At 37.9% G+C, this 144,179-nt stretch overlaps 2 protein-coding genes across 2 annotated transcripts; one reads left to right on the top strand and one right to left on the bottom strand.

The window, feature by feature from the left end:
• The first annotated feature begins 29,858 nt into the window (after positions 1-29,858).
• TNFRSF19 (TNF receptor superfamily member 19) lies at positions 29,859-57,722 on the top strand. Its single transcript, XM_063304464.1, has 8 exons — positions 29,859-29,938; positions 32,093-32,203; positions 38,064-38,242; positions 39,535-39,620; positions 54,505-54,669; positions 55,423-55,548; positions 56,194-56,296; positions 57,351-57,722. The coding sequence occupies exons 1-8, from the start codon at positions 29,873-29,875 to the stop codon at positions 57,718-57,720; spliced, it is 1,206 nt and encodes a 401-aa protein (XP_063160534.1). The 5' UTR covers positions 29,859-29,872; the 3' UTR covers positions 57,721-57,722.
• Positions 57,723-81,697: 23,975 nt separating this feature from the next.
• Positions 81,698-143,673, bottom strand: MIPEP (mitochondrial intermediate peptidase). The gene is made up of 19 exons (XM_063305759.1): positions 143,444-143,673; positions 140,427-140,600; positions 137,696-137,784; positions 136,291-136,377; positions 134,708-134,771; positions 130,053-130,235; positions 126,290-126,446; positions 124,707-124,755; positions 123,638-123,698; positions 123,018-123,070; positions 115,657-115,810; positions 115,015-115,092; positions 112,805-113,009; positions 109,905-110,014; positions 97,816-97,890; positions 94,273-94,392; positions 88,448-88,569; positions 86,733-86,806; positions 81,698-81,817 (listed from the first exon to the last, which is right to left on the bottom strand). Exons 1-19 carry the CDS (start codon positions 143,606-143,608, stop codon positions 81,720-81,722), a joined length of 2,118 nt encoding a protein of 705 aa, XP_063161829.1. The 5' UTR covers positions 143,609-143,673; the 3' UTR covers positions 81,698-81,719.
• Positions 143,674-144,179: the final 506 nt, after the last annotated feature.

The following is a 144,179-nucleotide window of genomic DNA, read 5'->3' as shown; positions in this document are numbered from 1 at the left end:
GCATGCATGCTCAGAAAACCTGTGACTCTTTTTAAATAATGTACTGAATCTCTGATAAGATGTGAGACACTGGCATTCAAATGGTATTGTTTAGTCCCAGTATTTAGTGCCTACTGCCTCTTAATCTAAAGATTATTTATGAGTTTTAAGTTTCAGTGAGATCTTCTCAAGGCATTTAAAGTAGTAACCACTTTCATATCTTGTGGCAGCAAATTCTGTAAATTAATGTGTCATGAGAAGTACTTTATTTTTCTGTCCAGCATCTGCCACCTAATCCACTGAACTGCATGATTCTAAGGAAGAAAGAAAAAAATTCTCTATTTGTTTTCTTTACACCAAGGGCATTCAACCTGCCACTCTCCAAAGCTGTTTACCACAACTCTCATTAGCCAGCATAGTCAATGTTAAGGGATTATAAGAGCAACAATATAACAGGTCAAGAGCCAGTTTGGTGTGGTGGTTAAGGCACCAGGCTAGCAACCAGGAGACGGTGAGTTCTAGTCCTGCCTTAGGCACAAAGCCAGCTGGGTGACTTTGGGCCCGTCACTCTCTCTCAGCCCTAGGAAGAAGGCAATGGCAAACCATTTACAAAATCTTGCCAAGAAAACTGCAAGGACTTGCCCAGGAGTCAAAGCGGACCCAAAGGCACCAAAATTAAAGAGGTCACCACTTTGTTGCTCCTAGTCTACATCCTGAAAACATTTTTTTATCATGCTCACAATGTAAACTAAAAAGTGCCATTTGCTTTAAAGCTTCCATTTTCTTTTCTATCCCTGTAATGCATTTATTTAGACAGGATGACCAGAACAATACATGGTGTTTCAAATATGATCTTCTGTATGTAAAATTCCATCAGGAATGTTATTTCCTAATCCAGTTCTAATGATAACCTATTTCACGTAATTCACATGGCCTTTTCTTTCTCATCCTTTAAACGTTATGGTGAGACTGAATCAACATTGCCTGTTCCTAAATCTAAATCCAGCAGGCTGACAGAATCATAAATATGGTTCAACATATAATGCAAAACTACGATCCCTTCTTGAGAAAGACAGATCCTCCCACTTCAATGGACAAAGAGATGTGTTGCTCATGGAATTTATTCCTCCAAGAAGGAAGAATGGATGTGGCTTTTTTATTCTTCAGAAGGTGGGGCTTAGAACAGCTTCAGACAAAGGTGCCGTGTGCTTCCTGTCCCCGTGCTTATTACTGAATGCCCAAATTAGTACTTTCACATCCACACGCTGCCCCTTGTGCAAAGGCAGTTTGGGTATCGCCAGGGGAAGGACCAAAGCGAACGTTCCATTCCAAACCACACTTGGCACAAATGCACAGACAAAACTGCCGAGCGCTCCCCCCTTGCAACTGCACCCAGCCGAGCTTGAGGGAGAGAAAATAAACCAGTAGCCTGATCAGGTTTCCTTGTCACAAATCAGCAAGAAGGGGCAGGCAGATCAAGGTATGGACTCTTTTTATAGAGAAAAATTAATTAATTATCTTGCACAAGACGTCTTGTACCAGTCGCAGTGATAAAACCGTGCAAGGGTTCCCAGGAGCCCCCTGGAACAAAGCTCATTAATTCAAGGACTATTTCCTGGGGGACAGGACAATTGATATGCATAGAATTTGGCTGCAAGTCTTATTCTGAACAAATCCCCCAACAAAATTTAAAGTAGCATAACCATTTGAAGCTTTATAAATGGATTTTTCTCTAAAATCTTATCAGTATGGGGGTTAAGGGTGGGAATTTATATATGGGTTATTTATTTATTTTTTTAAATTCTTTTGCTGGTTTCAGTAGTAATTTTTTGGCAGCTGTTACAAATGATCTGACAAGCTTATCCTTTTGGTCGGTGTGGGAAATTTGGATGGAAGTCACACGCCATGCCAGCTAATGCCCTTCCTTGAACGTTAACGGACAACTTCATCCTACATTTAAAACAGGCCAGCCCTTTTGCAAATTCATATGAAAATTCCAAACAGCAGAAAGTTTGAAAGGACTTTCTTGCCCTGTTTACAACAGCTAACTCAATTAAAAACCACACCGACTCTTGCTGCAGTTCAGCTGTGTTTCCCCACAGGCTGTATTATAGTTCTCTAACCAGTCCCACAGCATTGAATGATGTCATGGGATCAGTTCAGCGAGATGAAAGGCATTAAGCGGAACCCGCTGGCACTGGGGAAAACTTCCAACACACAATCCGTGAGGAGCACAGCTTGAGAACAAAAAAAAAGGAAAAAAGGAAAAGACCAACTACAGACCCAGCTATTCAGCTCCAAGAAAGACGGATTTTCCCCTTTCCAAGCAAAAAGGAGGGTAGGTTGATCTATACTGATAAGTTTTTATGAAATGTATGTAAGAAAACAAGGAAGCCACAGCATTCCTAGCTGCTAAAGAAGAAAGTGTGTTCGTTTTCGCTCTCTCTCTCTCTCTCTCATCTCCAAAGCACAGCCTTTGATGTATGGCAACAGATCGCTGATCAGATTACAGGCATTTGGTCTCACTGCTTGTCTGCCTTTGATGTGTGTGTTTAATTTTATTTCCCTGGATTTAAAGTTTGCCTGGGCTTGTACTGACAAATGTTAAAAAAAAAGGAAAGAAAGAAAAGATGAAGGTGTTTAATATAGAAGCTCTGGCGGAGTAAAGTTCAGTTGCAGAAAGTGTGGCTATTGGATGGGCATCAGGATAAGCAGGTACAGTACTGTATTATTACTACATTTAAACTTTATCATGCATTGAAAGCTATCTGCTTTTGGTTTGTTTATTCTGCTATAGTTTTGGAAGGGAAACTTTAGAGATCGGTTATTTAAATCTACAGCATCCCTAGGAAATATTTTAGGAACGTTTTGGTTTACAGAATCTACATTGCAATAGTTCTACTCTCTCTACTCTAGTATAACTCTCAAAAAAAAGAATAATAACTTTGGTGCTTTTAGTACTCATTACAATCAGGAGCCCTTGTTTAAAAAAAACAAATTAGAAATGTGTGGCTCTAGAGAGTTGATCAGATTGACTTAATGAGCACAAAAACAACCCACATTTAAACTCTCCGTCATGCAACAACCTCTTCAGAATAAATGGTATGTGTCGGATTCAAACGCTTGAGAATCAGGGTCTGTAACTTGCAACCCGTTGATAGTTACACACAAACGAGGCTCCTAGGAATCAGTAGAAATGTGTTTACAATTGAATTGCTTGCCTCAGTGAAGGCAATGAACTAGCGTGTAAACTACATCCAGAAGATACACTGTTTGGTATTCCAGTGCTGAGCATGTACATCATGAAGTCAGTTCTGCTGGGTTTGATTGATTGATCCACTAGTTAATACGTTTAGGATAGCAAACTCTACCTTTGGCTCCTGTCCAAATGCGTCTGTTCCTGAGTCAGATTTGCTAATTGACAGAATTGCCAGGAGAGCTCCACTTGTATATAGAGGTGTTGCAGATGCTAAACTCAAGGGGAAAACACTTCCATGCCCGTGCAATCTGAGTGCACAATGGCATTCCTCTGCACATGAGAAACTACAAAAGTATCTGGGACGAAGTATATATAAAGACATGGTTAATTTAATTATGGCCAAGCTCAAATATATTCATTCGTTTTATTAGCACAATTCTGGGCATGTTTACTTAGATTTTAAGTCCCACTGTATACTTTTTAAAACTTTACTAAATTGTGCAAAATGTAATACAAATATAGACTCTTCGTTCGTATCCTAATCAGATTCTGTAGACTTCTACATAAAAATAAACTGACATTGTTTTTAAAAAAGGGGATTAAAAATAGTTTAAACAAGCCCCAGTTTTTAACAATGTGGTCGAACACTGACATCTTAGTCTGTTAAAAACCAAATCAAAACAGGAGTTTGTTAAGCAGCTAATACTCAGAACACGTTAACTGAGGATTAACTGCTCTTAACAGGTTTTAGGACTGAACATCTGTTAAAGGGTTTCAGTTCTTATGTTTGAAAATCTCACCTCTCAATATGAGATCATCATATTTTGTGAGATCCATAGCCATCAACTATGAGACCTCTGACTCATAGTAGTATAGTAAGCAAATACTCTGAAGAACATTTGTTGTTTTCTTAATTAAAAGGGAAGCTCAAAATCAAAAAGGCGTCTACTGGTACTATGTGCGCATCAAAACACCAGCAGATCAATCGTGTAACAAATTCATCTGATGTAGTAAACTATTTAGCATGTAACATATATGTGTGAGAGTCCCAAGATAATATTAGTCATTAGAAAAAAATGTTTTTCGTTTTATTTAACATTAAAAGCCATATCATATGCCTTACTCTTCAATCTCAAGCATATCCTTATGCTTGTAACCATATCCATATCATCAGGGCAAGGAGTGTCAGTGATTTATGTCCTCTTTCAACAAAAACTGGAGCCACTCTTATGCTGATAATTTAATATCATTTAAAAAGTACAATCAGTTACATATGTTGTAGTAGCTTCTTTGGTATGTTTAGTCCCTCTGAGAAGGATTAAAATTCCACTAAAAACCAGCTTCTCTTCAATTACCATAATGGAAAGATATAGGCTTTGTGCCTAAATGGATTATCTTTGAATTATCAACTTTCATCTAAACCAGCTTTGCTGCACTAATTCAAGTTCAGTCTACTTACCTATTTATTAAATCAGTCTTTCCTAAGACTGCTTTTGGATACAATTAGCAGTGTGGGTTTGCAGTGTGCTGATGTTAATTTTTTTGTCCTTTTAATATTAAGAATCAATCCTGCTTGATGATTCTAAGATTTACAATGTCATCATGAGAGCTGAGTATGTCAGCAGAGACATAAAATTATGTGGAATACAAAGGGAAAGGCGTACTGTACTTTAGAAGTATGCGTAATAAAATAAGAAGATAAAGGGTCCAGAATGAATGGGTGATGTATGACACTGGCTGGAATACAAAAGTGAGTGACCCCTACAAAAGAAGTACATTGAAATGGTTTGGTTTTATAAAGAGAATGAATGAGACCTGAATCACAAAACTAATATATGAAGAAGAGAGAATGGATGGAAAGGAAGGGAAAGACCAGGAAAGTCATGGTAGGATGGAACTGAGAGACAGGATAAAATCAAATGCATCAGTTGCGTTGTAGAGGGAAATAATCAGGTTATTGAACTTTTGAAAATCTGTAGCATTTATAACTCTGTTAAGACAACTGCAATTGCATTAACAACTGCAACTGCAATTATATAAACTCTTCTATAGATATGGTATATCTGGACCAATTAAAGGTAGTATACATAAAAGTTTACTTTTTCACTTGACAGATTGAACAAAAAAATGCACTAACCAAATCAGCAGGAAGCCTTCATTTTCTTACAAATTAAGGTAGCATTGCTGAGGATATTAGAAGTCAGGCATGGACTTGCCATGCCTAAACTTGACTGTAATCAATTTTCCGTCCAATCAATTCACACTTCAAAGAAACTATTACAAGGTAATGTAAATAGTTTGCCTCGGGCAAACAGCAAAGAAAGCCACTGTTAAGTCCAAGCATATATATGCTATATTTTAAATCTTTTTATTATTTTATTACTCCAATAATAATTGTTGTTCTCTAAATAAAAATACAGTAATCAGTGTCTGGACTATGTTTGGGGAGCCTCAAATCATATCACAAAGCTAACTTAAAAACTATAGGACATTCTTTATCTCCACACCTAACCAATCTTTATGAAAAGTAAGAAATAAATGCAATACGTTAAATAAATAATATGTATTTTCTCCCATTGTCCCATCAACACCCCTGTTGTTCTCTTTATGGGAATATCTTATTTGAATTGCTAATATAAGAAATGTAAGTTGTCAGTCACTTACAATACAATCCTATACATATCTATACAAAAGTAATTCTTGCTGCATTCACGGGCACTTGACGGTTGGTCTAGGGCTGCAGCCAATACCTACTATTAGTTATTACAGGAAAAGGCTATCTTTAATGTCTGTTCCAACATAGCAAAGCCAGATTACCTTAAAAATAACCTACCAAAAGTTGTCATTATCTCTTAAAATTACTCTCCCATCATTAATCAGCTAATAGCTTTGTTGATTCATCCAGTTAATACTGCTTCAGAGTCCTACAGTAACTTTAACATGAAACATCATTGTAAATTTCTAGTACTGGAAACACAGTCTCATTATTTAGTCCTTGTTAGACATGCTTATTGTCTGTTGATTTTAATGTGCTGGGCTGAAATGTTGCCCGCAACAAAATTCTTACATAATGAAAGTTAAAATCGTTGTTATTATTCCTAAAACTGATATGGAAGCTTGGAAATCTTACATGAAGAGATGCTAGGATTGCTCACACTTGGCACAGAGGAATTGTGATATGCTTAAAATGGCTAAAAACAAAGCCTGTTTGTGGTATAAAGAGTACTGGACCAAGACTTCCTCATGAGATATTATTGAATGATTTTTAATTCCCCCCCCTAAAAATAGAGCCCGTTTGGTGTAGTGGTGAAGGGGCTGGCCTAGAAACTAGGAGATGGTGAGTTCTAGATCTCCCTTAGGCATGAAAGCCAGCTGGGTGACTTTGGGCCAGTCACTCACTCTCAGCCTAACCCACCTCACAGGGTTGTTGTTGTGGGGAAATAGGAAGCAGGAGTATTAGGTATGTTTGCCACCTTGAGTTATATAAATATAAAAAAGGTGAGATAAAAATCATGATGATGATGATGATGATGATGATGATGATGAGAGTCCCCTTTTCGGGGGAGATGGGCGGTGATGGAAATTTGAAATATAAATAAATAAATAAATATAGTTATATGTTTCTTTATAGCTGTACTCTTACAAGGGGTATAGGTTACAACTAAGATACTGTATACAATTGAAGTGTATGTAGTGCATGTATAAAACATAAACACAACATAAATATGATAGCAAAGACAAAACAAATTCTTTCTACTGATGGGTGGGCTATTCATAGCTAAGGTACCATGTCTGAAAGAAAAACATTTCTCAGGTACATATGCAGAATTCATTGATCAGGCTACGTGGAGGAAAGCCTCAGAACAAGGCTGTAAGGTCCACATAGAGCAGTCTAATCCATCACGTTAGTGGTTTAAAATCACAAGTCCTACAGATCATAGCCAGCACGCTGAAAAGAAACTGGAAGCTAGTGAAATTAACCAGTGATAAACCTCATACTGCCCAGCCTCAATTACCTATTTATTTCTGTTCTATTTCATGGGTTTCAAGATATTGGATAATGCCAGTATCACCATGAGCACCTTGAAAAGAAGGCATGATGAGAGGACATAAATATTTTAGTAGGAGAACAAAATGTGTAGACCAGTGTTTCTCAACCTGGGCAACTTTAAGATGGGTGGACTTCAACTCCAGCATGCTGGCTGGAGAATTCTGGGAGTTGAAGTCCACCCATCTTAAAGTTGCCCAGATTGAGAAACACTGGTCTACACAGAATGGCAATAAGCAATATACCCTCTTAGTTTTCCAGAAGGCATGAAGACCTGGCTCTTCCCCTGGCACTGGGCTAGGGTGGGTGAGAGCCTGCAAATGTGGAGCTATTGAGACATCACAGCACCCTGCCAGGAAGTGTGATGTGATATTCTACGTTGTGAGGCTATAGTTTTATTTTCTGTTTTTATCAGTTGTTAATAACATTTATGTAACAAAATATTTAAAAACTGCAACATTCTGCCATTAAAAAGGAATGATCACAGTGCTTTAAGTTTTAGCGAGTATGAGTCACTAAGGACTTAGTAATACTTGGCATGTAAATGCTTTAGACTTCTACTATATAAACATTCATTCATTCATTCCTGCACCAAGTTTTCAGCAAGAGATGCATGGAAGTATATTGCTCAATCATGGATTTCTCTCTACAAAGAGATCATCTCATATAATATCATAATTATGGTATTTGGGGGAATACTAGAATGGAAGGTTACTAAGTTACTCAATGTTATGCTATAGGCATCTGTTTCCAATAGCTGTAGAGATCTGTTCCAATTATCAAGCTCGTCTAGATATTTCTGCTTTATCATAAGGGTCACTTCAGTTAACTTCCCAAATAGATTGTTTTTACTTTTCAACAAGTGATGGACGTTAGTGAATAAGTGGAAGAATAAAAGACAATATATAAATGCAGTTTTTATGTGGTATTCTTCCAAAACACAATGGGGAATCATCAGTTATCTAATGCTACCAAGTCTATTGTGATATTAAGATACTCCCTTTTGATTCTCAGGGAATCATTCCCTTGGTTTTCAAACTTCAGGATAAATGCTGTTACTCATGTCACAGAAACAGACTAAAAAATAAAATTAAAAAAACTTAGGAGAAAAAAACGAGCACAACCCAGTGAAGAACAAACATGCTCAGGAACAAACTATCAGGAAAAGGGTTTAGCTGGAATTCTGAATATGAAATTTCATTTTGGGTTGCATGCCATAAATTTTGTGATATTATTATTATTATGGTGGGTCGCACAGTCATCCAGATGTTTAGATGGGATTTGGCATTTTTGTCCACCTATCGAGTCCTTCCCAAGGATCTGGGATAGGCAGACATTTTTTTTATTATTATTATTATTATTATTATTATTATTATTATTATTTTATCCCACCTTTTTAAATATATAACTCAAAGCAGCAAACATACCTAATACTCCTGCCTCCTATTTTCCCCAGAACTCTGTGAGCTATCTTGATGAGATGGAAGCATGACAGGAATTAAAGTCATTGCTAACATTCGTCCATGCATTACTGTATTACTTAAGTATTGCTAAAAAATACATAGCACTAAAAGCAAGTTCTTTAGCAGTTTTCACCATTCCTCAAGATGACTATCTTCTGTATCTGCTGCATCATAGGACTAAAACTACAATTGAAATCTTCATGAAAAAGGAGTTTATTTAGAGGAAATACGCTGTCTCATTGGCACTTCATATCCTAAATCATTATACATCTTTACTTAATGCTATCTACCCAAAATTATTAATCTGATATCTGATGTCCTTTTACTTTTGAAGAACTTATGACCTCTTATTCCTGAGTAGAACCACTATTTTGTTCAAGATGCTCAGAATGAAAGGCAAATAGTTAGAATTAAGAAGGAAAGTGATTCTGTGCATTTTTTCAGCCCAAGATTTTGTTTTCAGAACTGCACTGATTTCAGAGTCTTTTTACATAAACATCTGTGTCTGATTCCCCTTCCATACACAAGCATTAATGTCAGCAACCTATTTTAGGAGCAAAAAATATTTTTTCATCTCTGTTATTAAACAATTAGGATATCCCAGTTCACATCTTTCACAGTCATAAATTACAAGCTTTTTAAAAACATCAGTAGAGGAAAATACAACATCCAGGTGGCAATATCTGCCCCCTCTGCCTGGGCTCAAAAGCTAGGCAGGGTCAGATGTGATGAATACGTAGATGGGAGACCTCTAGAAAATACCAGATGTGTAGGTTAAACTGGGGCAATGAAAAACATCCTACAAGAATGTAATGGTAAACTGCTTCGATATTCCTTCAGAAAAAGAGAGGGAGACAGAGAGAGAGAAAACCTTACAAGGAAATGTCCATGATGTCTCATGGAGCTGAGCTCATATTAAGAGACTTTGCTCATATTCTAGAGAATGTCACTGGGAGAATATCACACACTGCATGTGAAATTATCAGGTAACTTTTATGTTAAATGAACATGCTTAAGAACAAAGCATTTAATTTGAAGAAAAAGCATCTGATGAATAAGTAGACTATAAATGATGAGGTGATGGAAGAGGAAATAGAACATAGCAACTTCTCTCTTTTGCTCTGATTTGGGAATATACTGGGCCTGCCCCTTAGTAACTTCTCCTCCCACAAATTTGGTTGATTAGGAAAGAGGTGTGTTCAGTGGAGGGATTGGCAGTGGCTGCTCATAATGCCTCTTTTTTTCTCTCTTTCTCTGAGTGGCATGGGAAACTGTACAGAGAAACAGGAAACAGTCCTGGAAGCCCATCTGTTTACCCGTCTTCTCTGGACTGAGAAGCATATAAGGTGGATCGCCCAATTAAGCAATCACATCATCCACTAAGCTGCACACTTGCACTCTGCTGTGTAGCTGTGAAGGTTCAGCCTGTGAATCACATTCTCCCTAGGGTGCCACTCAGAGACAGAGGCCAGACAAAAGATTTCACTGATTGCTCTTTGTAGACAACAGCAGCAAGAATACAGCAGATTCTTAGAAGAGCCATAATCACCCATAGGCAATATGATGAAAGGAACTGGATTCATTGGGCCCAGTGCATTACCTCCTAGAGCAGGGTTTCTCAACCAGGGTTCCATGGAAACCTAGGGCTCCATGAGAGGTCACTAGAGGTTCCCTGGGAGATCATGATTTATTTAAAAAATTATTTCAAATTTGGGCAACTTCACGTTAAAGAGGTATGTTTTCATTCTTCATTTTTAGTTTAAGAACACTGTTAATGCATATATACAGGCTTACACATGAAATGAATATAATAATTTTGTGACTTCTGGCCTATATTTGAGCCTGAATGTGCAGGGGTTCCCCAAGGCCTGAAAAATATTTCAAGGGTTCCTCCAGGGTCAAAAGGTTGAGAAAGGCTGTCCTAGAAGGAGAATACTGTTGAGCAAGTAAATGTCCTTTCATGATCAACCAGTAGATTGCCCAACCTGTGGTCCAGGGGCAAGGATATTGTAGTTGTTTGCTGCTATAAGTGCCAAAATAAGTATATACACACATAAAATTTAATGGACAAACTGGAGATTGCTTAATCTCACCACATTTTTGTGTACTTGCTCTTCATTTCACAAGATTTTAAGAAGCAACTCCAAAATCTCTTGAACTTTGTCATCCTCTTCAGATTTTAGCCATTTAAATTTGCTAGTTTCGGGGCCCTTAGATGCTGCCTCATCACCTGCAGAGGCCATATTGACAACCCTAGGTGTGATGGTCCTCATTAGTTTTCAGTTATGGAGCACTTTAGCAGTCTGCATAAAGGAAAAGACTGGGAATGTCTGGTTTAGAGACAGTAAGCCATTCTGGGTAAATAAGTGAAAGGAGAAGGCATTTGGGGGAAGATCTGGAGGACTGCTGCTCCAAACACAGGAAAAGAGAATAGAATGCTACTTATTTAATCACTCATTTCTCACCAGAGCCACTGCTGAGCTGTTGCTTTTCCTTGAAAAGGGCAGTATTAAGCATGCTTTTTTTAAAAAGCATACTTAATGTAATGAACAGCTCAGTACTAATTTCACTGTCTCACGCCCAGTTATTATTGCTTTTGCTGGAAGAAAGAAGATACCTGTATGCATAAGTTAGCCATGAAGATGGTACAAAATAGAAAGATATGTTAACAAAAAATTAAGTATTTGGGTTAAAAAGTGGCCATTGAGGACATGAGCTTAACCTTTTCCATTTTTACACTTGGACTGAATCTTTAATTCTGCGAGTATAAGACGCATTAAATGCATTTAAAGCTTTTGGCAATTCGAAGAAATAATCCATAACTACATCGTTGACCAGTAACAAGAAAAAGAAATCCAAGTCATTAAATTTAGGGTGGGAAGAATGAAAAAAGTCATAAATAATTATGGGAAAGAATCTGGCTAAGAAATGCAAAACATGGCAGTATAAATAGGATGAAGATCAAAAGCATGAGAACAAATAGGATAGTCAGTGATATTACCTAAAAGGGGAACATCTGTTAGCTTGAAAATAATGTTATACACAAGAAATCTACATGCATCTTCTGAAGGAAACAAGGAGATAACTGAAAGTAATGAACAGATTGATTGGGAATAAAAAATTGAAATAATAAACTTGATGCAGAACAAGGTAGAACAAATTAGGTGAGATCCCTATGGTGGGAATTGAAAATGAAGGTGAGATACTAGTAGCCTAGTCTTATGAAGTCAGCTGTAGTTAAGCCCATTTATTTCAATAAATTGAGGCTGGAAATAAGCATTTACCTTGAATTCAGTAGCGCTTACTTTTAAGCAGTGGCAGCTTTGCTAAAAGTAAGTGCTATACAAATATAACAAATGTTTTACTATTGCCTAGAAATTCAGGCACCCTGACTTTGGCACGGAGCTGATAAAAACTTGGTCCCTGAATTTGGGAGAGAGACTAACTTTGCAAAGTGGCTGTTTGCCTACCTGAAAACACAAATCACACAGCAATTCAGGCAAAAGCAAAAACATTTATTAAGGGGGGGGGGTCAAGTCCTTTTATATGGTACAGAGACAAAGGATACATACATTTGGTAGACGTGATACGTCATAAAGGAAGTAATCAAACAATAAAAGACACTGATTACATGTGAGAATTGAACAATAGAAAAGATTGATTCTAGATAACATTCCACAAGTGGTAAATTTATGGTTTCCCTCACTCCCTTTCCCAGCTGGGTTTGTATCATCTTAAAACTTGCAAGTGTATTCAAGGACTTTCAGAATACGCTTTCTATTGTTTAATTGCTGAAAAGGCTGGGTTTTGCACCTAAAAGAAAGAAACGGTTTTGGGTAAAAGGAAAACATGAAAAGAAGGCATGGATGCCATGCTAAAATGCTAATATTCCCCTTCTTTGAGTCCCCCTCTTTGGCGGGAGATGGGCAGTAATAGAAATTTGAATAATAAATAAATAATATCACCTTCATTAAAAAGCCACTAATGAAGCCTAAAAATTCCAGGTACCATTACTACATCAGTGAGTCTCAACCTCAGCAACTTTAAGTTGTGGAGGCTGGGGAATTCTGGGAGTTGGTCCATGCATCTTAAAGTTGCTGAGGTTGAGAAACACTGTACTACACTGAGCAATATAAGAAGGCTTCCTGTATACAATCATTTGAGGCAGTAATATTATTAAAATGGTAGGTTAGGATTACATTGAGACAGTATCTGCAGAATTTAGATGGCATTTCTTGAATATATTGCCTTCTTATATTTCTTTCCTACTGTCTGCCAAGAAGGAGGGTATAAGGAGTTCTCTGCTCGTCTGCATCTTGTAGAAAAGCCAATTCATCACAAATATTCAGCAAATCTGACAAAATGTATTAATGCTGTTAAATTAACACTAATATTATGACTAACTCTTTAATTACAGCAGATGCAACAAGAAATTTTCTTGTTAAAAAGCATGGGCATACTAATGTTTTCATTGTTACTATGTACAACTTACTCTTACTCAGAAGTAAGTATTTTTTCTCTGCATGCAGTTACTTGCACAAGAGGGAGGGACTGGTAGTTAGCTAACCCACCTAGTATGCTTCAGCTGTATATAATCAAATAAGCCCATTAAGATTATAAATCTTAGGGTACTTTAGTGGCTGAGAAAGGCCAACATAAAAAGTCATGTTTTAAACCACCTAAATCACAGATCGCTCTCTGATTGCTTTCTGGCTTACTGGTGCCACCCTCCTAGACATGCCCTATTTGATTGGCCTGCCTCAGTCAACTGATGGATCCTACTGGATTCCAGATGGAGCTTGGGGTTTTCTCCAAGGATCTGATGGGTGATCCAGGGGAAGTCTTCGTTGCCACTTGGAATGGGCCAGCGGATGGAGCCTTTCCCTGTGTGCCACTCCTGGGGTGCACCTCGATTTACCAAGGAGTTCTTGTCATGTTCACTGTTTCAATGTAGTTTATACATTGTAACGTTTCACATGCCATGGCGCTGACGCACGTTTCTGTTTGGGAGGGAGCTGCTGTGAAACCTTGTACCTCTGTATCTGAATTCATTACAATGGAATGTGTTTGGGTTATGTTATCTGTTCAAGGCCTTTTCCCACAGACCATCAGAAACCATTAGGAGCACCTGGGATTGTGAACTTGAGAAGATTCTATGGGGGGAGGGATCTCATTTGCACCGAGGGTTTTTAGTTTGAATTTGGCGCGCTTTCATCATTCTCAGCTTTCTCTGTGATCCTGCATACTATTCTTTAATAAATCAGATATCTCTGAATTCCTGTTCATGAGTCTGACAGTATTTTAGAATAGGCAACAATTACAGTTCTGGAAGATGAAGCACCAGAAGAGACTACCTCATGGGGATAGAGGCAGCAAAATATTTATATTTCTCCACCCTAATTTTATCTGCTGACAGCTGCCGAGTGGCCCTGTTTAGCATGACCCAGTCCCTGCTGGGTTGAGACAGGGCACGGGATCATCTGCAGAGCCACTGTGAAGAATATCCTGGCTATATAACAGATAAAGTTGCTCAAATCCACTGTGAAGTGGACTCTGACTGGACAGGTCTAGTCAAGGTGCCACAGGCACAGTCTAATAGTGTGAGCTGTGATGAAGTCAAGTCATTGACTCTTGTGGAAGTGGACAGAGTTCCCCATGTGGTTAGCTCAGTCACCTGTTTGCTGGACCCAGCCCCTTTATGGCTCATTAAGCAACCAGAGGGGTCATCTGTAGTTGGGTCCATGTGGTGATCTCAGCCTCTGGGGGGGTGCTGGTGGCCTTGAAGGAAACTGTGGTTTGTCCCCTCCTCAAGAGGCTGTCTCTGGACCCAACTATTTTAGATTTTTAGGGAAGGTGGTTGAAAAGGTGGTCAGGCTGCAGTTACAGAGGACCCTGAAGAAAGCGGATTATCTAGACCCATTCCAGTTGAGGTTCGGCCAGGGTTTAGTATGGAAACAACATTAGTCATGCTTGCTGACGACCTGTGGCAGGGCCGGGTTGGGGATGGTGCATCCATCCTTGTGTTCCTTGATCTCTCAGCAGCTTTCAGTACCATCAACCATGCTACCCTTCTGAACAAACTCAAGTGGTTCTCTTCCTTTGCAGTTGGTTCCATTCAGTGTTGAAGTGGAGAGAGGTCACTCCCTCCTCTGTGGGGTGCTACAGGCACCCCACTCTCTCCCCTCCTGTTTAATCTCTACATAAACACACTGGGTGAAGTCATATACTGGTTTGGGGTCCAGTATTATCAATATGCTGATGATACCCAATTATATCTTTTGACCCCATGCCACCAAGTAATATCCTGTCCCAGTGCCTGAGGCTGAGTGGACCTGAAGGGGAGAAACCAACTCTGTCTCAATCCTACCAAGACTGAGTAGCTGTGGCTGTTGGGACTGCCCAGATCCAGAGATTTTCCATCTTTACTCCTGGATGGGGTTGCACTTCTCCAATGGTGTGCAACTTGGGGGTTCTCTTGGACTCACAGTTCCTGGTTAAAGAGCAAGTGGCAGCTGAGGGCAAGACGGCCTGTGCATAGCTCCTTCTGGTGCACCAGTTTCACCCTTTCCTGGATTGGTTGGCCCTCCGTACAGTCACTCATGCCCTTGTCCTCTCATGTCTCGACTATTTCAACACACTCTATGGGGGACTATCCTTGAAGACCATTTGGAAGCTTCAATTGGTCCAGAATGTGGCAGTGCAAGCAGTGATGGGCTTCCTTGGCATAACCATGTGACACCTCTGCTCCGTGAGTTGCACTGGTTGCCAGTATGCTTCTGGGTGCAATTCAAGGTGCTGGTAATTACTTACAAAGCCCTTCATGGCATAGGGTCCAGCTATTTGCAGGACAGCCAATCTTCCATGGTTTCTGCCCATCCAGTATGATCCAGAAGAGTGGGTGCTTTCTGGGTACCGTCAATTAAACATGAAGCGCATCTTCTTTCTAGTGGCACCTGACCTTTGGATTGAGGTCCCAGAGGGACCTCAATCCAAAGGTCAGGTGCCACTAGAAAGAAGATCTGTATGACTCTCACCCTGATGATATTTTGGGAAGACTTAAAAAACTGGCTATTTACATAGGCCATGGGGAAGGGTGGATGGGATTCTCCTGATGTTTTATGTTTGTTTTGTTGTTGAATTGCCATCTTGTGATTATTTTGTAATTATTTTTCTACTTATTTTGGTCAATTTTCTGTATTTTGTTGTTTTTTATGTTATTTTATTGTTGTGAGCCACCCAGAGTTGGTTGTAGTTGGGTGGCATTCAAATTGAATGAAATAAATAATAATAAATTAAACCCACTTATGTTGAATTTAGACATAGAAAGAAAGGATGTCATTCCACTGCACAGAAGGGCCTCATCTGAATCAGAAAGCAAAGAGACTTCGCATAACACACTTATTCATTGTTAAACTGAATCATGATTTAGTCAATTATCCCAATTTTCCAGGTTTATACAACAACACATAACTCAAATTAATCTCATGGACTGCTTTTGTTGTCCAGTTTTTTCATGTGAACACAAAGAAAGAGCTGATAGTCTTTCATCATCTGTAGCTCATGGGAATGCACAACAAGTTTGCCAAGGGGCGATCTTCAATCCCCACTGCTATTTTCCATCATTTGTGCAAATCAGTCTAACTTCCAGAAGACCCAAGTTAGGGCTAAAGAAAAGTCTTCCTCATTAAGCTGAATTTCTAGTGATCACAATACATCCATGCAGTTGTCTTGGCAACAATGCAACACTGACTTCTGCAGTTGTTTTTTTACTTTTAACTGGGAATTCCTGGTGGTCCCCCATCCCGGTACTAACCAGGTCCAAATCTAATTACCTTTTTCTGGTCCATTCAAGGTCAGCTGGGTATTGCCAAGGTTTATCCTTCAATGGAATTCCTTCCTCTCTCGCAGGCCTGTAAAAATAAGACATGCCTCTCAAGGCGACTCACATTTCTTCCTACCCAAATGTTACCCTCTCTGCCTTAGATAAAAGAAGAGAAAGAAAAATCGCCCCCATCTTTTTTTTTTCCTTTGGCCGCCGCCTCCATGCGTTTCTGAGCGTCGCCTCCTCCGGGAACGATCACGTGGTGCAGCGGCCCGCAATCGGTTTGAGCTTGCCAGCCCGGCTGGAAGGTAAAGCGGCGGGCAGTTGCCTAGGCAACGGAGAGAGCGCTGCAGGGCCGGGAGGGGGACGGGGTAGGCCGGGGAGCGACGGAGCCGCCGAAGTGGCGTTGCTCTGGATGGGAGCCTTTCGCGGCGACAGTGGCTGCCGCCGCCCCGCCACCACCGGGGGCGAGGGGCAACATTTAACACTCGCGAGCTCCTCCGTACGGCGACTGTCGCTCCATTTCTTCCTCTTCTCCGAGGCGCTGTAGCCGCGGCACCCAGGGATGACCCTGGACGGTGAGGCTGAGGGGACGGTGCCTGACGAGCGCGTGGGCTGCCTTGTGGGGCGACGGGACGAGGAGGCGGCGGCTCTGTGGGGAGAGTGGAGGAGCTGATCTCGAGGGGCTTCGGGGAACAGAAGCCCAGGCAGGGCAGCGCGGGTGACCCCGGGGAAAGGCGATTTGCACGGAGACGTGGTGGCCGCCAGCTTGGCCGGCTTTCAAAGCGGGCAGAGCTATGCTTGGGTTTTAGGCAACAGGATACCCGGGCTGGGAAGCTGAAGTGGGCGAGTGCTATTTCTGTTTCTCTCCGGTCCTCCTTGCCAGCAGCTTCCCAGAGACATCTGGCCCACTCGCTCCTGTGGAAGGCAGGATGGTCGTCGAGATGGGCCTTTGATCTGATGCAGCAGGGCGCTGGCACCGGTTCAGACGCTGGAGAAGGGCCCTTTGTGGGAGGCCCCTGGCTTGCAGGGCCTCCTACCAGAGGTTCATTGGGGCTTTTCAAGATTATCCCACTGAAGGTCACCAGACTTTCCTACCTTGGGCAGCATCCAAATTGATTAAAATACGTGATAATAAATAAAACAGACTTCTGCTGCATTTGGACATAGAAACGATGACATTCCACTGCACAGAGGGGCCACTTTCATAATCATTATCTGAATCAGACTGTTCACATAACACACTTATCCAGTGTTAAACCAAACCAGGACTTAGTCGATTATCCCAATTTTCTGACTCTATATAACACGTATCCCAAATTAATGGGCTGCTTTTGTAGTCCAGTGTGTCATGTGAACACACCTCCGCTAAAGAAACTGAGTCTTTCACCTCCTGTAGCTCATGTGAATGCACAACAAGACTGCTAAGCGGTGATCTTCAATCCCCAGTACTATTTTCTGTCATTTGTCCAAACTGATCTAACTTCCAGAGGACCCAAATTTGGGCTAAAGAAAAGTTGTCTTCATTAATGTTTGCTGCATTTAACTGTGTTTGCTGAATTTAAATGTTTGCTGAATTTAACTGTGTTTTCCTGTTTTGATTCTTTTATCTGTTATTGTTGGGGATGCTTTTGGTTTATAAATTTTGGGTATGCTCCCCAGTGGGGAGGCATTTGTACTTTCTGAGGGCATCTGCCAAATGAAAGAATGAAGTACAGTAGAAGAATAAAATGCTGTTATGCTTCCTTGGAATAATACTGCTGTGCCCAATGACGTTTGTTGCCAAGTATATCTCTGTAGGACTGCAATGTAGACCTCTTAAAAAGATTGTTCATAGTATTTGTTCATCTGCGAACTCTGGTCTGTAGGTATGTGTAAACTCAGCAACTACACACAGTACTGAGATTGACATGTGAAGGTGGGGAGCAAGTGGGCTTGCACTGGCATTCAGTTGATAAAAGAGGAGTCTTTGGTTTGGTTCGATAATGCTTTTCTGCTGCTGTGGATAAACTCCTTTACTTGTATGATGAAACTGTTGGAAAATATACGTTATCTTTCAGTTACCTTTTCTATCCCATATACTTAAGCCTACATTGTACAAAGGTTTTCTTACCCCATTCTTTGAATATTCTAATTCAAAATGGTGGTGGTGTTGGAATATACGGTTTGGATTCTGGTTATCTTGGAACTGTCTGCTCCAAATAGAATTTGCCCACCCTGTAAATTCAAATCAGGAAGAGCTGCTCCATATTCCTGCTCCTCAGGAAGCTATAGGGATAGGAGTGAGGAACTAGGTCTTTTGTGTTGCTGCCCCCATTTTATAGAAGCCTATCCTAGCCTTTAGGAAAGCAATTAAAATGATACCTTTTCACCCCACCTTTGGGGTTTAAAAGGAAATTTGACATGACTAAGCCCTGTCATTCACTTTATTCACTGTTCCTTCTTGTTCTTTGTGGGTGGTTTTTTTTTTTTTTTTGCAGCGGGAGGGGTATTACGTTATTTGCAGGATTTGGGATACAGTTTTATTCCAAGGAGAAGCCTAGTATTCCAGGCCTGGTTTACACAACAATTCATGCTATTTCATGTTATTCCTAGCCTTCTTGCTAGTATATTTAAGCGCTTCCCTCAGCATTTATAGAAAACGGCTATGCAGGTGCCAGCTGAGAGTGAGCTTGAGATTTTAATTATGTAGGAAGTTCATACCTGAAGTAACTGCATGCTATTAGGCACTCAGGGTTGTGGAACATTTTAAAGGTTGGGGTACCTGTAAAAGTGGAAAAGTTGGAAGCTACCTACAGTATATCATGACATTAAAGATGAGAGTGGCATATATCTGTCTGAGGGTGAAACTGTACTATTCATTAATATATTAAATTAAGCAAACACCTAGCATTGAAAAAAAATACTGCTGATTTCCCCTGCCCCCCATATCTCACTGTTTATTTACATAATTAAATAATTCATTGTCAGAAACCAAAATAACAGTCCTTCCAAAAGATGGTAAACATTTCAACATTCTTATAATACTGACCAATCTCACTGATTATAAGTTAAGAATTTTATTGCTGCTTTAGTAAAGGTTCAGTATTACCAGCAGAAGACCTTTGTACATTTCAGTAAAATGGGGAGATAAAGTCTTAACCGTACTTTTGTTCATAACAAAAACCATTTAACCCCAAATCCAGCATTACTCAAATATTTGGTAAAAGTTCATTGATATGTAAAATATTTTCTTTAAAAGTTTACCTTTTTTATCAGTCTTCACCTGGTATGTATCCACACATTTTGACTAGAAGACAAAATGAAGAGGAAAGATTTGGAGCTCACCAATAAATAAACTCTATATCAACATGTGTGTGATGCAATATTAGTAACAAATACCTAACAACTGTCAGCCGTTTGCAAAGCATCCAGATGTTGAAAATAATAAATGATTTTCCTTATATGGTAGGTGCATTCAAAAATTTGGGAATTTGTTTATATGTGGTAGATACTAATTGAGAGAGATTAATGCTTCTTCTGATCTAGTACACACTTCATTTTGATAAATGGAGAGGTTTACATATATAGCTATCACTTTTTTCCTGTTGAAAGTTTTCCTACTTCCACCAGGTTATTTAATAATTAGATGGAATAGCTATTAGCAAGGCAGTCAAGGAAGGGCAATTATGAATTGAGCTGTAATAGCAAAGTGTGGAACTTCATTTTAAGCAGTGAAAATGAATGGAGCAAGGTATAGAATTTGAGTAAGTAATTTGTAATATCATGTTATGCCATTTCTTTAGTAGCAATCAGTTATTTTAGCTTTTTTACTTTAGAAAGTTTACATATATTAATGTAAATCTATAGCAAAATATATATTAATGTAATTTATAGCAAAACCTATGCTATAGTCTGCCAAGAAAACGTTGCAAAAGCGGCATCCCCACAAAGGGTCAGACATGACTCGGTGCTTGCACAGGGGACTTTTCACCTTTTTTTTTTCATATCCTCTGTCCTGATTACCAGGAAACACACTGAGACAATGACTTGGTCTCTAATATTTATTAGTAGTACTTAACAAGAATCCTAACAAACTGAGGAAGCGTGGGAAAAACCCAGCCGTATAAACCCCAAAGGTTAAGGCGGTCCCGATCTGTGTCTCTTTGAATGGCTGAACAGTTCCTCAGTGCTACGCATGTGCTTGACAGTCTGGGTGGGAGCCCCCTGCTCGCCATCCTTACTCATGACATCCTCTATAGTTATTTTCTTTTCCTAAATATCAGTTGAAAGTTGGTTATTCCAAAGTTGTATTTTATTTAATTTGTATAATTTGCACAACAAAAATGAGAAGTGAGGAAGTCTCCCACGTCATACAGGATATCTGGCAAAACGGGAGATGATGAATTATTACATATGAAAAACAGCATACAATCTTACATGCTACAACATGTTAGATGGCCTTATGTTATGGTTCATTACAGTGATAATACATTTAGATTAACATTATCTAATATTTAATAAGTCTCCTCCAAGTTTATGTTACCAACATTAAGCTTTCATTGTCACCTATTTATTTGTCCTATTTCTATTGAACAAATACAAATAGACATACTGTATAGTTATTCACTTTGATGTAATTAATAACCTACAGTTTAAGCATTAAGCCTTGGAAAGAATTGGCAAGGATGCTTATTATTTACAATTTTTTATTTCACTGAGCAATGCTTTGCAATTGAAGGTTTTGTAATTAAGTATACTCTTTTTTTCTTAAATACCTTGTATTGTTAAATAAAAATTTACAGACATTAATACATGTAATGCAGAAATAATGTCTAAATTTTTAAGTTATGGATACATCAATTTTGGGAATACCTTTTTTTTTCCTGTATACACAGAAAAAGGATTGAATGGCTTGGCTCCAGCTGACAATGTACATACTGTAAGTACATTGCCACTTAATTCCAGCAGAGAATGAACTTGCCCAATAACAGCCTATTATTAAGTGCAGTAATGTCTGTTTATAAGACAGAAATGTTTGAACTGGAGACAGAAACAGGAAACATACAGTTGGCACAGTTTTGTTTCTTTCAAGACTTGCTTCCAGGCAAGTCAGTTATTTATATGTTCCAACTCTTTAATTTTTAATCTAATTTTCTGTGTGAAAAGTATTGTGTTATTAGTGCATAATCTGGTTCAGAAGTCAATAGTTTGGTACATCTGTTTCTACATATATTAGCTGAGCTATCTTTGGGGTATTTTTGTGAATTGGAGAATGCATATGAAATTTGTCTGATCTTTGAAAAAGTTCAAGTCTATCTACTGTGAAGCAGTGCAGAGAATTTGCAACTGTTGAAGCTCTCCATATCCTTTGAAGTATATCCAGATGTTCACAGCAGTTCCAGCAGTTGTAAACTTCTGCTCAGAGCCTTTTGATGAATTGCGACAGTCAGAAGGTTGAATAATTCTTCCTGTAAAAATGAGGCTGCTTGCTGATATCATAGCAATTGAGAAGTTGTATTGCACTAATACTAGAATCATCTCATGTTAAATGTTTAATATTGAAGACTGGTATGGGTTTAAATGTACTGAATTCCTCAAACTGGGTTTGGCAATGTAAATAGGAAAATATTGGATATATTATTGAATAGGAAAGTACTTCAACACTTTCATTAGAAAAAAAAACTTTTTGAAAAACTGACGATAGTATGTGTGGTTTTAGAATAGTATACTGTATATACATAAATATTAAGATCGAATAAACTTACTTAGTAGTATTTGGTTTACATTTGTTAATTAAGGGTAATTAGATATAGTGGTGCATTTTTATTTATCATAATTATATCCTTTTCTTAGCAATTGACTGACTGTTTTAAAACAGATAATGCAAGTTAAAATGCAAGTGAACCTATGAAGCAGGATTCATACATCATGCTAAATAAAAATGTGGTTGACTTGATTTTGGCTTGGTATGAATCAATATGAACTGAGCCAATATTGTTAGTAAACTATGATTTAGTGTGATGTGAACCCAGCCACTGCTTTTTTCTTCCTATTCCCTGTATTGTGATTCTCAAATTGATTTATTAAATTGATTTATATGACTGACCAACTCATGAATGTGACTCTGGGAAGCTAACAACATGTTAAAAGCAATGTTTAAAAATATTAACAAAGGGGTAAAAACCTACAGTGGTCACTAAGGGCAAACCCAGAGAAAACAATTGACAGAAACCTCTTATATGATGGAGGCTGAGAGGGGAGGTCTAGGTAGCACTTAGTTTAGATAAGTGTGTCTGTTTATATTTCTGCCAGTTAGAAAATGTGTATTAGAATGTATACACAGTGTTACCTATTTCAATTTCCTGGTGATTTCTTTAAAATATTGTTAGTCTGTTGACCTGAATTGATCATACAGGTCAGCCTTCCCTAACAGTTCAGATATGGTGGGTTGCAATTTCCAAGAATTCTGGCTGGAAATTTTGACCTCTATAGAAGGACACTAGACTGGGAAAAACTGGGATAAATCAATAAATTTATAAGTGACAGATTATTTTATACCCATCATATATTATACCCATCATAATATTTCTGGAGCATGTTTTGCTTCCTTGATGTTGACTGCTTTCCTTATTGAGATCTGTCAAAGCCCTCTTTCTGAAAGCATTAGGCAATTATAGGCAGTCCTGCACTGACATGAGAGAGAAATATCTCTATATCTAAACTGATTTTTATAGTTTATTAAATTACATTTTAAGTTTTCTTGTTGGTAGCTTAGATTTTTTTTCTTTAGAGTAATGAAATGGAGATATACTTTATGCTATAAAATACTCACATAGTATAAAACTCACCATTGTGTTATAAGGTTTTTAAAAGTGTATTCAAAATAAAAATCTGGGGAAAAGGAATACACATACAGTCTTGATACACTTTACTTTGCATTACAATATCCAACTGACTCATGATGAGTAATATTAATAATGCAATAGGGGATTAGGATTAACATAGTCTGAAATAAATCCTGCTGCCAACTTAAATGGAAGGCTATTTAACACCACATGCATTTTCTTCATTCATTTCAAAGCCAAGAAGTCCTTGTCTAAGAAGGTAATAAGTGAATGGCTAATTATTGAGGAAGCAGAGAGAGAATATGGTGAAAATATTATAGATTTTGCAGATATGAGCCTTGATTTAGCTATTATATATATCATTGCTGCTGTTGCTTAAAAAATATTTTCCCCATATTTTAAAGCATAATTTGAAATTAAAGATACCTTTGGGTTGAACTGAGTGACTGAATCCATGTAACTTTATTGGGAACATTATAGTCGTGGTTTAGCATTGTCGTCTTTTGGGATGTTTTTTGACTTTTCAGATTACCCCAAAATCCTTTCATTTAACTAACCTAATGCCTGACACTAAGTAGGCTTCTTACTTACAGCACGTGATAATATAACTGTCTTCTACTTTTGGAGATGTCCAGAGAGTTAAGTCTATTTTTGCACAGAAAATGATGGCCTAAATAGGATTAATATCACAGTGATCTCAGATTATAACCAGTTACAAAGAGTCCAAAACTGATTCTTTATGGAGAGTGAAGTAGACTTTTGGGGGTCAAGCAAAAACCCGTAGCCTAAGTATATCTTCCAGGAAAACGACTAATCAGCTCAGATATATTCTATTAGATCCTAGGAGCACTCAGCTGCAAAGAATGTTGCATGCGGTAACAAGATAGTGGAAGTGTTAACTGCAAGAATGCTAACTAGGGCAGCTAGGAAATCACAAATATTGCTGGGAACTAATAACTGGCTTTAGATAGTGGCTAGAAGAATGTAATGGCTTCAGATATAATGTCTTTAGCCCTTTGTTTCAATTCAAAGGTGTCACTGTATTGGAACTCATTACCTCACATATCTAACCTTATTATCACATACATACCTGTATGCTGTAACCCAATAAAATCAGTAAAAGCACATTCAGCATATACAATATTGCAATTTGCATACATCTGTAAAATGGGGCTATAACCCTTCCTCTCTAGACCTGTCTTTGCCTCTGGTACTGATTAGTAGCTTCAATGAAAGTGTGCTGGTCTCTGGTTTAAACTAACTCAAAAACTTTCCTACAGGACCTTTATCAGAAAGAGAAGGTTTTTCAATAAGTTTACTTGAAATTCTGAAATTCTGTTAATTGTTGGAAACCTAAAGTTTAATCATACTTTAAAGTTCTTTGATTTAGGAAGTCAAAAGATTGAATGTCTTTGTTTATATCTTCATAAATTTCATCATTCTTGCTCTGGTGGAAATTATTCTGGGCCAATTGTAGTTGAAGCCAAATTAGGAAAACATAATATGATGCTGGTTTGCAAAGTAGACAAGTTATTTTGTAAATGTTGTTGTAGTTAATAGATTTTAAACAACCACACTGACATTTTGGTCAATGATTTAAAAACGATGGTTCTGTCCTCTTCATATATCTACTATTAAATGCTTAGATAGCATTCTAACTGTGGTCATGAGAAATTTCTCACTGAAATTTCAACTCAGATTCTTACTTCATATTACCGATACAATTCCAAGCAGGGCTGTGAAATTCTTCAAAAGAGGTGCTTCAGAACATGTAGGAGCACACACTAAGCACTTCTTTTTGAATTGTTAGAGCAGCTGATCTTTTTCCAAGTTCACATGCCTGCTTCAGAAGCTCCACCCAGTTATCCAGATGCAAAGCGGCTTCATATCTTGTGCTCCAGTTGCGCCTTTCCTGATCGGGAGGCCCTTCAGACAGTCACTCATGCCCTGGTCACCTCACATATAGATTATTGCAATGCACTCTACATGGATCTGCCCTTGAAGACCACCCGGAAGCTACAGCTGGTTCAAAATGCAGCGGCGTGAGCAGTAATGGGCGCCTCGCAGTGTGCCCATGTGTCACCACTGCTACGCAAGCTGCATTGGCTGCCATTGGGCTTCCAAGTACAATTCAAGGTGCTGGTTATTACATATAAAGGCCTGTATGGCGTAGAGCCTGCATATCTGAGAGACCGTGCGTTCCAGAAGAATGGGTGCATTCCCAGTCCCCTCCATTAAACATTGCCATCTTGTGGGACCTAAGAAGCATGCCTTCTCTATTGCGGCCCCCACCCTCTGGAACAGCATCCCCCCCAGAGATAAGGACAGCGTCCTCTCTTCTAGGGTTCTGGAAAGCTTTGAAAATCTGGCTTTGGTCCCAGGCCTGGGGTTGATGTTTATTATTTGTTCAATGGCCCCTGTTTCATTTTGTTTTGTTGATTTTGCTGTTTATTAGATTCTTTTACTCTGGGCTATCTGTTTGATTTAATGTTTTTAGCTGTTTTTATCTTCAGCAAAGGATCGTTACCTTGCCATGGTGCTGGAGCTTGAGCACCTCAATGATGCCATGAGCTAAACCGTGAAGTGCCACCCAAGACGGGAAGGTCATGACAGAGAGGTCAGACTAAATGCGATCCCTGGGGAAGGTAATGGCAACCCACCCCAGTATTCTTGCCGTGAAAACTAAATAGATCAGTACAACCAGAGATATGTTGGTATACCATCGGAAGATGAGACCCCCAGGTCGGAAGATGGTCAAAATGCTACTGGGGAGGAACAGAGGATGAGTTCAACTAGCCCCAGATGTGATGACGCAGCTAGCTCAAAGCCGAAAGGACGGCTAGCGGCCGACGGTGTTGGTGGTGAACGGCGAATCCAATGTTCTAAGGATCAACACACCATTGGAACCTGGAATGTAAGATCTATGAGCCAGGGCAAATTGGATGTGGTTATTGGGGAGATGTCAAGATTAAAGATCGACATTTTGGGCGTCAGTGAACTGAAATGGACTGGAATGGGCCACTTCACATCAAATGACCACCAGATCTACTACTGTGGACAAGAGGACCACAGAAGAAATGGAGTAGCCTTCATAATTAACAGTAAAGTGGCTAAAGCAGTGCTCGGATACAATCCACAAAACGATAGAATGATCTCAATTCGAATTCAGGGCAAGCCATCTAACATCACAGTGATCCAAATATACGCCCCAACCACAGATGCTGAAGAAGCTGAAGTAGAGCAGTTCTATGAGGATCTGCAGCACCTACTGGACAACACGCCTAAAAGAGATGTTATTTTCATCACAGGAGACTGGAATGCTAAGGTGGGCAGTCAAATGACACCTCGAATTACAGGTAAGCATGGCCTGGGAGAACAAAACGAAGCAGGACATAGGCTGATAGAATTTTGCCAAGACAACACACTCTGCATAACAAACACTCTCTTCCAACAACCTAAGAGACGGCTTTATACATGGACTTCACCAGATGGACAACACCGAAATCAGATTGACTACATCCTTTGCAGCCAAAGGTGGCGGACATCTGTACAGTCGGTAAAAACAAGACCTGGAGCTGACTATAGTTCAGATCACGAACTTCTTCTTGCACAATTTAGGATCAGACTAAAGAGATTAGGGAAGACCCACAGATCAGCTAGATATGAGCTCACTAATATCCCTAAGGAATATGCAGTGGAGGAGAAGAATAGATTTAAGGGACTGGACTTAGTAGATAGGGTCCCGGAAGAACTATGGACAGAAGTTCGCAACATTGTTCAGGAGGTGGCAACAAAATACATCCCAAAGAAAGAGAAAACCAAGAAGGCAAAGTGGCTGTCTGCTGAGACACTAGAATTAGCCCAAGAAAGAAGGAAAGCAAAAGGCAACAATGATAGGGGGAGATATGCCCAATTAAATGCAAAATTCCAGAGGTTAGCCAGAAGAGATAAGGAATTATTTTTAAACAAGCAATGCACGGAAGTGGAAGAAGACAATAGAGTAGGAAGGATAAGAGACCTCTTCCAGAAAATTAGAAACATTGGAGGTAAATTCCAGGCCAAAATGGGTATGATCAAAAACAAAGATGGCAAGGACCTAACAGAAGACGAAGAGATCAAGAAAAGGTGGCAAGAATATACAGAAGACCTGTATAGCAAGGATAACAATATCGGGGATAGCTTTGACAGTGTGGTCAGTGAGCTAGAGCCAGACTTCCTGAAGAGAAGGTTGAGTGGGCCTTAAGAAGCATTGCTAATAACAAGGCAGCAGGAGACGACGGCATCCCAGCTGAACTGTTCAAAATCTTGCAAGTTGATGCTGTCAAGGTAATGCATGCTATATGCCAGCAAATTTGGAAAACACAGGAATGCCCATCAGATTGGAAAAAATCAACTTATATCCCCATGCCAAAAAAGGGAAACACTACAGAATGTTCAAACTATTGAACAGTGGCACTCATTTCACATGCCAGTAAGGTAATGTTCAAGATCCTGCAAGGTAGACTTCAGCAATTCATGGAGCGAGAATTGCCAGATGCACAAGCTGGGTTTAGAAAAGGCAGAGGAACTAGGGACCAAATTGCCAATATCCGCTGGATAATGGAAAAAGCCAGGGAGTTTCAGAAGAACATCTATTTCTGTTTTATTGACTATTCTAAAGCCTTTGACTGTGTGGACCATAACAAACTGTGGCAAGTTCTTAGTGGTATGGGGATACCAAGTCATCTTGTATGCCTCCTGAAGAATCTGTATAACGACCAAGTAGCAACGGTAAGAACAGACCATGGAACAACAGACTGGTTTAAGATTGGGAAAGGAGTACAGCAGGGCTGTATACTCTCACCCGACCTATTCAACTTGTATGCAGAACACATCATGCAACATGCTGGGCTTGAGGAATCCAAGGCTGGAGTTAAAATTGCTGGAAGAAACATTAACTATCTCAGATATGCAGATGATACCACTTTGATGGCTGAAAGCAAAGAGGAACTGAGGAGCCTTATGATGAAGGTGAAAGAAGAAAGTGCAAAAGCTGGCTTGCAGCTAAACCTCAAAAAAACGAAGATTATGGCAACCAGCTTGATTGATAACCGGCAAATAGAGGGAGAAAATGTAGAAGCAGTGAAAGACTTTGTATTTCTAGGTGCGAAGATTACTGCAGATGCTGACTGCAGTCAGGAAATTAGGAGACGTTTGATCCTTGGAAGAAGAGCAATGACAAATCTCGATAAAATAGTTAAGAGCAGAGGCATCACACTGACAACAAAGGTCCGCATAGTTAAAGCAATGGTGTTCCCCGTAGTAACATATGGCTGCGAGAGCTGGACCATAAGGAAGGCTGAGAGAAGGAAGATCGATGCTTTTGAACTGTGGTGTTGGAGGAAAATTCTGAGAGTGCCTTGGACTGCAAGAAGATCCAACCAGTCCATCCTCCAGGAAATAAAGCCAGACTGCTCACTTGAGGGAATGATATTAAAGGCAAAACTGAAATACTTTGGCCATATGAGAAGACAGGACACCCTGGAGAAGATGCTGATGCTAGGGAGAGTGGAGGGCAAAAGGAAGAGGGGCTGACCAAGGGCAAGGTGGATGGATGATATTCTAGAGGTGACGGACTCGTCCCTGGGGGAGCTGGGGGTGTTGACGACCGACAGGAATCTCTGGCATGGGCTGGTCCATGAAGTCACAAAGAGTCGGAAGCGACTGAACGAATAAACAACAACGCTGTTTTTATGTTTTCTCTAGTTTTGTATACCACCCAGACTCCACAGAAGTTTGATGGCTAAAAAATTTAAATGAATAATAAATAATAAAATAATAATGATAAAAATAATAATACATGCATATAGATATGAAAACTGCTGTCTGTTTTGACAGTTCAAAAAGATGGGCTTTTGATGTGCTCTGTGTTTTGAAGCATGTGTTTTGAAGGATTTGCATGACAATTTTAAAATAACTAGTCCTACTTTCCAATAACTAATCAAATGCAAGTAATTTTTTCCAAATCAACTCTCATGTTGCTTCTGACTCAGATAGATTGTCCATCTGTTTATCATGGTTTATGTTCAATAAAGAATTTCATATTACAATTTGTTTCCTTTCCAGTTTGGGAAAAAATCAAGATTGTGTAAGGTTTTTTGTTTAGATTTAGCTATGATTTGACCCTTGTCAAATAAAATTGTTATTCTTCTTGGCTAACAGTAAATATAGACTGAACCCCTTTTGTTACAGTTTCAGTGGATTATAGCATTCTTTCCTGTAGTTCAATGATGTACCAATGCTTGAATACTTTTTTGCATCTAGAAGAAAATGGTAAATCTATGTCTGGATTGTAAATGAAATGTCACAGTTTTGTACTTTTTCCTATAATCATTGTACAGACCTAGACTGAGAAAGGACATGACATAAAATCCAGGCATAACATTATTACTGTCAATTTTCTTATTATGTAGCATAAGCATAATGTGCATCTTACATCCTCATGATTTAATTTTTTTTATTGTTTACAGATCTATTCCTTTCTTAGAGGAAAAAATGCATACACAAAGGTTTGAGTGGCAGTATTTCATTCTCAGATTGATGACACTTTTGATATATGTTGTAAGTAGACAAACATTTTTCTTATTGTGCATTGTATGTGGTACTAGTAAAAGTTCTTGCATTCAGAATAACTAAACAACTGGATAGTTGTTTTGTGACTCAAAGCAAGTATGTGAAACACTATGAAGTTTGTGTCACTAGGTCGCATTGCAGCAGGGGAATTACTCCTTTATAAATGTCGAGTTACAATAATACCATCTTAGTGTTCCTTAATAAATATGTTGTGATTGCCTAATTACTGACCAAATGTCATTAGAAACTATACAAATTGATCTGATCAACATCAAGTTAGTTGATTAACACAAGATGACATTAGCCTAGAGATAGCTAAGTTAATATATACGTATGTAATGATAATAATAATAATAAAAAAAACCATGGGTGATTTCAGTGTTGCCTAGGGATTGCAAATACAAAGCAATCTGTACAAATCGTTTGGAGGGGTGCTACACAAGTGAACCTGCTGTTGCATCTTTTGAAGCCTCAGTGTTGCTGCTTCAAGGCCTTTTTCAATCTTTTCCACGTGTATACCTGCCAGTGGAAATGTCTTCTGCGCATTTCCACAAATCTTCAAAAAACCTGGAAAAGGCCTTGAAATGGCTGTGGTGAACCTTTGAAAATTGTGACTGCCTTAATATTTTGAGCAGTAGATTCAGATAAGTGCTTTACAAAGCAACCCATGAATGGCTTACAGAGCTCTTATTAATAATCCACTGCTTTCACCTACAGAAATATGTCTTGAATACTATGTAAGCTTCCCAAAATTAATCACCTTTTACATCAGCATTATTTTTCAAGAACGTTAAGACTATGTCTACCTATCTCATTAACATGACGAAAATATACACACATACTTAAGAGGTTAGGTGACATTCATTTTAAGTAGAAGCTAATTTAGCTAAAATTTAGACCTTCTAAATAATCATGTAAATGGGCTATTTACCTGTCTGACTTTACCAAATAAATCCCATATAGGACCTATTCCTATAGTTTATATATTTTTTCCTTTCCATTTTACTATAAAGAGGGGATGTTTTCTTAAGTTCCAATAGGGTATATTTTATTTTATAGAAGCCCAAAATGTTTTGGAAAAGTTCTTTATCAAATACACCATTGAAACATTTTGATTAGAAATCACTGGAGTGTAGAAGTATATTTTCTGTGCGTGCGCACCTTTGAGTCAATTTTGACTACTGGCAACTGCCTGGACAAGTCTCTGCAGTTTTCTTGGGAAGATTTCAGAAGTTGTTTGCTATTACCTTCTTCCAAGGGCTGTGATGAATGACTGGCTGATGGTCACCCAGCTGGCTTCGTGCCTAAGGTGTGACTAGAACTCATGGTCTTCCAGCATCTAGCCTGATGACTTAACCACTACACCAAATTGGCTCTTTTAGAAGTATATTTTACATGTTTTCAAATGCCAGGGTATAATATTTGTTAGTGTTTTTTAAAATGTTTTTCGTGTTTGTCTATATAGCTGTTATTAGTAAAGTTTCTTTTATTAGTAAATTTTAGTATTTATTTTAGCTTGATTCCTAACTGCCTGGTAGACTTTGGGAGAGAGAATTCCCATTTAATAATGTTCCATTTAAATGGAACATGCTTTTAAAGTATTCATTTTAAAAACCAGCTACAGTATATACTAAAATATTATATTAGTATATTTTCTTTTTGCCTTTGCATGAAAATGAATAGAACTTTATTTATATTTAATTTAAATTATTTTTATTTATTTATTTGTTGCATTTATATTTTGCCTTTCCTCTGGTAGTTAAAATGGCATAATTTCATCTCCATAATAACCCTGTGGGATAGGTTGCATTGAGATAACATACTGTAATTAACCCGTATGCACTAAGACTTCCCTGTGGTTGTGTGAAGACTTTAACCTGGGTCTCCACTATTCTAATCCAGTACCTTAACTACTATACTACACTTGTTCTTGGGTACAGCATAAATCTACTTATTTTTATGATTTTTTAAAAAAAATTATTTCAGTTATGTATGTTCCTAAATTTTGATGTAGCAATTCCAAGTACATTTCTGTTGCCACGTATTTTCTTGGGAGCAAATTCTAAGTATTTATAGGGCTATATTGTTAAAAGATTCATTTCTTAAAAAGCGTAATCTTAATTACTTCACTCTTGTTTGTAGTTAAATGCTATAATTTGTGAAACTGGAGACTGTAGAGAGCAGGAATTCAGAGATCATAATGGCAACTGTATATTGTGTGAACAGTGTGGCCCTGGAATGGAACTATCTAAGGTATGTTCATATAAAATTCTGAAAATTATTCTCTTGATTTTTCAAATATGATATACTAAATATACTTCCCCACTACATATAGTGCTGAAGACCACTTGTAAGTTAACTGTTTTGGAAGTTGCAGTGTTGTTTACTAGAGAAGTCTTTTCATAGTTTATGGGTTAAATATTTATTTATTCGTTCATTCATTTGATTTGTATGGCTGCCCATCTCACCTTAGTGACCCTGGACAGTTCACAACTGTTAAAATAACAATCCAATAAAAAACAAGTTAAAAATAAATATACAAACATATAAAACATCAATAACCAGTTTAAAACAAAAATAACCATGGTCAGTAGCCAAAGTCCATCCTTGCATTAAGCTCAACAAAGCCATTGTAAAAGCTTCCCACAACTGCTAGAGCCCCAGATATGGTGGCAGAGCCATGTCTTCAGGACTTTCCTAAAGGCCGGCAAGGTTGGGACCCATCTAAGTTCTGGGTGGGCACCATGGCAGAAAAGGCTTTATTCCTGGGTCCTGTCAGATGACAGTCCTTAATAGAAGGACCCGATGCATGCATCTACCCGATCCTGATGGGACAAGTAGATGTAATTTATGAGCAGTTTGATATTTGGAAGAAACGTCTTCTTAAAAATGTGGTTTTATCTTTTTTTACTAGATTCTGGTTGACATAAAAATACAAAAATACAAATGGAATACGATTACTTAAAAATATCAGTAAATTTTATCTTTGTTAAGATAATTCTTTATTAGCATTAATAAGTGTCATACCTACATTTGAATGCCACTGAAGGCTTTTTTTTTCCGAAACATTTTTTCCCCAGTAGTCAGTATATATGGAGAGTTCTTTGTAGAAACGATTGATTTCTCTAACCTTGTGGATTGTGGAAAAAGTAGCAGACAGTAATACAGAGTTACACATTCTCAAAAGTTAACATTCAGTCAGAACTAGTAAATTTCAGAGCAGTAAAAAAGAGGAGAAATTGTCTTCTCTCCAAATTCTTTAGGTTTCAGCTGGTTTAATTTGTGGATGTCTCAGGAATTAATGGAGCTTAAGAAATGCTTTCATGTTACTGAGCAAATCCTCTTTTATTATTTTTTTCAAGGGGGAGCATAATTTGGAAGTTATTCCTAGTTATGACTTGTTTATTTATTAATTACAATGTATATCAGGACATAATCTTTCTCAAATATTGCCTATATTAGTTTCTGAAAAATGTCCCTTTGGTCATATCTGATGAAGTCTTTCTATTTTGTCCTGTTTTCTGTGCTTTAAACACTTGGTAGAACAATGTCTTTGCTTTTTGCATAGTAATGCCTAAAGAATAGACAAGGAAATTGCTTTATTATATATGCTACTTAAGATGTACAGTATCTTCTGTATCTTTGGCAAGTCTTCCAAAGAGAACTAGTTTGAAGCAATGATTGTATAACATTTTCCTCTGAAAATTAGCACTTTCAAGACATACAGTACTTCAAAAACTATGTCTAGGTACAGTATGTAGATTTCTGAATATTATTTTTAAGAATAGTCTTACCTATAGTTCAGCTGGTGTTTTACAGAGGATGTGGGAGCTGTTGCTATCATTATAATTGTTCATGATAAGCTCTCTATTACAAGCAATTATTATTGTTTGGTTTATATACAACAATTTATATATACATCTAATATCTGAAACACTGAAAATAATTTCTTTTAAAATAGTTCATCAATGACTTTTTAAAATGGCAAGCCAACTATGGCTTATTAAATGTGGAAATGTGAGGGAACAGCACTGCACTCGTTTTTTAAAAAATAATGAATAAATAGTACCTTCTGTAACATCTTGTATATATTGAACAAAAAGAATTAAAAAATAATTTGGTTTTGTAAAACACGTGAACATGAATTAACTGCCAGTTTAATGTATTTAATGTATTTTATAGGGACGCGGTGGCGCTGCGGGTTAAACCGCTGAGCTGCCGATCGGAAGGTCGGCGGTTCGAAACCGCGCGGCGGGGTGAGCTCCCGTTGCTCGTCCCAGCTCCTGCACACCAAGCAGTTCGAAAACATGCAAATGTGAGTAGATTAATTGGTACCGCTTCGGCGGGAAGGTAACGGCGTTCCGTGAGTCATGCCGGCCACATGACCACGGACGGGTCCTTAGGGACAACGCCGGCTCCAAGGCTTAGAAACGGAGATGAGCACCGCCCCCTAGAGTCAGACACGACTGGACTTTACGTCAAGGGAAACCTTTACCTTTACCTTTAATGTATTTTATATTCTCTTGATAATAGGGGATATTTATAATATCTAGGTGTAGAGCCAAAGATAGTTGATTCATACTCAAGGTAGTTCTTGATCTGGTTAGAAGAGAATCTGTATTTTCTTACAAATCTTTCTTGTGATTCTAAATAAGAAATGAAATGAAGCAGTCATATCAACAGGCATAGCAAATCCTGCCCCAAAGCAAAGTAAATAATTATATCTAATAAGTCTGGTATAAAGTTACTTATTTCAAGCAGGACATTGGGCAGGACTGGTTTGGCAATAGAAATTTAGAGGGAGAAACTGAAAAAAAGGTTCTCCAAGAAAATAAAAAATGGGATAAACAGATTAGTCTTTTTATGCTCATAGCCTAACTCTCCCTTCTGTTTGGGTTTTTGGCCAACTTTCCTGGCTTTGAATTTCATTGGTTTGTAATCAGAAAAATAGATTCTGGAAAAGAAGATCTGTAGATTCAAAAGGGTTTATTTGTATTTTGGTATTCAAACAAGCTAAAAGGCCATGCTGATTGAGAATTCTAGGAATTGAAGTCCATATTTCTGGTGGTATTAGAATTACTTATTTATAAGATTTTATATCCCACCAAACAAACAACTCTTAGTGGTGTTCACATTAAAAAGTCATAAATGCATATAATGTCAAAAAACATTCAACAAATGATAATTTAAAACAGAGCAGTACAGTATTATATAAAATATTGATGGTGTTACTCAACTAGTTAAAAGCTCTTCAGAAAACTTGTGTTTTAACCTGATCCTGTAATGCTAATAGAGTCAGGAGAAGTCTAATTTCCTTGGGGAGTCCATTCCATAATATTGGGGCTGTCATGGAGAAGCACTTCTTCCTTGTCCCCCCTCCCCACAATGTCTGGATGGGGGTGTTACAAGCAATTTCTCCTGAGATATTCTTGTCAGACAAGTTGATCCTAACTGAAGAAGGAGATACTGTGATACCGAAGTATACAGGGCCTTATAGGTCAAAAACAGCACTTCAAAATGTACACAGAAACTTACAGCAGCCAGTGCAGAGCCACAGCATATGTCATGAGTACTGAGCAGGAGGGGGCCCCTATCCAGGGGGGAAAACGCATGCGTAGTACTGAGGAGTTAAGCAGCCATTCAAAGAGACACAGATCAGAACTGCCTTGACTTTGGGGTTTATCTGTCTGGGTTTTTCCCACGCTTCTTCAGTTTCTTAGGATTTTCTGTCTAATGTAGCAGTAATAAAACACTAGAGACCTATTCCTTGTCTCAACGTGGTTCCTGACTGTTAGGACAGCATAGCTGTTATTGTGCTCATGGTGTCCCATAGAAATTAACATATAGGCTGCTGCATTTTCCACCAACTGCATTTTCCAGTTTTTAAGTGCATCCCCATTTAGTGCATATTGCAGTAATCCAGACATGTGGTCCACCGTTGTAAGATGCTCCTGCTCCATTTAAGGTGGCAGCTGGACCAGCTGGCCATGGCTTCTATTTGCCCACCGATCAGTAGCCAGCAATCTAGGAGGATCCCCAAGTCATGGGCCTTCTCTCTTAGGGTCAGTGCCACCTGCTGGGAAGACAACATGAGAGCAGACAGAGAATCTCAGTGGACAAACAGCAACTCTATCTTGCTTGGGATGAGTTTCACCTGCTTCACCCCATCCAGATTCTAATTGCTTCCAGATATTGAGTCAAAACATTGACCACATTGCCAGACTGGTGATGTGTATTTGGGTGTCATCAGCAATTTGCTGGTATTGCATCCCAAACTGATAGTTGCTTCTCCCAATGGCTTCATATAGATGTTAAAAAGAACTGAGCCCTGTGGCACTCCACAAGTAACAGGTTACCAGGCTGATTTTTCTTTCTCTATAATCAACTGGGCCTGCCTGCTTAAAAAGGAGTTGGAGCCTTTCACACTGTCACCAACCATTGCAAGCAGTCCAGAAGAATATCATAGTTAATAGTACCAAAGGCAGTGTTCTCCTTCCATTTAAGCCCTGACAAAAGTCATTACCAAGGTGACCATGCAATTTCTTTTCCATGCCTAGGCTTGAACACTGAGTGAAAAGCATTCCAATTATCCATTTCCTCTAGGTTGCTCAGTGATTGCCTTCCTACCTAGAAAGAAAAGATGGATATGGGATTATAATGGTCCAATACAGCTGGATTCATGGAGGGTTTCTTAAGGAAGGGGAAGTTCAGCCTCCTTCAAGAATGCAAGAAAAAACCTTTCTGAAGTGAGGCATTAATCCTCAGATCCAGCTGACTACTCCTGCCCCCCCCCCCCAAGGTACTAGAAAGGTCACAGATCTAGTGTCAGGGAACATACTAGCAACCACTCTGTTTGTTTCCTCAGAATCCACAGGCCAAGAAGAATCCAAGTTAACATGGCCAGAGAATGCCCCTGTCATTGTTAAGGACTCTGCCCATGAAGAGTCAAGACCTTTAGAAATCTGAGTAACTTTAAAGACAAAGTACTGTGCAAAAATGTGATAACTGCCTAGCGGTAGATTCTATTTATTTTTATTTGTTTATTATGAAAATTTCTATTCCCCTCTTACAAACAACTCCAATTAGGGGGCAGTTTTTAGAGGAATTGCAGGGTTATCTTAATAACTTCTAAAGTTTTCCCACACTTTTTTACTTGATATAATTTTGTTTGCTTATGAACAGTTTCATGTATTTTTATGTGCACCTTATGGAATGCGAAACGCTTATTGCAGAATGCGAAACGCTTAAATTAGGTATTTTGTACTATATTTTTAACATTTTATTTAGTTCTCTAGTTTTTCCTGTTAATTATAAAGGTAAAGATAAAGGTTTCCCTTGACGTTAAGTCCAGTCGAGTCCGACTCTAGGGGGCGGTGCTCATCTCCGTTTCTAAGCCTTGGAGCCGGCGTTGTCCATAAGGACCCATCTGTGGTCATGTGGCCGGCATGACGACACGGAACGCCGTTACCTTCCCGCCGAAGCGGTACCTATTAATCTACTCACATTTGCATGTTTTCGAACTGCTAGGTGTGCAGGAGCTGGGACTAGCCACGGGAGCTCACCCCGCCGCGCAGATTCGAACCGCCGACCTTTCGATCGGCAAGCTCTGCAGCTCAGCAGTTTAACCCGCAGCGCCACCACGTCCCTGTTAATTATAGAAATTCTAAAATAAACATTCTAAGCATTTTGTTGGTCATATATACTTTTGGCTTAGCGAAGCAAGTTTATATTAAAATTATTTTTCTGGTTTTTATATAACTGCTTGAAGAACTTCACATGCTAGCTTCTAAATTTCGACATTGTTGGCATAGTTTAAAAATGGATATATCCATAATTTCCATAAGCTTATAATAATGTAGCAGTGGGGATCCACTGAGTCCTCTTTCATTCAAGCTAGAAGTTTCTCAGATAAAGTGGATAAATAAGTATTGCTTATAAAAATAAAGGAGATTATTAGCAATGGACAACCCATTAGGACCTGCTGAAAAGATTACTTTTATCTCTAGAAAGTTTTTATTTTCAAAAATAATTACACTGAGGCCTCATTTTATCTTTATTGTTTCCCATTATTCATGTCTCTAAGTGTCTCAGTAGTGCTTGTTAATCCCTACAGGAATGCGGTTTTGGATATGGGGAGGATGCCCAGTGCATGACATGCAGGCCAAACAGATTCAAAGAGGACTGGGGCTTTCAAAAATGCAAACAATGTTTGGACTGTGCTTTAGTAAATCGATTTCAGAAAAGCAATTGTTCTGCTATTAGCAATGCTGTTTGTGGAGACTGCTTACCTGGGTAAGTTACAGAAGGAATTATGAAGAATTGTAAAGAAGAACTGTAAATAATTTATATTCGTAGTTTTGGCTGGCTCTGCCGCTCTAAGTTGTTAAGTTGTCTTTGTACACTGCAATGAAAACTTGTTTTAATGGTCTGATTGAGAGGATGAAATCTCTGTTCTTCCCAAATGTCTTTTAAAAATATTAATAATATTAATAGTAAATACATTTATTTTCATTATAGAAATTATGCAAATTACATCATTACACAATTTTCATTACACAACTGATGTTAATTGATGTGTAAACCTGGCCCACTGGATATTAGATGCATTGCATCAAGGTCTGCTAAATTGAGATTCTCCTCCTATAACATCCTCCAAATGATGGTTATATACTGTAGCATTGTTCTTAGGGTATTCTAGTGAAAAGTCATCTCACAATAGCAAAACTTTCTTTTATTCAAAATTCCATTATGCAGTGCATGTTGTTCAGGTATGTGTGAAGAAGAGAGAGTGCAGGTCTTCAAAGTAGGCAGAGAAGACTTGCCTGTACAGTGCTCCCCACTCCCTGACCTCCCAGTGATCAGTTGGAGATCTGAAAGAAAGGTTAATTCATGTGGTTTCAGTATGACTATATCTCTCAACATGATCCAAGAGTCTGATAAATTAGGTTTGCAGATCACATGGAGAACTGTACTAGCATTTAAGCAAATGTGAGTCCAGTTCCTCTTCAGATCTCCAACTGAGCACATGAAGGTAAGGTAAGTGGCAGTGATTAACAACAAGCTATGCTAAAACTACTGATGACAAAACAAAACAAAATCCACCTCTAGATTTCAGGCCAAAGCCTTGAATTTGAAGGATTCAGGTGGGCAGCCAGCCCAGAAACCCTATTTTTATTTTCCCCAGAATATACTGGGCTGCACTCCTGAATTTCAGTGTTATGATTGCCAAAAATTGGCACACTGTTTCCCACCATTTTTAGTTAGTTCTGTACAGTACTGATTCAATGCTGTTCACCATTTTTTAAAAACAATCTCCATAAAACTTCAGAAAAAAGAAAAATCCACACTTAAGCCCATTTTTCATCAGTGCTCTGCTCACTGCTGCACTCACTTTTCTGTCCAATAAAGCACTAAAGTGGTGTTCTAGCCTACCAGAAGATTGTCACTACCTGAAACTCTTGCTTAATCTCATCTTATTTGATCTCCTATTATTTCAGGAACATTTTATTGCTTTTTATTAGCATAATCCTGTATTATGCTGCATTTTTCATATATGAGAAATGTGTTTTTCTTCTGTCTTCCAGATTTTATAGAAAGACAAAACTTGGGGGCTTTCAGGATATGGAATGTGTTCCTTGTGGTGACCCACCTCCTCCTTATGAACCACACTGTAAGTGCTTCTGATTTTAAAATGCTACAACATTAATATAAAGTGTTGTAGTTTTTGTTAAGGAACAGCTAAAGTATTTTGATACAAAAGGATCTTGTCCCAAAAAAGACTCCTGAAATAAATACAGTATAAGAAAGAAGGTCTGATTATACTGTATGCTATAACCCTTTCGTTTATTTATTGTTGATAAGTGTGCAGAAAACCTGTCTAAAAACATTTTTCCTCCAGACTACACCAGAGTTCTCCAGAACTTTCACATGCACCGTGCCCTCCTTTCCCTCTTTGCTCGTTCACACACACCCACTAGCACCCTCCTTGCAAGGCCTCCCTTCACTCGAATGCATCCCGTGCCTTCTTTCCCCGCCCTTCCTATGCTCACACACACCCCACACCCTCCTTCCCTGGCATTCCTGAGCAGAAACCACTCACACAGAACCACAGCACCCCCCTCCCCCAACTCATGCATGACTTGCACCAAGCCTCCCAGGTCCTCCCCAACCCCCTTGTCGCCCCCACACTCCTTACCTGGGACTCCCTCTGCTTTCTGCTTAATGGTCCGCACATCTTGGGGTTATTGTGACAATTGGAACAGCTGGATTGCTGTCACTAAGTGATGTGATCACATGACATCGTACTTTATGACCACATCACTTAATGATGGCAATCCTGGTCCCAATTGCTGTTGTAACTCAAGGACTATCTGTGTGCCCATAGTTGTTCTCTGGAGAGCTACCATGGGTGTAATTTCTGAAGAACTTTCATGTATAACTCAGGTTGAAACTTTTTTTTCCTTCTTACTTGCACCTAATTGGAGCATAAATGTTCTCCAACAACCTTTTTTTTTTCCTGTCATACCCTTGTGACAATTGCTTTCATCTGATCCCCAGCTCATATGCGAGACTGGCTTAAGTTGTCTTAACTGTTTCAGTTTTGAAGTAGTGTTTTCCCTCTTACGTTGACACATTTTTTTGCTGTGGATACAGTCTGATGGCTCTGGCCGCTTTAGGCCATTGTGGGCATGCCCCTCCTCTTCAGTCCCTGGGCAGTCTCCTCCAGGACCATTTTGGTCTGGGCTGCAGAAGTGTCTGGATCTTTCCTGCTTTCCGAGCCAATCCCTGGTTTTGAAAGAAGCAGCAGTGTGAGCAACATGGGAGAGGCATGTGGGGTAGTTGTGTCATGCATTGTGACAAAGATCCCTGCTACCTGCCACCTGTTATTTGCTACTTTTAAACACAGGTTTACTGCTCTTTCAAAATAATGCTAAACCAGTGTTTTAAAATAGCTTGATGTAACAGCTGACAAGCCTGGCGGGTTACCCAGTAAAGCAGGAGGGAGATGTCTTTGTCTGTCTGTGCATCTTTACAGGTGACAGGTACAGGGGTTATGCAGTGCAGCGGGAAAGTTCCCTCCTACAGCTCCACATAATCCCTCTCATGAACTGTTCAGCTGTTACAATCAACTGAGGACATTGCTGATGCATGGTGCGATCTCCCATGCATGTGTTATTTGGAACAGTTGACATGCACATTGAGGGTTCTCCGGTGTGTTGGGGGAGCTCTCTATTGCACCATGCATCCTTGCCTGTGGATCTGTTTCCTATAATAGTTGAGGTGTTTGCATGGTATGGCAGAAGTCTTCCTCTCATCAACTGTTAAGCCATAGTATTTTTAAACGTAGGTGTAGTACTGTTTAAAAGTAGCCTGACTTATAGATGATAGGTACAGGAAGTGCATGCAAGGGGTGGTATTTATGGGAAATGAAGGAAGCAAAACTGGTAGAATCTACCAGTCTCTTTACTTAAAATGCCCTGCACATAGTAAATTAGACCAACATCATTTGACATCATTGGTCTAGTGGTTAAGGCATCGGGCTAGAAACCAGGAGCCTGAGAGTTCTAGTCCCACTTTAGGCATGAAAGCCGGCTGGGTGACCTTGGGCCAGTCCCTCTCTCTCAGCCCAGCTCACCCTACAGGGTGATTGTTGTGGGGAAAATAGGAGAAGGAAGGAGTATTAGCTATGTTCCCCACCTTGAGTTATTTATTTATATATAAATAAAGGTGGGGTAAAAAATCTAAAAAAAAATTGTGCTGTAACAGGATAGGGATCGGTAGTCAAGGTAGTAAATTTTATGCCAGTATAGTTTTTTGCTCAACAAAATGTGAGAGCATTGTAAATGAACTGTGAGGAAGAATCTTAAGGTCTATTAGTAGGCTTACAAAAACTCAAATTTATGCAGAAATTGTTTAATAAAATTAAAAGGGACACATCAACAACTCTGTGAAGAATGGAGTATTGTGGAGAATAACATAGTTTATTTTTAGAGTAAAACAGGAGCTCTCCAAACTGCAGCATTTAGTAAAAGATCCCACATGGATAATAACAATCAGGGCTCAGTAATGTGAGCCTATTGCTGTCCTCATCAAGTAGGAATATGTTATTTGAATATTTCCCTACATCTGTAGGTAATTATGTGTATTGCTGAACTCTGATATCAAGCTGTTTTTATAATACTTTAATACTAAGAGATAAAAAGAATTGCCTCAGAAATTAACTAATTTATTCTGGGTTTTTTAAATGTTAGTATCTTGTAAATAAAATTAGCTGAATCATTATATAGACAAAATCCTGAATTTTAGTAAGAATGTTCAAGTTCTTCAAATTTCCACAAATAAAATGTATATACTGTTACACTATATTATAATGTGTTTTGGCAAATTAGTGTTTGCTCTTGAATGCTAAGTTGGGTCCACAGACTTCCTGGGCTAAAATCCCATGATCATATAGTATGATTGGAACATTAATGAGGATCACAGAATGTTGATAAGCAGTTGATTATTACCTAGCTAGCTATAAATTTCAGAGCTAGCTTTCATCTACTCTCCATCTGTAGACCTTTTAAAACAGAGTTATGGTTTAAATATTTACTCATGAAAAAGTTGGTTGTGGATTGTAAAAAGCCCATCAGAAAGTTGAAAGGATTTTCTAAAAGGAGAGTAAAAGGCAGAAGAAGAGAAATCACTCTTGAGTAAACTTTCTGTGATAAACACTGAATTCTGTATCATTTAATAATAGCAAATAATGCTGATACATATGTTAAAATGGAATCAGAACTTTGTTGTGGATATTTTTTTATTTTATAATAGCAATACAAATTCCATTTTAAGCAGAAATTAAATGAAGCACTTCTAAATAATGTATATTATATTCTGCTGTTTTCTTGAAAACAGGAATTCGAAGGCCGGGGGGGGAAAGTGTATAAATCTAGGAGTGTTTCGCCCAAAGCTTTGTTTTCTTTAAAAAGTGGGGGGGGGGGGAATCCTAAGGTTTATGAAATATTTCCTAATGTTTTCATTTTAAATGAGTTGTAAAATACATAAGATATAAAAGAAATTGATTTATATCTGGAACTAAATATGGGAAAAGTTGGAGAAGCTCAAAAAAAGGCAAGTTAAGAAATGCACAAACAAGAAAATAGAAATGAAATAAAGTGCATGTGTCCTCTCAGATCTTACCTTTAAAAAAGTAATTAAGCCACCTGGGTGACCTTCAGCCAGTCACACCCTCCGATACCTAGGAAAGACGCAGTGGCAAACTACTTGCAAAAAACCTTGCCAAGAAAACTGCAGAGGCTTGTCCAGGCAGTCACCAGGAGTCAGGACTGACCCAAGGCACCATGTAAAGTAAAATAAAATAAACAATTGAAAAATCTTGTATGTAATCATTGAATTCAGGAAGTTATATATATTATTAAATTACTGACAAATTCTGCATTGGTAGAGCCAGAGCTTTGGTTTTATAGATTGTTTTTAACGAGATAACAGAATCTTGGGTGAAGTCTCAGGAATTCTTTTTTAAGAATTACATTTCTAAGGTATTTCTACATTTATAAAGATTTCTAAGGATTACAGCTATAAATATAACATTTGTATCAAATGTCTCTTGATACGTTTTGTTAAGTTTTCTTTCAACAAAGAGATGAGGTGAGATGATCTGAGTTGGATTGGGATATAAATCCAGGATGAAGAGTTTTCTTGTCAATGGCAGGAAAGTTTCGATTGGCAACTGTAAATCTAATTCCTAGAAACCTATTAGAGGAATTCCCAGCTAATGAATACTATGAATGCTATCAGCCCTTACTGCAGAAAGGACTAGTATAACAAAAATTCATAAACTCGTATCATGTTAATAATATTACACATAATAATTTTGGAATCCCTTTAATGTTCATTGTTATACGATGGGGCCTTATTGTTTATTATTGGATAAATATTGTGGCCATTTTAGGAAAGGATACTGATAAAATGTAAATTTAGATATAGACTTAGAATAGAAAAGTAAAATGTATAAATCAGCATGAAGTACATTTACAGTTTCAGGAGAATAATAAGGTCTTAGCATGCTCTTGAAAAGTGAACTTATACAATTTAAATAACTGTTAAGACATTTTGTTTTTATTTTTTATTTTTTATTTGCCTCAAGTTTTACAGAAAACTACAAAAAAAGAAAATAAATACAGAACCAGCAACCAACTTAAAAAAACAACAACCACCAAAGGGAAACTAATTATATATATCACGTATTCATCAAACATCAAACCAATTTCTAATTCTACATTAAATAAAAAGGTGGTTCTCTAACATTACAAAATATCATAAAATTTATGCCAAAGAAGAACATATAGAGTGATTTTTTCATTACTAGAGAAAATAATTGTTAGCAAATCCTAGGCTTGATATAACCATAACTCCTCAAAAATAGTCAGATTCCAAAGTTTTGGAACATAATTTGATATAACATTAACAACTTCAAAATACAAATCTACTTATGTACATTAAAATGTTTTTCCAAAAAGAAGACAATAATTCACAAAACCAAATCATATCAGTCAAGAAGCCCTCAATTTTTTTACATCAGCAACAAAATCTGATGTCCATACTTTCAAAGTCATTATTTGGGGCATCAAGTAGATTTGAAATAAATCTTTTGATGCATCAGTTTTAATCTTGAATCCACTGAGGGAAATTCAGTATTTTTTAAGACCTACATCTATCGATTTTCTATTATTGGGTGTTCTACTTCTTTAATTCATGAGCCATAAATATCCTCTGGATAAGATCTTTTGCCTGTATTATGAAATCTCCTTCCCAAGTCTTTAGCCACATGCATACCAATTCTGAAAGTGAAAATAGCAATCTCGCCCACCTACCATCACGTTGTAGCTTCTAGCTACTTTTATTGCCTTGCTTTCTCAAGACTCCCAGCTCATTTTCTCCATTTATTTAATTACTATCACACAACCTTGTCACTTGCAAGAGTATTCATTAAAGTATTCATTAAAGCAATCAAATCAGATTTTTTACTGTATTTAGCTAATTTTATTATATTATTAAACTAGCCAACACAAGGCAGAATCCTTGTGTTGGCTAGTTTTTCACTGGGCAAACCATTTTCAGGCTGGTGTCTCTTACCATGGCCTAAAAGCCAAGGGTGCTCTGATTACTAGAGCTTTTGTGGGTCACAATATAACCATATTATTAGTGGCCTCTGGATTAGAGCCGCACACCCCACCCGCTTTGTCTCAAAGGAATAAGGATAGAATGTAAAACCTGTTATTTCCTGTAACAGCTAGTTTTACAAGTAGTTCTCCATAAAACATACTGGAGAAACTAAATACAAAATTAAACTGGTAGCTAGATGAAATATGGGAAATGTATTTCTACATTTGGAATATGCACACACCTAAAAACAACCTTTCAAGAATGGAGCAGTTGTTTTACATCAGGAGGACTGACAACATGATTTAAAGTAATTTTCCAATTACATTTTGTCTCAATAGTAATTGGTCATCTTTGTAGCAGTCCAGACGCATTTGAGAAACTGGTAATGCCTAGATCATAGTTAATGCATCTGCCTGGTCCTTCAGAGGCAGTAGACAGAAAGAGAAACATTGGAGATGAAATATTTGCATTTGCATAATAAACCTGTTAAAAAGTTAACTACTAGTTTTTTTACACTTTATTACTAAGATTTAAAACCATGATACTGGAAGCATTCTCATATTCCTTTTAACTTAGCATATGGCTATTGAGGCCCATGCCAACTCAGTGTATACTAAGATAATGATTAAAGGAATTGAGCTGCTTCCTTGCTGACCATAATTTGGCCCTTAAACATTTGTTTAGTAAATTCTGTTCCAAGATCATCTTATGTTCCCTCAATTTCTGGTTTTATTTTTCAAGGAAATTTGGGATGGGAATTGTTACTTCATTTTTACCACAAGTACTGATTACAGTGTATTATATGTAACAAAACAAGTTTCTAGACTTAGTTAATGAACTATGTCTCAGTATTAATTATACCAGCATTTCTTCTACAAAGTTCCAGTTTACCCATGGCCAGTTTTTTTTTTTTTTAATATGATCAAAATTAGCTTATTCTTCACACAAAGGTTGTTTATTCTCTGCACAAAGAATTTGATATTTGGGCACATTCAACAAGCCTAACCTTTTAAAAGATGTATTTTTTTAATCTATTGAACACAGAAGTCAGAAGTACTTTTTACTAACCTTATTGTTAACAGTAGATCCAGGCTCGTAAATTGGAGATAGCCTCCTATAGTTGAGCTTGTTAGCTATTTTTATGGGGTTTTTTTAATCAATGTCCAATTTTGATTTCTTTAAATTGTCTTTTTAAAGTGCTTCTCCATGTATTTTTCTCTGACTGGGCTTCACCATTCTGAACAGACACCTAATGAGTGCAACTCAGGGTTCATTACTCCATTATATAAATCAAATGCTTTGCATTTTCAGCATTTGTATATAACTATAGAAAAGTTGACATAGAGGAAAAATAATGCTTTTTTTTTAATCAAAAGTCCTAAAGACCAGATAATTTTTATTGCTTTTTCTGATTAAGTTTGCATTTGCTTTTTGCAGTGTTCAAAATTTTGGTAAGTTGTCTTTGAAAGTAGCAGCTTTCCAAATTCTCTGGCTATATTTGAAAGCTGAAGTTCTCTTCTGAAGACATAAAAGCTTCAGTTCCATTTTTGAACAAGATACTGATAGGAGGTAACCTTGGATCATGGTATCCTCCTAGGTCACCTAGCTGCTGTAGGTCTTAGGAAGTTCTTTGATACAGTGACTGATTCTTTCTGGGACAGAAGTGCAACAGAACTTCCCCCTCCCCATTGGGTATTTTGGCATTTGTGGTGCTGCAAGATTCTAACTTGCCTGTCATGTTACTTGACATCTACAGTGCATAAAACTACTGAGAGAAGTCAGCTGGAGTTAGGATAAGATGCCACCGGTATGGGAGTGTCATGCAATTCTATGTCTTGCTATCTATTTATGAAATTCCTGACTGAACAGATGCTTCAGGACAGTTTTGGGATGCACTGGGGCAAGCAATCTAAAAATAACAGTACTATGGTCAGGGAAGTCAGCCAATGGGGAAGAGTTCAACTGAACTGAATGGGATTGCACTTCATCTGAAAGACCAGGTTTGATTTTTGGAATCTTTGTGAACCTGGCACTACCTAGCAAGCTCTAGTGGAAAAGGTAACTTAGACTTTCTTCTATTGTTTGAACTGCTGTATGCATTTTGACTGTATCTAGAAACAGAAAAACTTGCCTTGTGTTGTCTGGAAAGTTCAACAAGTATAAAATGCAGCTGAACACGTGAATGTAGAATTTACCTGTTCAAATTACATTATAGCACTTGTATAGAAGAGCTGGTTGCATATTTTCTTCTGGATCTAATATATATATATATATTTTAAAAATTCTTAGCAATGTCTTCAGACAACTTTCCTTTGAAATATGGGATTAAAGTCTTTGAAATGAAACTAATAACTAATTAGTATATATTTGAAAATGTTTTTAAGATTTAGAATTCATGTTCATTTATGTCAGTATAGGTCAGCCTTTCTCACCTTTTGGCCCTGGAGGAACCCTTGAAATATTTTTCAGGCCTCAGGGAACCCCTGCACATTCAGGCTCAAATATAGGCCAGAAGTTACAGAATTATTATATTGGTTTCATGTGTAGGCCTGTATACATGCACTAACAGTGCTCTTACCCTAAAAATAAAGAATGAAACTTACCTCTTTAATGTGAAGTTGCCCGGATTTTAAATAATTTTTTAAATAAATCATGATCTCCCAGGGAACCCCTAGTGACCTTTCGCAGAGCCCTGGGGTTCCACCAAACCCTGGTTGAGAAACCCTGGTATATGTAGTACCAATTGTTAAATTTTATGGAATTTTGTGAGTTGGTTGAGAGTAGAGATGAGCCACTACACCTAGTACACGGATCAGCTGTTCTGTAACTAGCAGCATGGCAGTGGCAATGGAGCTGGCAAAGCCAGTTCTTAAACATTTACCCACACGCCACTGGGTAGTGCTTAGATTAATGTACATTTTGTGCACAGATTAATTCCCATGGGAATAACCACCCTTTCTTTTTCCTTTCTTCCTGCCTCATTATGCCAAGTGGTAATGCAGAAAGCATGATTTGTGTAGGCCTCTTGTCCTCTCAAAAAGTCATGGAGCTGCACTTCCTTGTTAAAGAGAAAGGGCAGGTTGATGGGATGTGAGATACTTTGAGATATCTGATTCCTTACAGTTACCTACTATGCACACACTGTACATAGTATATCTGCACTAAGACAAGAAGAGCTGAACACCATGGCTGTTGGTACATAGAAAGATAGTACAAATAATCTGTAAAAATAAGCTTTATTCTCTGGAAAGAGGAAAGAAAATGTTAATTTCAGCCATGAGATTTGAGAATGTCAGTATTTCTCTTAACCAGCTTTCTACACAAGTTAATACTAAAACCAGCCTTTCATCTTTTGAATCAATCCTATAATTAGAATCCTTCTTTGCCAGGGGCTGAATGAGTGTTTATTTTACATATAGGATGTCTGCAAGATATTTAACTTAATCATTACTTTTTATTAACAAAGAAATAGCTGCTTAGTTATCAGATTTAAGTGAACTTGAAATTCCTGAGAGGAAATGGTATATGGGTAATGATTAACCCATACTGAATGAATTCTCTTATGTATTTACTAATACAGCTAGCTCTTAAGGACAGTGAAGACATTTAAAAATGCCTTACACATGATATTAATTACTAACTAAACTTTTGGCTACAGCTTATTAAACTAATAGATTACAGTGATGTTATGTATATATTTTATAATGGCCTTATTAGTTTTGCTCAAAATTTATTGGCAGACAAAATTTATTGATAGACAATGAACGTATATTTCAGTATTTCATTTTTGTTCCATTTGAGAAAATAACATGCCTTCAAAAAGATGAGTCAACTCAAGATGCATACAATCTAGTAATTTAGGTTATAGCCAGAATATTAATTTGTAACTAATATCAAGCATATTCCTTATGTCCTTACCTCCCAGGAAATTAGATAAAGGGTGAAATACTATTTATCACATTTGCATATAAGTATACTCTTCCTTGATAGGATGGCTGCTGTGTTGGGCATTGATGTGTTGTTCAGTATGCTGCTGTGTGGCCTGTTTATACAACTCAAGGTGAAACTTCTAACCCACTTCTTGGAACATAGAGCATCATGTTCTTTCCCCATACATTAGTGCACTAGCTCTCCTAGAACAAGCAGGGCAACATGCAGGACTCTGGAGATGGACAAACCCCTAGCTATTCAGGGGGAGGAATAGATTAAAAGAGAAGTTTTTAGAATATATGAATGCACCATAGTGGGGTAAATTGCCTTTTCAGAAGTAATAAGGGGGCGGGGAAGGAAAAAAACTGTGCTGGTGTCTATAGGACAGCTCAGAAGAGTTGCTCCAGAATATTTTGTGTTTAGCTTTTGATGTCTGTTGAATGACATAAAATGACAATTGAAACCCATCTGGTAACCAAAAGCTCCATTGTGGGATTACCATAGTTGATACCAATGCAAAGTGACCAGAACAGATAAAGGGTAGTATTTTCTGCTTGTGATGTTGTTATTAAAATATTGTAAGCACACTGGTATACATAAGATATAAATGTAAATGTAAATAGGTAAATCTGAAAACATGTAACTGTTCACATTTTCCATGGTAGTTTACAGTCTTTAAAAATAAGGAACTATTTACTTGATGCCAACAATTTTGTAAAACCTTGCAAAACAGAGAAAATGCAGAAACATTTTTAATACTTTCTTATTACTATCATTACCACAGAAAAAAGGCATCCCCTTGTTGATAAATTCCATATGCACACAAGAATCAAATGGAGATACATATATAGGAAGGTTCGCAATTAAAAATAGCAGATACTGTACTTTAGGGTTGGATCTGTTCCATAAATATTTTTATATGAAGTTGGTATCAGTAATAGAAAGTTTATAGTTACATACGAATGCATGAGTGGATGCATGAAGGAGAAAATAAGGTTGTTTGTTGCTTCTTTTAAACCAGTTTCTAAATATTTTGTATAAATTTGCGGAGTTAATTATATGTTGGCAATTATTTTTTTATAAGACTGGAAATGATATATTTAATATTAACATAATCATTGCTCAGTTTTTTTTAAACTAAATAATCTGCATATTTATTGTTTTCATCAGATTTCAGAATAGTTACTGATTTACAGATGAAAGAATTTTTCTTGTGGGTAATCCAGGAAACAGTTATCTATTCTGGCAAATCTATGTTAAACAAAGACATGTGTGTATACAAGTAAAAACTCTAGTATTGTAAATAACATGGTTTCATCAATAATACATTTATCTTACTGGAGCCTCAACCTACCTATATTTTTCCTTTTGAAATACTGCTGTAACTTTTTAGAAATAGTTTTATTTCTCCATTATTGTTAGTATGTAACACTATTTCCAGCATTTTATATTATATATAATTCACTTACTTAACTATATAAGGAAATGGTTAAAAAACGTCAGTTTTTCTAATTTATCTAAATACTGTAATTTCATATTGCTGAATCATACCACTTTTTCTCATGATCCAGTTCTATTGGAAGAACCTTTAATTTCATAACAGTTCATAGGAATATATTGTACATTTTTTCTGGCTAAACTGGTCTGATACTGTAATAGTATGTGGGAAAGATTGATGCCAGCCTTACCAGGTAGACCAGACAGGAAACACGTCCAGATAAGATAATTCTACCTTATTGTAAAACTACATTAACAGAATCTTGCAAGTCTAAAAGTACAATTCTCCCATCTCCTTTACAGCCCAAAAAATTAGGGAGGGTCTCTTCTGAGCCTCTTGCCCCGCCCATTATGCAGCTGCAGGCTATACTGCTTCTTATCTGACCGTTCCCTAGGCAGCATCTCTTTGCTCTGTCTCCCAGGGTCTTTCCCACATACCATTACAGATACACAGGATTCGTCTATTTGTAGATGGCAATAACTTTGTGTTTGTATCTAGAAAATCTTGAAGGAACTATAAACATGAACTTCCTTTTTGACTGAAATATGCATAGGGCAACATGAATTCCATGCTGAGGGCTCAGCATAATCTAATAATATATGTAATTAATTTTTGAAAACCTGAATGGTGCTGTTGATAGAACAGTATGTTGTTGTATTAATCTGAGCCAAGGATACAATTGTCTGATTTGCTTTTTCTTGTCCCCTAGATGTAGCTTAGTCATCCCTCTCTTGTTTTCCCAAAAGATAAATCTTTTTCTTCCCTATGTAAAGTGATAGTAAGTGAATGGAGGAACCCATAATGAAAGCCATTTGATAACTCTTTCCTACTAAATGTATTTTGGAAACTTAGAGTAACATTTTTTACATGTTAGAGCAGCCTTTGCCAATCTGGCACCCTCCAGATGTATTAGACTTCAGCTGCTATAATGTAATTGGAGTCCAACATATCTAGGTTTAAGTGTGCAGAGATATTTGTCAGTGTTTGGTCTTTTAACTGGCCATTATGTCTTTACATATAATTTTTCAAGAAATTATAGGCTTTTAGTTTTGTCTAGACCAGCTTGTGGTAATAGATTTAACATGTTTTCAGAAGCTAATAAGTTGGAACAGTTTCTTTTAATCATTTATTGTATTAAATCTTTGTGGATTTTTGCATGTGAAGCCAGTGATTTTTATAGGATTCTATAAATATGGCAATTCATAGTTGTTGAATTGACAGTTGTAGAATTATAAGCATTAAATGTCTTATGTCATTTCATTTGCTGTATTGGATGTACAGTACATACTTGCCCTTTTGGACTACAGAAAGATTGATGCTCATATTGTTTACATTCATCCTACTTTTTTTCTCTGATAAACAGGTTTTGTAGGTTTCTGTAATTTAAAAAACATATTTGAGTATGGATAATGATAGCCTTCTGCAGATGTTGATAATTCATAAGGAATGCATATAGTGATACTATAGCAGGCTCTGCCTTTGAGTTTTGTTTATTCTAATGTGTAGAGAGCCACTGTATTCATGTAATTCATAAAAATCATGTATTTAATGCACAGACCCACTTTGAGGTAGCTGCAGTATTGCTGTGCCCATACAAAGATTTAATATAATCTCATTAATGACTGGACGAGGCTAATTTCCCCAAATATTCCTCCCTCATATCTGAAACAAAAAATTAGGAGACCATTAGAAACAATGAAAGGAAAGGGGAAGTTGGCAAAAATCTTCTGAGGATGGATCTCTGAGTCAGCAGAGTGCTTTCTAAAAATGGAATAAAGTAGCACATTTAAAAAAAAAACACATACACCTTAAAACAAGCAAATTTCTCAGCAGGAATTCTATGAAATGGCCATAGCTGAATGAAAATGTTTTTTGTTTCCCATACCACTTTTATGCGGTAAAATATGCTCATAATACTTTCTACACCAATTCTGTAATGAGATGACTTGCCAGGAAGCTTTGTTCAATACAATTATAGACCTGTAAGGTACCCAAAGAGTTTTCATCTATGGATGAAATCAGTTTTATACTTTCTTGTCTGCCTGGGAAATAGTGTTCCAGGAAAAACAACTGCAGCTTGATTAAAACACAGATAGCCATAATAGTCAAGCCAGTAAATGATGACATTAATTAAACTGTGGATCATATTCCTATCTGGATTAATTTAATCCAGTTTAAAATGGGGGACAATGTATTTCAGCTATTTTAAGGGCTTGTACAACTATTCAGCAGAGCTAGGCAGAGAGTTTGCTGCCAAAGTCAATTTTTCAGAAATCAGTTTTTTAAACTTAGTATATATGGTTTTTTTTTACTCATTCAGATAATAATGGCCATTTCATAGAATTCCTGCTGAGAAATTTGCTTGTTTTAAGGTGTATTTTTTTTAAAAAAAAATGTGCTACTTTATTCCACTTTTAGAAAGCACTCTGCTGACTCAGAGATCCATCCTCAGAAGATTTTTGCCAACTTCCCCTTGTCATGTTCACTGTTTCAATGTGTAGTATACATCATAACGTTTCACATGCCATGGCGCTGACGCTCGTTTCTGTTTGGGAGGGAGCTGCTGTGAAACCTTGTACCAAGCTCTGTATCTGTGTTCATTACAATGGAATGTGTTTGGGTTATGTTATCTGTTCAAGGACTTTTCCTGCAGACCATCAGAAACCGTTAGGAGCACCTGGGATTGTGAACTTGGGAAGATTCTATGGGGGAGGGATCTCATTTGCACCGAGGGTTTTTAGTTTGCATTTGGCGTGCTTTTATCATTCTCAGCTTTCTCTGTGATCCTTCATACTATTCTTTAATAAATCAGATATCTTTGAATTCCTGCTCGTGAGTCTGATAGTGTTTTAGAATAGGCAACCATTACACCCCTTTCCTTTCATTGTTTCTAATGGTCTCCTAAATTTTTGTTTCAGATATGAAGGGGGAATATTTGGGGAAATTGGTGAAAGTTGCCTCTCTTCTTCCCATAACACTAGCTAATTACTGTAGTACCACTCCTTGGAAGTCTGGATTTTATCCATTGTATTTAATATAACTTCAGTTGATGTTTGTTGATTCTGTTTTTTAATAAATTTTCAACTTGGACAGATTGACCAGTGGATAGATTCTATGACTTGGACCTTCATTTAAATGGTTCCACAGCATAGCATAACATTTATGGAGGAGCTTGTTGGTGGCCCTTTGCTGATACTAATAGACCTGGATTGCCTTTCTTTGCCCACTTATGAAACAATAATACAGAACATCTTCATCTGATACTCCATGTAAGAATTAGTTGTAATGAACATACTTACAGTATATAGCTTGCTGGAGAAGTTGCAGTTTCACTATATACTGCATTAATCAGGCCCCACCTCAAGTAGGGTATCTGGGTGCCACACTTACGAAAGATTAAAAAAAAAACAGGAGCAAAGCATAACAATGAGGATGATCAAGGGACTGAAAACTAACCCATATGAGAAGAGACTGAAGAAACTGGGTAAGCTTACCCTTGAGAAAAGACAACTGAGGGGAGACTGATAACATTCTTCAAATATCTGAATAGATGTCACACAGAAGAAGGCCAAGAGCTGTTCTCTGTCATCTCAGAGTGTAGGGTACCGAATAACAGTCTTAAGTTACAAGACAACAAATTCCGTTTGCATGTTAGGGAGAAGTATTTTGCTATAAGCGGAATGAATTACTGAGAAAGGTAAGCTCCCTTTGCTAGATATATTCAAGTAGAGATTGAATAACTACAGTATCCACTAAGGATATTTTTATTTTGTGTCATGCACTTAGTGGGTTTGACTTGATTGGCCATTTCCAATCCTTTGATTCTGTTTATGCTGTGCAGTGTAGGTCCTTAAAGAATGTATCGCATGTCCCTAAAGAGCTTTAGGTAATGGTATTTTTTGTTCTTCTCTGCATGTAATTTCTTATCAGTAAAAGGTATGCATTTATCTGTATATAGGCACTACGAAAGTGAATTTGGTGAAAATCCCATCAACCGTTTCCAGCCCACGAGACACTGCTCTCGCTGCTGTGATATGTAGTGCACTGGCGACTGTACTTTCCGCTCTCTTCATCCTATGTGTTATCTATTGCAAAAGACAGTTCATGGAAAAGAAGCCAAACTGTAAGCTTCTCCCCCCCCCACCCCCGCCACCACGTTACGTTTTTTACCCTTGTCATCTTTATGTTGAGTTTTATCACCTAATAAACTTCTGTGCAAAGAAAAAGAATTATTTGGATTTAACTAACTGTAACTTAACTGTAACTTGGAGTTGATTCTCTGTTTCTCAATGTAATTTTGGTCAATTATATCAATGAGGAGAAATATGTTTATGTGAATGAGTTGTATATGCACAGCCTGTACATGTCTTGATTTTGCCTGGCAGATGGTGAACCATTCAGGAGACCATACAAAAATGCATCAAAAATTAATATCCAAAATTCATGTTACGGTGTGAAAACTGTAAGAGTCAGAGTAAAAGTAGCAGTTAGTCAAGGCTACTTTTCAAGCACTGCTACTCAGTTAGATTTTTTAATTGAGAAATCACGGAAAAAGAAAACGTACTGTATGTTACTCAGAGTTACAAATTACTGTAAACTTTTAACAACAATTCCCGTTCTTTTTGGAACTTCAGATTTCTTCTGTCAAGTATTTCTAATTATTTTTCTTGATAATTAGGGTCAAGAATCTAGATCAAACTGAAATAGGCATAAAGCAAGAAGGAAACAATTTAATACATATTATGCCAGAACTCTTATAATAGGTGCTCTAAGTTAAATAAAAGTGAAATGTTATCAGATATTATTAGATAATAATTTAAATATAAATAAGATGGATTTAACAACATCCAGTGTCAATTTCTTCTCTGTTCTGAAGGGTCTGTACAATCACAGGATATTCACTATGAAGGATCAGAACTTGCATGTTTTGACAGATCACAATTTAATATATATGAACATAAAACATGCTACCAGGGCCAGCAGGACTCATTACAGATGTGTGGTAAGTGTGGTCTCCAAGTACTTGTGGGAGCTGTGTTAGTCTAAGTAGGAGGAACACAGTGAGGCTGAAATTTGAATGTGGCATACAAAAGTAACTATGGATAAATTGCTATTTAGTATACAGGATGTTAGACTAGCATAAATCCCATTAAACAGTAGGACTAAAGTAATAGAACTACTAGCATGTAATGATATAAAGCAAATCAAAATTAGAAATGTAAATATACTAAATGCATGTATGACTAAAACTTTGTATAAAGGCTAGATGTGTTATGAAGAATTTATACTTTGTACAAGAGCAGATATTAGCCCTATGATGTGGCATTCTCACACATATGATTGGTTGTGTGGAATGCATTGCCATATGATCATCCTTCACCTGCCCCCAAGTGGATGGATGATGGATTGTATGACTAGGCATTAAGTTCTCCTGGGGCCTAAACAATTCCTTTTGTGGTTCATGCTTTTTTTGCATAACATACAGACAAGAGCCAGAGGCCAACAGCTGTTCTTCACTATATGTCAACTGTATACTCTGGGACTTGTGTGAACCAGCTCACAGCTAGTCTCAACAAGTATAAATTATTTGCATTTCTAGAAAACAATATGCACTTTGTTTCTTACTTAAGGTTTTCTTTTTTTCAAGGACCAGTGCATTTGATTCCATCATTGTGCTGTGATGAGACATGTAGCTTTGAACATAGTTGTCATAGCTGTCCTTTTCATTCTGAGACTACACGTCATGAAAGGTACTTCAGGTTTTTAACTTCTGCCTTTTGCTAACTTTTCTACTGTATATTAATGTTAGTGCTTATTACAGAATACATTGGAGTGTATTCTACAGAGATCTTCAGTCAGGGGAACAGACATTTCTAACAGACTGAATCCCTAATTTGGAAGGGAAAGGAAATGTGCAATATGCAAGCAAAAGCCAATTCAAGTAAATTAGGTTTAGCCCACTTATTCCAACAGAATAAATTGATGACTTTGAGCTGTTGGACAGATGTTTTCTGCCAGTTTCTAGAAAGTTAATTTTTATGACCAAATCATATAACTTTTTCATTCAAAAGATAATCTGAATAATTTTGACCAGTTTTTATTGACAGAATTTTAACAACATAGGATAAAGAATTATACATACACCTACCTGAACACATACAAAATCTATTCATTTTCCGTTTTGAAAATCTTGCGGGGATTCCTTGATGCTGTATGCATGCAGGACTAGATGTACTGATTTTAAAAGGTAACCTTATTGAAAATTCAGATTATATGGATATTTCCAGATTTTGCATGCTCAAAAATATGAGTAATTTACTCATGGGAGTGATGCAGATATGTTATCTTAAGGTAGAATTTATCTTGCATCTTTGTATTCTGTTAAAAGATACATGGGTATAATATGTCTGCTCCTTCTGTCTTTTCTCTCTGTTCTACTCTGTTTTAGAGTAAGAAACTGTTATTTTTAAAATGTGCATTTCTGTTATATTTTTGTTAGTACTGAAAAAAAGCATAATTTTTTGTGTATATTTCCTGCATTTTGATCTTTTCCCCTTTCCCCACCACCTACAACATGATATAAAATGATATTATTAAATTATTTAAAGTATGATGTATAATAATACTATTAAATTATTTAGTATGTCTTCATACCATCTTTCTGCCCCCAAAGGCAAAAATATAACACAAATCATACTTTATGTTTATTGATATGCAATCAGGGCATTAGGATCACCAGTTTTTATATATTATTTTTTAAAATGAATCTTTGTTAAATGATTCTTGTTTCTCAACTTTTTACAGGAATTCAAATTCTGTTGGAGAAATGATTCCAGCATTTCTTGGTTCTCTTTCACATTCTACTTGTGGAGATCTTTCAGATGCTTGGCCTCTCATCCAAAAACCAGGATGTTGTGACAGCATTTCTTTCTGTGAATCATACCCTGAACTAGTGGGAGAAGATGAAAATCTTTTCAGCCTAGAGACTGAAAAAACCACTGTGGATTCAGATAACAAACAGGATTTAAATGTACTCACATCTACAAAGTCTCATTTTGGTAGCTTGACAGAATCACCTGAACTTTCCAGCAACACATATTGTATCACTGCTCCCTCAAATCAGGTTGTGGCTGCTGAACCACTCTCAGCAACAGAGTATGACAGATCAAACTGATAAACAGGTACACACTGTTATCTAGTGGATAGTTTAAATGAAACAGTCAAGCAGTATTGTCTGGAATAATTATTTTCTTGGTAAGTTAAATGGATGTCACAAAGATCCTCTCCTTAATTAATTATGAAAGGGAAAGAAACAGAAAAAGTGTTGTTTTTAAAGGTATTTTTCTTGGTTTGCATTTTGCTTTATTTATTTATTACATTTATATCTTACCACAAATGACTCTCAGCAGTTAACAACATACTGAAAAAGTAGTTTAAAGCATCCATGGTAGAATAAAATTAAAACAATATAACAATAAAATAACAAGTCAAGAATAAAGCAACTCAAAAAATACAACAGAGATGGCCATATCTAATTAGAATGCTGTCTGGAACAGTTCTATTTTCAGAATCTTTCTGAATGCAGTCAAGGAAAAGGCCAGGCTGATTTTCATGTGGAAGCAGCTGTTCCTGGTCTGAGTTCTCTCTGCTTCCCAAAAGTGGGGCATTAAGAGCCACACCTTGGTCCCCCCAAAAATGTTGACTGGAGCATACAGGAATGAGTTAGAGATAGAAGGACAAACAGGGAAGGAGGAGAAGGGGAAGCAGAAGAAGACAACTAATTGACAGTTGTTCATAGCGTTTCTGTTGGCTGCAGAAATATTTGCCTCTCCGTGTATTTAGAGCTGTTCCAAATTTGTCACTGGGATTTGGACATTTCAAATGGGGTTTAGGATTCTTCAGTTCCTGAGCCTCTTCTGTTGTAGTTTCCACTTTGGGGATTTTCTGAGATGGATATTTACCAACCTTGGAGGCTGGCAGGTTGGTGAGAAAAAGGGATCCTATGTTTGATTCCTTCCTCCAAGATTAGAGATGGGAACTCAGGAGACCTTGTCATCTTTCAGTAACTACAGTAGTGGGATCATCTGAAAATGGAGCCGTAACAGTGTAAGTGTACAGTGGCAATTGTAGGTGTACTACATGCTTTCTCTGAGGAGGAGAGATTGAAAGGTCCTTGATTTGAAATACCAAGAAAAGAAAAGAAAATATCAAGAAAAAAGAAAAGCTTTTTTTCCTGTCACAATAAAAAGATAGGCATACAAAAGCCTTTATATTATCACCAATAAAATGGATGGCAAAAGTAAGAGAAGTATAGGCTCATGAGTTTGGTACATTCTGTATAACACCTACCTTGTAACACCTACCTTTTTATTTTTCTGTTAGGAATCTGGGTGACCTTTCCTGGCAGCCCTTAAATTGAGTGCCTCTTCTCTAATGTTTGTGAATGGAATGCTGCCCGGATCTGGTACTGTTTCAGAAACAGCTGAAATAAATCGGCAGCATTTGAAAGCTCTCTGGCAGTTGGATTTGCAACAAAGCAGCTGTATGAGAAGATTTCAAGGAGCAGCATGGTCAAAGACCAGGGGCAGCTAGCTGCATGCAGTCCCTCGCATTTTGGGGCAGCAAGCCTTTGTATCTCATCTGTACACAGTTTGATGGACTGATCTCACAGCTAAGGAGATTTTGTAATGATAACAAGCAGTAGAATAGACTTTTGAGTGTGCATACTAACAACAGCAGGTGTGTGACAGGAATTTGTGCTTTATTAGATTGGCAAAAGGAAGCATTTAATAGGATTTGCAACAAACTGTTGAGCCCCGTGAAACTGCCAAAAATCCTAACACTGCCAAAAATCCTTTTTAAGAAAAATGAATATTTCTGACTTTTCCTATAGTTATTATTGTGAACTTGGAAACAACATCTGCCTGTTGCAGTTCAGTATTGCAGAAATGTTTATGTGGAAAAACACATCGTAGAAATTGGAAAGCGGTGCTCATGGGCTTTTGCACTGTTATTTATAGGGCAGCTCTCTGATGTTTATCTTGAACTAAGTCTCAGTGTATTCAGTGCTGCCTAGTCTCGAGGTAAAATAACTCAAATTTTCAATGAAATATTTCTTCTATAAATGTTTGCAGTTATATGCTGGTGTTTGGCAGAATTTCAAAATTCAGAAAAACACATTGTCATTTATTTCAGTGAGAATGTTTGCTTAGTTATACTGGACATTTGCTATCTCAGTGAAATTTAAAGTGCTCTTTTATACTTTTTTTTTTTAAAAGAAATTTGAAAGTAAACATGAGATTATAAAAGCCTATGGCTTCTTGGACACCATCTCAGGACTCCTTAAAATTTCTTTCTTTGAAGAAAGGAGCAGAGGAGAGCCAGAGCAGAAGGCATTCAGGATCTGAAACCCTGTACCCTCCAAACCTTTTCCATGCCCCCAAACTAGAGGGAAATACAGATCACCAATGGGGCTGTTCAAAAAAAATTCCCATTGTTTGCAGGGGTAGGTAGAGATGTAAATATCAGTAATTGTTTCTGCTCCTTAAAATTGTAGCCAACAGACCATTAGAATAGTTCTGCCTCTATGCAATCCTATTCCCTCTTACTTGTGGATAAAAATTGAATTCAGTGGGACTTATTTCTCAGTAGATATGTATAAGATTACACTCTTTAAAGCTACACTTTTAAACCTACAAATGCGTAATTGAGGGATGCAGTCCTATACATACTTATTTGAAAGGTAAGGCTGAAAAGTAGGATGCAAGGTCAGGCATGCAAGGCAGATAGGTATGCAAAGATCAGGCTACTATGTTAAAACTCTTATTGCAAAATTCATGTTTATATAATTTTTGCATGAGGAATCATATTTATGTAAAATTGGTAAATAAATAATCCGACATGCATTTCAGTATTCTGCAAAACTTTTGATAAAATATGTATGGAGATTTTCACCTATGAAAACTTTCATAAATTTCTTTTGTCACCTTTGTCTATTAAGGAGTATATTTTCTGTGGTAATTTACACTTTATATAATTAGATTACCCACCAGCCCACATGTTAAAAATGAAGCAAGAACTGGGAAGTGTAAATTATGTGTAATATACTGTTTACAAAATGTTTGATTCAACTAAACTGGTCCTGATTATGATGCCTATGGCAAACAATGATACATACGGAGAGACTGATTGATTGATTAGGAGCCATCAAGTCAGTGTCAGGTCTTAATGATCACATAGATGGATCTTTTCCAGGATCTGTCCCTAACTTTTCCCTTCAAAACTTTCAGTGGTGCACCCATTGCTGCTGTAACCGAGTCCATCCACCCTTTCTTCTTCCTTCAATCTTTCCCAGTATTATGGACTTACCAAGGGAGCTAGGTCTTCGCATAACGTTTCCGAAATATGGTAATTTGAGCCTGGTCATTTGTGCTTCAAATGAGAATTCTGGTTGACTAGGTCTGTGATCAGTTGGTTTGTTTTCTTGGTTATTCAAAAACATCAACACTCTTTCCATCTTGCTTATTCAGTCCAACTTTTGCCTGCATGATTCTGATATTTGTAGGTCACAGCATCTGTATGTTTTTTCTAAGGACTTTATTGCTGCCCTACCAAGTGCTAGTCTGTGACATATTGCTTTATTGCTTTATTGCTTTACAGCTGCTGGGTGATCCTGAAATGCAGGAACTATCCTCTATTTCAGTATCTTCATTGTCAAATCTAAGGCTAGTTGCTGTACCAGTTACTAGTTTGGTGTTACTTATATTAGTATTTAATCTTTGTCCCATTTTTTCACTTTGCTCCTTGACTTTCATTATGAGAGCTTGCAGATCATTTGCATTTTCAGCTGTCAGAGTAGTGTAATCATAGAAGAGGTTATTGATGTTTCTTCCTCCAAATATTAAAACCATGCTCATCTTCTTCCAATCCAGCCTCCTTCATTATGTAAGTTGAATAAAGATGTTGGGCCAGACTTACCAAGGGAGCTAGGTCTTTGCATGTTTCTGAAATATGGTCATTTGAGCCTGGTCTCTCAGCCCAACTCACCTCAGAGGGTGGTGGTTGTGAGGAAAATAGAAGGAGGAAGGAATATTAGGTATGTTTGCCGCCTTGAGTTATTTATAAAAATAATAAAGGTGGGATAAAAATTAAATATATCTATATCTATATGTCTCATTCCTTTGCCAACCTGGAGCCAGTCTGTTTTGCCATGTTCCTTCCAGACTGTGGCTTCCTGTCCTAGGTATAGGTTTCACATGAGGGCAATGAGATGTTCTTGAATTCACATTTTCCTAAAGACATTCCACAGCATGACATGATCAACACAATTGAAGGCATTGGCATAGTCAGTGAAGTACTTGCTGATTTCTTTTTGGTATTTCTTGGTTTTATCAATTATCAATAATAATGTCTCTTGCTCCTCAGCCTTTTCCAAAACCAACTTGAGCATCTAGCCTTTCCCTTTCCATGTAGGACTCTAATTTGTATTAGATGATTCTAACCATTATTTAGTACTGTCTTTGCTATATTCTTCCTGACTATGAAAGCAACATTGTTCCTTCTTTGTTTTTCATGTCCTGAGTGGTAAACAGGATGATCTTTTGACTGAAACTATCCAATTCCAGTCCATTTCAATTCACTGATGCCTAAGTTTTCAATGTGTAGTTGATTAATTTCATCTTTCACTCTATTGAGCTTTCCCATGTTTATGCTGCTTACATTCCACATGCCCACTGTAATTCTGTCTTTGTGACTTCAGGTTTTCTTTTCCTACATGGCAACTAGACATCCTGCAGGTTTTAATCTAGTGACATCATAAACAACATTAGTACTCAAAAAAATCCCCAGCTCTTCGTGATCTGACCTGTGAGAAGCCCATCATTCAGCACTATATTATCAATTACTTTATCTGGTCAAATACAGGAATAGCCTACCATTGCCTTCTCCCACCCAGTATGAACTGATACCTTTTCCATTATCACTAAAGTGATCATTCACCACCAGTATCTTTCTATGTCCTTGCTACCCAATATAGGTGCCTGCTTACTTTAGCTGGGCAACTGGGATTACCTTCATGCCTTGGGTGACCCATTTGGGATCCAATATATACTTTTGACACACATTCTCAGCGTTCTTTGCTCATCCCTCTCAGAAATGCCTTCTACCACCACAATAAGGAAGCATAGCAGGACTGAGAAGGGAGGAGGGGGGGGTCAAAAACATATACTAACATTGTAAACTAAGTTCTTTCAAACAAAATAGTTTAATATTTTATATGTAGAAATACAAAAGTGTGAGTTACAGCCTTGTGTATATGTTTATATATTTTTCTATTAATAAATTGTCATTCAAATAATATATGTGTGCCTCAGAATATTCATCTTTTCACATGAATATGGGATGCCTCAGGGTATTATTTGAAAACAGTATATTCTTTTTAGAAAATCCACATATCAGATGCTGTGTTACTTTCTGTTGCTGCTTAAATTAATAAATATTCCTATGATTATAGATGAAACATGGATGAATATTCACTTTGGATGAATGTCTGAGCAACTCCTGTTTCTTTGACTATGAGCCTTAGAGCCCTTCCAATCAAGGCATAAAATTGCCATCATGAACAGTAGCATAATTTTTAGGCTTTAGCTTAGAAGCTGCTTGTGAAGATAATATGAGAAGTAATTCTGACTGAGTGCCTCCAATGGTTTGGCAATTGAGTTGAACAGGACAAAAAGAGAGATGGGAATAACCAGAGAACCGTGTATGCTCAGCCATAAGGGGCAGAAAGGACATCACCTAAATAGTTGCTGAGTGCTAGAGGAATTCAGCAAGGGAGGTGTTCTGCCAAGTATCCAAGTAGGGATCAGGTGCCCAGACAACTGGTTCTTTTAGATCTAGAGACAATAAGCACGCCAGTGGATGAAGAGATTTTAAGCTTTATTATTAACTTAAGCAAGCAGATTTAAAGAGAAACTCGGTTTAGGCAGATTAAATAGAAGCATAAAAAGCACAGCATAAAGAAAGAAAAATCATAGCATACCAAGCAAGTTGAAACCCAATCTCCCATAGGCTGTCAGGAGCCCCTTAATAAAGACAGCGGAGATACCCCAGGGTGGCTCCATTTCCACAGCACCCAGCGCTCAGGTCCGTGCAGAAGCTCCCAAACTCACAAGGCAATCCCAAGGTTTTTATCAAAGTTTGGCCCTAAAACCTGGTGACCCTATTTCCACGGTACAGAGGCTGCAGGATCTTGACCAGATGTCAGGGCCAGCCCAAGAACGATGAGTCTGTATTCCAAACTCCAGTTCTCTATTTGCTCTCACTGTACAGACCAAATCTTGCCAGACTAAAGCTACCCTAACTTACCTAAGGGGAAATAACTGGGGAGACTCTAGGGCGGGGCCACCCTGCACTTCTTCACTTTCCCACCAACACTGTCCGGACTGTGAGTCCTCGTATCTCCTTGGAATGCATTCCCTCTGTCCTGAGAATCTGTGGCAGTGCTGAAATCCACCACATCACACACGCACCCTCTTTAGGGACACATTCCATCACAGCCTATACAGATAAACTAGTGCTTAACAAAAATAATCCTGGGGTTTTCTCTTCTCCCCCACATTTCAAACAGAAATAAAAAACAACCTAGCTAAACATTAGTGTAACTCAAACTCTAAGCTTCTTCGTGTGAAGGAGAAAAAATATGTCACTTAAACTCCTTGAAATGCAATGGTCTTCCATGTTGCCACTACAGGAGGTAAAGGGGAGTCCCAAATATTTTTCCATCTTACTGGAGAGTTGGTACTCGGCTAACTTGAGATACTGAGAAAGGAACAAAAATGTAAGAACTGACACCTTGGGTCCCAATAATGACCTGACTCATGCACAATTGAAATATGCAGAATTCAGATTTAATGCGAGTAGCGTACAGATCAAGAGAAAAGCTGAGATTAAAGATTTCCACCTAAACTACCAAACTACTAAAATTTACCCAACACCCCACTCCCCCCTTACATCTCTTCCCACCTAATTCCAATGGTCAGCCATACTAAGCACAGACGTCTCTGGCAGTACAACCTTGACTCCCCCCTCTTAACCCAAACAGAATAGTTTCACACTCCTTGGTGTTCCCCCTCCCATCTGGTCCTTGACATGCGTTGACTCATTATGGCAGACAAACACGATCAGACAAGTGGAGTCTGACAAAGAAGAAATAAAAGCCTCTGTACTGGTAGTACTTCAAGAAACAAGTGAAAATGAATGGATAGAAGTCTGCAGTTGTGCTGTTACCTGAAAACTCTAGAGCATATGTGTGCAGCAAGCACAAGTTCTAGTAGTGCTTTAAAAATAAATATGAGGATTGGAACAATGAGAAGCCAGAACTGATGAAGCTTTATTAAAACAAACAAAAAAGGTGCTACAACAGGTTCTGACAGTATTAGCAATTCTCTGTATGAAAGGACCACCAGAAATAAGAAGCATAGAAGATACTCTGTACCAATGAAACACAGAAACAGGTTTGAAGCGCCCACAGAATAAATGGGCTCTGGTCCTTTGGTGGCAGGGATGCAAAAAATGAATGCTGAATATTAGAGTGGATACTTGAACAGCAGAGGAAAGTAGCAAGAAGATAGAATAGTCATAGTACTTAGTGACTCATTACTACAAGGAATAAAAACAAGACAGTGCCAACTGATCCATGCTGCAGGGACAGGGATATCAAATCTACTGACAGTTATCCCTTTTTGCTAATCCATGGAGACAAATGATACTTCCAAGAACAGTTACAATCCTATCATCATAGACTTATACAGGAAGGTAGCTTCAAACCTAGAGAATTATGTGGTATTCTCACCTATCCTTCTTTTAGAAGAGCAATCAAGACACGTCTCTTTCAGTGGCCCTCAAAAGGCAGTGCTTTTCTTTCTTTTAATTTGCCTTTTTTAAATCTTCTTATACTTCTTCTTCTATTTATTATTTGTTCCTTGTTTCTGTTTTTGTGTTTTCTAAATGCTTCTTCCAAACAGAAAAGCATCACACACATCTAATAAACATACTATTGCTTGTATTAATGAATTGGTTTAGAAGATAACATCTGATGCAGTGTCTTTCCTGACGTGCTTTAAGATCACGGGGAGTGGCAACTCTCCATATATATCTGGGATAGTTTATGTCAAAGAAACAGACTGCTCAGTTACGGCATCCTACCCACTGAAATGCTGATACAATATTCTTTTGAGAACCATGTCAGCCCAGGGTGAAAAGAATATTGTATGTGTATTATTTTCCTGTAACAGAATGTACATGAAGAAATTTTTGTTAAGAAAATCAGGTACTGTGATGAGCTTTCCCTGAAGGAGTGCTATTTACTGTAAGGAAAGTGTATTTCCCAAAGAACTGTGAATGGGCCATTGAAGAAAATGACTGTAGCTTGAAAAATTTCTCTTTGGCATGTAGTCCCTTGATGGTCTGCATTTTGATTATCCCTTTCCAAAAGGTGCTTGAGTGCAAGTGGGAGCGTGAACATGGCACCTGTCTACAACTCCTTAAAACAGCTGGAATCATGCAGCAACAACGGAGGGCAGTTCTGTGATCCCAGGAGCAGATGCAGCTGCTTTAAAGGGTTGCAGGCAAATGTTGCATTCTTGCTCTCATGTGCTTGAAGCGTCATTTGAAGATCAAATACAGAGTATTGCAGTCCTATGGATTATGATTTTCTAGGATAATATACAGAAAATACATTTTATCTTTTAGAAAAATCAGATTATATTCATGAAAGCTATCCCAGATGCTGAAGTTGTCTATTAAGTTTGTATCACCTCAGAATATTTTTTATCCTGAAAATGTGAAGTTGCCTCATTTCTCATTATTTGCTTGTTTATGAAAGTGGCATAATTACAATTTTTCCTTCACTGGGGGCATTTTATGGCAAGGTTAAAGCCCTTAATTTCTCTTTAAGCAGTCACACCAGTAGATTAAATTACTCCTCTCTTCCTCCTTTTCTGAACTTCATTGTGGGGTGAGGATTACATTACAACCTGAAGCACATTCCAATTCATAAAAAGACAGACAGAAACAAAACCCTTATTGGCTCTAATGTGTGCTGTTGTTGAAAGAAAGGGACTGGTATACTTGCACAACAAAGGAGCACAATGCAGGTCTGTGTTAAAAGGGTTCAGGTTAATCCTTTCTTGGTTTTAGCAAGAGTGCTGGCGAAACTGTCCTTGGCTTTGCAGCACATAAGAGCTCTTTTGATTATGTTTTGCAATGCCTGCTACCTACGAAATGCTTGCAAAAGGATTGCCAGAGGTCCTACTGCTTTTCACAGCAGTACTAAAGGATGAGATCAGGGAATATGTTCTGCAACAGCATGGGTAAAAGTCAAGAAGGCACCTGACAGGAGAAATGGTAAAGATTTCCCTCCAGTTTTAGTCTGACAATTCTGTCCTGTCATAGGTTTTGAAGTAAACTTGGAACTCTTTACACTGGTTGGAAATTACGGCTGTGCAATATTTTAAATGAGACAGTTACTTCAAATACTTTAACTCAGTGTTTTTCATCCTCAGCTACTTTAAAAGATGGGTGGACTTCCTCAGCCAGCATGGGAATTCTGGGAGTTGAAGTCCACCCATCTTTTAAAGTAGCTGAGGTTGAGAAACACTGGTCTGTGGAGGTCTTGGTGCTCTCTGAGCTTGGTGGTTTGCTTGCAGACATTTCATTACCCCACTAGGTAACATCATCAGTGCTGGTGAGGGTGGAACTTACCCTGCCAGTGTTGGTGTGGGTGTGGTTTTCTCCTTGCTCCTCGCAGGGCAAGCAACTGTATATGAATACAGCATGCCTCAGTTTGAGAGGAGATACCATTCTTAACAGAAGCCACCTAAAGGTGACCATTGCATCCAAATTCAAAAGTAGGCAGGGATGTTCTTCTCCCACTCTCTATCAACCAGCCATCTAGGCGATTTTAGAGCATTTACTCATAGTATTAACATTCTGTTTTAATCGTACCTTTTAACTGTGAAGACTTTCAGGACAGTTTGATTGGTTGCTTTCATTACTTTTCCTGAAAAGCAGGCTAAAAGCTGCTATAAGTAAAGCAGTTCTGCCATATGTGGAAAGTGTGGGGCAGACAGTGTTGAGCATAAACCAAGAAAATGAGTCTGAAGTCTCTTTTCCATTCATCCTAACCCTCACCCTTTCAAACTATGCCGCTTTCTGTTGTTCTTTTCATTGGCACTAAGAGCTCTAAGTGGCTGCTGATTTGGCTCTTCTTTGAAATTAATACACTGACAAGGGTGTCTGCAGGGTATGGTCAAAAAAGTCAAGATGGTGGTCCAAACAGTGCAATTGATGCTCTGCCCATTTTCTAACGTGTGATGTATTTGCTTTAATTTAGTGGCGCTGGGAGAGGCTACTTGCCAGTCAAAACAGCTGGATATTTTTTAATAATAAAGCATATTACTAACAGCAGCTGGTTATTCCCAACACTGGGACCCTTGATGGTTGACTGTCAAGGCTGCTTCATGTGGCAAGAGAAAGCAAAACATCTGGATGGATCAGCAGTATATTCAGAACCATCCTGACCTGCTTGCAGAAAAACTCAAAATGTTTCTCAAAATGCCCATCCACAGCTGCCTTTCTTGCTTCTTCCTTCCTTTAAATGTGTTGTCAAACCCACTTTGATTCCTTGAAGGCCTGGCTATCAGTTCCCTCTCTCTCTCTCTCTCATCCACCCAATACTGAATTCCAAGGAAGTCCAAACCTTTGTAACACAGCTGTTACAAAAGGGATTGTATTTTTCATTGTGCTTTCCTGATTATGCTATACTGTACTGGTTACATTGTATAAATATCAAACACATAATTTCTTTCTTTTCCTCAAGAAGATGAATGTGTTCCATATGCTTCTTCATACTCAGTCTTTCACCCACGAATTGCAAGGACAGTTGAGATACATTATTGCTTTTCTACAACAAATAGCTTATCATCGATCCTGTTTCACAATTTATTGTGTACATACATGGTGCAACCAAAGCTGGAATGCAAAGATCTGCTTTGTGCATATTCAAAAGTGTGCCTATTGGGATTTTTACACTTGTTTAAATAACAGATTCCTTAAGCTTATCATAGGCTGTTTGAAATTCTTCTAAATTTTAAATTTGTTTTGCTGTCCTGAAGAGGATAAATGAAACCCCCAATATCCTTTAGATGTGTTGGAATCCTATCCATTGGTCATGCTGTTTTGACTGCATCCAAACAATAGTTACACGGTTGCATTTCATTGTAATATTGCCTGTATTGCTGTATTACTATTTGGAGACGTTTCTGAGACATTGCTTGAACACGGCAGTTCCCGTCTTCTGGAATAGCGAGCTCAGTTTTTGTGTTGCTTCATTCAACATTTTACAACTATTTAAGCAACACAATCAAGAACAAACGAAGTACACATCCCAATAAACCTTTGTAATGAGGCTTAATACCAGGATAATACCTTTTCAACAAGCCTCAGGATGCGGATCTTGACTTCTCAGGTGAATAGCTCAGCATTTGGGTGCCATATCAAAGTTAAGCACTCCAGATAACTCAAGAGGAAAGAGGGAATTAGGATCTTTCTTAGATTCATTGCAGTTGTACCTGTTATTCTTGTTAGAGCAGCCTTCAACCATCAATCAGCAGGTGAGAGACGAAGCTGTTACTTCAAAAGACCAGTTTATCAACAGCTCTTCTATTTCCAAAAAGAATCTCTGGCAAGGTGTTTTAATGCTCCCTTTATTTAATCAATAGAGCTAGTCTGGCAATAATGGTGCACTCAGCATTCATAGGCTTGTGATGTTTCTGCTGCTGCCTCTCACTTAGGATCCACTTATAAAGCTGTTGCTGGTATTACTTCTGTACAGTATTTGATATCCAGTGCTTTTGGTGCTCACAAAACATAATTGCAAATGAAGGAACGAAATGGAACAAGACACAAGAATTAAAATGACAGAATACAACTATAAGAGCACAAAGAAAAAAAACTAGCAGCCATCCATTTAAATAATGAATAATGAATAAATAATAAATAATTAGGTTTTCTCAGATAATGTACAGAAATAGAAACAGTGATATGGTCTATGGTGCTGTGAATGGGAATGTTGTGCTAAGCCAGCTCACTGTTAAAGGTGGGTAAATATAGGAAAGGTATTTGGTGGAGAGCGAAGATGCAAGTCCATGTGGAACAAAGTAGGTTTTTAAAAAATATATTAGGCTAGTAGGGCATATAGGTCAGGTGGTATCTGTGTGTGTGTGTGTGTGTTTGTGTGTACACACATGCACACATTATATAGTATATAAAGTCCACACATGTTAAAATTGCTAAGTTTGAAAAACACTGGTATATATAATCTGTACTTTAGCATATTTACCTCATGTGAATTTATTTACCTGGCTTCTGGCCACCTTCTGTTCAAAGTCTTAAAAAGGTTTACAGTTTAAAATGACAAAAAAACACAAAGCAAAATAAAATAAAACAGGTACATTAAGACACAATGGATAAAGATCCCTTATACAGATTTCTGAAAGCCAGACCAATGCAACTCCCAAGGAATTCCCCAACATTATATTATTACTGCACTGTAATTATTATTTCTAATCTGCCCAATAACAAATCAGAAGGTAGGCTTGGAGATTCCCCTCCCAGCAGTTCCAAATGGTTCCTGTCAGTGCTTGTATCAAACCTGTGCTGAAAAATATGTACTACCTTCCTTTCCTCTTACATATCCAAGTGTAGTAGGCCTTCCTGAAATAGCACAAAAGGCCCGGAATATCCATGAGAACTAAGTCCTGTCAAATCAAGCTTGTTGCGTGCTGAAATTCAGCCTGATACTTAGATCCGCTTAACGGGTCCTAATACCAGGCAACAACCATTAACAATCTGAAGGAAGCAGCTGAGATTTTAGATTAAGATTTTCCACAATGCACTAATCCTAGTTATTAATTTTCAGCACAGTGTGCCTCAATTAAGAGCTGGTGTAATAATACAAGTGTCGAGAGAACCATGTATGCTGTTTGATAAAGGCCTGGATAACATGCTGTTCACATTTTACATCCTTATATATATATAGTGAGAGAGAGAATGAGACAGAGTGCTTGTTGGTCCAGGAATGAGGTTGTGGTCTTCTAGATGTTGCTGAATGACAACTTTCACCAGCATTTGCCATGGTGGCTACTGGAGAGAAGTGGTGGGAACTGTTGTTCAGGAACACCTTCACAAAGTCTCTTTTCCTTCCTGTCTTCCTCAAAACTTAATATATTTGAAGAAAAATATGTTCAAACGTCTCACTGAAATGTTATGTTGTATATGTCAAATCTTAAACCCTTGGTCTTTGACATATCCTAATCTCCCTTTCGATTCACAGGTAATAATCAAATGGGGTTTGTAGAATCTGTTTCCTTTCATTTAAGTTCAGCTCATAAACTCTAGTGAAGTATTGCTAGACTAGTGTGATACGTAATTAATTCACTGACAAGGTCAAAGAAAATGACAGCATCTTAAGAAATGTGATGAGAATGGAATTTTGAACAGTCAAAGGTTAATTTGGAGCAAGACAGCAGGAGAACTTTGGCTATTCATGTTGCATCTCCTAGAGCTCCCTAAAGGGCCTGGCGTCTTGGCTGAAGGTATCACTTTGAATTAAGATACTGCTTTAGATTAAATGTTCCTCATTAATCAGGATCGGACATGCCCCTCCAGGCTGATGGCCCCCCTTCACACTGGAAGGATGTACTGGTGAAAATTACAGTATTTTGCAGTACAATAAATGTTACTCACTCATTGTGGGAAGCCAGGGATTCTTCATCTTAATTTAGAGGATATGAATAGCATCTTAACCAATAGTCAGTAGTTGTCCCTGGAAAATTTAGTTCCTTTTCTCTGACATTTACAATTTCTTCCAAGCATTGGTACAATATTTAGAGTCTGTCTTCTGGATTCCTATGATCTGTTTCTTTTTAAAACTGCTGGTTGTTAGCCCTACATGGCATTGGGCCTGGTTACTTGAGGGACTGCCTGTCTCCCATAGCATCTGCCCAGCCAATTTGATCCTGCAGGGTTGGTGCGCTCTGGATTCCTATGATTAAACAATGTCATATCTTGGGACCCTGGAAGTGTGCCTTCTCTGTCATAGCACCTTCCTTCTAGAAAAAGGTTCCCCCCAAGATCCAGACAGCCCCCACTCTGCTGTTGTGTGGAAGAGCCGTGAAGACCTGGCTCTTCACCCAGGCCTTTGGTGAGGGAGAATGAGACTCTTTGATTCATTGTACTTGCAAACTTTTATCTTTAAGTTTTATTAATTTTATTGTAATTTCTTTGATTGTTGTGAGCCGCCCAGAGTCATTGAGAGTTGGGTGGCATACAAGTTTAATAAATTGTTGTTGTCGTCAGCTGCCCAGAGGCTGGCAGCCTCCAGACTGACTGACTGAATTTTAATGTAACTACTGCATTGTGAAAACTATTTGGAATATCACTGGCTGCCAAGTCTTTTAATAATAGAAAGATAAATTGTATATTGTGCAACTTAGGTATGAAGAATGGCCATACCTTCAGCTACTTTGTGTCTGCAAGCTATACATCAAATGCTCTGCTTTGACTGTGGAAATAACCCTGCCTCTCCTCTATGAATTCATTCCCCATGATTTCCTATAAAAAAAAAGAGTTCCAATACAGCGATACTAATTGGAATATAGGCATTCCTAAACAACAGCTTACAGACAAAACAGCATGTATGTATTGAGAGAGGAGAGATCCTAAAATCTCCATCAACCAGAGCTCAAAAATAGCTGATTCCAGCTCAGGGGGCAACTCATCCATCTCAGGCACAGACTGAGCCATATCATAAGACAGCCTATAGAACATTAACCGTGCTTCAAGAGGATGAAAGGGTGTGTCTGCAAAACACAGCTGTGTTTTATTTACCTAGTTCAGTGGACCCCATTCCCCTTCATTTACATTCAGTTTATTCAAAAGGATCCAGAAGGCAGCCAGGCTAAAGGGGCAGAAGGCAAATGGATTCACAAATACCTTTGAAGCTTGCTTCCCACCCCACCCCTCTGGATTTATCAGTAAGCGATAGTCATGTGCAGTTAAAACAGGAAAGGTATAATTAGCGTTCTGTCTCTATAATCCATCTGTCTCAAGGTGCAATTGGTTTCTCCTGTGGCATGTAAATTACTAGTTACAGAGGTTAAAAAACTGGCCACATCAAAGATTTCACCTGAAAGAGGCTCCTCCAAAATTAGCACTAGAATGAAATTATTCTTATTTATTTATTTAATGGCAGAATCAGATGTGATGAGCTGCTTTCTAGCAAAAAAGAGTTTAGAGCAGGGATGGGCAATTTTCTTGCACCCAGAGTAGGCAAAGGTAGTTTCCTTTTCTTTTCTTTTTTTAAAGAAAAAGAACCAGTCTGGCTGAAACTGTCATTACATCCCCAAATCAGAGAGGCCGAAGTTTTCTTCACATGGGGATAGGGGTCAGAGGATTTAAGGAGCAAAATGTGTGCCTCAAGAGGCTTAGACATCTTGACTGTTATCAAATGGTCCCTCTCTTTGGCCCAATCTGTAGCAGAGATTCTTTAAGGGGTAAATAGGGATTTGAAGCTTCTGCAAGGAAGCTTCAAGTAAGAATTGAATCCAATAAGAATTGCCTCTTATCAATCTTCCCCCCCAGAAAACCAACATCTGGCCAAATATTTGACTCTGCCTATTTGGGGGGTGAAGATTTGAGTTACTATTTATGGATAGTTTATGCATTTGAAACAAGAAAACACTGAAAGTAGCAGGTGCAAATGTTTGGATACCCTTCCAGTTGATTCACTGCTATCTTGGTTTATTTGTTTTTTACTTCACAGTTATCAATACAGTCTAAAAATGTCATTGATTCATTAGGCCTACAATTAACCAGGCAAGAGCAATCCCACAAATTGAACAAATACTCTGACCTTTCTAAACTCTTAGATTGTGATTGTTCTGTCTGCTTTCAACCACTATTGGCTTCTCTAAGCAGCTGCCTGAGCATTTGAAAATAAAGGTATTTTAGGGAACCTCTAAATGCCTACGGCTAATAATTTAATCTGTGAGAAACATTAAGAAATGGAAATTAAATGAAATGATTGAAGTCAAAAAAAGATCTGGAAGACCAAGAAAAATCTCTGCTAGAATTGCCTGAAAACGAGCGAAATCTGAAATACGGAAGCCATAGATTGTAGATCACTGCAAATGAACAGCAGAGAAGTTTAGCTGACACTGGAAAAATTGTCCATAGGTCCACAGTACAGCATTGCTTGTACAACAGTGAACTTCAAAGAAGAGTTGCTCAAAGGAAAAACCCTTAAAAACCTGAAATTCTTTGGAACAAAGTGCTTGAATTGAATTGTTTGGCTACAATCACACAATATATATTTGAGAAAAACTCATTTGAGAAAAAAGGATGGAAACATTTAAAGAAAATAACCTGCCAACAGTTAAGTATGGGGATAATTCTATTGTGCTTTGGAGTTGTGTGGCAGTCAGTGGCACAGGAAATACTGTGTTGGTAGAAGGAAGAATGGATTCAACTAAATATCAACATATTCTGGAAACAGAATATCAGCCACGAAGTACTTAAGAAAAAATCTCCAAATCAGCCATGAAGTACTTAAGAAAAAAAAAACCCCAGAAACATTCATTTCTTGGAATGGCTTTTACAGTTCCACAGCATTGATTATTATTGAAAACTGTGGGGAATTGCTAATGTGCCATGCGTACCAGGAGACCTGAGAATATTTTTCAGCTAGAACAGTTTGGTAAAGAGGAGTAGGAAAAATTTCAAAAGCAAGAATTAGAAATATCCTTAGATGGATACTGGAAATGTTTGGAGGCTGTTACTTCTGCCAAAAGACAGGTATGAAGTACTGATTGAAAGGATGCCCAAACCTCTGTACCTGTCATATTACACTTTTCTTATTTATGTGCAGTCTGTAAACAACTGCACATAAATAGTGACCATGCACACAAATTTGCAAAAAAAAAAGTTACATTTAACACCAAAAAAGCGTTACATTTAACTTTGTACCATGTAGCATTGTCTCAGCTTCTGTTTACTTAAGGACTCATTGAAACATATAATTTGAGCAGGAGTGTCTGAACCACTGCATGAAACTCAAAATTTGAATACAATTTTATTTTGTTATGGAAATACTCCATTTCCTTTATATAAATTATACTGATGTTGTATAAGTGCTACCCACAATTATATTTTACAGGGTTGATATCCTAATGGCTTATGTTTTTTCAGCTTTAATTATAATCAGAACTGGCAGTTTTAACTAGTTTTATCAGCAGAACAAATTTGTGAAGTCCATTTTCAATTGGTATTTGAATTAAGGATACATCTTTCATTTCAGAGGTTTAGGCCTTATATCCATTTATCTGGGACTAAGACTCAGTGGGAGTAGAAACATTTATAATTATTGTGTTTAACTGCTTTTATTCTGGTTTGCTATTGAAATGAAGCACAAAAAGAAGGCAATGCATGGCAACTTATTACAGTAAAATCTCAATGTTATGGACCTTATTCAGGAGACCTTAAACACCATCCCCAATAACAGACCGCCCAGTATTTCTAAAGTGGTCCAGACAATTGACTTGATTTAATTTATAATTTATGTCAATTTAGATCATTTGTGCAAAGCAAATGATGCAACTTAATAGAGAAATACATTTGGATTGAACATTCTGATTCAACTAATACTGCTTGTGCTCAAGTGATCTATAAAACTCAGCTGAATTATAGTCACACGTAGATAGTCACACCTCAAGAAACTATTAGACATGTTTACCATTCCAGATAATGTTGGACTAGCATCATCCTTAACTCCTGGCCATAGCCAGTGGGATTTTAAATCCAAAGACATTCAAAAAGGTTCAAGTTCTCAGCTCCTGTTTTAAGATCCCAACATTTCTTGTTGGAAATACAGATTCATTTAGTTTTAATGCATAAATTAATCATTTAAAAGGCAGAGGGTTAAGCAGCTAACTTCTTTGCTGACAGCCCCACCCCCACCCCCAGTATTTTAAAACTTCTAAACAAAGTTATTTAATTTTAATTGTATTCAGGGATTGGGCATTAAGAGGAAAATCTTACAAATTACCTGAAGTTTCCCTCCAGCAGATTTGAATGTAAATATGTATTTTCTTTCAGAAAGTAGATTTTTGAACTAGGATTTATATTTTATTGTTTTACCACTGGGAAGGGTTTAACTCCTGTCACAATCAAGATGACTCCTTGCAATGAGCCAGGGCAGGGAATAAAAAGCAGAAATAATAGCAGAAATATTGCAAATAGCAACTGAAAATAGGCAGACGAGACTAATGACAATGGAATAAATAATCTGAGAACTGGAGATTTTGCCCAATATTCCCTTATCTTTTTCAGCATCTCTGTAAAAATAAGGGCTGGGATCTTGCAGAGTCATTAAACAATCAGTTCTGTTCCCAGTGAGTTAAATCATACTAAAAAAAAGTGTCCAAAACCTCATGTGTTCATCAAATCTCATGAAATTTCAGCAATCTCATTCTTGACCCCCCACAGAATCTCACATAAGAATATCAACATCTCATATGAGAATAGTAAAATCTGGTATTTCAGCACTCTTTTTTTTTAGATTAAAAAAATTGGCCTCAGAGCTGTCATCACAAATATTTTGGCAATCTATGAGTGCAGAGTTCATGCCATAAACTGTGGTTAGTAATTGACAGTGGCTGAGTTCACACAACACACTAAGCCTAAACCAATAAACTTTTTTCTTCTTTAGCAAAAGAGGCTGTTGTTTTGTTCTTCCATGTTTCCAGCAATCGAAGCACACACATAACTTTATTTCAGAGTTCCAGCTGAATAGAGAGCAAGGCAAAAAAAAAAAAGGGGGGGGGAATTGACCGTTATTTCTTCATTATTTCCTTATTTCCAATTATATGGCTGCCCATCTCATCATGACACTCTGGGCGGCTGACAGTTAAAATTTATGTTGACATTTCAGCCTCTATTCCATTGAATTGAGTATTTTCTCTCCCCAAAGGAATCTGTCGTATTAATGTTGCAAAGCACGATGCTTGCCTCACAATTCAGTACCACTCAAAATGGTGTAGTTGTTTTTCAAATGGGGCTGTGTCTATTCCAAAATTATTTTTAAACTAGAGATTCAGTTGAACGGAGGGGTCAAATGTAGCAGACTTTTATTGCAAGTACCAAAGTTGCTCTCCTGTTGCTCCTAGTTCTGCAAACACATGCTTGATTTATGCTCTTTCTTAAGACTATTCACAAAGACTTAAAGCTAAGCAGCTGTTTAAATTTTTGCAAGATCTCTGCCTTTGTTCCAGTGTTTAAAAATAACCACCACCACCACCACTTGGGCAGCTTCAAAGCTCTAAGCAAAAAAGAGGGGAAAAAGAAAAAAAAATAATCAAAGCTCTTCTAAAACTAAAAGAACTGCAACTGTTTTGAATGATTGCATGAATGACAATATCCATCCACACGTTTTTTACTTTTAGTATAGGGCGACCATAACAGGTCTGCAAGAAACTGGATGAACACCAGATGGCAGCAAAGAAGTAATTCTTCACAGCCCAGATCCGGTTGACCTATTTATTTATTACAAAGATGCTCTGAACTATCACTATGTGACACACTTCTATAAAAGTTACATATTATGAAATCCTGCCACCTGGATGGAGGGCTTTGTTCATGAAATTAATGAAATAAGCATCAAACCTTGGTGTTATTTCTTCAGTCAGACATTCTTTCTGTATCAGTGTTACCCTCAAGAAGCTCTGAGAACATTCAGGGACAAAATTAAGCAAATGTTCAGAGAGGGCAGTTTGTTGTGACTGAATAGATTGTACAGTCTTCAGATTCTAATCAGAATGAAGATCAGTATAAAAATGTGTTAAATGCATTCTGCTAAAGTAACAGAAGAGATAATCAAATCATTCATAGTCTAATTCTGCCCAGTTCTCATCTCTTCCAGGATCCAATTCGCATTGTATAATTGGTTCTGTTTACATGCTGAAATTAATGAAGGAGAAGACTGCCTTCAGTTCTTGAAAAGATCTTGGGACCTGACAAACTTATTGTATCTTTCAGACTATGCCCATTAGTAGCCTGGCTAAATCATCATGTAGTTTTTTTGTTTAGCATAACAAGCAAACCAGGTCACTATGTCTTGCTCAGCAAGGCATGCTTAATCAAATCCTGGTTTAGCATGTTGTATAAACTTAACCAAAATAATGCTCAGTACAAAGCCTGGATAGATGCTGGCTGACCCTCATAACCATCAGTTAGAAGTTAATTGTTCTTATATACCCAGACTCTATATACCATCAAGGCAGCTAAGAAGCAAGTGGCACCATTTACAGGAACCTAAGTAATTATGCCCCCGAAGTACTTCTGTGTTGCCTCATCATGGCAGGTGTGTGTGGGTGTTCCTGGGAGGGATAAGCAAAGAACATCAGGCCAAGAGTGCTTTGAAGTGTCCCTCCTATACAGTGACTGAATGAGACCACATCCATCTGGATTTTATTATATTTGGTAGCTCTGGGAAATTGTTTTATGGTGTGTTTTATATTTAAATTTTGTTATATATTTATTGGTTTATATTGTAAACCGCCCAGAGTCCCTCTGGTTGGAGGAGATGGGCGGTGACAAATTTGATAATAAATAAATAAATAAATAAAATATATTCCCAGTAGGGTCTCCCAAGGCCATCCCAATATTGGGGAGCAGTGATATCAGAACATGCTGGAGGCAGATGACCACTTTAGTGACAATGGCAAAGGCATCAAAGAACACTGTTTGGGAGAAGGCAATGATAAACCACTCCTGTATTTTTACAGAAGTCCATGTGGATAGAAAATATAAAATGATTGACGATATAGTGCTGGATGATGGGTCCTTTAGGTCAGATGGCACTCAACATGTTATTGAGGAAGAGCTGAAGATCTTTCAGAGTACAAATGGTATTTATGATGTGGGTAGATTAAAGCCTTTGTTGTTGATGTTGCCATATGGGAAAAGATAATCCAAGGCTGCAAAGATCGAATTACAGTAGGAACATAAGAAGCATGAATATGGGAAAGCTCAACACAGTGAAAGCTGAAATGAAACAACTACAAATTGACGTCTTAGGCATCAGGGAATTGAGATGGACAGGGATCAGGCACTTTCAGTCAGAAGATCATACAGTTTATTGCTCAGGACATGACAAACAAAGAAGAAATGGTGTTTCTTTTATAATTAGGAAGGGTATAGCAAGACATTTCCAGTGCCAGGAAAGGTGGAAGGAAAGAGAAGAGGATGACCAGCAGCAAGGTGGATGGACTCAAAGTGGTGATGAGCACACCATTAGACCTGAAAGACCAGGTTAGTGACAGATCATCATGGAGAAAATCTATCCAATGATTGTTAGGAGTTGCAAACGACATGATGGCATATAATCAATCAATCAATCAATCAATCAATCAATCAATCAATCAATCAAAGTAATTATAAAAATTGATGCCTCCAGTTCTGCCTTATGTGGGCCATGCCTATATCCCCAACCTTTAAAAACAATGTTGGGAAGCACTGCATAAATAGAATTTATATTTATGGAAAAAGTATGTTTTTCTTTTTAAGAACAAGGACTGTAATGGGAATGTGTAGTAAGCATCAACTAAAGATTTGTGCATGCGAATGTGTGTGTGTGTACATATCTGTGTACACACACACAAACACACACTAGCAGATATAAAGAAAGCACTCTCTTTTGTTAAGGCAAGCACCAAACAAATTGAGGGAATATTTAACTTAACCAATCAATCTGAACCTTGGCTGGAAACCAGCTTTCCATAGGAGGAATGATAATATCCAGGTGCTGTTAATTTAGATTAGAAGGGAAAGCCTATTCTCCTAACACCTGCTCTTAACTTTGTGCAAAGACTTATTTCAGAAATCTCAGCACATACAAGCTCTACTTTCTAGGCTGATTCTCCCCCTCCCCTCCTCCAACAGAGAATAGAAAATATGAAGTATTTCTGTTTTTATCGCCCATCTTTTCCAGGTGTGGGAAACAATGGCTGGTATTGCTTTTGTCATTATTTAACACTTTTTATTGCACCTTAAATCTACAGCGATCAATTTAAAATGAATTTTGCTCTTCATAAAAACCTTCTACTTAGAGAAAGGTAAAATTGATCAGTTTTCCACAGTTAGAGCTAGAGCCAAATTAAGTGCAAAATGTTAATGCAGTGTTTCTCAACCTGGAATTCTGGGGCTTGAAGTCCACACATCTTAAAGTTGCCGAGGTTGAGAAACACTGTATTAATGGGATAGGTAAATTGCACGACTTCCTGACATGGTGATGGAAGCGTGTTAAGCATGCATGGAAACTTCTGTCTTAAATAAAGAAACAACCGAACCCGGATGGCAAAGAACTGCATCGATGCACTTAAAAAAGGAGTGCCCTGCATACATTGCTGGAAATGGGAAGGAGCCCCAAGTGACAAGCTGTGAAAACGTATTTGTAAAGCTTAGTAAAGGCTTTAAGGAAGAAAGTTATGTGCCTCAGGCGCTCACAAGAGCTTGCAACTCTGAAAGCTCCAGAGAAAAAATACAGCTACTTCCCGGTGCACACAGTGATTGAGCCAGCATTCACCTTCTGGCCTGCAACTCACAAGGCAAACAAAACATCTAATGCTGCTTTCGTTCACTCTCTCTACTCCTTGATACTTTAAAAGTGCATTTTCCCCCTCAGTGATAATTTCCTCTTTGCTTTCTTCATTTTCATGCCTATTCACCTAAATACTGTGGAGTAGAGAAGTGAAGAGGACTCAAATTCAGGGGATAAAGAGAACTCCAAATAATAGAAATGTTTTCTGAGCCCAGCAACTTGACTATGCTCTTTAGACATAATCAGTTTGAATCTTGGACATCTAACTCAATTGCAAAGAAAAATAGTGTAAGTATATTTAGATGCACATGCAGTTCTTTCTAATTTTTATGTATTCTGCAGCAAGTTTCACCTGGAAGAAAATATATATACTAATTTCCTTGCATTCCTTGCATAAAATGTGTTCTTCTTTTACCTTATTTTGTAATTGCTAGTCATGCTATATTCCAACTCCTTCATGAAACTGCCAGATGAGATCCTGTATTTTCATCTTATTGCATCTCATTCTTGTTCAAGACACTGACCTCCTGTGACCTGAGAATTACGAATGCTTTCATGTTAGTGATTCATCCTTCTGCTAAAGGCAAAATGGATGGGGAAACGTTAAGACATGCAAAAGTTGAGAAAAGTCAGTGTTTGTCGAAAGCTGCATAAGAGAAATCAGCCGCCTCCTTTGTTACATGCCAGCGAGAGTTGAGGAACATAATAGGAAGTTGAATGTAATAGGAATGGGATACTTAAGAAAGAAGTGTATGTGATAAGAATGAATGTGGATTGAACACAAAAGTGGGTGACCAGTATAAAGAAGCATGTTCAGGTGATTTAGTCATACAGAGAGGCTGAACAAGGATTGGACCATAAAACAAATATATGAAGGAACTGAGGGGGAAGGGGAAAACCAAGGAAGTCATGGCTGGATGGAGTTGATGAAAGTCTTAAAAAGAAATAGGTGAGAAACGTAAAGAACTAAAAGCAAATACAAAGTGGTGTATGGACACAGTCAAATCATGGATGGAAAGCTAGGGTGAGGTATAATAAATAGTGCTTGTGTAAACTAGATTAAAGTACATTTCATTTTCTTTTCTCTTGCCTTTAATTTCTTTTGCTTACTACCACTTAACCTTTGCACATGGCATATTAGATGATGTGTATGTATATAAGTATGCATGCACTTCTGCTTGTCTGTACTGAGGACAGGTAACATGTCTCCTTTCTCTGAACTTATGTGGGGGAAGCCATTATCTTAGTATACATATATTCAAATAAAAATAATTCCAGATAGGTGAATGTTGCACAAAGCATGCTTAAATACTTACCTTTCTATAATGAAAAAAAACCCCACTTTACTTTCCAGGTAAACCATTTATTTTATACAATCATTTCTCACAAATGCCAATCAGATAGAACTTCTATGTACAGTGTTAATAAATTTTAAAAAAACCTTCAGAGTTTCTTCTCTGTTATTCAGAATCCATAAAGAATGTTTCAAAGTCTTGATCTAAGTCTGAAACAAGGGCATCCACAAAATCTTCCACTGATGGTTGTTTCTGCAGCATACCTAAGAAACAGCAGAGGGAGATGCTCAGAACAAAATGAATGTTGCTTCTAAACAACTGATAAAAAGTAACCATAACTGAAAGTAAGCCCTACCACAGTGAATTGCTCTAACAATGCTGTCAAGAACCTCTGCCTTGAAACATGGAATCAAAGAATTTATTTGGAAATGCCAAATGATCAACAATCAGCACTTTATTCCCCAAGCAGCAATAAAAATAAAATCCACTATTTTCAAAAGAAAGGTTAAAAAAAGTAAGTCTTTCCTTCCTCCCTCCTGAACTATTCACTCTTCCTCTGTATGTTTGTCTTGCAATTCAATTTTCTAGAGGCATGCAGTATTCAGATCCAAAACTTGAAAGTGTACTTTGGATTTGGTGTCATCCATCCATCCATCCATCCATCTGCCCAATTTGTATGGCTGCCCATCTCATGGCAGTAACTCTGGGCAGTGTGCTAAGTTTAAAACAACAATTTAAACAATCCAAATCATAAATGACTGAAGTTACAAACATCTATTCCAATTTATAATAAAACAACATTAACCAGCAGAGCTCATTTAACCATCTGGCCCAAATGTCTGGAGGAACAGCCAGATCTTTAATACCTTGTGAAAGGCTAGCAAGATTGCGGCCATATGTATTTCCAGAGGGATACTCTTCCACAGGGTAAGAACTATCACAGAGAAGGCATGACTCCTGGGTCCAATGAGATGACATTGTTTCATGGAAGGGAGCTGGAGCAGGCCTTCCCTGATAAATCTGGTGGGCAAGTGGAGACCTGCCGCTAGTTCTTTAAAGGAGCTATGCCTTTTTCTGGGCTTAAAAAATATACATTTGACTTAAGGAGACAACAGGGAGCATATCTGCATGCTTCCAGCAGGAATACTGCACAACTCTACGATCCTCATTCATATTCACTAAGTGAACAAACCACCTCAATAGACTTCTTTTGTGCTCATCACTCACTTTTGTATTCAATCCACATTCCTTCAGCACCCATTCGTTCTTAACCTATCCATTCTTGTTTTACCATGCACACTTCATCCCACTGCATTCAATGTTTATGTTCCTCTTGACGTATCCCACTCTTCTATATAACTGAGTGAGTAGAAGCACATTCTTATACACAGCCATTGTCACTTCTGGAAAACACTCATTCTTTGCAACAGACCATACACCACCCACCTCCTTGCTACCAACATCTTTGCTCTAGTTTTTTGCCATTTATATACAACTTTCAATACTTTACACCATTTCTCACCTCAAGCAAAACTACTTCGGTCCTTGATATATCAGTTATCAGGTATATATTCCTCATTGTGTCATACCCTAACCAGGAGGTACATTTGCAGATATGTGCCCAGGATACAAACGAGAAGTACTTCCCAGAAATTTCTCATTGTATATTAATATAATTAAGATCATATAGATATAAAACAAATAATTTCATCTTTAATTTTACAATCAATATATAATTAATATAGTCATATTAGGGCATTATTAAATAATTAGAGGGTATAATTTCTACTACTTCTCTTTCAATTCTCTCATTTTCAAGCCCCATTCAAACATTTATATCCTATTAAGAAGGAAGAGAGCCAGTTTGGTGTAGTGGTTAAAGACCCTGGGATAGGAAATGAGAGGCCACCAAGTTCTAGGCCCACCCTAGGCACAAAGCCAGCTGGGTGGCCTTGGGCCAGCCACTCTCTCTCAGCCCTAGGAAGGTGGCAGTGGCAAACCACTTCTGAAATCTTGTGAAGAAAACTGCAGGGGCTCGTCCAGGTGGTTGCCAGGTGTCAAGACTGGTATGAAGACATGCCTGTCCCTGCACCCCTCCCTCCCCCAAAAAAGGTAAGATGTAAAGTGGCCTTGCCACTCAATGACGTTTCTCTTCACTGGTTCCAGCACTCTTCATACGTTGGGGGGGCAACGGTCTGCATCAGGGAAATTGTTCTATATGCAGACACTCCTGGCACAAGGTTTTGATACAGAAAACAACTTGGAAAGAAAATTTCCAGGGCTGCCCCCCATGGAGAAAAGAGGGCTTTTCCCCAGACAAAACAGGCTAGCAGGATCAGCAAAGACACCCTCAGAACAGAGACACCCTCAGAACAGAAGTGCCAACCTGAATGTTCCAGCGTCTTTTTTCTTCGCATACCTGCTACTTAGCATGGAAGCATTCTTAGTCACTCCAAATGTGGGCAGAGTTTATTCAAGACAGACATCACACTAATGCTGCCAGGGTCTGTCCTAATCACAACGCCAAAATGATGAACTGTGTGTTGTGACATCATAATGCAATCTCCATTCTTTCATACTCATGTTGTAACGTTGTACTTAAGGGGCATAATTTGCATTGAGGCACGAATTTTGTCACTGGCCCCCTGCGCACACCCATGACTAATGCATAAAGCACAACACTAAGAAAAGGTTGAACACCCTACTTAGGTAGTTTGTAGAACACAGGATGCATTTTTCTCAAATTTTGCTGCGTCCAGAGATAGTATTTTCCAACCTTAATATAAAGTGCCAATTGCTTCTCCCTCTCTAATGTAAATGGAGATTATGTCCGTTTCTATCAGAGAGCACTGGGTAAAGATGCAGTGGTCTTTGTAGTTTAAACAGTCCGTGATGATTCAGAACATCTGCTCTTTTATATATAAGGAAAAGATACAGTAATACACGAATGTGCCTTTCTTGTGTCATTAACATTTTAAAAGGTACATTATGAAAATTCCAATATTGTTTAACATTAGAGAAACAAACTTTCTAAAAACACGGCTCCTCTCTGAAGTGAATCAGTCCTTTAACTGCCAACACAAATATAACTTTAGTACACAATTTATAGTAGCAATACCTAGTAGATCACTCAATATGCCTCAGATATTTGGTTTGCAGGAAAAATAATACAAATTTTTCCTCCTCTCTTCTTCTTTTAGTAATAATACTACAGAATGCTTTTAGCCAAACTGAAAGCTTCCATTGAGGCCTTTAATATGTTTCTACAAGAGTCAACTAGCTTGAATATGCATTTTTTGCATGTACAATAGTAACTCCCCCAAAGGAAAAAGTAACATTGCGTGTAGATCTCAATGCAACTTGAAGGAAGTCTATAATAGAGGAGTTCTCGCTAGGGTTTTGGTAAAGCACAGTTTTAATTAAGTGAAATATATGTCTTGCTGATGATAAAATAAAGCCTTCTTAAGATGTTTTAAAGGATAAATAGTGCACATTAAAAAAACAAACCCCATGAAATAAAATGTAGCCACATATTTTTACCTTTAAACATTATTTTGGAAATTTGAATATACGCATTATCTTTTCCATTCAGGAAATAATAAGTCAATTGGAGGAAAAGCCTTTGGACAAGAACAATGATAAATGTCCTCCTGCCCCACCCAAAAGAGCTATTAGGTTCAGACCAAACACCCAGACTCAAATCCACCTCAACTCTCAAGTTTATAAGGCAATTTCCAATATAGGAATAAAAACTTCACCAAATACCAACCTATGTTTGTACCGTCTCCCCATGCCACCCCCAGCCCTTGAACAAACCAAACTTAATAGAGAGTTTGTCTATTTAAAAAATAGCTTTAAAAAAACAACCCAAAAGTGTTATTTCATTACACATTTTCTCAAACCTAAAGGGATGCAATGAGATCAAAGCTTGAAAGCTTATAGCAACTGAGAGCCATATTGACAAAATCCTTTTTCTAATGAAAAGAACTGAGTATTTCCATCAAATGCAAACCAAGGGTGAGACTATATCAAATCCAAGACCTGAGGGGGGGGGGAGAACCTATCCTTTACATTCCCACTGTTTGAGACCCAAGGATGAAATGACTGCAACAACAGTACTCCTTTTTGAACTACATCATGGTGTGCGGCACTGGAATTTAAAGAGAGAGCTGCCGTTTATATTTTTGTAAGCATGTGCTAATTCCTTCCAAATCTACAGTCCTTCATCCCAAGCCTACAGGAACCCTAGGGATCACTTCCACTGAAGTCCACATTAAAACATCAGCCATTAACCACGCATTTCCTGGAAATGGCTGTCTCTAAGCTTCAGCCGTATGCAAGTGTACGCATCAAACGTTGTAATAAAAGGCTGCTATCTCATTTGGAAATTTTGCAATTATGCTGGTTCCACTACTTTGATTAAGTTACTATTTACTGCTGCCTAACTGCAAAGCTGAAATATCTATTACATCTTCTAAATGACAAAGACCTTTTAACACTGAACTAACCTGTACTTCAATGAGTAACATTCTGAGTATCAAAATACCCACCAGCAATCAGTTTCCTCTAGAAGTATAGAGCTGTACCCCACTGTATTTTATTTCTGAATTTATATCCCTCTTCTTGGCTTCACTGTGGTAATGGGCATGTATGCCTGCCCCTGATAAGGAAGGGGGAAATAACTAGTAGTTACAGTAATGATGGTACTACTGGTGATTACCATAAAATTGGAGGAAATAAGAAAAAAATGAGAATGAGACTAGAAGTGATAAAGATATGCTATCCTTAATACAGTGACTGAAAGCATCCCATTCTGTGGTTTCTAAAAGTGATAGATTGTCTATAAAGAACAAGAACTGATGGCTATAACATGTGCATTTTTTAGCAAATGTTTATAAAAGGTTTTTTAAAAGATACAATAAAATCATGTTGAAGTACAAGCAGGAGTCTTTTCCTAAAAGAATATTGAGGAAAAGTTTGTCAGAGGCAATAAAAGGGTTGTTGTTGTTTATTCATTCAGTCGCTTCCGACTCTTCGTGACTTCATGGACCAGCCCACGCCAGAGCTTCCTGTCGGTCGTCAACACCCCCAGCTCCCCCAGGGACGAGTCCGTCACCTCTAGAATATCAATAAAATATATAAAATACATCAGTAGAAGGGTAACAATATTTATATTACCTTGGACCATGAGCATTGGTTCCTTGCCACCACCATGTGCCAGCATTTCTTTGCGATAACATTCACCCATTGCTCTGAAGGAAGAGATGGTATTATTATTCCAACTATCTGCAATCACAACCAGCTCAGCTTCATGTCACATCTCTCTCCAAGTTCCTCACTAAGCTATCAAGAAACAATATATCTAATTATTTAGATTTTAAATCTCATGTACTCATTCTAGAAAAGCACTCAATATATAAAGTTATATTAGAGCACAATAGGCAAATTGTAGCAAATTAATGCCCTGGAAACATCCAGAAGAAATTAATAAAGAGAAATGCAATTCCCAATGTTCCTGGCCATTTGACATGCTGATTTTAACTGACGGGAGTTGTACTCAAAGAAGAATTGAAGCATCACAGATCACCCGTTCTGGGTCCATGGGATTAATGAGGAATGGATAACTGACACATGGAACTTGACATGGGAACTGTATTTCTGTGAGCCAACAGGTTAAGCGTCCATACTGTATTGAGGATAAAATAATATAATCATATGGAAAAGGCCATTTAGGCCATTGAGTCCAGCCTCCTGCTCAGTACAGGAATCCAAATTAAAGCACTGCAGATGGCTGAGAAGCCTCCATTAATTCTCTAGGTGATTGGTTCCACTCTTGTGATTAGTGAGGGAACTGCTGCTGACTGGCACAAATCCTTAATCTTTTAGCTTCTAAAAGTAAAGGCAATGTCTTTTACTTGTCCATGGTAATCCACAACTGCCTGCCCCATTGTACACTGCATAATTACAAACAAAGCCTACCTCTATTTACAGCAGGAAAAAGAAAGGGAAAAGCAAAGCTGGCAAATTATAAAGTCCAATATGGCACCACCTTGCCAGAATTGACTAATTGTCCCCTACTTCGAGAAGGCCAATTTAGGCATAGGTGCAATGACAGGTCTTCTCTGTGGTTGTCCCGTACTTCAGAACACATCATTCCCTGAGTTATGCTTGGCCCCTTCCCTCCCTGCATTCTATAAGAAACTGAAGAGAATTTTATTCCTTTGGTTCTGGGTGACCTTTATAGGTAGATTTATTTATTGCTTTTGTTCTCCTTCTTGTAAACTTCCCAGAATCTCCATGGACTGGGTAATCAACAAATATGGTTAAATTTGCATCATTCAAAATAGCACAAGTGAAACTCTCAGTCTAATTCATTTCTCAGCAGATCTGAGCAGCTGAAGAATCCTGCCTGCATACACCAGCTGAGGTTCTAAACCTCTATGTCTGCACACACCAGCTGAAGTTCCAAAGCGTTTTTCTTCTTGAATTTCTCCTATATCCAGAGATTCAGGTAGCAAATGTAATGTATGTATTTGTGCATCTATAAACCAATGCCACATTAGTTCCCCATCTGAATTCAACTTACAATAAATGCTTACTCCTGGCTTTGATAAAAGTATTGTAACAAGAAAAAGAAAGCAGTACAGATGAAATGAACAATCTGATAGTATCTGGAAGGTTATCAACACTTGAATGAAAGGTGAAAGGTCCCCTGTGCAAGCACCGAGTCATGTCTGACCCTTTAGCTGGGTACTCATTTTACCAACCTCAGAAGGATGGAAGCCTGAGTCGACCTGAGCTGGCTATCCGAGAATCCAGCTTCCGTGTATATCAATGCTTAGGTTTCTTCTTTTTTTAAAAAGGCACACAGAGGTCTGCATTTCACTTCATACCTGTTGAATGGATCCTGTGCAAAGCACTGCTTCCATACCATAGATGATACAGCCCTAGACATGAGATAGGAATAGTACTTAGCACCATAACCCACAAGATGGCTGAATCGGAGTTGCCAGGCCTGTACATGATACAAAGAAAAAAGGGGAAAATTGTAATTCTCAATGATGTTTGCTCTGAAACTAAAGTAACCATTTATAATTCACACACATGCATATGTGACAGTCACCATTAAAACAAAATTGTAATTAATTATTGGTGGGGTTTAAAGAAAAATCAATTTACATGTTACAGATGCCATTGTGTTTTATCTTCTATATAGACAAATGAAATGCTTCTAATACCAAAAACTTACAGTAGAAGCAGATCTTTGCTACCGTTCAAAGAACGTTTTGCCACTTACCAAAATACAAACAGAAATAAATTATTGTCAGCCCTTCAAAGTAGGCCAGGTCAGAGAAGACACCCCTCAAGGATTAGGGGAATTCTACTTTACCATGGTAGGATATAAAAATAGGATCTTGAAAGCTTGCCAGAGTTTTCCTCTGCTTCCTCTTATACCAAACAAAATCAAGACTCTCTCCTTTCCCAGGACTGAACTGTGCTTTACTTTCTCTTACCAGTTCTAACAATTCTTGCCTTCCTTTGTCAAGGAAATCTTTCCATTCCTCTACAAGTCTATATCTATATCTACTGTGTATCTATATCTATATCTATATCATAGTGTTCTTGGCCTGTTTATGTATTTATACCATATGTCCATATGTTAATTCTAATATTACTTGTCTGTAATGGATTAATTCTCTGTTTCTATTTTTGAATACTGCTAATACCAATTCTGAGCAGTGCTAAGAAAGCCAGTAAGGTGTCTTTAGGGCAGTGTTCCTCAAACTTGATAACTTTAAGATGTATAGACTTCAATTCCCAGAATTCTCCAGCCAGCATGCTGGCTGGAGAATTCTGGGAGTTGAAGTCCATACATCTTAATGTTGCCAAGGTTGAGAAATACTGCTCTAGGGGAAAAATGGTATACTGGACTGTTCAAAGTGAATCTGAAGTTGAAATAATGGAACTGACATCCTAAAAATTCCAAAAAGGCCCTAGAGATTGTTGTTGTTGTTTTTAAATTGGCTAATGAAAACAGAAGTTGGATGAATCCCTCAGAGATTACTAGTAGGAATTACTGGTGGATTTAATTTCTATTAAAAATAGAATCTATTGGCTATTGACAGCATATTTCATTATAATCTATGATAAATTTAAATTGGAATTGATAATGGAACTAAATTGTATGCATATTAGTGCATATACACACCTATCTTATGCACTAGTACTGGCTAATTAATCAGGTTTTCTTTTTGTAAATTAGTTAGAAAAATAGTTAACCAAAAACTTGTTATTTAGATGGAATGCATCATCATCCTATTATTTGGAGGTTACTCTTACTGTTTCCAAATAAACTAGGACTGTTCCCTGTGATAAAACTCCACCATTTCTCTCAAATAGTTATTGGGAAAATGTTTCCTTGTTCCTATGAAATAAAGTGTTCCTTATGTTCTACCAGCAAACAACTATTCTTTCTATAATTGTTTGCAGGCTGCATGCTACCTAAAAAGGAACACATTAAACAAAAAGCATATTCTAGCTTTCAAATGAAAATCAGGTTTTTTTTCTCCCCAACTAACTCTCCTAAATCAGTGTCTGATAATACATTCAGCTTCAACTTAGATTATGCTACATATAAAGCAAAAAATATTTTGGCAGCACTAAGCATACTTTCCCCCCTTTTACCTAGTCTCTTTACCATAATCCAAAATACACAGCAGATTTAAAACTAAGCAACAGAGTACGTCAGAGTTTTCTAAAGTTTTGGTCTATAATCATTTTTTTCACCTGAGGGTTTAATGTTTGATGTGCTGTTTGAACAGAACCACTTTTTACCTGGTTCTGAATTATTTCCCAATGGACTAACAAAATTGTGAAAGAATACTTTTCGTATTATTTCAGATTTTTCTCTCTCCAGGAGCCTGATTGTCATGTTCGCTGTTTCAATGTGCACTGTACATTGTAATGTTTCATATGCCATGGTGCTGATGCGCGTTTCTGTTTGGGAGGGAGCTGCTGTGAAACCTTGTACCAAGCTCTGTATCTGTGTTCATTACAATGGAATGTGTTTGGGTTATGTTCTCTGTTCAAGGACTTTTCCCGCAGACCATCAGAAGCCGTTAGGAGCACCTGGGATTGTGAGCTTGGGAAGATTCTATGAGGGAAGGATCTCATTTGTACCAAGGGTTTTTAGTTCGCATTTGGCGCGCTTTTATCATTCTCAGCTTTCTCTGTGATCCTGCATACTATTCTTTAATAAATCAGATATCTTTGCATTCCTGCTCATGAGTCTGAGAGTGTTTTAGAATAGGCATTCACTACACTGATGAGAGAATTATTTTGATCTTCCAAGGAAGTGGTTTTCAAATGTTCCTCCTTGAGGAAACCATTCTTGCTTGAGAGCAACTATAGCATATTTGCCACTGGGCGCACTGCTCAGTTATGTAGGACACTGGCTGAGCCTTGCCATCATCCCAAGTAAACTGACCAGACAAGGAAGTTCAACCTGGCAGACTAATTCCCTTCTCTTCCCTTAATTAAGAAATTAATTTCTTAATTAAGAAATTCATATGATGGTCAATACCAGGTTAGTTGCCTATCTACTTAAACAGCAATACAATATCACTTCAAAGCCAATAGAGCCTATGCTTGTGATACTGCATTAGCAAAAATGCGTTGTATTGAGATTTGAGTCTGGACTATAGAAGGATCTGCATTTAGAAATAATATTCACAATGTATGCCATATACAGGAACTTCTAATATAAAAACATGCTATAATCTTCCATCGGTTTAACCTAGAAAAAAGTTTTCATACATCGAATAAGGTATATCTAGTCCAACATTTTTCATACTCCAAGAAATTCATGTATGCTATCCTACCAAAAGCTGGAATGAACCTGCTTAATCATACCAGAGATACAGACTTTGGGGAAATGAACCAAGACATGGGCTGTAAAAGCCAGATAAATTACAAATAAATAAATTGTAAAAGGCTTAAAATTCTTTCCAACTCAAAGAGAACAATTAAGACTTTGACGGTAGAGCAAAACTGGCTTTTGAGTAACCCTGTTAGGAAGAAATTAATATTTGAGGCCCGAAGACAGGACACCCTGGAGAAGATGCTGATGCTAGGGAGAGTGGAGGGCAAAAGGAAGAGGGGCCGACCAAGGGCAAGATGGATGGATGATATTCTAGAGGTGACGGACCCGTCCCTGGGGGAGCTGGGGGTGTTGACGACCGACAGGAAGCTCTGGCATGGGCTGGTCCATGAAGTCACCAAGAGTCGGAAGCGACTGAACAAATAAACAAACAACCCTCCTCAACTTTCTGTTGTCACGCATAAACTGCTACACAGGTCCCAAAATACGGTCACTGCTTCCAAATATATCACTTTTGCTTTTATACATGACAAAGAAGGAAACACATTTTAATTGTTAAATAAAACACTAGCATTTTATGACCTAGAAAACAAAATGGCCTATTGGAATTTGTTCCTCTTTCTAATTTCATGAAAGGCTTGCAATCCCTGGCATTAGAAACTAGTGTCCTTTCTGCATTAGTCAGCAGCCTGACATGTTTTCTGTTTGTTCCCCATGTGAAAAAGCAATTCCTTAATTGTGACTTTTGAAATCTAGTTTTCAAAATCAGATTAAGCAGAGTAACAAAAAGAACATGTAACAACATGAGAATGAAAGAAATATTTATCCTCAGGACATATAATAGTCAACAAAGTTCTGTGGTTGCATATTTGTAGACTTCGATTTGAAGTAATTTTATACTCGGTGCTATTATTTAGACATACTTCATAGTTTTCTGCTTATTAACATTATTGCCTTTTAATAATGCAAACCTAAGATTACTCAAAAATAAATCTCACTGTGAGACTTAATCCCAGGTGTATGGAATTATAGCCTAAAATAATATATAAAAATAATAGATTGAAGTCGGGAATAGAGCTATAAAAGATTTTAAAAGACCCATTACATTTTGAAAAGTGAGTCAAATAAGAGATTAAAGGTTTCCATTTATAACAGTTCTGTGTTTTTATTAGCAACTCATAAATAAACCAAGTAGGACAAGAGACATAAATATTTTCATAGTAGTTTATGTTGGAGAAGAGGAAAAGAATTTCACATGCAGTTAAGCACTTAGGTGTTTTTAGAAAGATACCATATGGGTCTTGAATACAGAAATACACCAATCTTTATGGAGCATAGGACTGACAGAACAACAGTTGTTGGGATTTGAGAATCTTCACTGTAGTTAATGACACTAGTTACCAATATGTACATTAAATCTCAACGGGACTTGAATTTTATTAATTCAGCAGGCTACCCACTTGCCATGTGGCCCTGGGCAGGCCTGGGAGTCAGAAGTGGGGCTGAGCCCATGCACTGGCAATGCTAATTGTGATTGGTGGGTCTGTTTTGTGTTGCTCTGTTTTCTGCTTTCTATGCTTTTATGTTCTTAACAATGTTAACTGCGCATTGTTATGAACTTGAGATGGGCAGCCATATAAATTGAAATAATAAATAATAATAAAAAGAAGCTGTAAAAAGTATCAACAAATACCAGAAACAATGAAAACATGTGCTTGAAGAAGCTCATACATCTGTAGCAAATCAAACCACATAAAACAGGCTCACATAACTTCCTGGCCCAATGCTGGGGGGAAGAGCCAGGTCTTCAGTGCCCTACAGAAGACAGGCAAAAGTGGAGACATCTGGATCTCTTTATATGAAACCTGTATGTGTCGATTCAGGAGTAAGCTTCACTGAACTCAGTGAGACTTACAGTGAATATACAGGACTGTAGTACTAATTTTTTCTATATTAGGGGTATTATCTATAATGTACTTGTTTAAATGCAGAAATGAAAGCTTTTATTTGAAAAGAAGCTACCAATATTTTGATATTCATGTTAAGGACTCCTATAAAGCAACCAGCACAGACTTTTTACAGAATATTCCACAAAGAGGCTTATCCCACACTCACTTCATTCTCTTCTTCCTACACTCAGCCTCTTCAAGTTGATTTTACTGTGTATTTTAAGATGGCTCTGTTGAAAGTGAACACACTTTCACCAAAGCAGTAAATTACAAGCATTTCAAAACTTGGTGTTATTTTCAAAAGTGATTCAAAAATCCAAATTTTTGAATTCCTGTTTCTGTAAATTGAATTGACCACAATGTATATTTGATTCTAAAATAACCCCCTTGCTTTCTATAAAACATTAACAACTCAGAACCTGTGACTAAAGAACTGCAGGATTACATGTAATTCTAAAAGATACACAAACTTTCTTTCACTGGTGCATGTCAAAATATATGTCTCTGGATATTCTGTGAGGTGTACCTTAGAATGCAGGAAACGAAGCACTGGAGAAAAGGAAATGAAAGAGAATGACATTTATCCTATGTCCCCTCTCCCTGAAACGTCTGTAGCATCCCAAATGGTCCCCATTAACCTTAGTAGGAATTTACTTAATGGGAATGCACTAAAAGTAAGACCACAGAATGGGAAAAGGCAGGCAGTTCAGCTTGAAATCCTATTTATGAGGTTTTTATAAAAACATACTGTATTTCCTTAAGAAATCATTACAAAATACTTAATAGGAAGTCGAATATTCCATTAAAAGAAAGTAACTTTATACTGTTAATATGAAAATTACAGTTGCTAAACTTCATTTTCCTTAATTTTACGAGATATGTTACTCACAGTGTCAGGAACATATGGCAATCCATAAAATTTCTCTTGTGTTTCCTTTAAAATGTCTGTGGTTGACTTTTCTAGAGGATGTTTCCCATGGTAAATTTGATCCAAAACAGCATAAAAAACCTAGACAAGCAGATTGATAAATATCTATATCCAAGTGCAGAGGTCCAACATACACACAAACATGCATGTATGCACACACACAAACACACACACACACACACACAGAGTCTTGCCATTCAGAATGATTAACCAGACTTGCAGCAGAGCTTTAAGAAATGAGGCTACCGTAGATGCATTGCTTGGTTGTTCTTTAAGAAAAATAATGTTGAACAACATACATTTACAGTTATTTTGTTGAGGCATTCAATATTCTCAAGTTCTGTCCGTACACACAGAGAAGTTTTCAAAATGAGTCCCATCTACTTCTATGGGATTTTAAGTCTGATCTTTAAATGATACTATACTTTTGCATAAAATACGTGTTCATCTGCATACCTATACACTCTTAGACTGCAAAATCTTACCCTGCTAGAAGTTTGGGTGATGAATAAAACTTTTGTTATTTTATATATCTGAAATAAATTATGGAATTATTTCTGAAATTAGGATTAAACTGCAGGTTACATATATTTAGCTTAACACTGATTTAACTGCACCCAGATATTATTTCAAATAAATCTGAATAACCAATTATTAGCTCCATGCTCTGTGAAGGCCAGCAGAACGTTACAACATACTTTTTGCTGGAACAAGTCACTTTGCTGACACCCAGAACAAAACTTTCGTCAATTTACAGAGTATTAGTATTCATTTTTAAAATATCCCCATATTAAAAACAAACACAAAGGAAAAAAGCTAGAAATATGTATGAATTTTAATATGAAAAATCATTAAACAATGCAATTTCCATCAGTCTAGTCTAGAAATTATTTCTCTGACGTGAAAAAGAAAAGCTAAGCAGCTCTATCATGGATTTGGTATTCTACGTTTCCCCAATCCAACTGTGGGTTTGGAGAGAAATGAAGTGGAAACAGCGAAGAATTTAAAGGTATAATTATCTAAGCCTTGATATCCTGTAGCGGCTTGGAAGGGACAGGCATTTAACCACAAATATGTTTCAGATTGTCCTTGTTTTTTGCAGTATGAGGTGGATGACCTAGGCATAACTCTTAGTCATCCTGTAATTTCCAATGAAAGCTTATGTTGAAAGAACTGCCATTTTTGCCAAAAGAGAGAAAGTGATTATGGCTATGCCATTATGACTCTCATCCTCAAGATAGCAAGGGTCAATTTATATATTTTATATTTATTTATATTTCAAATTTCCATCACCGCCCATCTCCCCCGAAAAGGGGACTCTGGGCGGTTTACAATCAAAATATTTTATTTAAAAATAAAAATAGTCCTATTCAGAATGGTCTATTTTAAAGGCAGCATATCTAGAAGTACAGGCAGTCCTCGCTTAACAACCATTCATTTAGTGACAGTTCACACTTAGGATGGTGCTGAAAAACTGACTTATGACTGGTCCTCACACTTACGACCATCACAGCATCCTTGCAGTCACGATTTGGGTGCTTAGCAACTGGTTCGCGTTTATGACTGTCACAGCATCCCATGGTCATGTGACCACCATTTTCAACCTTCCCTGCCAGTGTCTGACAAGCAAAATCAATTGGGAACCCCGTGATTTGCTTAACGACCACATGGTTTGCTTAACAACTGCCACAAAAAAGGTTGTAAAATTGGGTCAGAATCGCTTAATGACCACTTTGCTTAGCAACGGAAATTCGGGTCCCAATTGTGGTCATTAAGCGAGGACTACCTGTACAGGTGTCAGCTTCTTCACTGGGACTTTAGGACAAGTGAAGGGATCTTTAATTGATCAGAGCCCTGCTATGTATATGAAAAAAAAATCCGTGTATAGATGCTTGCTCCCACCTTTTAAACTCTGTTAGAGGTTCTCTCTAATTTGAACAAGTCCCCCCTTTTAAAGTTAATACTTCTTTAAAGCTGTTCACAAAGATAAGAAATAATTTTTATTTGTTTGTTTGTTTATAGTTCAAATTTCATCACCACCCATCTCACTCAAGAGTGACTCTGAGCGGTTTACAATAAAACTAGAATAAATACAGGTTAAAATACAATAAAAACAGTATTCTTAAATAGCAATATAAATATAAATATAAAATCCAAGATTTCATCATTCCATGTTGTCATCAACCTAATTACATGAAGCAAACTGAATAGTCACTGAAACATAATGGACTTCCAAAGAGATTATTTGAGCAACATTAATTTCCAAACAACGTAACACTAGCAGTGCTAATCAGTTAGATGGAGTGGTTTTCATTAACACAGAGTAAATTGACTAAAATGCAGATTATGGCCAGTATTTACAAGTGATAGCTAATAAACTATGCATTCTCCCCACTTTCAAGATGCACCTCTCAGCAATGCATATCGCATTTTTTCACCAAGTAGCATTAACTTTAGTTAAGCAGAACAAGTGAAAAGGGGAGTTATTATCAGGTGATTTCTATTGGGCTAGTATCAATAATTTTTCATTGTTTAATATCCTCAAAAGGAAACCTAAAGGCTATTTTCATCATTTCACAGCCAGAATACACATCAAATGTGTTTTCATAAAAGATAATATCTGATGAAACCTTTATTCAGGATTTTGTGGCAAATAAAACAAACCCTCCTTAAAATGAAAAAAATGGAGGATTAAAAAAATTAAGATTATATAACATTAATTAACCTTAAAGGGAATCAATTGTCACTTTAGATGTCAGAAAGGGAGTAAATTAGATTTCAATTTAAAAACATGCACTCATTTAAATTATGGTTTGGATAAAATAAATTCATTTACTATAAATTTGTTCTAATTTACACCATTATGTGAGCCTCTACATCTAAAATATAAACATTTCTAAGGGATTATATTGTTCCTGTTGAATTATTAGTTTTGGAAAAGAACACGGGCAGCTTAACAAACCATTTAAATCCCACTGCTAGAATGTAAATAGTCCCTGCTTACACTTCCTTGCATGTTTACGTTGTAAACTGGTAGTTTCCAAGACATTTTAATTAAGGGACAAATTAAGCTTCAATGCTCTATGAGCTTATTTTGAAGTTTCATTTGAACTGAGGGAGATTTTATATAAATGGACACTTCAATAATGCCATATACTATTAGCCTTATTATCTGATCAAAGTGTCTGCTGCAATTTCTCATAAGCAACTCAAAACTTTATTCTATTATGCAGTGAATTAAGAAAGGTATAGAAAGCCAGTGCAACTCCAACCTTAAGTGGTGTAATAGATTAGCAATTTTAAATAAAGGCTAAATAAAAGCTTAACTACATTCGAATCATAGACAATTTTAAAGTAGTATTTTTTTAAATACTCCAGGTTGTTAGGATGTGGCACAGACTTTGCATTAATCAACTACATCTTACAACTTAGACTAGTGGACTCATCTAAGTTTTGTTACAACTTCAAAATAAATTTAAATTCACCCTGAACCAATTAACATACCTGAAGTTGCATATCAGCAGCAGCACATACTTTTTTAGATTCACAGAGTCTTGACACCATGTTTTTAGGCAGTGGCTTTAACAAAAAAATAGGAGAAAAACAGGAAATGTTTCAAACAATTTTTACATATGATTAACAAAAATAAATGCTATTAAGGTAGGTTTATAGGTTATTCCTAAGCTAAAAATGAACGAAACCTGGGCTTCTAACTGTCCTTTCTCATCACCATTATGAAGAGGTGCTTGGTTTGGCCTTAATTTGTTACCCTCTTACTTCTGAAAGAGAAGTATTAGCATGAGTGGAAATAAAGCCAAGAGGTTTTTTTAGTCCAGTGAGAGGAAGTAACAATAATTTACACAATATACACTTCTTTAGGAAGTGAAGAGAACATTGGATTTATCATCAAGGTCTATTTATATAGTGGAGAAGTGGCATCTAAGAGAGTCTTTCCATTCACTCTGGTAGGAAGAGCCAGACTTTTAGCTGTCTTCCCCATGGGAAGAAATGCCCATCTCCAGATTTGGGAGGATGAGCTAAGATTCTTGACAGCACACTAAAGACAGGAGATAGGACTAGACGCAGAAAGAAGAGTCAGGGAAAAAAGGGATGAATGTTATACTTTACCTTAGGATAGAGTATCCTGGGTGGGCTGGATGCCCTCTCTCCACTATAGAAAATAGGACACTGTAAATCCAATGTTCTCTTCTCCTACGGTGGAGGGCATAACAGAGTTGTCCTACTGGGTTGAAAAATCCTTGTTGCTACTTAAGTAAAGGAAGTCTACTAAAGAAGCTTAAGGGAAGGTACAGCCACTTAATTGACAATACTAGACAAACATTAAAATAATAGACCACCTAGCCACTATTAAGGGACATTTGTCTCAAGGTATAATTCAGCTGTAATCCATAACAGCAGCAAGCTTAGACCTGAGAGGTAAGAAAACCAAGGTCCCTATCCACCTTGAAATGGAGCAGAGAAGATTTTGCAACCCTGGACTGGCTGCTGTAATCACATAAAGAGATGGTCAGTTAGGCTGAAGTCTGTAGTTTCTAATTTTACAGCGTGATCAACATCAAGTTCAACATAAGAAATACTTTATATGGAAGTGGTCATCAAGGGTACTTCCACTATTACAAGCTAGGCCTGAGAAGAATGTTGGGTGTAGATCCCTAGCCAGTCCCACTGAAGACCAGAATCTAATACTTGTGGAGGCCAGTATTGGTGACACTTCCATTAGTCCCATCTGCAGAAAGCCAAACAGATCCATTTATAGACATTAAGAAGTGGACTATCGGCATGATGTCACAATGATCTGAATGCATTCAAAGTCATAGCGTAGTTGAGAGACTTGGCTCTGTTCTGCTCAACCTCCATGCATGTAGTTGTAACCAACTGTGATTCAGGTGGCAAAATCTCCTGAGAGAGAAGAAAATCCAGAGGTGAAGGAAAGTGCTAGGATGCTGACTGAGAAATGAATCCCAGGGCTTCCTTGGCCACAAGGATCAACTCTACTCTGTGCAGGCAGACAAGGTAATAGCCTGGGAATTAGTGAGAATTAGTGCCTGGGAATTAGTAAGAAGACTGGGAAGGTGCAAAGGATATCCCTGATCCATGGTAATGCAGAGGTAAGAGGAATGGTCAGAGGGACTCTGGGCAGTTTACAATAATAATCAATAAAACAATAAATATACAATAAATTTACAATATAAAAATACAATATTTAAAACAATTACCAATAAACAATAAGTATAAAAACAGAGTCCAAATGGCAGATAATAACTCAGTCCTTATATGCGATGAGTGCACTAGGGCACTAGCCATCCCCAAACATGACGACTCCACGCCCCGCCCCAAGACAGGTGGCAGAGCCAGGTGTTCAAATTCCTCTGGAAGGCCAGGAGCAATGGGGCTAGCCTCACCTCGGGGGCAAGATGTTCCAGAGGGTGGGAGCTACTGCAGAGAAGGCCTGCCTCCTGGACCCCACCAGATGGAATTCTCTTACCGACGGGGCCTGCAACATGCCCACTCTGCATGATCGGGTGGGACGGGTTGACATAACGGGGAAGAGGCGGTCCCTCAGGTAGCCTGGCCCCATGCCATGTAGGGCTTTAAAGGTGATAACCAACACCTTGAATTGGACTCAGAAGCAAATTGGTACCCAATGCAGCTTGTGCAGCAAAGGTGTTACATGGTCCTTCTAGGGGCACCAAAGATAGCCCGCGAGGCTGCATTCTGGACCAGCTGTAGCTTCTGGATACTCTTCAAGGGTAGCCCCATGTAGAGCACATTGCAATAGTCTATATGGGAGATAACAAGGTCATGAGTGACTGTTTGAAGGGCCTCCCGATCCAGGAAGGGGTATAACTGGTGCACAACATGAAATTGTACAAAGTCCCTCCTGGCCTTTTATTCACCATGTTGGTGAATAAAACAAATCAGCTGCATAAAAGCTATTCAACACTCAAAAATTTTAACTAAAGACACCCTGGAAGTGAAAAACAGATAAGAAAAGTTCCTAAACTTAAAGGCTATTTTACATAGTAGTTACTCAGGCAAGATTATAATTTTCCCATCCAGAAAACAGTCATATAATTATGAAAATTTAGGAACATTCAATAAGCAGCACTGTAATTTTCAACAGCACCATTTAACCAACACACATTTGTTCCATACAGTAGTAATGCAGCTATTCTGGGACTTATTCCCCAGATATGGATCCTTTGATTAGGGTCAGACTGTTTAACTAGAAAAATAGCTCTCCTCTTTCCTCCAAACTGTAAAGAACATAAACATACTCATGAAACACAGACTTCAGTGTCAGACCACACACAGTCCTAATTAGCACCATACAGATAAAAACAAAGCAAATGGACACAATATTTTCTTCTTAGTTCTTCTAATAAAAGAAAGTAGCTGATAATTACTACTTTACCACTTAATCTTTTACTCCTCTGGGCTCCAGATCTATAGCTCATAATGATGCAATGGTATGTGTTGCTTAAACAAGGAGAATGTGGCAGGAGATGTGGGGAACAGCCCAAATTAAACACACATATACCATGTTGCATCATTGTGTTACAGTCTACATCTTAACCCACACTGCAACGTAATAACTATGCTCAATACAAGAAGGGCTATAAGAGGCTCTAAGTATTTTCGTTTTCCTGTAAAATGAGGTTCACTAGGCATCTTTGGCCTACCCATAACCCATTAAAAATGGATGGGTCATGCCATGCTGAGGAAAATGTAGCAAGGCAGATTATGTATACTACTTTAGAGGAGAGCTAAGTGTAGTAAAAATACAAAAAATAGATTATGAGACTCAAAGACTATCCAGCAATATTCTGACAAATAATTTACACCATTACAAATGTGGAAGTCATGAATGCCAGAGTTCTATGGCTTGTTGGGCAATATTGGAGTTCCTTTTCTAAGATCAGAGTCACAGAACTGAACCTAAGGAGAAATCTGTTCCTTCAGCTTTCCTCACTATTTTCAAAGCTGGCTCACTGCTAAATAATTGGCTGTATAAAAGAGATATATTAGGGTTGGGAAGAAAATGAACTGGTAGAAGATAGGGGTCCTAAGATTTTCAACATCCACTTTTTACTATGTCTCCCAATAGGGATAATATTTAAAACACTCTACAATGTCTACCTAGCAACAGAACATGCAAGCAAGATGTGCTGCTTGTGATTGGAGGCTGGAATGCCAAAGTTGGAAACATTAAAGAAGAAAATGTAGTTGGATTGTTATGGCTTAGGAAACTGAAATGAACCAGGAGACCAACTTATAAATTTCTGCCACTCCAATTATTTCTTCATTGCTAACACTGTCTTCAAACAACCAAAACACCACCTCTATACATGGATATTACCAGATGGAGTATATACTGTAGAAACCAAACTGACTATATTATTGTGGAGTTGTTGGTGCTCTCTGAGCTTGGTTGTTTGCCTGCAGATGTTTCATTACCCAACTAGGTAACATCATCAATGCGAGTCTCAGTCTTGCACTGATGATGTTACCTAGTTGGGTAATGAAACGTCTGCAAGGAAACAACAAAACTCAGAGAGCACCAACAACTCACAGTCCAACCCTGGGCTACATATATTCTCTTCTTTTGTGACTTTATTATTGGAAAGCCAAAGCCAAGAAAGACAAAAATCTCAGGAGCAACTTAACAAAGAGTTTCAGAGAGCTATTAGAAGAGACAAGTATTCTCTTGTATTCTCAGTATTACAACAACATCTGTAAAGACTTTGAAGATGGAAACAGACATAGAAAAACAAGGAAAGTCGTTCAAAAAATCTTTGAATTCAGAAGGAGGTTCCAACCTCAAACTGGTATGTTAAAGGACTCCAATGGACAGATAGTAACCAATTCAAAGTAGATCAAAGGAAGATGGAAAAAGCATACCAAAATACTGTAAAGATGTCAACACCCAAGATATCTTAGAAGATATTCCCTTCTTACAAAACCTCTAAAAACTAGAAAATGAAATTAGATCAGCACTCTAATCATTACCAAGTTGGAAGGTTACAGGAACTGAAGGACTACCCACAGAAATATGGCAAACAACAGAAGAAGAATCAGTAAAAGTTCTAACCAAGCTATGCCAGCAAATCTGGAGAACCCAGTGGCCAACAGATTGGAGGAGGTCAATCTACATTCCAATACCAAAAACAGGAGACTTAACAGTATCTGCAAACTATCATAAATATCCTTAATTTCACGTGCTAGCAAAATATTCTAGAGGTGACAGACTCGTCCCTGGGGGAGCTGGGGGTGTTGACAACCGACAGGAAGCTCTGGCGTGGGCTGGTCCATGAAGTCACGAAGAGTCGGAAGTGACTAAACGAATAAACAACAACAAAGCAAAATAATGCTTAGGATCATCCAATGCAGGTTAGAGTTCTACATGGAAAAAGAGATGCCAAGCTTGCTTTAGAAAAGACCAAGGAACATGAGACATTATTGCTGATGCACCCTGGATAATTGAGAAAGCCAAAGAATACCGAAAAGAAGTCACTATGTGCTTCATTGATTCTAGAAAGGCCTTTGATTGTGTTGATCATGTCAAGCTGTGGAATGTGCTCAGAAAAACAGGAATCCCAGAACATCTCACTGTCTTCATGAAAAAGTTTTATACAGGTCAGGAAGCCACAGTACAGACAGAACATGGTGAAACAGATTGGCTCCAGCTTGGCGAAGGAGCGCAACAAGACTGCATACTCTCCCCTTATTTATTCAGTTTATCTGCTGAATATATATTAAGGGAAACTGGATTGGAAGAAGATGAGCGCGGTTTTAAAACTGGAAGAAGAAACATAAATAACCTGTGCTGCGCTAATGACACTACCCTGACAGCTGAAAATGCAAAGGATTTGCAAGCTCTAGTAATAAAAGTCAAGGAGCGCAGTGAAAAAAATAGATTCAAAATCTTTTGAATCTATGGCATACATAATTTCATAACTTCTTTTAAAATATACTTTTCAAAAGCAAAAGAAAAGAGTTAAGTAGATTTTTGTCTGCCAATTCTGTGAATGCAATGAGTTTTGGGGAGGAATTTCATTAAAGGTTGCAGTGTTTTACCAAGGACTTCAATATAGGTTGTTATAAAGGAAAAGTAATTAAACTGAATGGTATGTATGTATGTACGTATTTAAAATTTCTGTCACTGCCCATCTCCCCCCAAAGGGGGACTCTTTTGGTATGAAATGGTACGAAGAGAAAAAAATGTTAACAGTAGGCACTAAATGACACCCAGTGAAACTGACTGACAAGAGATTCAGAACAGAAAGAAATACTTCTTTACAGAATGCATACCTCATTATGGAATTCACCAGCCAAAATTATAATACAGCAATTAGCATAAGGCGATCTCAAAACAGGGTTCATGAACGCAACCAAGGCCTATTAATAACAACCAGACTTTATAACTAAATGGAACCTTCATATACAGAGGCAGGAGATCTATGAATATGCTGGGAGACAAGCCACAGGAGGTGCTTTTGTTTGCTGCCTTCAGGGATGGAAAGAAAGAGTTGATTTTTGATATAATCCAACCACATTCTTCTTGCATTTTAAATGTCCTTTTGCTTGGTTACATCTTACTATGGTACCCAAAACATTTAAAACAGATTTCCCATTTGCACATCTGACACCTTCCCATTGGAAAATTATTTCCCTGAATAACGAACTAAAAACACTGGGAAATGTTTCACAGCAGTAAATGGGTTTATTTTATAGAGCTCTAATTCTTAACAGAGCAGCAGCCAAATTGGCTTTTCCAATGTAACTTGCATTTTTCACAGTTTTATATTTTAGCTGTTTCAAATCACATCAAGAAAAAAATGAGTTTCTGAGCTGTCAAATGGCATCCTGTTTAAAACAGAACAAAATAGCAGAACCCTGCTAATTGATGTTAGGGTAAACCACAATCCCACAAAGACTCTCTGAATGGAAATCCAGGTTTGCAGTTCACTGGAGCATATAGCAGGGAGTTCTTTGTTATCAGGGGATGGGCAACACAAATAAACCATGTCCCTCTGTGCCACACAGTCTACGGGATATTTGCAAGGGAGAAATGTTACTCCGAGTGCAGTTGAAGCACCATGGCAATTATCAGAACATAGATATATCACACATGATATTTTCCCTCTATACATACATATAGCAAAACCACATTTATGTCCATCCTGTTGTATGTGAAAACTGTAGGAGAACTTATTTTGAAGTCATGCACATTTCAAAATTGCTTGGTGCCAACTGTAAATATGCAATTGTTGCAAATTGTATGTATGTACAGTTTTGATTGACAAAAGGTCTCTATACAGAGGAAGAAGACTGCCTACGAAGCACCTCTAATTATAATTTATTTCATAAAACAGAATTGGAAGGAATCATTTAGACTTTGAATTCAACTCCCTGCATGGTGTATAAATATAAATTAAAGCATACCTGAGAGACGGTTGTCTAATCTCTCCTTGGACACAAGAAGCGGAACCCACCATATCTCTGGATAACTGATAAATATCATTGTTCAACTGCTGTTACTGAAAGAGTAGTTAATTTTTTTTAACATCTAATTCGAATCTGTCTTCCTGTAATTTAAATCTTTCATTTTGTGCCTTGCACTCTGAAAATGACAGAGAACAAGTCTTGTCCTTCTTGTGATGTCCTTTCAAGTATCTGAAGAGCGCTATCATATCCCTTCTCCACCTTGTCTTTTCAAGGCTAAACAATTTATTCAAACTTTCTTCAGAGGACTTAATTTTTAGTCCCCTCATTGTTCTAACTGCCTCTCTTTGAACCTGTTCCAGTTTACTTAATCCTTCTTAGAGCACGGCATCCAGAACCGGACAGAGTACTTTAGCTGTCATCTGACCAATGAAGAATAAAGTAAAACTATTACATCACGTGATTTGGAAACTACTTTAAATTTTTGATGATGTAGTTGTACTACATTGCTGCCTTGCATTCAGTTTGTAATGAACTATTAAACTATAATACAACTATTACAATATTGTCAACTAATATTCTGTTGTTTAACTACTATTGCCAACCCATGTGTCTCTTAATTTTGTATCCATGCATTTGATATGATTTGTTCCCTAAGAGAAGAACTCTGCATTTGTCTCTGTTCAATTTCAGTCTGTATTAGCATTAACCTATCAAGTTTGTTTTGATTTTGTTTCTGTCTTCTATCTACAACATTAACTATTATTCTGATAAGCATTCCCTCCACTGCTTTATCAAAGGCATTAATAAAAACATGAAAGAGCACAAGACCCAGAACTGGACTTGGTTCCATCTCATTTGATATTTCACTCCAGTTGGATGAAGAACCCTTGATAATTACTCTTCAACTAAGATTTTCAAGGCAACTGAATTATCTACTTAATTGCCATAATATTCAACCCACACTTTTATTTAATGTGGTTTGTATTCACCTATGGCCAGAATCTTAGACTGCACAACCTCCTAGGTATTTCTGAAAAGGCAAGCTGTGAGAATATTTAATGTTAGCAGAATCTATTTATACAGAACTTCTAAAGCATTGACTGGGGGAGTTTACAGTTATCTAAGGAGCAATGTCAAAGAATGATAAGGGATAAAACGTTAGACTAGCTAATATATTATAAACTTATTAGTTATAGGAGCCAAAAGGCATCACTTGGGAATGCTTAATTAATTTAAATAATATGCTATTATTATTATTATTATTATTATTATTATTATTAACCCCTTTACTGGACTACTGACTCTGGAAACTAACCTCTGTCTCAGGTACATTACTATTAAGGCTAGAATTTCCAGACACTTGCTGAGAATGAATAGAAAAATTACCTTAACAATGTTTTAGGACTCAAAATATCAGCATACAGAAGCAATCCAGTAAGTATTAATTCCTAATCATGAATTTAGGTTACGAGAGACAACATGGCTTTTATTTTATAGAGCCACTGACAAACCAAAGAAAGGTGAGCCTACACCTGGAGTACTGTGTACAATTTTGGGCACTACATTTCCAGAAGGATATTAACAGGTTAGAACAGGTTCAGAGGACGGTGACAAAGATGATATGGAACTTGAGAATATGGCCAATGGGGATAGGCTGAAGGAACTTGGGATATTTAGTCTGGAGAAAGAAGACTAAAGGGAGACATAGTATCAGTGTTCCGGTATAGGGAAGATGGTCAAGAACTATTTTCCACTGCCACAAAAACTAGGACTAGATATAATGGGTATAAGTTGCAGCTACCTAAATTTCATTTAAATATAAGGAAAAATCTCCTAATGGTAGGATCTGTGCAATAGGGGAAGCATCTACCTACAGAGATTATGGCTTCTCCATCTTGGCAGCTTTTTAAATGCCTGCATGACCACTTCTAAAGGATGGTTTAACTGGCATGCCTGCACATTGCAGGGGTTTGGTCTAGAGGTTCCTTGTGGTCCCTCACAACTCCATAATTCTATTATTCTGTGTATCACGTGGTCAAGATTTTTGAATATACAGAACACAATTTAAAAGTGAAATTTACAGAAGTAGCCGCCCTCCAGAAGAGCCTATTTAGGAAATACAGAAACTTCAGGAGGAAGGGGTAGAACAATGATTGGCTGAAAATGGATGGTAAAGAAGGAAACAGATGGAATAGGAGGAAGTATCAAAATGCTACCATTCACTGTTAGCGAGCAACTAGCTGAAGCAAAGACCACGGAAAGGGTAAAGAAGATAGTGGAAATTAACAGTTGCATACACATACTGGTGAACTCAGTGGGATGTAGTTATTAACTGAGTATACTAGCAGTATATAGGACTGCATAATAAGGTGAGGTTGTAAAATTATGAATAGTCTAAAGAAAGTAGAATACCTTGTGAGCAAACTCACAAGATGCGTGGATCGCATTGATAGCTATTATCTTAGATGATTAGATAATTTCAAACAAATTAGAGAAATTCATAATGTTTCTGAAACACTTTTCGGCAGAATAACTTGAAAGGCCCTCCTCCTGTAGAATTTAGTGAGAAATGCGGCAAGCTACTAAGGAAAAAAGAATCTCCTGGCCTAGGAATCTCCTCAGTCTGATCCAGCAAGGCATGTCTTATGTAGAAGAAGATGCACAGACTAGACTTTTATGGAGAAGTAAAAGCTATTTTAAAAAAAAAACTATGGTGGGAATTTCCACATAATTCTTTTATTTAAAGAAATTTTACTTCTTAATTCTACAACCAAGGATCTTTGATGAAAAGCTTTTTGCATATTTTTTTTGTAGAACTGACATAATTAGGAGCACTAAATCAATGCAACACTTTTCAGTGAGCATAACTAATGAAGAAGAAAGCAAGCATGTTCTTGGCTTTACTTCTAAGAGATTGAAAACCAAGATTTTCCTAAAACAAGATAGATTGTAAGCAAGCCACATTATCATAACAAACAACAGGTTTACTCTCAGACTCTGATTACACATATTTATATTTAAATTTACAAACATTCAAACAATCATTCCTTTTAAAATAATTTTATTTAAAAATATATACATACAAAGCAGATATTTAAAATCATTATAACAAAATAGCAGTTTCAGGAATGAATTCTAATCCTATGTTATGGTTCATCCTGTCTATTCATCAAGGCAAAATTAAGGTTGACTCAATTGCTTCCTGGTGCACAGCACGTTTATGCCAAACAACTTCCACCACAGATCAGACTTGGAATATGTAAGAAATGGGTTATGCAATGCTTGGCTCCAAATTTGTGAAGTAGAAAGAAAGAAATTCTGTGAAGGTATTTGAAAAATAAGAGGTGGCACGTATTAAATGTAAAGGCTGCAAACTGAAGTATGTGCACCTCAAGAATTAAACTAAATGAAATCTATGGGACCTACTTCAAAGACAATATGTTTAGGCTTACTCTGTACAATAATTCCTGGATGCATTTTTCTTTAGACTCACAATTATCACATTAATTCAATTTCATAATTCCAGAAAGTGATAAAAAGTTACAATTCCCCTTGCAACAGAAGTATCTATGTGAAGTTAATGTTAAATGTTTAGGTTCTGGAATTTTTTTTAACTTATTAAGCTCTTCTGTATATGCAAAACATGTCCAAAAAAGGTTGGCAAGGAAACCACAGGGACTCAAGACTATGTAGATCATTTCTGATCCAAAGCAGAAAAGGTGTTTCTAAGGAGCATGGACACTGATGTCATACCTGCTGGTACCTCCTTAGAGAAGCTGTGTCGTTTTGTGGATTTGCACTGTAGCCCCGCAATCCCAGGAAAATACATGTTGGGAGGTAATGGAGGCACTGGCCATATGCCCATGCCGACTCTGAAGCATCTTGACATATACTGTCGAACATATTCTTGGGAAAACATGCAGCTCCTTTAAAGGGGTGTCAACAATTGCAGCATGCATGCCTGCATCCCTCCTAGAACATTTTTTCTGCTTTATATCCAAAGTGCTGCACATCCGTGTATATAAGCAGATCCACTGAAACATCCTGAAGAATAGTCATTCCAATCTAATTTTCAACTGCATTTTATACAGGTAGTCCTCGACCTACGACCATTTGTTCAGCAACCATTTGAAGTTACAATGGCATTGAACAAATGGTGGTTACGACTGGTCCTTGGTGTTCCAGCTGTCCCAGGACCCGCACAGTCACATGATTGTGATCTGGGAGCTTGGCAACTGGTTCACACTTACAACTGGTTGCAGCACCCTGTGATCTAGTGATTGCCATTTGAAACCTTCCCTGACAGTTTCCCCAGAAAGTCAACGGGGAGGTCGGCAGGGAAGGTCAAAAGTCGCTGGGGTAAGTCTCCCCCAACTTGTGCACCCTTCCCCAGCCCTTTGTGCTCATGCTGTGCTGGCCACTTGTGCACCCCTTCACACCTTCCCCAACCCTCATGCACCCTCTCTGACCTGCACCTCTCGCACACCCACTCTGACCCTCGCACCTCTTGCACACCCTCACACCCTTGAGCACCTCTAACCCTCACTACACCTCTCACACACACCCCAGCCTCCACCGCACCTCTTGCGCACCCCCTCACTCATTCCCCTACCTGGCAGCGGCCACTTACCTACCTGCCAGCCTGGGACTTGCAACTTCCTGCCGGCTTCCTCACTAACTTTGGTTGTGGAAAGCCAGCAGGAAGTTGCCTTGCCTAACTACCGTGGGATTCGGTTAACAATGGTAACTAGGACTGCAGGGATTGCTGTCACTAAGTCCCAATTGTCATCATAAGTTGAGGACTACCTATACAGTATGTCTGATCCTGATAAATAAGGAAAGTGTGCTATAAAATACTGAGTATTCTGAACCAGTCTCTACCATCTACTGGATTCCTAGCTTATTAATTCTTTGAAAAATCCTATAATACACTAAAGAGGTAAGATAGTATTGATTTCTAAAAGTCTGTTTGGGGAAGAGGTTTTAAAAGACAGGAACAACAACTATGCTTCTGTTTGTATAATAGTTAGTAGGAGTGGTGGTGGGGAGAAGGGAAAAGAACAAAATACTTTTTCACTTAACATTATGTAATTGGACTGATTTAGAAAAAAATGTTTTCCTACCTGACCCGTTTTATAGTGTCTTGCAAATTGGTTCACCACTCGGTAATCATTTGCAAAGTACTCCATCAAGATAGAAGGAACTTCGGCAAAGTCAGTAGAACATCTTGTACCTACAGAAGATATAGAAAATTAATACGCAGGAAGCTTAAACGTTTACTTTTTTTCTGACTTCCTTAAAACTTTTCTTAACTTTCCATCTGCACTTATGATTAGCTGTAATAACTCATTGCCATATGAATATTTCATTTTATAGTGTCATTCTACTTATTAGGAGAAAAGCTAAATTTATGCAGTACTCCTACATATTTTACAGCAAATCAAAAAGTAAAACAAAATATTTGAACCACCGGGTGAGGCACCTTATGAAGCTGTGGATTACACCTTCTATAAACTTAAGCCAGACTGCAGCAAATCTGGTCTCACTTTAAACACCAAACGTCTAGTTGCCTTAACTCTATGCTTACTTAAAATAAAATATCAAACTATGTCTGAGAATTTAATCCTGCCTGCAAATATTATCATCCCCATCTGTCTGATGAAATCACATATCTATCGTTCCTATTGTTTCCTTTATTGTTCAAGATGTCAATCATTTAAAGAACCAGTTTTTTGGTTTGCTACTTCTTTTCAATTATTTCAAGATATACGATGATGACATAATTTCTTGCTATTAAAAACTTCATTCCTCAAATCCAGCTTTTCCTCCATTATGATTGCTTATGTGCTTTAAGCCTTTCCAGACTGCCAGTTTCTGGAGCAGCAAATACAGTATGTTACTTTTCAAAAATGGTATCTAAATCTTCCTAAGGAAGGGGGGAGGTGTTGCTTTTTGGGGAGGGAGACTCAAGACACAGCATTATACTTCGAGGTGTTATTTCCATCTTGGCTAAGGGAACCACGGTGGCTATGGAGTGTAGAAGTGATTCTAAACATCCCGTGTGTGTGTTAGTACACTGTGCACTGTAATTTCTTGTTAGCGTGATACAGGCCTTGTAAGGTAATCTGTAGATTAGAGATGCTGGCTTGCACTGGAAAGTGTGCCATATTGGCCAAAATGTGCCCAAACTGACCAGTCCTTACTGTTAGCAGAGATATGATTATGGCTAGTAATCTAGTCTAAACCTTACCCATCTTACTAAAAAGTATTATGCAAAAGTCTTGGTTGATTAATGGTAGGATGGCTGGCAAAGAACCCATCTGGTGATGGCCATATCATATGGAAACCTGAGAATCAACTGTAGGAAGTACAAGATAAGGCATGAATTAATTAATGAAATAAAAGAAACGAAGATGCATACATTGTATGCCTGTGACACGAAGAGAAAGGAGAAGGGGATACAGATTTGAATAAAGATAGCCTGTTCTTGTGGAATTGATTGATAACTGCATGCAGGGACGTGAAGATGGATGAGGAAAAAATGCATATAAGAGGATAACTGCAGCAAAAATGAGGTGAAAGATTTGGATAAGGTATACAGAGAGAAAAAGATAGCTGCAAAGAACGTAACTAAAGAGGAGAAAAAAACAGTTAAGTTTAAAAAAGGCTAAACAATCCAGACTGTTTTTGATGGAAATGCCACACTGCTGGCAGTGTGAGAACTCCACAGATTTGTAGCAAGTGTTAGAAAGATTTAGGCAACCATGAATATGGATCTGAAAATTAATATATCAAAGACAAAGGTAGAGATGGGCGGTAATAAAAATATGACAAATAAATAAATAAATAAATAAAATAGAGTTATACATACATTAGAAAAAAAAGATGAATTTGTGTACTTTGGTTGAATATTTACCAAAGAGGAGAAAATGGGTAGATATGCAAATGCTCCTAAAAATAGCTGTGGATAAGAACAGGCTTCTGTCTACTTTGTGACAAGTAAGTTCAGTGGTGCTTAAAAGTTTGTGAACCTTTTTGATCATTGATTTGAGTAAAATGATCCAAAGCAACATATCTCTGTGTGGCAAAAATATGTGAACTTCTGTGATAATCAGTTCATTTGAAGGGAAAATTAGAGTCAGGTGTTTCAATCAATGTGACGATAAAAAAAGTGTGAGTGTGGAAGGTTACAAAATTATTTCCGAAGAGTCTGGACTCCACCAGTCTACTGTCAGGCAGATAGTATACAAATGGAGGCAACTCAACACCATTGTTACCTTCCCCAGGAGTGGTCAACCGAGATCACACCAAGAGTAAGGCATGTCACACTTCGGGAGGTGTCAAAGGACCCCTGGGTAACATCTAGGGAACTAAACTAAACATCCTGGATTGGCAGATGTCCATGTTCATGAGACCACCATCAGGAGAACATTGAACAACAATGGTGTGCATGGCAGGGTTGCAAGGAAAAAACCATACTCTCCCAAAAGAACATTGCTGCCCATCTACAGTTTGCGAAAGACTACATGGATAAGCCAGAAGGCTATTGGAAGATTTTTCTGTGGATAAATGAGACCAAAATAGGACTTTTTGGCCTGAATGAACTTGCTTGGCTTGAATGAACTTGCTTGGACTTACTTAATAGGTAAGATGGCATGTTAGTTCATTCTAACTGCTTTCTGCCACTAAACCTATTTCTAGAAGAGTTCTGAAAGTGTTCAGTGGATGCAATTTTTTTTTCCAACATCAAAATGTTTCCAGTTTCATGAACACCCTTATACATCCCCTAATAAGAAGGTATGAAACACAGAGTAACCAAAAAAGGATTGTGTAGACCCAGTCTGTGTCTTACTCAGACTAAAGCATCTATATTGCTAGGAACCAGTTTGTATCTAATACAGAAGATAATGTTACATAGTTTAGAAGCCAGTATTAAAGAAGGAAATTATCCTTTATGTGCAGCAAGATCCAATATGTAGTGCACACCTCATGAAATACTTAGCTTTTAATACTGACTGCTTACCAGTGACATGTTGGTAGCGCGTTCTTCCCAGCATAGAATGCATAGCATGCCCCATTTCATGGAAGAGATTCTCCATCATTCCAGGAGTGAGCAATGTTGGTGAACCGCTACTGGAATGAGGTAAACTTAGCATAATGACAACAACAGGAAGTTGATATTCTCCATTTTCTTGCAGTCTGCCTCCACGTATTGTAAAGTGACAATCCTATATTTAAAAAAAAAACACTCACAAAACCTCATCCTATCAGAAAAAAGAATATTCAATATTTTGCCATATTAATATATTAAAATAGTACCACAAATTGTTTATAATTATAGAATTATTTAAACTTTAAACTTTTGCAATATATCAGAACTGATGTCGAATAAAATTTTATAGACTTGGCTAAGCAAAACAAGGCCTTTGGCAGAACTTAAACTTTTTGCATATTTGGTAGATTTCTTTTCTAGTTTGCTTTTAATTTCAGCTGAATATCAAATACCTGAATTCAACTCAAAACCTTAAGGAAATTTAATGCATACTTGTCAACCCTTGTATCTCTACACACTTAGTAGGCGGGTTCTCTGGACTTTGGGAGATCAGGTTTTCTGTAGATGTTGTGATACAACATCTCTTTTGAAGTGTTATGGAAATTCCCATCTCCACTAAGTATTGCATTCCAACAGTACATGAGAATTTCCTGACTAAAGTGCCATTTGGGAAGGTGCAGGGGGCTTCAGGAACAAGAAAATGAGGAAAGCTCCCTTCCATGAGCTTTCTCTCAGTCGTAGATCTTAAAATGTAAGGCAGTTTAAACATATTCCTACCAAACCCAGAAAGCAATACATTTGTATAGGACTGTACTATCAGATCTAAGAATGGGACCTGGTATGTATATTGCTTAACACAGTATTTCAAAATGGCCAAGAGCAAGCAAGACATATCTGAGATTATAGTGTCATAAAAAAGCCCAACATGTAATCAATACAGACAGAATGTTATATCTAATCTAATCTAATTTAATCTAATCTAATCTAATCATCTTTAAAGGGAAAACAGTTTCCAAACATATTCATTATGATATTGGAAAAGTATATAGTTTTAATGACTACCATTCATTTTCAAAGGAAATCTTTCCTTGTGCAGTTGTGAGAACATCCCCCAGGTATTGCTGAATTACAATTCCCATCAGCCCAAACCAGCCAATGATGAAGAATTATGAAAGTTATAATTCAGCTACATTTCAAGAGACATAGATTCCTACCTATGGACTGGAAAAAAATTCTGATATAATAGAATCCGAGTTGCTTGCCGAGATGGGTGGTGAAGAAATGTGAGAAATAAATAAATAAAATCCACTTAGCAATTATTTATGTCTACTTTTCTATCCTTAAAAATATTCAAAGTAGAATGAATGTATGAAGAATAATTTATTTTAGTTATAATAATTATTTTAGTTTGTTTCAACCATGGAATACTGTCAGTTACAAAACGCTTACAGGATGCTGTTATTTGAAATTGGGTTTTGGTTTCAAATGCCAATATTTGTTTCTGATATAGCACGAGGGAAAAAGGAACTCTTGATCCATTTATCTTTCAGAATATGGAAAACTTAGGCTATCTCCTTGGATATACCTTAAAAGAACACAGCCAGTGGCCAGGGTCCAAAATATTCTTTGTGCAATAAAATGAGGAAAGGACTTTTAATTGTACAACAGTATATTGCTGAAGAACCAAACTTTAAAGCAGTCCTTCCAAAAATGTGATGGGTTTTGCCATTCCCTCATTGAAGGCTATGGGAAATGTTTTATTAAGTTGTTTCCAAAACAATGGTCACTGAAGGTCATCATCTTTTCAGGCTGAAATTTAGGAACTGGTCACACTGGCAATTCTGGATGTCTCAGGTGACACTGAAGGAATTTGTAAGTATCTTCTTCTAAAGCAGGAGAAATAGAAAAAGGAAGGTAGTCTATTCTGATTCTCAATCGGTTGCATTATTTTTCTATTATTATACATGTTATCATTGCAAAACTACAAAAAAAAATCAACGTAATTCCTTGGATTTTATTTAACCCTGATCTTTTTACAGCATGCAAGAGTCCTTTAATTTAAGTGGCATATCCCTGGTTTGCTTTGTATAATCAAATACATTTTACATTTTACCACATATTAATTTTCGGAGGGTGGGGACAAGACAAATTCAAAGTTGTTACTGATGTTAGAGAGTTACCTGATGAGGCTTGTCTGGCCTTTGAAAGAAGTCACAGTAAATATATCCCAATAATCCTTCTTGTTCATGGACAACTGCCTAAAAAATAAAATGTGAAAGTTGAAAAATTCTGCAGTTTGCAATGTGGTGAGCATTGATAATTACATACTGTATGCAAAAATCTAAATATAAAAACTGCCTAACTGCACTCCACATTTGATTTCCATCTAATAATGGATGCAGACTGAAAACAGAATCAGCCAGTATTAGTTTTGTCATAGGAGCTCTTAGAGGCATTTTAGCTGCAGTCAGAAACCATCTCAGTGATTGCTAGAGCCTAAAGCCGGTAGTGCTTTAACTAAACCCAGTAAACCTGACATCAGTGTTTTTTCCTCAGTCACAGATTCAAAGCTGACTCTAATTTCCATACTGTTAATTTCTCAAAGTCCCACTTAAATCAAATAAAGTTAATTATGATTGATGACATAGGATTTGTGAGATTAAAGCATAACTAACTTAGCATGGATTCAACTCAAGTAGTATAATCAAACTTTAAATAAATACTGGGGGAAGATTACTATTATTATTCCAAGTTCCTACTTATAGTATATCTTTATTGCCTTTGTCTCCAACTTCCTGACTTTTAGCAATTACATCTCTTACCAGTTTACGAACATCTTCACACCACACTTCTCCCTTCTCTGGCTGTTCAGCATAAAGAGAGATTCCTAAAAGCTTACTGAACAAAATGTTCAGTCCTTCCATACATGCCCCAAGAGAGAAAAAGGGACAATATAGGGTTGGCTCAATATTATACCTAAAACATCCAAAAAGAAAATGTGTTACAAAAAACCACAACACTGTCCCACTTAAATATGTCACCAACTGCCTTCTACATATAAACTGATTCAATGTCTCAGTGTGTTTGCTAACAATACTGGAATTGCATTTTATGAAAATTGCTGGGTTTCTGTCCCAAACGCAAAATATGTATTAATCATAGGCAATTTAGACGTTTTGTATTCCCATTGCTTTCCATACTTCTTTGACTCACATCATTGGATATTCCTTCCAAAGCAAGGAAAGTCAACAGCCTATTGACATCACGCGAGAGGTTACCACTGGGTGTGAGAAGTGAGGAGAGGACAGCTGCTTTAACAATGGATTTTGGACTCACATAACATCTAGTTTTAGGCATAAGGTCAGATCAGAATATTTACACAAATCCTAATAAGTGCATTCCAAAGTAATGAGCCTACAACATGTTTAGTTTCCAGAGGCTCATTGATGGTGCAATACCAAATAAGAAGACTTGATGGTAAGAAACTACCAGTGTTGACAATATAACAAACAATGTAAGGACTGTAACAAGCACTATATAGGACAGACAGGTAGAAGACTGGCAAACTGCATCCACAAACACCAACTGGCAGTTAGAAAACATGATGAAAATTCCTTAACCTCACAACACTTGGACAGATTCAACCACAATTTCAACCAGGAATCTGGTAACATTTTAGATCAAGCAAAATCCAAAAATGCTAGGGAAGCTTGGCATTCAGACATATCAGCCATCAATAGACACATAAATCCCATTTAAGAGACACCATCAAAAGCCTAGGAAGTTTAGGAAGGAAACAAACAGCCTATAACAAATCCCCTCCATCAGCCAACAATAAGCAGGAAAAGCATCAAATAAACAATCAGCGAAGAAACAATATCCTAATCAAGGAGCCATCAGGGAGGAAGCCACAACCCCACCAAGACTGGCAGGGCAACCTACTACATATAAACACCCAACAAATCACACTTTCTCTTACACTGCTGATGTTACCTAGCCAGAAAGGGAAATCTGCAAGAAAACAAGCTCAGAGAGCACCAAGAACCCAACAGTTCAACTCTGAGCTACATATATTCTCTTCTATTGGAGTTTAAATTTTTCTCCTGCATTTGTGTAACCATTCGACACTGCACTCCTCACCATATTAATTTGACATTACTCTCTTTGCCAACATTTTACACCATAATAGCTTTGACTATTAGTTTTTATATACTGTAGTTCCAAGAAAATTGGAGTAATGTTTTTCTTAATAATTTCATAATGTTTATTAATAGGACTATTCCAAACAGTGTCCCAATGAATGCATGGAGTATTACTGCCAAAACTGTTGGATAAAAATAAAACAAAGAAAAGTGGCTATACAAGATAGAAGCAATAAAAAATAAGCTTCATGTGGCTGAAATTCAGAGTAGATTTTCATTCTTGTTGCCATGTTTTATGGGTTTTTGGGTCCATTAAATCCTGTGGGGCTTAATTAAACAAGTGTATCTGTTCACTTTTTATCCCCTTACACTAAAGAATGTTTTCATTTATTTTATTTCCTGGCAAAAGATTTCTACAGATTACATAGGGTACCAGAAAAAAAAGGTAAGCTAAACTGATGTTTCAGCAAAATGTTTCCTGATCTACTCTAAATGTGCTGCTCACTTACCATTCCTTGACTTCTTTTTTGCTCCTGTCTCTATACTGATTATAAAAACAAAGAGCCCGTGTGGTGTAGTAGTTATGGAACTGGATTAGGAGCAGGGAGACCAGGATTCTAGTCCAATCTTAGTCAAGGAAGCTCCCTTTGGGCCAGTCATTCTCTCTCAGCCTCACAGGTTGTTGTACAGAAAAATGGGAGGAGGAAGTACTGTGTACACTGCCTAGAGATCCTGTTACAAAAGGCAGGATATAAATCTAAATAACAACAACAACATAAATCTTTCACTTCCTGTTATTTCATTGCCATGCTGCTAATAATAAATCTCAATAATGAGTCTTATCAAGCATAGTAATCAAATGATCTGTGGAAAGAGACAAGCCTCACTGCCATTAGAAGACCAGGCACCTCCAACCATTATGGCCTAGTGAATAGATTCAGAATTTTAAGACCTTTTAAAAATTTATTTATTTATTTAGAATATTTATATGCCGACCCATATTAGTTGAGTAACTCCAGATTGCTAATGGACCAGTTCATAAGAACAAACAATATAAAATCCCTGTGAACCAAACAAAAGGTATAGTTAAACTAATCAAATACATGTGGGTGGTCTTGCTTTCTGGGAGGCCTTAACTCTTCACAAAACACTTAGCAGAGTATTCTTTGCCACCTTCTCTCTAATGCCCCTGCTTATCTTTATCATCCTTTCTGGGCGGGCAGGCAGGCAGGCAGGCAAGCAGGCAGGCAGGCAGGCACACTTACAAAATAGCTATGGGCTACAGCCATCCATCAAGCTTCTGAGATCCATCTGAAGCCTGGAAGCATTTTGAGAATCAAAGTGACATTGGCGCCTTGCTACAGCTTGCCAGTTTCCTAATGCAATGCAACGCAATGCAACTATTGATGTTAATGTAATATATATCAAGTGATTGCTTTCTAGAGCAAACTTTGCAGTTTACATCAGAACTAACATTAGAGTAACATATTACATAAGCAACTCAATGGAAAACTTTTTATTGTGTGAAAGCCCAACACACATAGCAATAAAATGGATAAATTAAAGAGGACATTGATTTATTTGAACTGAAATCCTGTTTCATATTAAAAGGATCAGTTGTAGGACCAGTGGAGGGTTGTGAGGGGGAGAGGATCCAAGGATCTGTTTCGCTCAACATTTTCATAAGCAAGAAATCAAGTTTACTGGCCCAATGAAGTAAAATTTGTTCATTATTCTTCATGAACAGCACGATCCAAAATTAAAGACTGTGCTACTAAAAAGCAATAATTTCAGTGGGCCATGATAAACAATTATTTCTAAGCCTGTATGCTTTCAACGGCCTAAACAAAATACAGGCATATAAAATTACTCTCAATTAGACTGTACATTTGGGAAAAATATGTTGTGTATGCCTGCCATCAACTTCACTGAATGGGTTTTTGATAGTCTTAACAATTATAAAAATTATTGTGTTTACTAAATATCTATTATAGAGCTGAGACTTCATGTGGCATTCATTAACCACAGCTTACAAGGCAAAAGATACTATATTGTCAATAAAGCAATAAGCTTTCAGGTAAAGAGGGTTCCACTGAGTGATGGTTACTACAGAGAGGCCCTGTCATCTTGTCCGCACCTTGGAAGATGGGTGGTCCTTCAATAGACTTTCTCTAGAGTCCTGATCAGACAGACACAGTCAATTTTGGCAAGGCATTGTCTCATGTTAGGCTAAGATATTGGGTTTAACTCACAGTCACCCATGGTTTTGTGGTTAAGAAACATTCTGAACCATATTTTTTCACAGTCCTAGACCTATACTATATATATCCATTTCATGAACAAGCTCTCTCTCTTCAGACTGAACCCTTAAGTAATTTGTAAGTGATAACCAGTGTCTAAAATCTCTTACCTACAATTTTTCCCATTTAGCCTCCATATGTATGTACGTGTGTATGTGCAGCAAAATCTGAATATATTTTTCAAAATTCAGAGAAACACATATTTAGCAAGCAATTTAACAAATAAAATAGAACAGACCACCAAAAATTGATCACCAGACCTGCAGAATCCATTCAACCAACTAAATCTAATTTGATGTTTGAGACTTCTCACTAAGCAAATACAGGAAACCCCAATGAGCTTCATGGGACTTACTCCCAAAGATACAATTACAGCCTTAGTAAGAAACAGTCTATCAAAACCTGGTGAATTGTACCCTCAAGCACAATTTTCCAACTAAGACTGGAAATTAGCAAGTCCATGCACAGCCCAATCCTATACATGCTGATTCATAATTATGTCTTAATATATCCTGTAGGACTTATTGCCAAAGACAGCCAGTTGGTCTAGTGGTTAAGGTAACGGACTAGAAACCAGGAGTCTGTCAGTTCTAGTCCCGCCTTAGGCACAAAGCCAGCTGGGTGACCTTGGGTCAGTCCCTCTCTCTCAGCCTGTCATGTTCACTGTTTCAATGTAGTTTATACATCGTAACGTTTCACATGCCATGGTGCTGACGCGTGTTTCTGTTTGGGAGGGAGCTGCTGTGAAACCTTGTGCCAAGCTCTGTATCTGAATTCATTACAATGGAATGCGTTTGGGTTATGTTCTCTGTTCAAGCACTTTTCCCGCAGGCCATCAGAAACCGTTAGGAGCACCTGGGATTGTGAACTTGAGAAGATTCTACGGGGGGAGGGATTTCACTTGCACCGAGGGTTTTTAGTTTGAATTTGGTGCGCTTTCATCATTCTCAGCTTTCTCTGTGATCCTGCATACTATTCTTTAATAAATCAGATATCTTTGAATTCCTGCTCATGAGTCTGATAGTGTTTTAGAATAGGCAACCATTACACAGCCCAACTCACCTCACAGGGTTGCTGTTGTGGGGAAAACAGGAGGAGGAAGGAGTACTAGGTTTGTTCCCTGCCTTGAGTTATTTATAAAAATAATAAAGGCAGGATAGAAAATAAATAAAATAAAAATAAAAATCTATTTAGAGGATTGGAGCCTTAAAGCAGAATCCCAAGCATGTTTATCTAAAATTAAGTCCCATGCTATCAAATTGGGGCTTACTCTCTAGTATTCAATAGAAGAGAATATCTGTAGCTCAGGGTTGAACTGCAGAGTCCTTGGTGCTGAGTTGGTTGTTTGCTTGCAGACATTTCATTACCTGACTGGGTAACATCATCAGTGCTGGTGAGTGTGGGGTTTGCTCCCTGTTTATATACAGTAGCTTATCCTGCCAGGGTTGGTGGGGGTGTGGTTTTCTCCTTGGTAGTTCCTTGATCAGAGTATTGTTTTCTGCTTGATTGTTCATCTGGTGTTAATCCCTGCTTATCTGGGGGTTGGTTCTGGGGAGGGTGTGTTCTGGTCTGTTTGTTCCCTTCTTAGTTTTTTTATTGTCTCTTTTGAATGGTGTGTAAATGTGATTTATCTCTATGTATCTATTGAGGGCTGATTTGTCTGAATGCCAAGCTTCCAGGAATTCCCTAGTGTTTTTGGATTTAGCTCGGCCTAGGATGTTCAGTTTCCCAGTTGAAACTATGGTTGAGTCTGTCCATGTGCTGTGAGATTAAGGAGTTTTCATCGTGTCTTCTGACTGCTAGTCTTCTGATCATGAAGACTGCTAGTCTTCACAATGACTGACATTGTGTCTTCTGACTGCTAGACTGCTAGCAGAGTGCATCCATGAACACCAATCAACAGTCAAAAGACATGACAAAAACTCCTTCATTTCACAACATGCGGACAGACTTAACCATAGTTTCAATTCGGAAACTGTGAGCATCCTAAAGGTAAACGTAAAGGTAAAGGTTCCCGTTTAGTCGTGTCTGACACTAGGAGGCGGTGCTCACTCCATTTCATGGCCGAAGAACCAGCGTTGTCTGAAGACATTTCTGCGGTCATGTGGCCAGCATGACAGTCACAGAATGCTGTTACCTTCCCGCCGAAGCAGTAACTATTTATCTACTCACATTTGCATGCTTTTGAATTGCTAGGTTGGCAAGAGCTGGGGCGAGTGCCTAGACCAAACTAAATCCAAAATATAGTACTGCGGGGTGGTCTTTTAATATATAGAGTAAAAGCAACTATGTATCACAGAGCATTATTATAAAAATACATTTCTGAGTAAAATGCAAATTACACTGCTACTATCTGATAGCAAATCTAAAAGGCTGCTCATTGAAAATAAAACTTTAGAAAGTTGTGCAAAAACAATAGTTATGATATGTTTAGGCAAGAACTCCCCCTAGTGATGAAATATCTGAAAATGCTATTATTCATAGAGCTAGATTGAAAAATTTTGCTGTACCCAATCATAAGATTTATCTGTTTCCTTGCCCTTCCAAAATCATTCACTGCAATCACAGGACCCTCTGTGTACTGACTCTGAGGAAAACTAAACTAGTGCTGGAAGATCTCTCTGCCCTTCGGCTTAAGGTTCCAATTAAGCTATTGACGTAATACTGTCATGTTCACTGTTTCAATGTATTTCAAACATCGTAACATTTCTCATGCCACGGTGCTGACACGTGTTTCTGTTTGTAAGGGAGCTGCTGTGGAACCTTGTGCCGAGCTCTGTATCTGAATTCATTACAGTATGTGTAATGAATGTAGGTGGAATCAGAAGAATGGAATGTGTTTGGGTTATGTTCTCTGTTCAAGGCCTTTTCCCGCAGTCCATCAGAAGCCGTCAGGAGCACCTGGGATTGTGGACTGGAGAAGATTCTACGGGGGGAGGGATCTCGTTTGCACCGAGGGTTTTTAGTTTGAATTTGCTGTGCTTTCACCATTCTCCGCTTTCTCTGTGATCCTGCATACTATTCTTTAATAAATCAGATATCTTTGAATTCCTGCTTATGAGTCTGATGTATGTTAGAATAGGCAATCATTAAAAATACTTTATATGGGCAGGAAGAATCCAAAAGGAGTTATCAGGGAGTGAACCATTTTATTAGGAAAAACAGACTAAGGATAAGATTGCTATTTAATTTGAAGCCTCAGGACATTTTATAAAGTGCAAACAAATGCTAGTAATGAGTTATGTCGGAGAATATGCTGGCAGCTTCCAATTTTTTTCCAAGTCAATCTTGACTCCTGGCAACTACATGGACAAGTCCATGCAGTTTTCTCATTAAAATTGATTATATTCTGATGCATCTATATTATTAATGGAATTTAACAAATAGTAAAGAAGTTTAAAGATTTATTTCTCCAGAATCTATCAACACAAATGTAAAGGAAAGTATTAGACACTCTTCTAGCCATGCCCCTCCATACAGGAAAGCAACTTAACACTAGCTAGAATGAATGCTGCTCTGATAGAGAGACAGATGGGCAGACAGTTGGAACTGCCTTGTTCCAATGCAAATCCAAAGAGAAACAAACAGTAGTAACAGAAAAAAGAGCAAAGATGTACTAGGAGAGCAAATTAAAAACCTACAGAAGCCTCTTAATAATAACTGAAAACCCAGAGAGGTTATACTAAAATGCAAACAAAGACGAAAAAGCATCTATATACAACTGAAGGGCCTAATGCTTACCTCTCGGCACGTAAGACACCACTAAGGTATGGGTGATCCCAAGGCATTAATTTCTGAAAATGAAAGAAACCAAACTTTGAAGCACTAGCAGAGTATTTTAGTAGGTATCATACCTAGTGGTTAATTTATTACAAATGATATTATATTATACTGTACATAGGATTGCATTTGATACTGAAAGCTTTAACCATATTATTTTTCAAATGCACATGCAATTTCATTATTAGGATTGATATTAAAGTATTAAAAATATGAAAAGAGAAACAAAGGCAGAAGCAAAAAAGATAATGATCCAGTTAACTTTATAAATATGTACAATTTTTCAAGTCTGATCTCATCCTTTTCAAGCTTGTATCAACTGAACAGGTTTAATTTAAGATACCATATTATATTTTCTAACTTAAGTTTTTATTATTATGTACGTTGCTATGTTGAAAGCAGTATGTCTTTCAGCATTTTATTCACTTAAATAAATTAGTCTTGAAACCAAATGTTGAAATGATATGAATACAAAAGAGGAAGGTTACATTACATCAATTAATCCTTGAAATTATTGAAGATATTTTTCAAATTAAGGTTCAACTCAGATTAGTTACAAGAGAAAAAAATGCATCACTTACTGATTTGAAAGGATATAGTTTCATTTTCATACCTTCCATCATTTCAAAATCCTTTTGAGTGCTACAAAACAATTTTATCATTAACTTTTCTTTAAATTCTTTAAATAATTCATACAAAGATAAACATAACCCAAGCAAAAACTGAATAAAACTTATCAGAGAGAGATTGTCATGCGCTGCCTACCCCTGAATAATGCTCAGACACTGACTCGGTGGAACAGGCTCTGGTTTATTCATAGCGTAGGTACAGCATCGGGAAAAAAGCTGAGAGTGACAGGAGCGCGCCGGTGCGGGGTTTAAATACCCCGCGCCGGTCAGCGCCCCCTCACTCGCGGTCACGTCACCCCCCTTTGTCCAATACGTTGCCCTGCCGGTGGGTGAGGGGTTGCGAGGCCCCGCTGGCGTTCCGGGATCGCCCATCATCGGTTTCTCTATTCCTCCGGTGATTGCTTTCAGCTGGGCGATCTCCGTTGTATTAGCGCTGATGGCTTGGGTGTGTTCCGTGATCCGTTTAGCTATTGTTTCTTGACCGTTAGTCGTTATGGGTTGATGGCTACTTATCTTGAGCCCCTTCCCCTGTTTCCTTGCTATTGTCATGTGTGCCATTGCGCTGATGACTTCAGCTCAACGGCACTCATGACAGAGATGCATATATTCTTTATTATTTTAGGTCTTTCCCAGTAACACATAATACTGAGAAATTATTGGGAATCTTTCCTTCTTCCCATTGCTAGAAAATAATTAAGATTTTGGAAGTGGTTTATCATTGCCTCCTCCTTAGGGCTGACAGAGCATGAGTGGCCCAAGGTCATCCAGCTGGTTTCGTGCCTAAGATAGGACTAGAACTCATGGTCTCCTGGTTTTAGCCTGATGCCATAACCACTATACCAAACTGGCTCTTAAGTGTTTATATTTAACACTTTTTAAAACTGCTTAATATTTTTAATCAAGATTTGAAAAAGAAAATATTAAGAAACCTATAAAGACATTTTAAAGTCCTATTATTATATTATAAAAGGATTTTTGCCTTGAAACAAGGCAAATTTACTTAAATGTAAAAAAGACTCACCGAGTGAATAACTTATCTGAAAGCTTTGTAAGAAACTGCATTACTGTCTCTAAAAAATAGAAATGTAAGAAAGTTTAAGAAATAATAACACAACTGTAGACTTTATCTAAAATAAACATATTTACTAAACTGCTTATAATTAAAAGCTGAATTAAAATCATACTAAAAAGGGCTGAATATTAGTAATCAGTATTGCAGTACCAAAGTTGCTATAAACAATATTAAACCTGAAAATATATTAGTGTATATATCCAGGTCTCTGAAGATATCTATGAAAGTTTGTTTTGAGCCTTGTGGAGAAATAAAATGGTCACAACTTAATAAGCAGTGATGCTTAACAGTGAATACAAGATGAAAATCTTGTATTTAATTTTCTTGGAAACCTGGTTACAGGTAGTCCTTGCTTACCAACTGCCTCATTCAGCAACTGTTCAAAGTTACAATGGTGCTGTCCCTCACTCATGTGATTGTCATTACAGTCAGTACACATTCTGTTGTTTTTCTTTTTTTCCCCCTTGCAGAGCAAGGAGATTGGAGAGGAAAGGATTACAAAGAATAAGCAGGCACACAATGGGGAATATACATTGAAAGCAATGCACTGGCAGTTGCTAGCATACTACCCAAACAGCCCAGTGTACTCCCCATTCTGTGAGGGGTGAGGAGAAAAAAAAAACCAAGCAATTTCTGTAGGCAATCTCTCCTGTGTCTGATCTGTTTCTCCCCACCCCCCAGAGAGATTGGAGAGGAAGGGATTACAAGAGAGTAAGCAGGCACAGAATGGAGAATACACTGAGCTGTTTGCATAGCATGCTCGCAGCTGCTGGTGCCACCGCATTCCTGTTGATGTGTATTCCCCATTGGGTGCCTGCTTACTCTCTTGCAATCCCTTTCTCTCCAATGAATTCAATATACAAACATTAATTCCCTTGTTAATTATCCCAGCGCTAGGATGAGCATTCCAAAAGGCAGGGGACTGGTTAGGAGACAAACAAAAGCCAAAGGTGTGAAACTGATTACTTTTGTCAGTTTCAAGCTGGAAAGCATAGTTGCAGGCACGATTTCCCACTTAGCGACCACTTTGCTAGCGAAGGAGTTGCTGGTCACAATTGTGGTCGCTAAATGTGGACTACCTGTATTAATACTTAAACCAAAATGCAGAAACTTATTAGACTAATCACTGGAACTTGTATATATACCGAATACAGCAATTTTAATGTCTATTAATAATCTGTGCAAAACTATTAATAAGTAATAATCAACAAAGCATAATAGAATAAAAGTGTTTGCATTTAATGATTTTACTGACACTTGTTTCCTTGGGATCTGTTTCTGTAAAGATCAAATTAATTTATAATGTTGATCATAGTGTGCTGAGGTGGCAAAATGAAAATCTGCTCTAGCAAAAAGTTTTTTAAAAAAAAAATCCCCGCAAATTTTATTCTTTATTTTAGAAGATTACAAAATATAATCATTATATTTCTAGCAAAAAGTTGACACTAATTCTGCGCAGTAATCTGCATTTACTCTCACCCTGCTTCCTAGTTCTCATCCCTTCCTTCTCCTTCAGTGCAAAGATGCATTACCTGGTGTTTGGGCCATTGTTCCCTGAAGAGCTCGATGAGCAAATGTATCATAACCAACTAACTGGGCCAGAAAATTTCTACTGGCAAGCAGTTCATCTAAACACTGCAGCTGCTGAACATTTGGGTATAGGAAAACTTTGTAGGCAACTTCACGTACCTAGCATTAACAACAATAACAGCAGTGAATAAACAGATATAAACTAGCATATTAAAACACTGTTAAACTATAAGTGTGTGTGAATAGACTTTTATAATAAAATACTTTTAGAATAAAGCAACTCCAAAAAATGGACCCAAACAGTTTACAACCAAGCCCTCAATTTGCTGGACCTCAGTATCAGACTTAAGGTGCAATGGTCATTTGTCTTCCCTCTCTGATAATGAACTGGTTCTTTATTGATGGAATGAAAAGACTGATGAACATTACGCCATGTCACAAACTGAGAATACTTTTATGTATACATCTTGTTTCCCCCGCTTTTTTTTTTTGCATTAATTTTGTCTTTATCATGAAGTGCCTATCTGGTCAACAGAAGACAGAACCAACAGGAAAGAGCTGGAGTTGACAGGAAAGGGTTAACACCACCTTTTCTCCCTGGAAAACAGGGTTTAAGCTTCCTGTCCCGTGGAGGAACCCTCTTCCCTTCAGTCATGTCTGATGCCAGGCTAAAAGGGAATGCTCGGAACTGAAACTGATGGCTCCTGTTTGCAAAGCTGAAGAAGTTCTGATGGAGTATTCCGGTTGTGTTGTATAATTATGCCTCTACCAAATTCACAGAACCAGCAGAATGGCTTCCATAGTTGACTTAAACACATGAATCCTAAAGCTTCAGTGCCTGAAAAATCTATTCCAAGGCCTGAGGTTCAGGATAGCTCTCCAATCTCCATTTTTCTTTAGCATCACAAAAAAGCCAGAAAAAGCACAGCAGAGATTACCTCTTCTGCAATATAAATTCTGCTGTGTATATATGCCTTAAGCTCTGCTTGCTCCCTTTACCCTGAGATGTTTCGCCTTTTTCTTGGTGGCAGGAGATGACAGAAACCCATCATTTGGCTTTCCTGTACATTCTAGTTCATTCTTGTGAATTGAGAATATCCCCACCAGGCCAAATCTCTAGCACCCATTTGTTCTGCAGGATTGTTTCTAGCTGTAGCAAAACTTCTGAAATTGCATGTCCATCTGGGAAGTAATGGCATCATTCTAAAGGGCATTTATTTTGGTCCCTGCCTCCTTTGCCTCACTATTGGATGGGTGCTTTGGCTATCAAGATTGGCAGCCCCAGAGATGGGCAACTTTGTCTGCTTCCTATGAGAAAGAATTCAACGGTTTCAACTTTTGTTAAGAAAAGAAAATGCAGGACTTCTTCCTTTGCATCTGATTTTCTCCTTCCTGGTCTAGCTACCTCTACGAACAGCTTTTTCCATTCTACTTTGCTGTGAGGTTGCCTTTTGACCGGTGATCCATTGCCCAACCTCTGAGCCACTGTTTGTAAGCAGTCCATATGTCCTCCACAGCTTCTGGAGTTCTGGAGTTTACTAATGTTCTCTTTTAGGAGCTACTGGCAGTTCTGGGATGAAGTCACATGACTACAAGGCAAAGTTCTCGCAACATTACTCATCTTTATATCAAGGCAGAGAACACACCTATACATTTTTTTGTTAATTTAACAGACTATATTAGTAAATCAGCAAAGGGATTTTTTTTTTTATGGTAGCTGGAGGCCACACGAACCCAATGAATGAGTTCCTTGCTCCTTGGATTTTGTATTTATTTATTAGTATTTATTGGCTGTTTATATTGTAATTTATATTTTTATGGTTTTAATTGTGGATTTTATTGTAAACCGCCCAGAGTCCCCCTATTCGGTGGGAGATGGGGGGGGGGTGTTAGAAATTTGAGAAACAAACAAACAAACATTATAGGAGATAGCTGACCTCTTATTTCCAAAGTGAACACCTTGTAGGCTCTCCTTTGCTCACCAGAATTTGTGAGCACCTTTCAGGACCATCAATTTTGAAACCTAGGGCTGTCATTAACTTATTTATGCTAGGCAGAGCTGGGCATTCTACAGGTTGAGTGCCTTAGCTGATTTATTACATGTCATTAAAAAAAGGGTCAGTGCTAAACACAGGTGACTTTTTAAAAATCCATTCGTGTCCGATTCTCGGAGACTGCCTGGACAAGTCCCTGCAGTTTTCTTGACAAGGTTTTCCAGAAGTGGCTTGCCATTGCCTCCTTTCTAGGGCTAAGAGAGAGTGACTGGCCCAAGGTCACCCAGTGGGCTTCGTGCCTAAAGCAGGACTAGAACTCATGGTCTCCCAGTTTCTAGCCTGGTGCCTTAACCACTACACTAAACTGGCTCTCTTAAATACTGTAGACTCTGATGGGAAGATGCAGAACGTATTACCTGGGGGCTAATCCTTTTCCCAGGGTGATTCCCTTGAAGAACAGATCTCAGTCATGGCTTGTGCTTGCTCCTCTATGGAAACAGGGGATATTCCATGCACCTGAGGCTGGAAATCTTAAGTGTGAGATTGTAGACCTCACCTCGCCCTTTCATCTCCTCTCTCTGCCTCAAGGCAGATGATGAGAATGAACAGAACTGGGCTTCTGGAAGTGGAGGAAACCGACTCCTTGTGAGTAAAGATTGCATATAATTCTGCTCTGCAAAAACATCACTATGGGAGGGATACTGTGGCTGGGTTCATACGTTTTGAATGGAAAATCAAGACCCAAATGAAGCTTATTACTTCTCCCTAGCCCTCGGACTGCCATGGTGGATGTCACTAGGCCACCTGGTGCCTCCCCTGTCCTTCAACATAACTCTATATTCAGCATCCTCTAGTTCTCCAGACTCCTTCCTGTTGGCATAGTAAGAAGAAATCTGGTGGGTCTGGGGCATGGAGTCCTGCCATGCTACTCCTCCCAGACTCTTTCCTGGAGCTGGCTGCCACAGGACCTGCTATTGGACCTGAAGTAACTGGACTTGAAGCCAGCAGTGCCACTCACCACTTCCACATTCCACCACATCTGGAAGCTTAATCAGGCCCTTTCCCTGGTGTTCCTTTCTTCTACTCCAAGCTGCTTTCCCAGCTCAGCCACTTGGCTCTCCTGGCTGCAGCTTGTTAGTGCTTTGAACCGCCGGTACGATACAGCCAGGAGGCATTTTTGTTTTGGTAGAGGAACTGCCTCTCTTCTTTGTTTCCCCCTCAGCTTCCAAAATGAACCTGATGGAAAGCCACTACTTCCCTTAGAAGGTAAACACTGAAGAGAACAGATTTCCTCCCCAAGACAGAAAGAAGTCTTCTAGTTAGAAATGGTGGAATTAAACATTTTCTGTTGGCTTCATCTCTGGTGACTGAGAATGGAATTTTTCTTCCACTTACTACTGATTCTTCCACAAATCCCCCAACATGCAGAGAATACAACAATGAAAAAAGGGGAAGAGGAAGTTTAGCAGCAACTTTTGCCCATATGTTTTTTCTAATCTTAAAATTTAACCTTCTACCCTGTCCGCTTTATACACTACAGCAGATGTAAGTTCAAAAAGAACTTACAGATTTGCAGTCCCCACGTGTAATCTGAATGTGCCTCACTTCAAATTACATAAAATACCGCCTTCCTGGTTATACTGCTTGGGTGATTTATTTTGCTCTGTATAAAATGGCACACTAAAGATGACCATTTATAAAGGGACTCATATATACTGATAAACGATTATATAAACAACATTGGGCTATAATGCATTTTATGCACACTTACCAGATCATCTGGACTATCTGCACTGAGACCACTGATTTGGGCAAAATTGCCTTCAACTGCAAAGTTATGCCAAATATGTTCTGGTAACACATGCTTCTCAATCTTGTTTGGAAGATGAGATCCCATGAGAAATTCATTACATAAATCCAAAATGTTGACATTAAGATTTACTGCATTCCTACGCTGCAAATAAGAAAAAAAAACACAAAACAGGCATTTCTTCAAAGAGCTAATATTTTAAAGTGTTTACCGCATTCACTGAAAACAATACTGATACCATACTATTTAGATTATTGGTGATTTAACCATTAACACTATATTATACAATAGTTTTACTGTAAACCACCCAGGGTCCCTCTTCTCGGGGGAGATGAGCAGTGGCAAAATTTGAAAAATAAATAAATAAATAAATAATATAAATAATCATGGCATTGTGTAAATTTTAAAGATGTTTCATTGAACGTACAATTGGACATAATTCAGAAATAAGTTTCTAGATAATTCAGGGAACTATTTTTCCTTTATAATGGAACTTTTTATTTTTTTCTATTTTAGTATATTTATTATGTACTGTGAATCATTTCATTTTTTTTTAAATACTATGGCAGCACAGCACCTGATTAGCATTATGCTCCTCTCCAAAACCACATATTAGGACAGTGTTTCTCAACCTCGGCAATTTTAAGATGTATGGACTTCAATTCCCAGAATCCCCCAGACAGCTTGAAGTCCATACATCTTAAAGTTGTCGAGGTTGAGAAACACTGTATTAGGACATCCCTATCTTCCCTAATTTATGAGTAGCATGAAGGCTGAGGGATGGCCATGTGGACCTGATGATCTGGTTGTTTCCTTTGGAATGCATTTGGCTCTGTTTTTTAGCCATTTTCTTAATTGGAGATGGAAGAATAGGAACCTGATAATGCAAGAAGGAAGTGGTTGAGGTCGAAAAAGCTGGAGAATACTTAGATGGGAAGTCTGGAGAATGAATAGCTGTAAGATTTATAGTGAAATTTAGTTGGGAGTTAAAAATACATGGAAGTGGAAGATGCCTAAATGAGAAGAAATTGATTGTGTTTGATAGCAGCAGTGCAAAACAGAGAACTAGCAATATCTGAGAGAAGAGATCTAGAAATGGTGGCTGGAATTCCTTCTGAACTCAGAATGATGAGAAAGGCGATTGTGGGAAGTGCAGTGTTAATGAATAGTGGTAGTAAAGAGGGACAAAGTTTGTCAGGAAGAGACAGGAGGAAATACGAGAGAACTGGAATTAACAGTTCATGGCAAGAACTGGAAACGGGCCCGTAATATTCAGAAACTTTCTGCACTGACAGCACAGGAGTGACAGCACAAGAGTAACAGAAAGAGGTAGCAGCAAGAAGGAAGTGGCTTGGTGACTGCCATCATTGTAAGGGCTCAACAAGCTGGAACTTGTTATACTGGGAGAGTTGTGGCTATCATCATATATGGGAAAAACAAGATCAGTTCCAGGAAATGTGAGGCTACTTCTGGGATCGTTTGCCTACAGGTGGTTCAAACAAGTGGGCTGGAAAACCAGTTCTGGAAAGTGGGGGAAGAAGGAGTCTTGAGACTTGATGAGCACTCCCTTCCCCAAGAATGAGAATCAGGAAGGCTGAGGAACCTTAGCCCACTGTGACAAAAGCAAACCACTGCAGAGGGAGGCAGCAGCCAGAGTGGGGGAGTTGCCCCCACTCCCAGGAGACATTGAAAAGGTAGGATGAAAGGAGACCTAGTGAATGGAGAGCTTGGAGGAGGTGGTTAGAAAGCTTTCCCTGACCCACTCTGCAGAGTAGCCATTATGCTAGACTGCACAATGACTACTTAGGGTTAAGTAGACTGCTACTAGGAAGGATGTTTAGAATGAAAAGTTGGGGAGGCCTTACATGGGGGAGAGCTAGAGGGATTGATGGGGGGTTGGAGAGTGGCAATACTGAAGTAATGATGAACAGAAGACAGGTTGGGTGGTGGTGGGCAGACTGTTACAAGAGGAAATGGGAAATGTGCTGATCTTCTCTTCTGGCCCCAGTCTTAGCCCAAGATGTTGGATGCTGTTTTGCTCCAGATCTTGGACTCTTCCATGATTTAATGGTGGAGAAAAGTGACTTGCCATGGATCACTGAGATCTGTTTTGGTTCTTTTATCCATGATCTGCCTGGGTAAATTTTGGATAGTGCACCAGTCTCAACATCAAAGGTAGGGAGAAAGGGAGGCAATAATATTCTGTAAGAATTTAATGGTGATCAGGTGTGCTTTTCCACAGATCGCTGGATGTGAAATGCTGGATGTGAAACTGGGTGCTAGGGACAATCTGGAAATATGGCTAATGTACAGTCTCTGCTTTCGCCCAACAGGTTTCCTTCCTGAGTTGCTTGACTCCATCACCAGGCCAGTGGTAGAGGCCCCCAGGTTTTATGTGCTAGAGATTTTCAATCTGCATGCCCTGGAAGCAAGATCTGTGGTGGTGCAAAGGTTCACAACCACCATGACAACCATAGGCTTATCTAAAATCATCATGGCCCCAAAAGACACTGGAACTACATATTAGATCTGGTTTTCATCTTAGAAAGTTGAGCATGATCTGAAGGTGGAGGACATTTGCATCAATGCTTTGTCACTGTCAGATCACTTTCTGATCATCTTAAGTTTGAGGCCACTACTGACCTCTGTAGGGCAAATGGATCCATTAAGACTATCTGCACAAGACAACTTAGGGATCCAACTGGTTTCCGGCAAATGCTTGATGAAATGCTGGGTAGCTCTGTTGGCCACCTAGTTGATCTCTGGAATAAAGTCAGCAAACACATTTGACAAGATTGCTCAGTGGTGGGACATGGATGGGAGAAGTACACCCCTCCTGGTCCTGTTTAGGTCTTTCAGCAACATTTAATACTATAAATCATGCTACATTTTGGACCGTCTACAAGGACTCGGATTAGGATGCTATGACAGCAAGTTGCCACATAGCCACAAGTCTGATACTAGATCAGTCCTTTACTAAATCAAGGGAGAGTAGAAACTGTCCTTCCATCTAAAAAAGAGTGGGTTCTTGTCCACTCTGCTGTGTGAGGCAGGAGAAAGGCACACAAGACTTTGAAACTTGATTTCACTATAAATAGGGCTTGCATTTGAATCACAACTGGAACTCTTTATAATGGCTTCCTTATTTATTCTACAAAAAAATGTACTTATCAGAAGTTCTTGTATCCTTTAGTGCCTATTTATTAATCAGGCCCTTTGCCACTCCAATCAATATGAAGTCTAATCAGCTCACATACTTTATTTTGTAAATAAGGTGTAAAAATATGTAAATAATACTAACAATACAATATTACAGTACAACTACCATGTCAGAGATCAATAAAGTAACTCAATCTCAACCAACCCCCAAATGATAAAAGAAACAGTTCACAATATTTCTGCCCTAAGTCTCACTGATAAAGCTACATTTTAATGGTGTTTCTAAAACCCAGCAGGGTAGGAACCATACAGATCTCAGAGGGGCTGCTATTCCCAAGAAGTGGGGTAACATTTAAAAAGGCTTGCTTCCTTTTCATCTGTTTCTAGTTCAGCTTGTCAGGAGAAGCCTGAAAGGGCATGGTTCTGCCCCTTCCTGAGACAATAGTCTCACTGAGGTTGGGGGGAAGAGAGCAAGATTTGGAGTGCTTTAATGCTGGGTGCCCCACATGCCCAGTCCTCTCTTGTATTCTTTTTTGCATTTATATGAAGTCACCCACTGGTCTGGGGTGAGGTATCATTAGTATGATGATGACACCCTGTTCTAAATCTCCACCCCAGGCCAAGCAGGAGATGCAATGGAAATCTTGCCCAGTGTGTGGATTAGGGGACTGGAAAGGGTATTCCATACTCCTTAAAGGGCTGCACTTCCTTTGAAAGAGACATAATTTGAAAGAGAGATAAAGAGTGCGTAATTTGAGAGCAGCAGGTGAAAGCCATGGTCAGGCAAGCCCTTGGCCAGCTTTGGCTGGTCTACCAGTTATGACCTTTCCCAAACCAGAAGGCATTGAGGACAGTGACTCACCCTTGTCATCTCCCAGATAGACTACAGCAATTTGTTCTATATGGGGCTGCCCTTAAAGATGACCCAAAATTACAATTAGTGCAGAATGCAACTGCCCACCTGCTGACCAGTGGAAACCTGGTCAGAGTAACATGAGGCCCAATTCAAAATAGTGGTTATTACCTATAGAGCCCCTTATGGCTTGGGTCCTCGTTATCTTCAGGACTGCCTACTCCAGGCAGAATGTGCTTGCCCAATACAAGTTTGCCAGAAAGGAGTGCTTTGGATTCCCACCTCAAGTTGGGAGTCAGGGTCCTGGAAGACAGCCTTCCCGGTAGCCACCCAGTCACTCTGGAACTGCTTGCCTCCCAAGGACAGGATGGTCTCCACTCTATTAATGTTTAAAAATTTATTCTGCAGGGTGATTGGTAAGGAGCATTCCAACTGGGGTGGATGGCAGTATGAGGTTATACTATATAATGTTTGTTTTTAACTAGCTGGGTTATTTTTAATGATTGCACACCACCTAATCAGAGAATATGTGGCATCAAAATGACTGCATACTTAAATTTTATTTAATGAAAAGCATTATTTAATTTTTTGTAAATATAAATACCTGTTCTTCATCCAAATGGATACCACTGATCTCAAAATCAAACATGAAAAGTTCTGCCACTCGCCTAAAAGAACAAGATTCCATTGACAGAAAATAATTTCAGGTCAGATAGTAATACAAACCAAATGTTACAGACCAAATACTGAGAACTGAATTTAAAAAATGCAGGTGCAAAAATGTCTATGAAGTACATCTTATTCAGTTCAACAAAGCTTACAGAAAGGTAAGCAAGTACATACTGCAGCCCACTTGTTTCTTTATTCCCAGCATCATATGAAAGACAAAGATCTGTACAATTTGTTGTATAAGATATTTAACTACTGTATTTGATAGAAGTTCATTTAAATTTAAGACACATGCTCTTATGACTATATATTTAGAAACACATCACAGCAAGTGAATGCTGCTTGTTTTTAAGTTAGCATGCAACTTTATCAGGAACATTATATAGTTACTAGAAAAATACTGCAAATAGATGCCAGATAACTATGATAACATTTATTTGTAATTTACTGACTGACAGATGATGCTGGAAACAAGTAATCATATGCAAGTATCCAACTTTTAGACAATGGGATATGCTTCTTTATACGACCTAATTAATAGGGCAGTGAAGTGATTTGGATTCAGAAGAGAAGAGATTATTCAGAGCACACATAAGCATGCACCTTTCACCTGTCAGCTTCTCCTTAAATTAATCATTTTCCCTGTGATTGCATGGTGATCTCAGAAAAAGATGCAGATTTTTAAGAAGCTGCCAACAGGTATGACAAGCACACCCACAAACACTCTGAATCACCTTTTCCTCTTCAAACTCAGATTGCTGCATGTCATATCCTAACAACAATATTTGGTTACACCTGTAGCATAAGCCATGCCTCTAGTTAATTTTTAAACAATTAGAAAGAATCTAGATCTGACAAAAGCTAAAGGCAACCACAGTTCATAAATCAATACACATTCTTTTATCTGACCTGTGTACATGCGCACACATGCACATATATGTGTATTATTTCCTTGTCTTGCTGGCTATTTTTTTTATACTACATTGAATATAGATCTACCATCCAACTATGGTAGGAAACATGCAGACATACAGGAAAAGGAGCATGAAGACAAAATGTCAAGCCATGCCTCTAGAAAAAAAGAAAAGAAACAGAACAAAGCCAAAACTGAAACCAAAAATAATTTTTTAAGAGGTCTGGAATAATCAAGAATGCCAAATCTGATGTACAAGAGGCAGTTTCACAAAGGTTTCTTTGTAGTCAGAAGTAGAAGTATATTTTGAAAGGAGATTAAATAATGTAGTTGAAAGAAGGGACAGCTATCAAAGGAGAACTCTGGAAGTAGAGATTATCAATGCAAATAATATCACTTGCAAATATCAGATTCCATTCTTTTATAAAAAGGCTTATCAATTGAAAGTCTGGAATAAATAATGCACTCATAAATATTATAAAGTCTGAAAACAAGTTCACAATATTATGTTCCACAGCAACATGTATGCTGATCTAGTCAATATGGTATTCCATATTCACTTTGAGTATTCTAAGACAATCTTTACTGTAACAATTAAAATGTACCTTGTTTCGGGATCAAGGGAATCCATAACATCTTTATCAATTAACAATTTTCTCAGACTCTGACATAAATCTACATCTGTATTTAATCTAGAAATATAAAAAATAGATATAATTAATATTACATTCACATTTAGGGAGTACTCGTTTCTGTATTTTCTGTCATGTTTTAAAAACCTATTCAGTTTCTTTTGAGACATGGAAAAAGACATAGGCAGCAGAAAGTGGATAGCAAAAGCAATTTACATCACAAATCCCTTTTTTTTTACCATACCCCAAGGTATATAGGGGTATGGTAAAATGATAAACATGGCAACAGGAAATATAATCCTAGAGTTATTCCAATCTTGGATTTTAATGTGGAATTACCATATTTGATTCACTCACTTTTTACAGAACATCTGCATGATATTTTCATCCAATTACTGCCCTCCTGCGTTTTCTCGGTGATTTTTTCATCTTTTTTTTAGGCAGGAGACAGTATGGCTTTTGGGGGGGGGGGAGAACACAGCATACAAGAGATATAGACCACCTTAGTCTTTATTCTTTTTTTACTCCCCCCCCCCCCGCCGTCTCTGGGTTGGGTTTCAGTAAACCAGTGCACATGTAATGGTAAGGTAGAACTATGTTTTATGCAACTTAGAGGCCTGGTTCACATATGACATTAAGTCATAATGGATCATTTCACGGATCACAAAAACAAATTACATTGTGGCCAATCACTATGTGTGAACAAATCATTATGAGTTCTGATGAATCAGGCAAGTGAACTTATAGCCATTCAACTCTTTTTCAACTCTTGAACCTAGTTTCAAGAGACATATGTTAGCCCGTATAATTCATTATACAGACTTATAATTTCTCCATGGTTTTTCGTTACTTAGAAAAAAAAAGAATAATTTTTTTCCTAGTAGACTAGCCTTCACATTCATGGGAACAATAAGAATACCTTTCTATCTATTGGTGACTAAAGGTACATTCTACCTTGAGTCAACCTCAATGCTTATAGAATACATTAAAAAAAGTTGTTTTCTTAGCAACAACCATGGAAGTGCTTTGTTATTTTTTTCTCCCAGGGTATTTTTTTTAACTTCCCAGTATAACAGTATTTCCTGCTGTACTTCCACCCAAGTGTTAAGTAGGTTCGATCTTGCTTAGTGTTTTTTTAAACTCAGCCAATGTTGTTAGGTGCTATTTCTTGCTGTAGAGTTATTGATCACTACAACACTGATTAACCAGACAAGCCAGCTTTCTTGAACCTGAGCACCTTCTAATTGCACAGACTTCAGTTCCCACAGTTCTCAACTAATAGCCAGGTTGGCTGGGAATGTTGGAAGCAGAAGTTCATACATCTGGAAGATAGCTGTGGAAGGTCGAAACGAACTTTAAAATACTGAATGAAACATACTTTTCTACCATAGTACCAATGCTTCTGCAGGCTTCTTCAGCAGCATCTCTGAAAGCAAGATCAGGATGGGCTATTTTCACAAAGTCAGCCTGTTGCAGTGGAAAATATGAAAGCACAAAAAGATGAGAAAATATTGCTTTAGCATTTGCAGCAAAACAGAAAATCTTGCTAATTGCATAAATATTGCACATTATATTAAATTTTCATAAACATATATGGGTTTTCAAAGAACTACAAACTAAAATTACTCCTTCCCTTAACATTTCTGTAACATAGTTGAAGAAAAAAATCTGGAGATACATTGTACATGACAGTTGCAAGGAATGATTGTCCAAAAGATCAGGAAATGGTCTTAAATACTGTCAAGCTGCTGTTTGACAATGGATAACAGCAAATTTCAAATGTATGTGCATAGTAAAAAAAATCTGGAAAAAATTAAAGAGGGTTGTAGAGGACAATATTTATGGGCCCACCCAGTGAAAATCATGTCATGTGGAAGACTGAAACTTGGAATGTAAGAGGAATAAATAAATGGTAAAGAACATGAATGAATAAATGAATAAGATGTGTTGTGTGTGAAATTAAGAGAAAGGGGGATTACATAACAGACTGGATGAAGACAATATGATCTAATGGAGTAGAGTTTGTCATTACATGCAAAGAAGTGAAGATGTAGATTTAATTATAACTGTGTATCAGAAGATATGGACTGGTGTCATCTAGCTTGCTGTGGCTGCATATAAAAACAGGAATCCACCAGGTAGTGATAGCTGCATCTTACTTTCTAGTACACGATGATAGTGCAGAGCTAAAGATGAGTGCAATATTCTGAATGAATGCTATGAGACAAGAGGTTCCTAAAGTAGGATCATTTTTTGGTAATATCAAAGAGGGATTTTAGGGAAAAGCAAACACACAGTATGAGTCCTATATGAAAAGTATTGGGAGAGAGATTAATCTTCCAACAAAAAAGAATGGAAAGCAGACATAAGGAAAGAGGATGTGAAAGCTGCTTGAAATACAGTATCTAAAGTACACTACTAGAAAGAATTAAAAGAAGATTCTTGGTAGAATGATAGGATAAGAACAACAATGCATATAAGAGATGGATTACTAAGGATGACTGAAAATGAGGATAGAATAAAGTGATTGTATAATATGAACAGCAAGGAAAAGTTACATGCAACAAATATCATCAAAAGAGCAAGGAATGGTTAAGATTAAAAGAGGCACAAAATATGCAAAACAATTTTGCTGAAAATATAAACATTTTTAAAGAAGAATAGAATTGAAACAAATGATATGTTAGTATCCAAGAAAAAACTTATGAAAAAGTCATAAATGCTGTGAGAATGTTGAAAAAAGGTAAGCCTGCAACCATAGATGGTGTAATCAGAGGGATGTTAGTTGTTAAATGTTAGAATATAGATATGGATTGCTTATAGAATAGCAATGTGATGTGTGCATTTGTGCCTCGAGACTGGAAGAATGCCATTATTCTTACCTAGCATAAAGGGAAAAGTAGCAAGATGAATGCAAAAACTACATGGAAGTTAATTTAAGTATGCCTGGGAAGATTGTTTCTTTTCTATTGGAAGGGTAGAAAAGGTGACAATGAGCAAAATTTGACAACTGCCATGCAGCTTTAGTTAGGGGATGTGCAGAACAGATTTTTGCATTCATCCAGCAGATCATTCAGAAATGTATGAATGTGAGAAAGAAAATTACTTGTACACTGAGAAAGTCTATGGTAAAGAAAATAGGAGTTATATAAGTAAAGCTTGCATGAGAATATATGGAATGCTTAGAGAATGATTCAACACTAACAAGGAATTAAGCGAAGGATATATTATGTCCCCTTGGTAAATGCTGATAAAAAGATAGCAGTAAGTAGTGTGCTACAAAGAACTAATGTTTGATGAAAGAAATGAAAATAGCTGTGTAGAAAAGCATGATGCTGACTGCTCTACCGTATGTAAACAAGGGTTAGATATGTCAGGAGAAACATAAAAGTAAACTAAATACAGTGGGAATGGGGTACTTAAGGACTGTGTGTGGTAAATTAAGATGATCAAGAATAGATGGTGTAAGCGTTGCCTATTCTGACAGACTCAGTCTCACAAGCAGGTGCTTAAGGAAAACTGGTTTATTGAAAGAATAGTGTGCAAAATCAAAGAAAGCTGGGAATGAGCAAAAGCGCGCCAAATACAAACTAAAAACCCTCGCTTCAAACCCGATCCCGCCCTAGCTCCCACTTAGCAACCACCCCCTCCCAGGTGTTGGCAACCATCACACATCGGCCTGAGAAAGTAACCTTGAACACATGCAATAACCCAAACATACATTCCTCAGTTACAGTAAGGAGATTACAGCCTGGCACGGCTGAAAATCTCCTCCCAGCAAATGTGAGACACGGATCAGAAAATTGACATGCGAAACGTTACGATGTATTCAGTACATTGGAACGATGAACATGACAGATGGGTGCTGAACAAAACTGGACTGAAAACAGATGTGAGTGACCACTATGCAAGAAATACATTGAGGTGGTTTGATTATATAGAAAGAATGAATGAAACCTTCCTTAGTAGCATGGCTTTGTACACTAATTTATAATATAGCTATAATTCATGATGCATGTCAGAAAGTTACAGAATTCAAATTGATCTAGAAATATACTAATATCAATGAATTAACAAAACACAATTTCAGAGATATAAAAAAGTCTTACCAGATCTGCTACTCTACACAAAGCATCCGAGAGTTGATCAAAAACCATCACAATCTCCTTCCCAGGAGGTGTAATGCATGCTTTTTGTACCAGCTGTTCTGCTTCTTGCAGTGAGTTTTTTTGAGCTTCTTGAAATCCTTCTGGAGTACTAAGTTCTGGTACACCAAACAGACCCTAAACCACAGAAAATAAGATCACCAACATAAATAATTTTTAAAAATGTAAATATTCTATCCTATAATTTTAGAAATTGAATACTGTGAACCAAAATCCTAATGACAACATAATTTTGCCAGGCAAATAATCTTTACAGTAATATGAACCAAAAGGATAATTACATTAAGTGTAACTCCTTCACACATTTTCCTGAGTTCTCTCAAAACTTGGTGCCTCTCAAAGATTCTTAATTCTCTTCCTTTATCTACAAGATTACATCTGGATGCTCACTCAGAAAATTCAGTTGGCTGTTAATAATTAAACTACCTTTGGAAACTATAATTTGATTTGTATGAGTTTACTCCATATATTCCATCATATACATATGATTTATATTCCATAAACTGCCAATCACTTTGATAAGAAATATTTTTCCAAAAAACCAAAATCCCTCAATGGTCACTGATTTGTAAATATAAAGTAGTTCCATGTTTACTTAGAGTTTACTTAAATTTTATTCAACCCAATCTTCAGTGCTCATACAACATACTATAACATCACTTAACGACCACAATTGGGACTGGCAACTTCATTGCTAAGTGATATGGTTGTTAACTGAAACATCATGCAACCATGCCTGACTTACATTATCAGGCCTGCTGCGGTCACTAAGAGTGACATCACATGACTGCGACTTACAACTTACTGCTGCTTTTCCATTGACTTTGCTTGTCGGAAGCCAGCTATGAAGCTCACAAATGGTGATCACGAGACTGGGGATGCTGTAACCATCATAAATGTACTGGCCGCAAAGCTACTTTTTCACCGCTGTCGTAAGTTTGAAGAGTTGCTAAACAGGGCAGTAGTTAACCAAGGAGTACATGTACTCTACTATGAAACTAACTACGTACTGGGGCTCCGCTCCCAGAACTCACCAGTCTAAAATGTGATGGGTTAATTTAGAGTTCAGTGTGTCATGTATCCAATCATTAAGCTCCAAGTTGATGTTGAGAACAAGAGACAGTAGACAATCAATGACAAGAGGCAGAAAGTCAGCACTAATGACTCTGAACAGTAACTAAGGGGGAAATGTTTTGTCCCACACATTCCAATGATCTGCATTAGGATCTCTGGAGGAAGTGAAGGAAATGATTAGTTTTTTTCCTCTCTTCTTCCAACAATTCTTCTTCAGGCCTGTCCTTATATTGATATATGTGTGGGGTGAGTATAATTTGCCATACACAAATATGTAGCTTTGGATCATTTTCCTCAATAAATAAATGAACAAGTATAATGTTTCTGACTCATTCATTTAATTGGGTTCTCTTTATCTAGTTTTAGGATTTGTGTGAAGAACAGATCACGTTTCCAGTCATATTTATGCAGAAATACTGAACATTCAAAAGGGTTCACAAACTGTTAAGCACTATTGCAGCAGTGGCTGCCCACTTGGATAGCGGTATTACATGAAGAGTTGTGAAAATAAAGGGTGATAGTGTATTACCATGCATTATTTCAGTTTAGCTTTCCCCAGTGCTGAGAACCTATTGTTATCGCCTGTGTCCAGGACACACAAATGGTCTTTAGCAGCCTTGAGCAGCCTGGGCACCCTCCAGATATGCGATTTTTGATTCCCAGAATCCTCTAACATAGCTGATGCTGAGAATTAAAGCCTACAAATCTGAAGGGACCCAGATTGGGATTGTCTGTTTTAAAATCCAGAAAGGCAGATTCCAGTGAATCTTAGGAAGAACTTCATAAACTAAGCGCACTCCATTATCTTGGGAGATGACATGTCAGAAGCGCTTTCACTCTTCACTCATCAGCATGTTGAGCTTCCAATAGTTTAAAATGTATGCCCTAAAGAGAGCCCGATGGGTGTAGTAGCGAAGGTGCTGGCCTAGAAACCAGGAAACTGTGGGTTCTAGGTCTCCCTTAGAAATGAAAGCCAGCTGGGTAACTTTGGGCCAGTCACTCTCTCTCAGCCCAACCCACCTCAGAGGGTTTTTGTGGTGGGGAAAATAGGAGGCAGGAGCATTAGGTATATTCGCTGTCTATATATATAAAAAGGTGGAATAATAATAATAATAATAATAATAATAATAATAATAATAATAATAATAATAGAGAGCCTGTTTGGTGTAGTGGTTAAGGTACCAGTCTAGAAACCTGGGGACTGTGAGTTCTAGTCCTGTCTTAGGCATGAAGGCAGGTGGATGATCTTGGGCAAGTCACTCTCTCTCAGCCCTCAGAGGAGAAAATGGCAAACCACTTTGGAAATCTTGCCAAGAAAACTGCAAGGACTAGTCCAGGCAGTTGCTAGGAGTCAATATTGACTTGAAGGCACCAAAATAACAACAGCAATAATAAATGCCCCTTTCCAGCTCTCTGAACACAGCATCCCAACTTCCATAACAACAAATGCCTCCTTCCAGCTCTCTGAACACAGCACCAACTTCCATTACACACCTTTCCAGCTTAATACACAATATTCATTATTCAAACACAGCACCAACTCCAATAATAATAATAATAATATTATAATTAATCAATAATCATAATCATAATTAATAACCATTAATTATAATTATAATGATTAGTGATTATAATTAATAATTGTCCTCTTCAACTCAATACAGCACCCCCAACTTCCATCATCATCACCATCATCATCGACCCCTTGCAGCTCTGTGTCCCCAGCTTCCATAAACCCTCGCCATGGCTGTGGCTAAGGGTTATGGCCGCTGCAATCCAACTCATCCGAAGAAATCCGCTGACTCTCTCCCAATGAAAGAAGCAAAGAATAAGCCGAGGGTGTCCCGGCGACTCCGCGCGAACCTCACTCCAAGCCCGCCTCTCACCGTTTTCTGTCCCACCGCCAGCCGCTGCTGTTGGGCATTGAAGGCGGCGCCCACCGGGGACCAGCTGGTGCTGACCCACTTCGTGCCGCCGCCGAGCCGGCCCAGCCCCGCTTGCTTCAGGCCGCTCGCAGCGGTGAGCGCAACCCGGTGCCAGCCGGCCCACATGGTAGCCAGGGGACGGCTAGCCTCGGAGAAACGCACCGCCTCCGAAACAGCCAAGCGGTTCCGGGTTCCGGGGACGGCCCTTTACGCGACCCGGCCGTGAGGAAGCGCCTCGGTTGGACCGGCTTTTCCCCGCCCTCCGGTGGGTTTGTTCAACCTCGCGCTCCAGTTAAGGCAACGGACGGGCGCCCGCGAGGAGGCTTCGGGGCCGCTTCTGGCTGGCTGTGGCGTCTCGCGGAAGTCACTCCTCCGAGCGATGCGGCTGGACGAGCCTTGAGTAGGAATAGGAGGGCTGTAGGACACCGTTTCTTAACATTGGCAACACTAAAACGGGTGGACTTCGACTCCCAGAATTCCCCAGCTAGCATGTTGGCTGGGGAATTCTGGGAGTCGAAGTCCACCCATCTTAGCGTTGCCAGGTTGGGAAATACTGCTGTAGGACCTTGAGTAGAAAGAATTGTAGCCTAGTAGCAAATACAGACTGCAGCAGAGAGAGTGCTACTTACAGCAAGACTGGGTGATTTTCAGCAGACACCCTGGTCCTCAACTGCCTAACACCAGCGACAGCTGTTAA

Source organism: Candoia aspera, chromosome 5 (genome assembly GCF_035149785.1).
Source record: "Candoia aspera isolate rCanAsp1 chromosome 5, rCanAsp1.hap2, whole genome shotgun sequence".
NCBI classification, from domain to species: domain Eukaryota; kingdom Metazoa; phylum Chordata; class Lepidosauria; order Squamata; family Boidae; genus Candoia; species Candoia aspera.
This window is presented reverse-complemented; position numbering and strand designations above follow the sequence as displayed.

What these genes read in the sequence shown, in the direction of transcription:
- TNFRSF19 (XM_063304464.1), top strand. Translation starts at nt 29,873, where the DNA reads ATGCATACACAAAGGTTTGAGTGGCAGTATTTCATTCTCAGATTGATG. An exon ending in TGTGGAGACTGCTTACCTGG is followed by an intron (nt 38,243 to 39,534) that starts GTAAGTTACAGA and finishes TCTGTCTTCCAG; the next exon opens with ATTTTATAGAAAGACAAAAC. An exon ending in CATGGAAAAGAAGCCAAACT is followed by an intron (nt 54,670 to 55,422) that starts GTAAGCTTCTCC and finishes TCTGTTCTGAAG; the next exon opens with GGTCTGTACAATCACAGGAT.
- MIPEP (XM_063305759.1), bottom strand. Translation starts at nt 143,608, where the DNA reads ATGTGGGCCGGCTGGCACCGGGTTGCGCTCACCGCTGCGAGCGGCCTG. An exon ending in CAGATAGTCCAGATGATCTG is followed by an intron (nt 126,447 to 130,052) that starts GTAAGTGTGCAT and finishes TGTTAATGCTAG; the next exon opens with GTACGTGAAGTTGCCTACAA. An exon ending in AACAATGGCCCAAACACCAG is followed by an intron (nt 124,756 to 126,289) that starts GTAATGCATCTT and finishes TCTATTTTTTAG; the next exon opens with AGACAGTAATGCAGTTTCTT.